This window comes from Phascolarctos cinereus, unplaced genomic scaffold (genome assembly GCF_003287225.1).
Source record: "Phascolarctos cinereus isolate Bilbo 61053 unplaced genomic scaffold, phaCin_HiC Scaffold_1;HRSCAF=81, whole genome shotgun sequence".
NCBI lineage: Eukaryota > Metazoa > Chordata > Mammalia > Diprotodontia > Phascolarctidae > Phascolarctos > Phascolarctos cinereus.
In genome coordinates, this window is record NW_027555514.1 from 201619600 (window position 1) to 201721290 (window position 101691).

At 35.5% G+C, this 101691-nt stretch overlaps 1 protein-coding gene across 1 annotated transcript; it reads left to right on the top strand.

Moving 5' to 3' along the window:
* The first annotated feature begins 7473 nt into the window (after positions 1 to 7473).
* Positions 7474 to 90238, top strand: ABCD2 (ATP binding cassette subfamily D member 2). Its single transcript, XM_020973724.2, is given in 12 exon segments — positions 7474 to 8137; positions 8442 to 9526; positions 11877 to 12057; positions 21257 to 21378; positions 33918 to 34062; positions 34065 to 34082; positions 35207 to 35301; positions 40904 to 41049; positions 54488 to 54633; positions 68820 to 68904; positions 83983 to 84108; positions 89824 to 90238. Coding segments are annotated over 11 exon segments (2220 nt in total). The 5' UTR covers positions 7474 to 8137; positions 8442 to 8590; the 3' UTR covers positions 90044 to 90238.
* The last annotated feature ends 11453 nt before the right edge of the window (positions 90239 to 101691 follow it).

Genomic DNA, 101691 nt, shown 5'->3' on the forward strand with positions numbered 1-101691 from the left:
GATATTATTTCATTGTCTGTGGTTCCTTTTAGCAAGATGTAGTTTCCTTCTTTATCTCTTTTACCTAGATTTGTTTTTCCTTTTATTTTGTCTGCGATCAGGATTTTTGCTTTTTTTTACTTAAGCTGATGCATAATAGATTCTGCTCTAGCCCTTTGCCTTTCCTTCTGTGTGAGTCTTTCTACTTCAAGTGTGCTTTTTGTAAACAACATATTGTAGGATTCTGTCTTTTGATCCACTCTGCTATCTACTTCCATTTTATGGGAGAGTTCATCCCATTCACATTTACAATTATGGTGACTAATTGTATATTTTCCTCCATCTTATTTTTCCTTCTGTTTGTCCTCTCTCTCTTTTCGCTCTTTCTCTCCTCATCAGTGTTTTGGTTCCTCCCCAGATCTTCTCCCTTTCTGTCATCTCCCTCCCCCTTAATTAATGTCCTCCCCTCCTACTTCCCTGTTGGGTAAACTAGATTTCTATATTCAACTCATCATGTATATTATTCCCTCTTTGAGCCAATTCTGATGATAGTAAAGTTCAACTGATGCCCACCACCCACCCTCTCATCTTCCCCTCCCCTGTAATAGGTCTTTTGGGCCTGCTTCTGTGAAATAATTTACTCCGTTCTACCTTTCTCTTCTTTCTGCACTCAGTGTGCTCCTCTTTCTTATCCCTTAATTAATTTTTTATGTCATTCCCTCAAATCCACCTTATACCTGTACCCTTTCTATATATCCTTTCTAGCTACACTATTCTTGAGAATACTTGTGGTACAATTCTTGAGAATTACAAGTATCATCTTCCCATGTAGGGATGTAAACAGTTTAGCCCTATTGAATCCGTTATGTTTTCTCTTTCCTTTTTACGCTTCTCTTGAGTCTTGGTATTGAAAATCAAAATTTCTTTTTTTTGTTCAGCTCTGGTCTTCTCCGTAAGAAAACTTGAAATCCTTCTATTTCATTGAATGACCATTTTTTTTCCATTGAAGTATTATGCTCAATTTTGCCAGGTTCCAAGCTTCTTGTGCCAGGGGCTAGAGGCCCTGCTCGTTTACCTGGTGCTGCACTGGTGTTGCTCTAAGGCCCACAGGGGACCCTTGGGTCTAGTGCTGTGCTGAGGGGGTGGGGTTTGGAATGGTCAGCGCTGTTGGAAGCTGTAGGGGTCTGGCAGCTCACCTGGTCCTGAACTGGGGTTCCAGGGCTGGTGTCCGCCCCTGTGCTGAGGCCCATGGGAGGTCCTGGCACTTGTGTCTGCCTATGTGAGGCCTGTTGAGAGTCCCATTGCTGGCCTCTGCCTGTTTGCCTGGCTATGCTGGATTATATGTGGGGTCCTGGTGCTGGTATTTGCTTATTTCTTTAGCATGTGCAGGGTCCAGTTATGCTGAGGTATGTGGGTGGGTCTGGTGCTGATGTCTGCCTGTTTGCCCAGGGCTACGCTGAAGCCGTCAGCAGTCCCAATGCTGGCGTCTGCTCGTTAGCCTGGTTATGCCAAGGCACTTGGGGGTCCTGATGTTGGCATTTTCCTGATTCACCCCCCTGGGGCTCAGGTCCTCCTGTCGGTTTGCTGAGGTGGGTGGCTGCTAGCTTGCCAAGATGCTTCCTGTCCTGGACTGTACTCCCCTTTTACCTGAGTGAAACAGATCTTTCCTGCCGACCTTCTAAGTTTCTTGAACTAGAAGATTTTTGCCCCCCACCCCCACCCCGTCTTTTTGCTGGTTCTGCTCTTCTAGGATTCATTTTGGGGAACTGTTTTATTGACGTTTGGAGGTGCAGATGGGAGAATAATGGTGATTTCCTGCTTACTCTATCTTGGCTCCCAGAAGTCCTCTATCTACCATGTTTTAAGAAGGAAGAAATTTATTAGATTTTTCAGGTTTTAGAAAACTCACATTTCCCACCTGGGGTATCCTGAGACAGACTGATGGCTGGCTTGTTTTAGATCTTCCAAGGCTGTAGTTTGTTTTGGGCTACCCTAGAAGGGGAAAGGCTATCCAGGTTAGCAGTTTCTTGTATGTAGTCTCCAAAAAGACTTACCTGATTTAAAAAAAAAAGATTGCTTTGGGAAATATTTCTGTCTGACTCTCTCTAGATCTTTGTTCTTTTTTTTCTTTGTTCTTTTTTTTTTTTTTAAGGCAATTGGGGTTAAGTGACTTGCCTTAGTAAGTGTCCAGTGTTTGGTCTGAGGCCAGATTTGAACTCGGGTCCTCCTGATTTCAAGGCCAGTGCTCTTATCTACTGCGCCACCTACCTGCCCCAGATCTTTGTTATTTCTTCCATGGTGCAGAGTCACTTAGGCCTCAAGGTCCTTGCCTCTTCAGATAGCCTAGTACCTTCTCTCTGAGGAGAGCAGAATGGTCAGCCTTATATCCTCAGTGTTAGAGTCTCCCTTGACTTCTGTAAGGGTGGGGCTAAGGAGACTCTAAATATTCCTCTTTATAGTACCCTCTGAGTCTTATCTAGACAGACCCATATGAACACATATAACCTAATGGGGCAGCATATATCCTACACGTCAGAGGCCTATGACTTCAGTCACTTCACTACAGATGATCCTGACAATGGAGCATTGTTGACTCCTGGAAGTATCATCATCTCTTCTGTGTCTCTGAGGTTCTTGATTCTGCTTCTGCCCATTGTCTTTGCCTTGCATCAGAAGAACCACTGGAACTGCAAAGATTTTGGCATCACCACCATATTGACCATATCATTGGGATCTGAAACTCATTCCGTCCAACAGGATCTCTAGAAGACTCTTAGAACCTTGCCACCATGGGGTGGTGTGTGATAGAACTATTTTCCAGTGATTCACTCTCTGCCCACAACATGGCTTAGACTAGTTTTCTCTGAAAGACAACAAAGCTACCTCTCAGAATTGATTGGTCCGGCCTTGTTGAAGGAATTATGGGAATTCAGTGAACCACACTGACTCCATCCTATCACTTAACTCTGGATCTAGTTTAGTTCCTTTTTTGTATTCAATTATGGATCTAGTCCAATTTCTTCTTTGTAAGAAAACTTTAATTTAATTTAAAAATTTTAAATTTAATTGTGGGAATTTGGAGAAAATCTTATTGTGTTGTATAAACCTAGCCCTGCATAGCTAGAAAGCTGGACCACCACTACCTCTTGTTTGTTTGGAGTCAAATAAAAGATACAGACCAAATGGAGATTTAACAATGAAATTCTAAATAATGAGTGGGTCAAAGAACAAATCATTGAAACAATGAATAATTATGCAAAATAAAATTGTAATAATGAAACACACCAAAATTTCTGTGATGCAGTTAACAGTACTTAGGGGAAAATGATATCCTTACAAAAATACACTAACAAAATAGAAAAAGAGAGGGTTTATGAACTGAATATACATTTAAAAAATTAGAAAAAACATATAAGCCTAAAATAAAGACAAAAGATATTAAAAATTAAAGGAGAAATATGCAAATTGTTAACCACAAGTAACCATAGAAATGATTATTAAAACTAAAAGCTGGTTCTTTGAAAAGACTGATAAAATTGATGCACCATTAGCTAATCTGATTAAAAAGAAAAGCAAAAAACCAAATTAATAAAATATCAAATGAGGAAGGTGAAATCACAGCTAAGCCAGATAAAGCAAAAAGAATAATCAAAACAGTTACATGCTAACAAAACAGAGAACATGAAAGACACAGAGGAATAGCTTCAAAAATATAAATAATTGCACTATCAGAAGATGGGATAACTGAATCTCAGAAAAGGAGAATTCTATAAAACTTTTAAATAACATTTAGTAACCAGACTTCAAAAATTATTCTCAAAAATTGAGAAAGAAAGCATTTTACTAGAATCATCTTATGATACAAATATACTCCTAATATATAAAATGGGGAAAAATAAAAATACAGAAAGAAAAGTATAAGCCAACATCATCAATGAGTATTGACCCAAAAATTTTATACAGAATCCTGTCAGACTATAATGAGTTATTCAAGAAATCATTAATTATGACCAAGTGGGATTTGTGTCAGGGATGCAAAAATGGTTCAACATTAAGAAAACAATCAACATAACTAATCATATGAAAAATCAAAACATCCAAATCCATCTGATCATCTCAAAAGATGCAGAAAAAGCCTTTGACAAAGTACAACAATCCTTTATTCTAAACAAAAGAAAATAAACAAACAAAAAAGCCCCAAAGCATAAGGGACATTTTTTAAAATATGAAAAGCATCTATTTAAAACGAAAATCAAGAATCATATGCAAGGGGGATACACTAGAACCTTTCCCAATAAATATGGGAGTGAAACAAACACTCTTCACCCTATTATTTGATATAGTTCTGGAAATGCTAGTAACAGCAATAAGATGAGAAAGAAACTAAAAGCATAGGTAAAAAGGAGATGAAATTCTCCCTATTTGCTGATGATATAATTTTCTTGGAAAAACCTAGGGAATCAGCAAAGATTGATTGAGTCTCATTGAGACTTGCTTCAGCAAAATTGCAGTCTACAAAATAAATCCTCAAAAATCAATATTTCCGTATAATAATAGCAAAACATAGGAAGCAATAATAGAAAGGGCAATCCCTTCCAAATAATTACAAAATCCATAAAATATCTGGGAATCAACCTACCAAAGCATACAAAAGACTTATATAGATTCAATTACAAAGAGCTCCTTAAAGAAATAAAAAACAACTTAAATAACTAGAAGAATATTCAGTGTCCATGGCGAGTCTGTGCTAATATGATAAAAATGACAATACCATCAAAATTAATTTACACTTTTAATGCTATACCAATCAAATTACCAAGATGACTTATAGAACTTGATAAGATAATAATAAAATTCATTTGGAAAAACAAAAAATCTATTCAAACTGTATTGTAGAGTAGCAGTCATCAAAACCATGTTGTATTTGATAGATTAATGGAACAGACTAGACAAGGAGGATTCAGAAACACAAATTAACTGGGGGAAACCTTTTTTTTTAATTGCTAGGAAATCTGGAAAGCAATCTGGCAGAAATTAGGCTTAGATAGACTAACAACTCACACCACATTCTATAATACATTCGAAATGGATATTCTACTTTAATATTAAAGATCATACTATTAAAATTTTAGAAAAGAAACAGATCTGGGCAAGAGAAATAGTTTTATCCAAACAAGTGATAGAAAAATTACAAAAGATAAAATAGATAACTTCGATTAATTCAAACCAAAAAGCTTCTGCACATACAAAAGAAACTGCGTCTAGCATAAGAAGGGAAGTAGTCAAATGGGGGGGGGGAAATTGTATTAAATTTCTCTGATAAAGGTTCAGCGTTTAAGATATATCAGTATCTTTATATATGTAACATATGCATATATATACATATATGACTAATAGCCATTTGCCAATAGACAAGTGGTTAAAGAATGTGAAAAACAGTTCTCAAAAGAATTGCAAATTATTGACAACTACATGAAAAATTGCTTCAAATCACTAATAATAAGAGAGGTAGTTTCATGTGTTTTTTACCTTCCCAATGAATTAATTAGTTGTGCTGGCATTTTTTCTTCCTTAAAGAATAGTATTTGTTATATAGAATTGCTCTTTGAGAAGGAGAGGGGGAAAGATATTTTAGCTAACTATAATGATGTAAGAAATAGAAGCTATCAAGAAAAACTTATTTTTTAAAAAAGTCTTCTGGGTCACATGACCAACAAGATGTGAGAATAGACATTTTTTGTGGTCCTAATGGCCTCTCCAACCTCTATAAAATAGAAATTATGCACAAAAGAAATTTGCATAAAATTATGCACAAAAAAGAAATTGTCTTCATAGTCTAGGACATCAAGAATACAAACAACATACTTCAATAAACTAATAGTAGAGAAATCAACTTGCTAGCCCATAACACGGTCATAACTCCACAGCATACTGTGCTCCTACAGCACATGTGCACAAATTTACCCACCACTTTGCAACAGAATTCAATTCCATATCCTCCTCCTCCTCCTCCAGTGCCTCAGAAATCCAAAAGGCAGAAGCTTGCTATAATGAATAGTGCACACATAAAACCAGTTTACTGTTTTATATACTAACTAGTGTGATAGAAACACCAGTTAGATTGGCACTTCTCACTATATGCAGTCAAACTCATGCACACAAAACGAGCATCAGTCCTTCTAGGTACAAACCACCAAACTGTTCTTTAAGGTCCTGGGAAGCTTGTTTTATATTGGCATACAAAACCAGGCTCACTTTCTGGCCAGCGAAAGTTGGAATATGTTCTGGCAAGTCTCTGTCCATCAGCACTACTCTTGTGCTTATAAATGTCCTTCCAAGAAGGTGATACCCAGAATTGCATACTATACTCCAGATGTATGATCTGGGCATAATGCTGTAGTATTACTTTGTCGTCCTGGCCACTGTATGAAGCCTAAGTTTAAATAAGCTTTTTCTTTCTTTCTTTTTTAATTTTTTTTTTTTTAGGCAATTGGGGTTAAGTGACTTGCCCAGGGTCACACAGCTAGTAAGTATCAAGTGTTTGGTCTGAGGCCGGATTTGAACTCAGGTCCTCCTGACTTCAGGGCTGGTGCTCTATCCACTGTGCCATCTAGCTGCCCCTCTTTCTTTTTTTTTTTTAAAGTATATATATACATATATACTTTACCCATCATATTCTCGTATAAATCCTATCTTCTATCTTGCAATAAAGTATGTAATGATTTATTTTTTAATAAAGAATTGATTTCTGTCTGAGGTCAGTTGTAGAACAGAGTGCTACTCTTTTGTGTACTGTCACATACTGAGCAAGTGTAGTGGCAGTAAATATATTAATGTAAAAGGAACTGCTCCTTTTTGTTTTAAACCTCCATTTTGTGACTAAGTAGCTGTTATGTATCCAGAGGAAGGCAACCAAAATGTAAAGGGTTCAAGATCATTCTATATGAAGATCAATTGAAATACCAGGAAATGTTTGTACATAACAGACTTTAAAGTTCCCTTATGTGGCCAAGCATAGTTATAGTGTCTTTTTCAATTTATAGCATAATACGAGTAGATGCTGAGGCAGGAAATCTAGAATTCTCAGAATTTAACTTTTTGGAAAGTAGAATGAGAGCTGAAAAGTATTAAATATAACACTATTACAAATGTATTGTGAGTTTTCCTCCCAAGATGGAGTACAATTAAATATCACAGGTTTACAAATAAACACAGTCTTAACCTGGCTACAGGAATTCTTAAATCTTTATTTTACAGTTGATGAAGGAAGAAGAGAATAAGATTAATCTATCTCCAATTTTTAAAAAATTAATTAAAAAGAACCTAAAATTTCACAAGACTCTTTGGAGAAAGGCACAGAGCACTGAAGGAGATGTATCTGGTATTTACTGACTTCCGCCACTCTACTAACCAGGCAGATTTCTAGATATATGCTCAGTCTATCAAGCAAACTGGAAAATGTTATTTACTCAGAAACTCAAAAACTTACCTGAGTTACAATAAAAGGTGAAAATAATGTTGAGTCAGCAAAACAGATTTTACTCCTAGTTATTTGACATAGAACCGCTGGCCTGAGGGCAACATGTCCCTGTAACAGACTAGAAGCTAGGGAGATACAACAAATGATAGATCTAATTCCTACTTATACACTAATAACATCTCTTGTAAGATGTAAGTCAAGAAGACTCCAGTTCAGAGCTGGCTTCAGACACTCCCTAGCTGTGTGACCTTGGGCAAGTCACTTAATCCTGTTTGCCTCAGTTTCCTTTTCTCAGATGAGCAGGAGAAGGAAATGGCAGATCCCAAATGGGGTCAAGAAGAGTCAAAAACAAGAAAAATAAGATCTTCCCACTCCGTCCCAGGGGGTATGAGTGACCCTACAATACAAACATTTGAGGATTAGAAAGAATAATCTTTGGGGACAGTGCATGTACTATCCCCAGTCTATTTCAGCTAGGGTCATTCAAACCTTCCTGTCCCATAGATTATATCCCTTGCAGATCCCCCTTGTTTGCTTCCTATTTCCTAAAGCAGCCTCTAAAATCTAGAGAAGTGATGATGATAATGATGATGGCGACGACGATGACGACAACGGTGACGACGACGATCTCAATTAAAACTTGTTTCCAAGTGACGATGGAGCATGCTCAATAGCCAGGTCAGGTTTTGCTCCCAACCAGCTACCCTTATTCTACACCTTCGGAGATACTTAACTCTCTATACTGCTTTTTTGAGGAAGCAACACATTTTCTCTGCTTTCCATTCTCCCTTCCCCTCCCCTTTTCAAGGCTCAAAGAGAAACTACGCTAATGCAAAGCTCCCACTCCGTTTGCAGCCAATAAGTGGATGGGGAGGGGAGGAGTTTATAGCTGTGGGTTGCTTTAGGGAACTCCAAGTTCTTAGAGAAATCGTCCCTGGTAGATGTAAGTCGATTCTAACCTCCACTGCATCTGTCTCAACAGTATATGCTGCAGACTGGAATAAGTCTGATTTTGCGAAGGATCAATTCTGGTTTTCTGAGGATCATGGATATTTAAAACAAATCAGGAGGGGTTTTTTGTTTTGTTTTGTTTTGTTTTGTTTGGAAAGCCGGATTGGAGCTAGGGAGAAAATGACCCATATGTTAAACGCAGCGGCAAATGGAGTGAAATGGACCAGATCTAGGACTGCTAAAAGGGTCGCCTGCCTGATGGCTGCGGCATATGCTCTTAAAACTCTCTATCCCGTTATTGGCAAGCGTTTAAAGCAGCCCGACAGCAAAAAGAACCTAGAGGAAATTTGCCCGACTGCAGAGAATCCGGGGAAACTGCATTGCACTGAGGGCTCTTGGAAGAAAGCTCCTGGAGTGAATGCAGATTTTTTCAAACAGCTTCTGCAGCTTCGGAAAATTCTCTTTCCCAAACTTGTGACCACCGAAACAGGTTGGCTATGCCTCCATTCCGTAGCCTTAATCTCAAGAACTTTTCTTTCTATCTATGTGGCTAGTCTAGATGGAAAAATTGTGAAGAGCATTGTGGAGAAAAAACCTGGGACTTTCCTTATTAAATTAATCAAATGGCTTATGATTGCAATTCCTGCAACATTTGTGAACAGTGCAATAAGGTATCTGGAGTGCAAGCTTGCTTTGGCTTTCAGAACTCGTTTGGTAGATCATGCCTATGAGACCTATTTCACAAATCAGACTTATTATAAGGTGATCAATATGGATGGGAGACTTGCAAACCCTGATCAGTCTCTTACTGAGGATATTATGATGTTCTCCCAGTCTGTAGCTCACTTGTATTCTAATCTAACCAAACCCATTTTGGATGTAATGCTGACTTCCTATACTCTCATCCAGACTGCTACATCCAGAGGAGCAAGCCCCATTGGGCCTACATTGCTGGCAGGGCTTGTAGTGTATGCTACTGCCAAAGTATTAAAATCATGCTCCCCCAAATTTGGTAAATTGGTGGCTGAAGAAGCTCACAGGAAGGGATATTTGCGGTATGTGCACTCCAGAATTATAGCCAATGTGGAAGAAATTGCCTTTTACAGAGGACATAAGGTAAGGCAAAAATTAAGATGATAGTTGAAATGTGAGATGGCTCAGTGCTGCTACTGCAGAAAAAGATACGGTTTGTTGTCTCACTTCCTCAATGGTTCAGATTCCTCTGACATCTAAACTTCTATGAAAATATATGCTTCCCTATACTTTTAATCACAAATGGAATTGCAGAATATATTTTCTAAAGTTTCATTTTTCTTAATTATCTAGAGTAAGAATAATTTAATTCTAAGCAAAAAGTGTGCTTAGTTTGACAAATACATTACATATTTATGTTCCACTGTTTGTTTGTTTTTTTGTATTAACATTTTTATTTGAAGTTTTGAGTTCCAAGTTCTATCCCTCCTTTCCTCTAATCTTCCCTCCCTGAGATAGTTAGCAATCAGATATAGGTTATGCATGTGCAAATATGTAAAACATTTTCATATTAGACATTTTGTAAGGGAGACTCAAAAGAAATAAAATGAAAGAAAGTGAAAAATAACATCCGTATTCAAATAATATCAGCTCTTTCTCTGGAGGTGGATAGTATGCTTCATCAGTAGTCCTTAGGGATTGTTTTGGATTGCTGAGAATAGCTAAGTCATTCACAATTCTTCATTGAACCATATTGCTTGTTACTGTGTACAACATTCTCCTGGTTCTGTTCACTTCAGTATCCATCAGTTTATGTAAGTCTTTCCAGGTTTTTCTGAAATCATCCTACTTGTCCTTTCTAATAACACAATAATATTCCAGTACAATCATATACCACAGCCTATTTAGCCATTCCCCAATTGATGGGCATCTCTTCAATTTCCAATTCTTTAGCCACCACAAAAAGAGCTGCTATAAATATTTTTTGTACAAATAGGTCCTTTTCCCTCTTTTTTTTGGATGTCTTTGGGATATAAACCTAGCAGTGGTACTGATGGATCAAAGGGTATGCACAATTTTATAGTTGTTTGGGCAGTTCTAAATTGCTCTCCAGAATGATTGGATTAGTTCACAGCTTCACCAATAGTGCGTTAGTGTTCCAGTTCTCCCACATCCTTTCCAATATTCAACATTTTCCTTTTTTGTCAGATTAGCCAATCTGATAGGTGTGAGGTGGTACTTCAGAGTTGTTTTAATTTGCATTTCTCTAATCAGTAGTGATTTAGAGCATTTTTCTTCATATGACTATAGCTAGTTTTGATTTCTTAGTCTGAAAACTGTCTGTTCTTATCCTTGTTGGGGAATGACTTTTGTTATTATAAATTAGACTCAGTTGTCTATATAGTTGAGAAGTGAGGCCTTTATCAGAGGTACTTGTTGCAAAAAGTTTCCCCCAGTTTTCTGCTTTCTTTATAATTTTGGTTGCATTGGTTTTGTTTGTGCAAAAGTATTTTAATTTCATATCATCAAAATTATCTATTTATTTTACATTTTGTAATGCTCTCTATATCTTCTTTGGTCTTAAATTCTTCCTTTATCCATAAATCTGACAGATAAACTATTTCCAGCTCTCTTAATTTGCTTATGATATCACCTATTATATGTAAATTATGTACCCATTTTGACCTTAACTTGGTATATGGTGTGGAATAGATTATGTAGTTTGTACCTAATCTATTCCACTGATCTCTATTTCTTAGCCAGTACCAGATTGTTTTAATAATTAGTGCTTTATAATACAGTTTGAGATCTGGTTTGGCCAGAGCACTTTCACATTTTTTTCCCCATTGATTCTCTTGATATCCTTGAGCTTTTGTTCTTCCAGATGAATTTTGTTATTATTTTTCTAGCTCTATAAAATAATTTTTGATAGTTTGGTATGGAACCAAGTTAATAGATTAATTTAGGTAGAATTGTCATTTTTATTATCGCAGTTTATTTTCTTAAAACTTAAGCCCCTACTCAAGTAAAAATGTACATTTGGGAAATACAAATAAAATATTTTCATTGTAAAAAGAAAAATACAGAATTCTTTTTTAACTGTTCTGGGGAAAATGCTTGGAATACTATGAAAGACATTGTTTTATATATGATTTTCAAATTTTCAAAATATGCAAATGGAATTAATGGTTAAGATTTTTATATTTAACAATGCATCTCTTACAAAGCTAGTCATTTTATAACAAGGATTCTATCTAAGCCAACTTTAATCTATGTTTATTAACTGCTAGACCCAAAGATGGCACTTTATGCAATATAACTTTTAAGATAAAAATTATATCGCAAAATCATACATAGGCTTCTAAGCAAACCTTTAAGTTGATAGATATTTATTATGAATATATATAGCTTAGTAGAATGGGGAGGGGTAAAATGAGAGGGTGTTCAGGCATGCAATGTTAAATACTTGTTTTGTTTTTTTTTTCCCCCATAGGTAGAAATGAAACAACTGCAGGAAAGTTACAAGGCTTTAGCAGAGCAAATGAATCTCATTTTATCTAAACGTTTATGGTACATTATGATAGAGCAATTCTTGATGAAGTATGTCTGGAGCAGCAGTGGACTGATTATGGTAGCTGTACCTATTATCACTGCAACTGGCTTTGCAGATGGTGGTAATGACATTTCTACTTTATTTCAAATATGTGTTTTAAGTGGAAATAATTTTTTTTTTTGGTGAAGCAGTTGGGGTTAAATGACTTGCCCAGAGTCACACAGCTAGTGAGTGTTATGTGTCTGAGGTCGGATTTGAACTCAGGTCCTCATGACTCCAGGGCTCGCTGCCCTCAAATGGAAATAATTTTAAAAGAGTTTTTGCTAATTTTCATTTTAGTCATACTCTGATTGTAGTAATTTTACTGTAATTATTAAGATTAGGGAGTGGACCTGTGTTAGGATACCTAAATTTAAGCCTTCCATCTACCATTTAATAGTTACTATAACCTTTGGCAAGTCATTTGGCAATGACTTCTTCATAGTCATCTCGATAAGTTTCCTTATTTATAAAATGGAGTTCTAACAGAATTATTGACCAACTTAAAGGAAATAATATGTGTAAAACTATAACATACACAAATAATAATATAACCCTAAAGTAAGAATCTTCTATGTGTCATATCCCACAAATGGTTCATTCATGTAACTTTTGAGTGAAAAATGTTATTCAACCCTCTACCTCCTGAGACAGCCCAGTTCACTTTTAATAGCTCTAATTGCTAAGAGTTTTTCTAGGCATCAAGTCTAAATTTACATTTGGTTTTTTTTCCCCCCAACTTCCACTGATTTCTCCTAATTTAAATAGCTGAAGACAGTTATCATTTCCTTTTTGTTCCTTCAATTTTGCTGCAGTATACACCTTTTAGACTTCAGAAAATTTATTGGTCGTTAAGGGCAAAATGTACAAGCAGTGAGATGGAAGGGCAAGTCCCATTCAAATTATATTTGCACCTGATAGTGTGTGAATCCATTTTAAATGTTAGTGGATAATTCTTCACTTTGTTAGATTATTAGTTCACTTGCAAATGAAAAGGCTGAGACATTGAATTTTCTCCTAGGGCATAGATTCCCTCTGTAACTTTTCCTAGCCTTTGATTTGCATAGACCTACTGAAGCCCAATAGAACTTTTAAAAACTGGATAACTATCAACCTCAGAAATATTTTGGAGATGACTGGTGAGTAATTAGTCATTGCCTTGCTATGGTCTAACTAGCAGAGATGAAGATTTGGAAAATGTACTGAGACAGCCATTGTTAGTTAGAGTGAGATCTCTCACTAAGGCAACCTGTTTTTGAACCAGGAAGAGTTACCAAAGGTAAAAGGTAAGTCTCTACTCTCCCTTCTCCTGCCTGGGAGATGGCAAGACTCAGAACGAAGGAAGGTTCTGAGGGAAAAGAAATGGTAAGGCTTTTGCCAGAACTAGGCTAGGCTAAAGGTCTCTGCCTATTCTGAAAGAGCACTTATATGTAAGACCTCGAGGGTCTGGAGTTGTGAGTTGCATTTTCCACATATAGTCCCTATATGTGTGCCTCACCATTGTAGTACTTTAAAAAAATTAATTTGTAGAATAAAACAAGCATTTCCATAACATAGTATAATAGAAAAAGAAGATTGCACATGAAACTGCAAATCTACTATGCACAACTTGCTATTCCTTTCAAATATACAACAAAATTATCATGTAAATTTCTTTTCCTTCCCTCCCCTTCAACCCCCCTCCCCACCGTGGCTACCATTTGACACAAATAGGAATATATGTGTAAAATTATGCTGTACATAGTTCTGTTTATCCGTTCTTTCTCTGGATGCAGATAGCATCTTTCTTCATATGTCCTTTATAATTAATTTGGTTATTTATATTCGTCATTGTAGTACTTTTTTTGGGGGGGGGCTAGGCAATGGGGTTAAGTGACTTGCCCAGGGTCACACAGCTAGTAAGAGTCAAGTGTCTGAGGCCAAATTTATACTCAGATCCTCCTGACTCCAGGGCCAGTGCTCTATCCACTGCGCCACCTAGCTGCCCCTCACTGTAGTGCTCTTAAGTTTGTGTCCATTCTTTCCAAGGTCACCGTATCTATTTGTGGGAGATTTTGCCAAAGGATTATGGGGGGAATGTTTTGTACTACTGTTTTTGGCAGTAAATATTTTAATAACAGCTAGTTGAATCTAATACCTGTAGATTGCTAATAGAAAGCACACTGATGGTGCCACAGGGTATGTTCTTGAACCCAAGGTAGCAGCCATCTTCTTGAGATCCAAACTGATAGTAAGTTCAAATTAGAGAAATAGCCCAGAAAAGGGACTACACTGAATTAGAGGCCCCAGTTGCTCTCCTTAGATACTCTCCATTATTCCTTCTTAAAATGTGGTACTTGGAATCGAATGCATTACTACAGATGTGGTCTTACTAGCATCAAGTTCATCCAGTGAGATGTAGCTTCATTTTCTGGCTTTCTTGACTTCTATATAACATTAATGACTCGTAGTGAGCTTATAGTTCTCAAAATACCTACATCTTTTCCAGACAAATTGCTGTCTAGCCATACCAAGTGCATCTGATATTTGTGGAGTTGATTAAAACCAAGGATAAAACATTTGTCCCTGTTAAATTTAATCCTTTTCAATTTAGTCTAATATTTTATTTTGTCAAGATATTTTTGAATCCTGTTTTCTAGTTTACGTGCTTATTATTTACAAGGCTCCATGCCTTGACAGGAATACAAAGATAAAAAATAAGCTAGCCCCTCCCTATGTTTTTTTGGGGGACTAAAAAGTGGGAAGAGGTAATAACAGGCATGCAGATAAATGTGAAAAGAGATGATTTGGATATAGAAAGAGATGGCATATAGAGAAAAAATTTAAATACATTTAAAATCATCTGATGTTTCAGATTGAACTTCTAACAGACATGATAATTACCTTAAAGGTTTCAGAAGGAGATAATACTTATTTTTTCCTGATTAATGTATGTCAGAGGAGGACCTAATGACAAGACTATAGCATGGTTAGCAATAATAAATGTTTAGAAGCACTGGCCTTATTATAGAACCCTGGGGCATGCAGCTTAGAGTAGAGAAAATACAATTATTAATAATGATAAATTAGCCCTATTGGGATAAGTAAGAAGTAAACAAGATATGTGAAGAATTTTTTTCCTGTAGGTGATTTAAGGTTGCTGAAAACATTTTTTTTAGCTATCAGAGATACCGATTGTTTGATTCCAAATTCAAGGAATAGAAAAAACATTTTAAAAATAGCATATTATGTAAACTTAAGAATGCCAGAATAAGACATTGATTAAACAAGATAAAATTTTATCTCAAAATGAGTAAGTGGAAATAAAACTAAATTATGACATTTCCTAGCAGTTGTCCAGAGATTTTTGATAATAAACTAACCAATGAGAAAGTAGGTAAAATGGACTTTCTCAACCCATTTTCTTAAGATATTAATCTTAAGATCTTCTGTTCTCCATAAGGTTATAATATGCATGGGATTGTTGTTTAAGAATAAAATCTGTTTTTGTCTCAAGGTGATGAAACTGTTGTGTTCATTATTATTCATTATTACATTTTCAACACTTGTACATTCTTAGAGATCTTTGAAATGTTTATATCAATCAACATTTTAAAAAAGATAAAGACCAAGTTTAAGGATGGATAGGTGAATAGGAAAAGGAATGGAAAGACCAGAGAAAAGTAGCAACGAGGGATTTTTTTGACTGTTGGTTTTCTTGAATCATGATACAAAATGGAATAGGTTTAAAATGCATACAGTTTAATTCATTTTTTGAGTGAGGAACTAAGGCCTGGAGATGTTTAAGAAGATTGCCTACCATCACAAAATTGTACAGCTAATTAATGGAGGAATTATGAGTACAACCTAGGTGTCACAGACATACAATTATTTCCTCATTCCACTGTTCCACATGGCCTCTATGTTAGATGTAGGCTCACAATGTTTAAGCTTGTGGTTAAAAACATGTCCGAGGGCCTTACCGTGGTAGGTGGTGTTTTCTTCCTAACCGTACCCCATGCAGGCTAGGTTAATTTTTCTTTAAAAGGTATTGGAACTATCCTGAAGATTTAATTGACCCCAGGGGACTAACCCTCAAAGCACTGACAGCTTCTGGAAGGCTTCACCACAAAATATAGCATATGAAGAATCAGTGGCTCTTCCCCCAGACTGGGGGCAAAAGGTTAACAAACAGCTCTTAGTTTCTTGAAGTCCTTTTCTCCTATTTGTGAGGTGTTCACCCCATTGTAGGATATTCAATACATTCTCTTTAAACATGGTGAAGTGGTCCTTGGCTCCTGATGTAGACAATCTGCCAGCTGATCTGGGGGCACTGGCTAAGAGAGCAATGCAAAAATGAGTGGTCCAAAATCTTCTGGACCCTTTGAAGTTTTAAGGGTCCTCTTCCAGTCAGAGTGGGGTTGGGGAAAAGGGACCAGGCCAAGACTAAAGGTGAGCCCTCTTTTCTCTAGGAGATTCCTAGGGCTGGGAGTGGAATGGTTGAACTTCAAGATTTCCATTGCACATTGCACCAATTTCTAAAATGAATATATTTCAATTCGCTTGATGATTTATAGATGCTCCTTTGGCATGGCCAAGTTTCCTCTGCCTATCCAAACACAGTTCTTATGGAACATCATTCTAGTTTAAAAGATTATTCAAACTTAATCTAAAAATCTATGATCTCATTTAGTTAAGATACCGAGACTACCCTTGCAATATGTAATATATTAATTTATAATATATGTAATATATAAACTTAAAATATATAATCCATTAACATGTATACATGTTATATACATACATATTATATTTCTAATCTATTGACAGATATGGAGCTACATGAATATATGTAAAGGTGGAGTAAAAATCTCATATGATACCTTAACTTGTGAGATCACATGTATGTACATAGTGTATATGTATATACACGTATATGTTGTCTCCCCCAACTAGACTGCAAATTCTTTAAAGTCTGGCAACAATTGTTTCATTTTTTTGTCTTTGAATCCCTAGAATCTAGCCTAGCATAGTACTTGGCATATAATAAGCATTCAATAAATCCTTAACAATTATTAATTAAAACAAATTAACAAAATAACTATTTTTAAAAACATATTCTGCACCTTGAGGAAAATTAATCATTTAATAATGAATATTACTTTGTAATCCATCTTTTTCCTGTTTTGTCAAAACTCCATCTTTTAGTTAAATTCAAAAGGAGGTGTTTGAGGCCAGATTTGAGCCCAGGAAGATGAGTCTTCCTGACTCTAGGCCTAGCACTCTATTCACTGTACCACCTAGCTGCCCCCATTGGTTACTGTTTGGCTAACTAATAAATTGATCATGCTGAGGTGCCAATATGACCTGTTTCACTAATCGTATACAGGTCACTGTTATTAAAATGATATGACCATTTGATATGAATTAAAATTAAAAAGATCATGCTCTGGAGGAAAATTGCATTTCAGCATCATTTTTACTTGTTACAATCTCTAGTTTAGCACCTCTTTGCCAAGATATGGGTCACTATCAGTCTTCTAAAGTCATGATTCGTCACTGCTTTGATCATAGTTTTAAAGGCTTTAAAGTTGTCATTCTATAAGTTGTCATCCTGTAAATTGCTCATTTTGTTCTGCATAAATTCACAGCACAATATATAATCTACTAATACCACCATTTGTTCATTCCACAACTTTGCTACCTACTTTGTTTCCAGTTCTTTGCTATAACAAAAATTCCTACTATAAATTTTTTTTATACATCTTTGACCTTGCCGAGTTAAAGTATGCAGTTGAGGGACTTTCGGTATATTGTTCCAAGTTGCTTTCCAGAATGGAAAATGTTACCATTCCCCAACAATTGCATTTTTTATCTTTGTTAATTTGATGGCTGTGAGTTAGAATCCTTGAGTTTTAATTTGTATTTCTTACATTATTAGTGACTTGAAATATTTTTTTTCACCTGGTTGTTCCTGTTTTTTTTTTTATTTGAAAGTTGTCCTTTCATATTCTCTGACCTCTTATCTATTGAGGAGTGGCTTTCTCATATTTGTACCAGTTCTCTATCTTATGTATGAGCCCTTTATGAGAAAATTGCTATTATGATTTTTCCAATTATATGCTTCCCTTCTAATTCTAATTGCATTTACTTTGAAAAATATTTTCACTTTTATGTAATCAAAATTGTCCATTTTTATGCTCTGTGGTTACCCGCCTTTATCTGTGAGACAAATTCTCAAAATGCCAGGTCACAGTGTTCTCCTTTCTTATCTCTCACTATGGAAAAGGGCAAAGAGTTCACATTATTAAGTGATTAATTACTACTCTCTGAGGTAGTTTTCCCCTGACATTTGTTACACGTCTGTATATCACCCAGTTGTAAGGCAGTTCCTTTGGTAGTACTTTAAACTTTTGGTAATACCTTAAAGAATTTAATTTCTTAAGGACCTTTTGGTAGTACCTTAAAGGTCTATCAACTTTAGACCTTTAAGTTTGTGATCCCTTTAATTTGCTTATAATTTTTTATATTTAAGTATCCATTTGGATCTTATTGTGATATAAGTGTAAGGGTGGGTTTCTGTTGATTTCCCCAAACATTTAAAAGTACTGGTGGTATGAGCAATATTCTAACCCCTCCAACTTTTAGGTTGTTTTTTCCTTAAAAGGTATGACCTTCTTGGAGACTTGGTTGGCTTAGAGGAATAAAGGCTCATACTGTTGATATTGCTTCCTCATCACATGAATACAAAGCAGCCACCAAATGCTCCAACGGTGCTTGAAAATGGATAACTCAGGCAAAGGAGCTTTCCTCAGCTGAATCAACTCCAGGTGCCCTCAATAACTATCCTTGTTGAATATCCTTCTTGCTATAGCTAAGTAAATTTCTTTTTTAAAAAATTGAGTGTCTCATTTTGTTCCAATATCCTACCAGGGGATGGCCTGAATTAGGCACAGACCAGAATACTTTGTAACAAAAGAACACTTATTGGTTGAATTAATCATAACTGAGTCTGATCGGTGCCTCTAAACCTCCTCGAATCAGTCAAAGTCATTTCATGAGAGACTTGGTTACACCCTGAGGAAATTGTGTGAAAGGGAGGAGGTATCTCAGAACCAGATAGAGGGTTTGGAAGTGGAGTGGGAAGAAAAGAGCTAAGGCATGTACTGAAAACCCAGAGAAAGGAGAAAGAGAAGATAGTATTGAGCTATAGTAGAGAACGGAAATCTTGGGGAGGGCCATCAGCTATATAGCTCTCCGAGCAGAACAATACTAAGAGTGCTTTCCCCAGTTTCTTCCGGTGCCTGCCTATCCTCAGACACTAAAATATAATCTGCTGTTTCATTACCCGAATGTTCCTGATAGTCTGAATTCTTCCTTGAGTGTAATGAGATGAGAAGTTAAGTATTTAAACAAAGATCCCAACCTCTGTCTCAATGTTAGGAGTATTCCTAACTGGAGGCTTAGAGTTATTGTTATTACATTCAAACTTTTTGTCTAAAATAAAGGAGGAATGATGTGGATCTTAGGGGCCATTGTATTGCCCCAGGCTTAAAATGTTAATTTTTTTTTTGGTAACATGTTATATATTGTTTAAGATCTTGTTTTAGTCCTAATTTCTGCTATGCCCTGTTATAGTTTTCTCAACAGTTTTTGTTGACTAGGGAGACCTTTTATGCCAGTAGGTGATGTCTTTGGGTTTATCAAACACTATTCTATTATGTCTAATTGTTTCTGGGTCCAAGCTTCTCTTCCAGCCTTCTCTGTTACATAACATGTCACAAACAAAATAAACTACTTAATGTTTCCAGAACAACATGCCTCCTGCGTCTTGATCTCCATACTTTTACAAGCAAAGAATTCCTTCCACTAGGAGTGCCCCTCTTTCCCTTCATTCCTGATCTCTATATAATAGCAACACCATCTATTCAAAGCCCAGGTAATGTGTCACTTTCCTTATAAATTCTTCTCTGATCACACCCAAACTTATTATCTTATTTCTTCTATGCTACTGTTAACACTAGCATAGTTCATATTCTTGTGTATTGCATAACTAAATGCTATGGGGTTTTCTGTAACATATTGTTGAAAGAATAAATAGTATTACGTAGTACAGGTCACATGGATCTCAATTATTTTCTTTCATAAAACAGCATGACCTCTTCTGATAAAGAAAAAATCTGGAGAGATGATGTTAGATTCAACTAAACAGTTCAATGAGCCACTATTAAGCATTTACTTTTTACCAAGTACTGTGTTAGGTGCTGGGGATACAAAGATGAAAATCAAATAGTCCCTTTCTTCAAGGAGCTTAGATTTAACTGGAGGAAAACAACATAAACACAGAAAAGTAAATGAGTAATATATGCAGAGTAAATACATAGTCATTTTAGGGTAGGAAGAAGCATTAACAATTGGAGGAGAGGGAAGAGGACTCAGGAAAAGTCCTCATGGAAGATCTTATGCTGAACCTTGTTTCCAAAAGACAAAAAAGTTAAGGCTGAAAGTAATATATTTTAATAATTAAGTCTCAGAGGGAACATCCTTGGACACTACCTCTTGTGTTCTATATGAGGATTTCCAATACTTCTACTTTGGGCAGCAAAAGCTGAATTATCACAATTTGATATTCAGGATCTTTTACCTAAAGAGAAAAAGGCCATGAGATTCTGCTCCTGAGGTTTGTTATCCTGTTCCCACTCCAAAAGGATGTTTAAAATATAGACATATTTTTCTTTCACAAATGTAGTTCGAATGAAATTTCTTTAAAATTAAAACAAAAAAAATTTAAGCTACATAATAATACTGGTCAGTAAGGACTTTTTATTTAATATTTTTACCTTTCTTGGAGGAAAATAAAAGATAAGGCACTATCAAATAAATAGTCAGTGGTATTGAAATTTCAAAAATATATTAATTACTTATGAGAGGCAACAGGAAGTAATGAATAGTATGGCATCCTTGATGTCAAGGAGACCTGTTTCAAGTCTTGCCTCTGATACGTACTGGCTGGGTAACCTGGGACAAGCCAACCTCTTAATTCTTATATAACTCTCTAAGGGTATACATTACAGACAGGGCATATAGTAGAGGAAGTTCTTATATCAAATGAAATCACAGGTCTGGACCTTTTCTCTCCCTATCCAGCAAAATAATTTACTTTAAAGCTTTCTTTAATACTTACACATTTAAATTAACACATGTTGATTTTTTAGCTAGAATTGAATTGTTTAAAAATATGTGTGTGGAAATGGGGATAGAGGCCACTTGACAACTACAGCAGTTCTTAATTTTTCTTTAAGATTTAGAGGATGACCAGAAACAAGCTATGGTTAGTGAACGTACAGAAGCCTTTACCACTGCACGAAATTTATTGGCCTCCGGAGCAGATGCCATTGAAAGGATCATGTCTTCATATAAAGAGGTACTGTGTACTATTTACTACCTACACTAAAAGAGAGGTATTTGAAAATGAAATGAAATGTAAATAGCAAATTAGTAACAGTAATATTCACTTGGCAATCCTAGTACAGAAATTACAGAAAAAATAAAATCACATTAGTGACTACAGCCTTTTTAGAGTTGGTACTCATCATTTGCTTGATTCTTCAACATATACATCATATTCTTCTTTCCTTTCTGCTTCTGGTATGAGATATGGTGTTTGTTTTCTAAATTAGAGAGAACTGTAATTACTTTGTTTTAATGAATTTTGAGAATTTTGTGACAGAGGTACTTTAAAACAATTGTGACATATGGAAGTATTAGAGTCAATTATAAAAAGCATAACACTAAAATCAAACATCTCCTCATTGACTTTCATTCCAGCATGTGCTTCTATTGTTTTTGTACTTTAACACATTAGTGGGTCTGAGATCTCATAGAAATTGGTATTCCATCCTTTGGTACAAATGGAAATCTTTTTTTTCTTGTATAAAACAGATATTCCCTGCTGAAGGGCTTCCTGCATTTTGCATATTGAGTAAACCAGTGTAGTTTTTGGGCTGTCCATCTGTTAACCCTTCTTACTCATGTAACATTAGTGACCTCCTTTTCCAATCATACTTTTCCTCAATATCTTTTAAGCCACTTTTTGAATGTATGTCACCAGTAGAAATATGTAACAGCTTACCTGTGGCCACCATGCATCCCTCCTTTATCTTTTCAGTCACTTCTCTAATTTCACAGAAATTGTGGTATTCCAAACTCTCCATCTATGGAGATTCACTAGGAAAAGATCCATATTGAAAAGATGGGTCTTTGCACTAGAGAGAACCTCAAGATCATTTAAAGTGCCATGCAATTTATAAAATGCAATTCATTCTTCTCTTTTTTCCTATTCAATTCAGAGTCCAACTCATTGTCTGTAAGTAGTACTTGTCCCAAATGTATGTATTAATGTACTAACTCAAGTTCATTCTACTACATATCATAATCTGGATAACAGATATTTGATTTTTCCTATGTGACTTATTAGGCTATTCTCAAATGATCACGGAACATCTTAATGTTCTAGGGCTGGGTGCAGTTGTCACAGCAACTTCCACCAACTGTAGCATCCAGAGGGTCACAGTCAAAGGATTTTCAAGAACTGGAAGGAAACTTGGTGACTACATAATCCAATCCGTAGATGAAAAATAAGCCCCTCTAAAACATAAACAAGTTATTATCTAGCTTCTGTGTGAAGATCTCCAAGAAGTGGGAATGCTCTTTTAAAATACTCCTTAAAAATAGCTCAGTGGCACTCAGCTCATCACCTCTCTGTCTGGAGGAGGGCAGCATGTTTTATCATGAGTCCTCTGAAATTGTGGTTGTTTGATCAGAGTTTCCAAGCCTTTCAAAGTTGTTTATTTTTATATTATTGTTGGTATGGTATAAACTTTTCTCCTAATTCTGCTTATTTTATTCTGCATCAGTTCATATAAGCCTTCTCAGGTTTCATTTCTAAAAGCACAATAGTACTTTAGTCATTCCCCCAAGTGATGGGCATCACCTTAGTTTCCAGTTTTTTGTCAATACAAAAGAGCTGTTGTAAATATTTTTGTATGTATAGGTCCTTTCCCCCTTTCTTTAATCTATTTGTAGTATTGACCTAGTGATATTTCTGGATCAAGGAGAGTGTACAGTTCAGTTGATTTGGGGGCATACTGCCAAATCATCTCCCAGAATGTCTGGACCAATTCGCAATTGCACTAACACTGAATTAATGTTTTTCTACACCCTCTCCAGTATTTGATATTTTTCTTTTTGTTTTGTCAAACTGATGGGTGAGAAATGAATCCTAAATGTACCTTAAGTTCACATTTCTCTAATTATTAGTGAGTTAGAGAACTTTTTCATGTAGCTAATTGATAGCTTGGATTTCTTCCTTTGAAAATCGTTTATTCATATCCTTTGACTATTTATCAGTTGGAGAATGGATTTTATTCTTAAAAATGTGAATCAGTTCCATATCCATCTTATCTGAAAAAGTCTAATTGACTTTTTCTTTTCCTTTTTTTTTTTTTTTGTTGAGGCAGTTGGGGTTAAGTGACTTGCCCAGAGTCACACAGCTAGTGAGTGTTATGTGTCTGAGGCTGGATTTGAACTCAGGTCCTCCTGACTCTAGGGCCAGTGCTCTATCCACTGTGCCACCTAGCTGCCCCTAATTTGACTTTTTCAAAGAAACTTGCTATAAAGATTGTTTTTTATTTACCTACCTGCAAATTTATCAAAAACGTTAAAATTTTGTGTAAGCAAAATTTTCCATTTTACCTTCTGTAAGGTCTATAAGATCTAAATTCAGCCTGATTGTAGTGAATAATCTTTGTGATATGTTGCTGCGGTTTCCTTGCTAATATTTTATTCATAATTTTTGCACTCATATCTATTATAGATCCTTTCTACCTCTTACTTGGTTATAATTTCTTTTCCTAACCATTTCTTCCTTCCTCCTTTAATTTGTTTAGTATGTCACCCTTATATCTAAATCATGTACCTATTTAGAGCTTATGTTGGTAGACAGTGTGAGATGTTAGTAATACCCAGTATCTTCCAAACTGCTTTCTAGTTTTCCCAACAATTTTTGTTAAATAGATCATTTTTGCCCCAATCTGGGATCTTTAGGTTTATTAAACACCAGGCTACTGTGCTTGTTTGCTTCTGTATATCGTTTGTCTAATCTATTCCACTGATCAATCTATTTCTTACCTAGTACCAAACTGTTCTGATGATTGTTGCTTTATAATATAGTTTGAGGTTTATTAGTGCTCAGCCCCCTTTCTTTTCACTTTTTTCATCATTTATTTTGAGATTATTAGCCTTTTGTTTCTCTAGATTAATTTTATTGTTATTTTTTCTGGCTCTATAGAGTAATCCTTTGGTAGTTTAATTGTTATGGCATAACATAAGTAAATTAATTTAGAAAGTATTGTCATTTTTAATGTATTGGCTCAACCTACCCATGAACAATTTCTCTAATTATTTAACCTGTCATTATTTGTGCAAAGAATATTTTGTAGCATATAATTCCTTTGTGTGTTTTGACAGGTAGATGCTTTTTGTTTCCTGTTTTTAAATGGACTATCTTTATCTCTTTCTGCTGGATTTTGTTGGTAATATACAGAAATGCTGATGACTTATGTAGGTTTGTTTTATACTCTGTAAATCTACTGAGGGAAGGAAAGAAGGAAATAAGTAGTTACTAAGTACATGCTTTGTGCCAGGCAGCTGGGCACTTTGTAAATATATTCTCATTTGATCCTTGCAACAACTCTCTGAGGTAGTTATGTTATTTTCCTCTTTTTGCAGGTGAGGAAACTGAGGCAGATGGAGTTAAGTAGCTTGTCCAGGGTCACATAGATAGTGTCTGAGGTCAGATTTGAGTTTAGGTGTTCCTGACTCCATTTTAGTGTTCTATCCACCGTGCCAAGTCATCTATAGTATCATCTGAAAAAAGCGATAATTTTGTTTCATCTTTGTGTTTATTCTAAAAATTTCTTGTCTTATTGCTATAGATAGCATTTTATTCATATTGAATAGTATCAGTTATAAGGGACATACTTGTTTATCCATGATCTTATTGGAAAGGCCTCTATTTTTGTAACATCACAGGTCATGCTGGCTCTTGGTTTTAGATAGATACTAAATATATTAAAGAAATCTCTGTTTGTTCTTATGCGTTTTAGTATTTTTAATAGAAATGGGTGTTACATTTTGTCAAAAGCTTTCTCTGTCTCTTAGTGTAATCTGATCTTGTTCTTGTTATTAATACAATCAGTTGTTTGTTTGTTATGCTAATATTGAAACATCCTTGCATTTATGGTCTGAATTCAGACTAATTATAGTGAATAATGTTTGTGATATGTTGCTGTGGTTTCCTTGCTAATATTTTCTTTATAATTTTTGCACTGATATCCATTAGAGACATTAGAATTTTCATTCTCAGTTTTGGCTGTCCCTTGTTTACGTGTCAAGACTACATTTGTATCACCTTGATGATGTGAAATAATTTTCCCTGTCCTTCCTCTTGCTTCTCCTTAGCCACTCCTAGTGTATTCCTTTTCCCCTTATTTTCCATTCTTCTTTTAAGGTTATCAAAGCAAAACAAAACTACTAACAGCTGCTTTGTCTAATTAAGACTTCCACAGTGGCCTCTGATGATAAGGTTTTGTAGAGATATGTACATGTCATGTGCCCATATGTGAATGTAAATAGTTTGTTATTGCTTAATCCCTTATGCTTGTTTGCTTACATTTACCTTTTTATGATTCTCTTGATTGCTATATTTGTATTTCAGAGATTTTACTCATCTTTAGTATTTTATCAGGTCCACTTTCTCCCCTGAGTAGAATTATACTTAGTTTTCCTGGGTAAATTATTCTTGACTGTAGTCCTCTATCCTTTGCCTTCTGGAATGTTATATTCCAGACTCTCTGCTTCTTCAAAGTAATGGCTAATCTTGTGTGATTGTGACTGTGACTCCTTGGTCCTTGAATTTTTTTCTTTTTGGTTGCTTGAGTGTTGTTTACTTGACCTGGAAGCTTTGAACTTTGACTGTATTGTTTCTAGGAATTTTCATTTGAAGTTCTCCTTCAGTTCATGATTGGAGTGTTCTTTCACTTTCCATTTTATTCTCTAGTTCTAGGAGATCTGGGAAGGTTTCTTTTGTGATTTCTTGAAGTATGATATGTTTTCTTTTTTGCTTTCAAGTATTTCAATGATTCTGACATTACCTCTCCTAAATTTTTTTCCATGTCAGTTTTTGCTATGAGATACCTTACATTTTCCTCTATTTTTCAGTTTTTTGACTTTGTTTTTAACATTTATTGTTGTGTTATGATTTTACTATTTCTTATTTGGTATATTCTAATTTTCAGTGAGTCTGTAAGGGTTTGTATTTCTTCTACCAAGTTGCTAATTCCTTTTCCAACTTTTCTTCCAAAATTGTCCTTTATTTTTCCCTTGAGGACAGTAATTTCATTTACAAAAAATATATATTTTTACTTTAAAAAATTATAGCCTCAGCTCTTCCAGGAATTCTACTTGAACTTGTGCTCAAGCTGTATTTTTCTTTGAAGCTTTGCTTGTAAATATTTTGAAGTCATTTTCTTCTGGGTATGTGTCTAGAGGATCCCTGCCACCATAACAGCTTTTTTTTTTTATCATGGAATTCTTTTTTTTCCCCTTATTCTTCCAACCTACTTCCTGAATTCAGATTTTATATTAAGACCAGGCTTTGGAGGGAATGTCTGAGCTGATCTTGTACTATGGGGTCTTGCTACTGCTTTCCTGAGGTATTGAATGTTATGTTATTCCAAGATCTTAAGGAAAGCAGAGAGTGTGGACCTGCAAGCTTCCAGTGTTCTCAAAGGGTTCAATCTAGGGGAAAGTCTAATTATTGTCTTCCTTGTGTGAACTCTACAAGTATCTAACCTTGATTTGATCAATATACCTTTGGGTTTGCCCATGATGGAGTTCCAGTGGACTGTTGTAGGACTTAGCTTCTATGAGCCAGGTGTAAATCTCTGTTGGTTCAGAATTACAGAACTGCAGGCTTCCCTTTTGTCTGAAATTCATTTCCTGTTTATTACTCTGCAGGCGTCAGACTGGTCTAGAGGCTGGAACTGAGACTGTTTGCTTCTCAGTTTGCTTCTTGCTCAGTATACGGTCTAGGTAGGCCTTATGACCACTTCTCAACACTGGAATGCCACCCTGGAGCACAGGTCTTCTCAGTCTGCCCTGGATCTGTGACAGGGAACAGTATAGTGGCATTCATTCCTGTATCAAGCACAAGGTCTGTGCAGAATCTGGGACCTCTTCTTATCTAGCTGAATAGCCTTGGACCTGTTTCAGTCCCTGAAATGGAATGCTTTATGTGGTCATTTCTGTCCACACTCTGTCCCTGATGCCTGTAGACCTCTCTGTCTACTTCTGTATGCCAACTCGGGTTCAAAAAAACCTGACTCATCGAGGGTTTTCTTTCCTTAGATTTCCCAGTTCCCATTTTCTACATCTCTGTGGAAGAGCTTGTGGAGAGCTTGACTATACTTATTCCTGCTACTCCATCATCTTGGCTCTGCCCCTTTCTCTTTCTACTGTCGATTTCATCTGTCAACTAACTATGGAGTTGAATTTTCCACATAAGGAAGTTGGTATTGTACTTTTGGTGTATCTGATAATTTTTTGTTCACAGATGATTGTGTAGCCTCCAAAGCTGCAATGCAACAAAGTATGGATCAGTTCTGTGCTGCTTGTGCTAGTTTTTGCCCAACAACTGACACCAGAAAACAGAGGTTCTCCTCCAGTCAGCACCACACCATCCATATGTGGAACCATCAGTTACATCAAATGGAGAAAATTTGAATGCTATGGATGATAAGTTCACTTACCTTGGCAGTATATTTTCCAGGGATGTACACATTGATAATGAGGTTGATGCATGCATTGCCAGAGCTAGCTCAGTGTTTGGGAGGCTCGAAGGAAAGTGTGGGAGAGAAGAGTATAAGAATGACTACCAAACTGAAGATCTACAGAGCCATTGTGCTTACCTCATTGTTGTATGTCTGTGAAACCTGGGCATTCTACCAGCACCATGCCAGGAAATTGAATTACTTCCATTTGAATTGTCTTAGGAAGATTCTGAAGATCACCTGGCAAGATTAGGTGCTGGGCCCTGCAGTCTTTTCTCAAGCTGAACTGACAAGCATTCAAACCCTACTGCAGATAGACCAACTCTCATGGGTTGACCACATTGTTTGCATGCCAAAGACACCTTTGTCTAAAAGACTTTTATGGAGAACTCATACAAGGTATGTCAGAAGAAGTGATACAAGGACACTCTCAACATCTCTCTGAAGAAGTTTGGAATTGATTTCATGACATGGGATGCACTGGCACAGGACTGCCCAGGATAGTATGCCCTCATCAAAGAAGATGCCATGCTCTATGAGTAAAGCAGAAATGCAATGGCTCAAAAGAAACTTGAGATAGGCAAATTTAGAGACATCTCCTTTCCGAATGTTCATATGAAGTGTTTGTGCCTGACTTAGGTCAGGTAAAGCCTTTCAAGCTTGCATTGATCTAAGCAGCCACAGTTGGACACACTATACATTGACCCTGATGTAGTGATGTCATTTTGGTCTTCTTCAAGTACGAAGGACAGCAACCAACCTGATACTAATGTAATAGCTTCTCTGGGGGTATTTCCCTAATCTTTGCCCCATGCAAAGTTTGGGGTAGAGGTGGTTAATCACTTCTCCCCTCAGGCATCTAGAGTTTGCTGTTAATCTTGAGGTTCTAGTACTGTTGATCCTGACCCTCCACCAATGTGTTTCCCTTTAGCAGTCAGCCAAAATCTGTTAGCTCTTATAAAGAGAGTTTACTATGAAAATGAGGCAAAAATAATTGTTACAAAACATCCTCCCCTAATTGGGGGTATACTTTTCCACTGTATAAACAAAATCCTTGAGGACAGTGGACTTAATCTTAAACTATTGTAGTAGTGAGGTCTGTGTATAAATAACATGTATCTAGCCCTGGAGATCCTTTTCTTTCTTTTTAAAATTTGTATTTTTAATTTCTGGAATAAAACCAGCATTTCCATAACATGGTACAATAGAAAAAAATGATTGCTTATGAAACTGCAAATCTATTATGCACAACTTGCTATTCCTTTGAAATATACAAAAAAATTGTCATGTAAATTTCTTTTTTTTTCCCTCCCCTCCGATTCCCCCCTCCCAAGGCTACCATTAGACCCAAATAGGTATATATATGTAAACTTATTCTATATATACTTCTATTTATCAGTTTTTTCTCTGGATGTAGATAAGCCTTTTTCTTCAAATGTCCTTTATAGAGCCATAGAGTTCTTAAAGCAATATTGCTGTTATTATATACAATTCTCTTGGTTCTGCTCATTTTGCTCTTCCTTATTTTATGTAAATCCTTCCATGTTTTTCTGAAATCATTGAGCTCATCATTTTTATAGTGTAGTAGTATTTCATCACAACCATATACCATAACTTGTTTAGCCATTTCTCAATTAATGGACATCCCTGCAATTTCTGGTTCTTTGACACCATGAAAAGAGTTGCTGTAAACATTTTAGAATATATCTGTCCTTTTCCTTTTTCCCTAATTATCTTCAGAAATAGACCACATAGTGGTATTTCTGGGTCAAAGGGTATAAGTAGTTTTATAACTCTTTGGGCAAAATTCCAGATTGCTCTCCAAAGTGGTTGGGTCATTTCACAATTCCACCAACAATGAATTAGTGTCCCAATTTTTCCATGTCCTCTCCAACATTTGTCACTTTTCCCTTCTATCATTTTAGCCAATCTAGTAGGTGTAAAATGATGTCTCAAGGTTGTTTTAATTTGCATTTCTCTAATCAATATGATTTAGAGCATTTTTTCATATAGCTATAAATTGTTTTTACTTCTTCATTGGAAAATTGCCTGTTTATATCTGTTGACCATTTATTGAGGAATGACTTATAGATTTGACAAAGTATTTTAGATATGAGATCTTTATCTGATAAACTGTCTATACATTTTCTCCAAGTTTTTTGCTTTCTTCTGATCATGGCTACATTTGTTTTATTTGTACAAAATCTTTTTAATTTCATGTAATCAGAATTATTAATTTTACACCCAACTTTGCTCTCTGTCTCTTGTTTAGTTATAAATTGTTCGCCATTCCATGTGTCTGATAAATAACATGTTCCATGTTCTTCTAATTTTCTTGTAAAATCTTTCTTTGTGTCTAGGTCATGTATCCATTTTGACCTTATTTTGGTTAATAGTGTAAGATATTGGTCTATGCCCAGTTATTTTTACTCACTGTTTTCCTTCTCAGCCTCTTTTCACCCTTAGCCTCTCATTCCTTATTTTACGCACCCCTCTAAAAGTCTCTCCCTTATCAATTATTACCTTATCTATTTACCTTACTCTTCCAATCTATATACCCTTCCAAAAGTCCCTCTCCTACCCTATCCCCCAGTTTTCTCACCTCTCTAGAAGTTCAGGAGGCTTCTAAAACTCTTCAGATGTATAAGTTCTTTCCTTTTCAACCCCATGAGAGTAAGGTTCCAATATTGCCAACCCTTCACCCCCACCTGCTTCCTCTGTATTAGTTCTTCCTTTCAAGCCCCATGTTCATGAGATAATTTCTCCTTTCAACTTTTCCTACCCAATTTTGTTATATAGAATTACCTCATCATACACAACTCAGCCCGAACCTTTCTTTCAAACTAATTTAATAATGATAAGTTTTAGGAATACTATTAGTAACAACAATAACTAATAATTACTAAATTTCATGTTTCTTCTGGATCTTTTATATCAAATTTTCCATTGAGTTTTGGTATTTTTGTTGCAGATACCTAAAAGTCTTTCAGTTCATAGTATGTCCATTTTTTTTTGTTTACTGGCTAGATTTCTTTCTCAAAGACAAAGTTCACTCTGGATCTCTTGGATTGAACCACAATAGGTCCCTGCCAATCACCTCTCAGTGGTTATGTTTTGGGCCCTCCAGGCTCAGAGTGAATGTAAGTAGTAACTGTTTCTTTTTTGGCCAGCAACCCTGAGGGTCTTCCTCTCCCAGTTTGATTTTTTTTTTATTTATAGGGGTGATCCCAATGGGGGTTGCCTCACTCAAAGTAAGAACCTGAAAAGACCTTAGCTTAAAAGGGCCAAGGTCTCCCACTGCATCCCGTGCCATCTCTAGTCAACCTGATAGACATTTGGCCACTGAACCCAGATGGCTCTGGAGGAGGAAGTGAGGCTGGTGACTGCACAGCCCTCCCTCACTCAAATCAAAGTCAATTACAAGTCATGTCATTATCTCCCTGATGTCATGGTCCTCTTCGAGAATGAAGAACAAACCACACATACAACCATACATTCAGCATTATACTTGACTTTGCTGAGTAAGTTATTCTTGAATGTAACCCCAGCTCCTTTGCTCTTAGAGAGATCATGTTCCAAGATCTATGGTCGTTTAGTATAGAAGCTGCTAGGTCTTATGAAATCCTGATTGTTTTTCCACAGTATTTAAATTGATTTTTTTTTCTTGTTGCTTGCAATATTTTCTCTTTAACCTGGGAATTTTGAAACTTGGCTATGACATTCCTGTAAGTTTTCTTCCTAGGATCTCTTTCAGGTTGTGATCAGTGGATTCTTTCTATTTCTACTTTACCTTTTTGTTCTGGAACTTTAGGGCAATTTTTCTTAATAATTTTTGGTAATATTGTATCCATATTCTTTTTTTGATCATAACTTTCAGGTAGTCTGACAACAATTCTTATGTTGTTTCTTCTTGATGTGTTCTCTAGATTAGTTTTTCCAATGAGATATTTCAGATTCTCTTCTGTTTTTTCTAGTTTTATTTTATCTTGGTGTCTTATAACATCATTCTGTTGTACTTGCCCAATTAAGTTTTTCCTGGAGTTATTTTCTTCTTCTTTTTCTTTTCTTTCTTTTTTTTTTTTTGGTTGAGGGCAATTTGGGTTAAGTGACTTGCCCAGAGTCACATAGCTAGTGAGTGTTATGTGTCTGGGGCTGGATTTGAACTCAGGTCTTCCTGACTCTAGGGCCAGTGCTCAATCCACTGCACCACCTAGTGCCCCGAGTTATTTTCTTCTTTAGGATTTTGTATATCTTTTTCTAATTAGTTAACTTTCTTTTCATAATTTCCTTGTTCTTATTTGATTTTTGAATTCCTTTTTATTTTCTTCATTATGATTTTGTATCTCTTTTCCAATTGGTTAACTTTCTTTTCATAATTTTCTTGAATTGCTTTTATTTCTTTCCTAGTTTTTCCTCATTTTCTCTTATTTGATTTTTGAATTCCTTTTTAAGTTCTTCCAACATTTCTCTTTGGGGCTTGTGACCATTTGACATACTCTTTAGAGTAGGAGTGGCTTTTGTAAACTCACTATCTTCCTTTAAATATGAACCCAGATCTTCTTTTATATAAAAGTAGCTATCAGTGGTCAGGTTCATTTTCCTTTGATTACTCAATTTTATTTTTAATTTGTCTTATTTTATTTTTAGCAGCTTAATATTATTATTATCAGGTTTTAGTCCCAAGTTGTAGGTAATGTTGCTTTAGGCCTGAAGTCCTTCTTACTGTTGTTTTCTGAATTCTGTCTGGGATCTCAACCTCAGGTGACTCCTGTCTTCCTCCTCTAAGTCCCAGCCATGCTGTCCCAAAAAAGTTCTTACTCTCTGTGGGGTCAGTACTTCTAGGTCTGAATTCTGGGTGGTGACTCTTTTTGTATATTCATTAAAGTTCTGGCTTTGCAACTCTGAGTCAACAGTTCTGAATTCTATATCCCTTTAGAGAACTTTTTCATTATCACATAGTACCAGGCACTCAGATCCTCCCAAGCTTCCATTTTGTCTCAGACTGAAACCTACCGGGGAATCTTTGTACACACTTTAAGGACTGGTCTCTACAAGCCAGTTTTTCCTACATACACTAATTTTACAACACAGTTTTACAACCAAGAAAATTTTGGTAAGGATGCTTAGTAAGGACACTATTTGCCGAAATAGTATACTCAGTCAACCAGTAGTATTAGCTAAAGGTTATACAAGTTTAAGGTTGTTAGTGAGGGTTATAAGTTATTAAACACTAGAAAGAGGAGTAAAAGTTTGCTTAGGTAGATTATTAATGTTAATGAACCTAAGTATAATAGTTAGGCAGGAGTGAAGTTTTCAGTCTGTGTGACCAAGATAAAGTCCAAAACTTCAAACATTAAGGCTATTAGGTTAACACAGCAAATTTCTCTGGAACCTGAGGTCTCAGAAGCAAGAGGTCTTGATCCATATTGGTTAATGGTTGCCTGATGAGCCTCTACATGAGCCCGTATTGATTTCTTACAGGACTTTTATCAGTATCATATGTAAGGTGATCCTTTCCTCTTTCTTATCACTGCTGCTATTGTCCTTTCAAAACTGAGCTGTTCTCATGCTCCTATTCTGGGTAATCTGACATTAGGCAGATTGGTATTCATTTTATAATAAAAACAAATGTCTTTCTGAAAAGAAAAAAATGAAGAAAGGAAAGACTCATTTTTTCATTTATTAATGTTTCTGCTTTATACTAGTTTCAAATTAATGAAATGTTGTAGTCAAAGGAATTTCGTCCTATAAAGGCCAATTAGATGCTAAGAAAGAGCCAATCCCAGAGAAAGACCTTAAAACACTGTCAATATTCTGAAAGCTTTTTGCTTAATTTAAAATTCTTACTTTTAAAATAATATTTTATTACTTTGAATATATTCACTTAAACTTATTTCTGTATCTTATCTTTTTTGTGTACTTTGTTTATGTGTTATTTAACTATGATGAGAATTGTGATAACAGTGTGTATGTGTATCATTATTAAATAAGTTTTCAAAGGTTTGACACTGAATGGAAAAGTTATTTAGTATTTTCTTGAGAGTGCAATATTAACAAATGTTTTATTTCTTAGATCACTGAATTAGCAGGCTATACTGCTCGAGTGTACAATATGTTTTGGGTCTTTGATGAAGTAAACAAAGGAATTTACAAGAGAACTGCTATTCAAGAGACTGAAAATTCTGTCAGGATTGGAGATAAAATAGAATTATCTTTCAGTGCACCTTAGAAATCAAAGGTACTAAATAAAATTTTAAACATTTCTTTATATTAAAATATTTCATTATTTATCAAAAATGTTTCTTATACCAGACTTATGCTAGGGCCTTTAACCAGATATAATAAACGTACCTTTCCAAAATTAATAGTTGCTGAAACAGCTGAACTTTAAATCAGCTATTGTTCAATCTAATGTTAAAATTTCAGGAACTGTGCCTAGTTAAATATCTGTATTATTGTTCTTTGACCTGTTGCAAAATTATCAGAGACATCTTTGCGAACTACACAAGTGACAGAAAGAGTTGTTTAAAATTTTAATTCATATTTCCTGGTGGCTTAGCACTAATGTCATGATATTTTAACTTAAAAGATATATTATGGTATTGCATAGTTGTTGTTTAGTCATTTCGGTCATGTCTGACTCTTCATGACCCCATTTTGGGTTTTCTTGGCAAAGATACTGGGGTGGCTTGACATTTCCTTCTCTAACTTATTTTACAGATGAGGAAACTGTCAACCAAGGTTAAGTAACTTTCCCAGGGTCATACATAGTGTCTGAGGCCAGATTTGAACTCAGGAAGATGAATCTTCCTGAGTCCAGGCCCAGCACTATCCACACTGCCAGCTAGCTACCTGTTGTCATGCTTTTTTACCCAAGCTATATATTTTTTCAAAATAAAGTAGTTTGAATGTGTACTTTCACATAATGATCTTTATTTCAATTGTTCAGTTTTCTTACTTCTACATTTTTCATTACATGATTTAAAAAAACCCTTTAATGTTACCCTTTTATGTAGTATTGTTGTCCAGAAGAAAAACAACAGAAGAAAAAAATTTTAGGTAAAGTAATAGAACAGATATAATAAAGTCTACTTAAAAAACTATTCCTTTTAAATTTTAAATAAATTTTAAAAATTATAAACAACTTACTTGAATAATCTGTCTGACCATATTTGCCAAAATGTCCAAATTCACACTTGACCCGGCTCCAGATATTGACCTTTGATAATTGCTTTTGTGACTTCAGGAATTCTTTTTGGAAATTAACTGATTTTTATAAAGATACTATATATTATTATTTATATATCAAATTGGTTGATCAAGTGATGCTTTTCAAACTTTTTAATTTTCTTTAACTTATAGGAAAAGTTATCGATGTTGATCATGGAATTATTTGTGAAAATGTTCCTATTATAACACCAGCTGGAGAAGTGGTGGTTTCCAGGCTAAACTTCAAAGTAAGATAATATTCAAGAATCTTGTAACTTGAAATCACACTAGTACAAGCCATCTCAGAATTCATGTACCTTCTGTTAATTGTTTGAAGAAACAGATGTAAAGGAGGGGAAATGAAAAAGGTAGTGGCTCAATTATAGATAGGAACAGATAAATGCAATTTCTCCTACTGAAAACAGTAAAGAGAAATATTTGATTTCCAATCCTATATTTTTAGATTGAAAGTCAAATCAGGAGACGGGAGCAATAGGACATTTCCTTAAAAATGAATATTTGAACATAAGATGTTATTTATTCCATTTTCCTGTGTGAATTACTCTAAAATATAAGCCTATATTGTAATATCATCATGGCTGAAATATGCTGGTAATTTTCATTTACAAGTTTTATCCTAAAATATAGCATGATTACCACTTTATATAACAGTGGCTAATATCAGAAAAGACTAATCAGAAAATCATGAAGTTGAATTTGCTCTATACTTCTTGTAATCTTATAATATTGAAAGATTATTAATTTAAGATTTTAGGTCTTTGTTGTTAAATCATATAAAGGTATTTGACAGACTGTTTTGAAATAATGTAAAAGTAAAAATACATGGAATTCTAGTGTCATAATAACCTGTGATTATTAATTAGTGAAGGCAGATGAATTTAATTCAAATCTTAAAAATGACTAGAATTGACAACAGAAATGCAAACAAAGATAAATGTACTGATTTTTATATTCTAAAAGTTATGACAAGAAGTATATCTGGGTCTAGAAAACAGCAAAGGGAAGAAATGGAAGTACTCAAAAGAAGGATAAGCAAAATTAGTAAATTTAATGGAAATTATGTATTCCTCTTACAACTTTAGGAAGTTGTATATCTTTATTTTTTATAGTGTGAAATATGGGAATTTGCCTTATATTCAGTGCTACCTTTATGTGGGCCTATAATTAGGTTTTAGAAAATGATTCGAAGAGAAGGCCTAAATATGAAATATGTTAAGGAAACATAATGATCTTCACATTATATAAGTTGTATACTGTAAAGTTGTATACTTTAAAAAAAATCATGCCTTTGATTTCATTGAATAGGGAATTAATGAAGACTTAGCAGTTCATGCTCTACAATATATAGTCTTAAGAGTTACTTGAAGCATTAAGACTTGCACAGGGTCACAGAGCCAGGACATGTCAGAAGTAGGACTTAAACCAAATTTTTCTTAATTCTGAGGCCTTATATCTGCCTACTACAGAGCAGCCTCTGGTAAATAGAGTGTATTTTAATTATTTACCATTAGTTAAACTACTTATAATCTTTCTATCCTTCATGTACTATTTCTTTTCAGATCTGGTAAACCAGGATAAACTGTTGATGTTTCTATTTATTAAAATTAACAAGGTTCTTGAATTCCTCCTTATTTATCTGATTTTTAAAAATAACCCAGAGTGACACAAATTTAAATTCTGAGTTTTCTCAGTAAAAGAGGTCAGAAAATTCCCCCTTATTCTTAGTTCCTTCCCTCTGAAATTACCCCCCAGATTTTCCTGTATGTACATTTATCCTATAAATGTCTTGTTTGTAGATAGCTGTTTGTGTATTGTCAGTAGACCATGAGCTCCTTGAGAGGAGAGACTTTTTTTGTCTTTCTTTGCATTCCTAACTCTTTGCGCACTACCTCATACACAGAAGAGATAATAAATGCTAGGATAGTGCTGTTTGATGACTCTCTATTCATTGCAGAGTAGCTCACAGTGAGGGCCTTCAGCAAGCTCAGGGACTATTTAGGAAATATGAACACCTACACATACAATTTGACTTCATTCTCTCTACTAATAATAACTAATATTTACTTAGCATTTAAGATTTGTATACAAATGTATGTGTATATGTGACATCTCATTTAAGAACATATATATAGAATGTATGTATACGTACATATGAATCTCACTTTAGAACATATATAATACGATATTCTATATATAGATATTCTACATATATGTGTGTATATACATGTGTGTGTGTATATATATATATATATATATATATGTAACAGCAGAATAATAGTATAGCTATTATCTCCATTTTACAGTTAAAGAAACTAAGGCTGCAGTCTTGCGGCAGTCACACAGCAAGTAAGTGTGTGAGGCAAGATTTTAACTCGTCTTCCTGACTCCCAAGTCCAGTTTCTGCCCATTATACTCTCTAGCTGCCTCTAGGTATTCTTTGTATGAGTACACAAAGAAGAATTGAAGGTTATTTCCTTTCCCTTATATTCTTTTAAGTCTGTGCTGTGAAATAAACTTCAGTTTGGTTATACTTTAAAAAAATCTGTAATCAGAATTTACTAAGAGCAATTAAAATCAGTGACATGTAAACATGACTTTAGTTTTCTTAGATAAAAAGCCAACCTCAGCTGATGGAGTAGAAAGGACTATGGATATGAAATCAGAGGACCTGGGTTTGAATGCTGCTTTGGCAATTAGCTACCTTTTGTATTGAGAATACCAGAATCAGAGTCTAAAGAGGAACTTGTGTTTGAGCACTGGCTATGAAACTTTATGTGGCCTTGGGATAGTCACTTAACCTCTGTCATCCTCAGTTTCCTTATTTGCAAAATCAGGATAATAGTAAGTATTATTTAACTCACTTTGTAAACCTCTAATTGGGGCTGTATGTGTTATTTTATTATCCATATTACATGATCTTGAACGAAACCTCTCTCAGTCTGATTTTATTCACCTGTAAAATGAAGGGATCAGACCAAATGACCTCCAAAATTGATTCTGGATATAAAACCTGTGATGCACTATGTTTGTTATCATATTCGCGGTTGCTTAATGTAGTGCTATATAACTTGTGGGTTAATGTATTTGAAAATTGGGTACATTTGCCCAATATAGCTACACTAAGCCCAGTTGTCTAGAGACAGAAATACTATGGGTTTATTCCTTGCATACTTTTTCATATTCTTTTCATATATAACATTCGTTTTTTACATGTTGGATTGTAAGGAGCCATTAGACCTTAGTAGAAATACAGTTTCAGTAGGGTTCTCATATCTTATTCTTCAGAGGGTCTAATAATTTCAAGAAGTACTTTACTATGCCAGTGGAAACTAGTTCTTTGTATGAGGTTGCAAAGATATGTCCTACCTTCAGTACTATATATGAAGTAATTAGATGTCACATTGGGTGGAGTGGTAGACCTGAAGTCAGATATACCATAGTGCAAATCTGGCCTCAAATGTTTACTAGCTATGTAACGCTGGGCAAGATACACCTCTGTCTGCCTCAGTTTCTTCATCTATAAAATTTAACGTTAAAATGAAATAATATTTTGATGTGCTTTGAAAACATTAAAATATTATATAAATGCTATTATTATCATCATCATCACTTGTAGTACTATAATTTAAAACTTGCTTTTTCTGCATCAAAGAGAGGGCTTCTTGATCTCTTAAAGAACTATAGTCATTGATAAAAATGAATTGATTAAATTTTAATTTGAAAGCAAACTATGGTTTGAACTGCATGGGATTTCTTGTTGAGCATGTAAAGGTATAAACACATACATGCATATAATTCATAGTATTAAAAAGATTGCAGTTTATAATTTTCATCCTATTTTAGCTACAAGAAAGAATACATCTTCTGATAGATAGACAGAGTCTTGGAAGTTCGAGGTGTCTCTAGTCTATTATATAAAGGCAATTCATTAATATTTGGATGAATATACAGGAACCATGGAGATAAATGGAGATTCACTTTTGATGTAAGAAAAAAATTCTTAACAATTAGAAAAATGGAGATATATCTTCAGAATACTCAGTGTTCTAGGCAACTCTTTTAAGTTGTAGAAATAGTACTGACCTACTTTGGTAGATGGAGTTTCCTTTGCAGGTAGTTCTCTATACTCATGAAATTAGATAAGCAACACTTATCAAGCATGTGCTATGTACCAAGCATTGTGCTAAGTGATGGGGATAAAGAGAAAGGCAAAGCCCCTGCCCTCAGTGAATATATATTCTAATGGAGAAGACAACATGTAAATAGCTAGATGCATCCAAGATATATAGAATGTTGTTTAGTCATTTCCATTTGAGGGTGACAAAGGCAATCGAGTGGTTTGCCATTTTCTTTGCACAGAAGATGAGGAAATTGAGGCAAACAGGTTTAAGCAACTTATCCAGGGTTACTCAATGACGTTTTCCTGACTCCAGGCGCCACCTAGCTGCCTTGTATGTAAAGAGTAGATAGCAGATAATCTGAAAGGGAAAGGTATTAACAGCCGAGATTTGGAAAGGTCTCCTGCAGAAGTTGGAATTTTAATAGTTTTGGAGGGAGGCAGGGAGACCAAGAGGTATGGGTGAAGGAGTAGAGAATTCTAGGAATGGAGATCAGATTGTTCTTGAGAAAATTGAAATAACTATCATTGGCTTTCAAATGAAAGTTGTCAACTGATGTTTTAAAATACAATTTATATTTTATATATAACATAAATTTTTATATTTATATATTAAATATATTACATGTGATTTATTTCTATATTACATGAAACATAAAGTATAAATATATTTTTATGTAATATAAAAATATAAAATTGTTATAATTATTTTTAAAATGTTTTTAGCCAGACTGGCAGCATGGTATAGTGGATTAGACAGCGAACCTGTGAGTCAAGAAGATGTATGTTAAAGTCCTGTCTTTGACAAATGCAGGCTTTTAAACCCTGAGTAAGTCATTTAGCCTGTAGGTATCCCAAGAGACCTCACTTTGTTGGTCTGCATTTCTAGATAGAATTTCCTAACCAAGATATACACCAATGAAATCATAAGTCCAGTAAAAAAAGCAGTAACTTATTTTTAATATTTACTTTAAAATTATTTTCCAAGTAGTTATCTCTCTATATGTACAATCCATATCAAATGTGAAAGGAGTACACTTATTAATTAAGTACCTTAAATTTTGATGAGCCAGAATCAGAGCCTATTTTTATTATCATTTTCTTTGGAATTTTTTTCAAGGTGCTTGATTCCCAGAGCCTAGTAGAAGACCTGATTTAATATCATCAGCCATGATAAATGCTTTCCTTTGTTTCATGGAACGTATTTGGTGTGCCAGCACTTAACACAGGGCCTGGCATGTGCATTTGACAACATGCATTTAATAAATGTTTCTTGATTATTTTATCATGGCTTTCCAGGGTCATTATGTGTGTACAGATAGGATGTCTAGCACAATACCTTGCGCAGAATTGGAAGGGACCTTTAAAGGCCAACTAGTCCAACCAATATCTGTACAAGAATGCTCTCTCCAACATACCTGACAAGTCATCTCCTTGCCTTTGCTTGTAGGGGAACTCACTGCCTCCCAAGGCAGTCCATTCCACTTTTGTACAGCTCTAATTGTTCAAGGGTTTTTCCTTCTATCAAGCCTAAATTTTCCTCTATGTAACTTTCACCCATTACTCCCAGATCACATGGTTTTAAATGTTTTTGAATGAATTATATGCTTGATACGGCACTAAATGTTTTGAAAGAAAAACTTATTTAGAAATCTCCTAGGCTAATACACTCATAGGTTAAAATTGCAGTTTATCATTTTCAATTATTTTAGGTACAAGAAGGAATGCATCTTCTGATAACTGGTCCCAATGGTTGTGGCAAAAGTTCTCTCTTCAGGATTTTAAGTGGGCTGTGGCCTGTGTATGAAGGAGTCCTCTATAAACCCCCACCTCAGAATATGTTCTATATTCCACAAAGGTATGTGCTTCTCTTTAGTCCATAAAGAGCTTTAAAATTTCCTGTTAAAATCAACTAGGATCAATTTTCTATTTCCCTTAATTTTTTTTCTGATTTCCTGGGTTGGGGAAGAAATGAATATAATTTAAATAACTCAATGACTATTTTGATTAAAATTGTATCTGATTCAATCAAATGACTTTTCATTCTCATGTAGCTCTAGATGATAGAGAATTACTCAAAAACACAAGTTATTGATTTCATAGCAGGACAGTTTATTCCAAAGGAAAATTAGATTGCCTGAAGAGAAATGGAGAGTCTATTTTCCCATCATTGATTCAGATATCTGAATAAAATTACTGGCCATTTAGTATTAATTGTTTTTGGCCATATAAGCTCCATATTGCTTGTCTGCCTTGATGGAGGGAGTGTCCATACAACTGAAATCACTAGAACTGCGTGAAATAATTTCAGTGGCAATGGACTTCCTTGCTAATTTATCTCTGATCTTACTACAAAATGTTTCTATTAGAAGCAAACATTTCTTCTAAGTAGGGCTTGTTTGAGTCTTTGTTTTTCTATCCCCTGAACTTAGCATGGTGTAGGTAGCATGGTTTAGCACATAGTAGGTGCTTAATAAATACTTGTTAATTGATTGATGTTTTCATTAAATTAATACTAGTTCTTGGTCTTTTATAATTACTGTTCATTAGAATAAGGAAAGTTTCATTTATTCCTCTCCTTTTTTGTGTTTTTGCATACATAAAGGCTATTCGTTTTTTCATCGCTTAATACAATCATGTAGTTTTCATTTTTGTTATTAATTTAGTCTATTATTTTTATGGGCAGTTAGGTGGTATAGTGGATAGAGTGCTTGGCCTGGAGTCAGGAAGATTTATTTTCCTGAGTTCAAATCTGGTCTCAGACAGTTACTAGCTATGTGGCCCTGGGCAAGTCACTTAACCCTGTTTGCCTCAGTTTCCTCATGTGTAAAATGAGGTAGAGAAGGAGATGGCAAACCACTCTAGTATCTTTGCCAAGAAAACCCCGAATGAGGTCATGAAGAGTCAGACACAACTGAAATGACCGAACAACAACAATTATTTTTATTTTCCTGATACTGAACCATCCCTAAATCCAACCTAATCATGGTGAATGATCTTTTAAATATATTGTTGTAACCTCTTTGCCCATATTGTTTCAATATTTTTACATTCATTAGTGAGTATGTACTATAGACTTAATGTCTCAACCTTCATTTTCTCTGTAAAATAGGAAAATTAATAGCATCTATCTCACAGAATGCACTGCACACACTGTACACTGATCTACACTGTTGTGTAGATCAAAGATACTATGTATCTCATTCACATGCTTTTTTAAGATGTAATGAAATCTGTTTTGCAAACAAGCAGTAAGTATTACATAAATGTTACTTATAATTGTTATGAAAGAGAGTATTGAAATAATTTTTGTGGTGGGAATGAGTAAAACTATTGTGAGAAGAAGAATCCAGTGGGTATTCTCTATCGTCACCATCTGGAAAGTTTATGTGGGAAGCAAAAGACAGGTTGCAAGAGGTAGATAGAAGGGAAGAGAGTATCCTCGTATACATAAATTACAGGAATACTACGTGCCTCTTAAACCTTTAAAAGCTATGATGAAAATCAGGAGCAATACTATGTCATGTGACTAATTTGCTCTGCCATGCTTGTTAGGCCACTCTTAAGAAGTTTGGAGTGAAGCTCTTCTCTGTCCTCTCATTAAAGCTGTGATAGATGTCAGAAGTGACATGACAAGTAGGAAGAAGATGGAAGAAAATAACACTAAGGATTTGGGGGCAGGAGAAAGCCATATCACATATGGGCACAACATAGATAATAACTGTTTTTAAACAGAGTCATTTTCCTTTCCATTCAATTCCATTAAAGTGCTTTGGGAAAGTTTCTAATTATGATGTATTGGCAAAGTATTATATTTCAGAAAATAAATTTTTTCTTAGATAAAACCCACAGAATATGACAAGTGTAATGTTTGATTTTAAATTTTATGTTTTTCAAAAGTTATGAGATCATGAAAGAAAACAGCATAAAATGTACAGGTAAGTTCTTTCTAGAAAATGAAAATATGAAATCCATCATTTTCCCTCTGAAAGCTGTAATTTTTCAGCAAATCAAAGCTACAGGGATCTTTTTCTTGGTTTAATATGATTACCTTTTCCCAAGTTGAAAGATTAATCATAAATGCATAAATAACAATTTAGGTAAAATACAAATATTATTTAACAAGAAGTCTATTTCCATCCAAACAAAATATCTCCAATAATTATTTTTAAAACCATCCAAATTTTAATTGCATGTGTTCTTCAGCCTTTAAAAATTTGTACATTTTTCTTACCAAATACATTTTTCTTACCAAAAATTCAGTATTTGGGATAAACATAGTATTCAAGTAAAAAATATAGCATTTTTTAGTGGATTGCCAAGTCAGTATCCATCAGCAGTGTGATGTGGCACTTCCCCAAACTAAAATCTTTGTTGAGCTGCAATTGTAGAAACATAGCTTCCAAGTATACGAAAAATGATAATTGTTTGACATACTGCATTCACAAGACATCATCTGGAGTGCTGTTTTCAGTTCTGGGCATCACAGTTTAAGAAAGAGATTAACAGGCCATAGAAATTCCAGAAGAGGGCAGTTGGGCTGGGGAAGAGTCTCAATTTCATGTCTTAGGAATTGAGATTTTTTTTTTTTTAGCCTGAAGAAGAGATTTGGGGAGTGTGGGAAGAGGGGCAGCAGATGTTATAACTATGTTCAAGCATTTCTAGGGTTTTTGTGTAGTAGAAGGATTAGATTTGTTCTGTTTGGCTCAGGAAGGCACATGAGCCATAACCCCCATTACAGAAGTAAGAACCAGAGAGATTAAGTGATGTTCCTAAGGTCATACAATTAGTATGTTGGTAAAGCTAGAATTAGAATTCTATCTCCAGACTCCCAGTCCAAACTCCTTCTATATTATATACATATTATAGTATATAATTCTTTCCATACAGCACCTCATACCTTTCCAGGCATACCTCATACAAACTACATGTGAATAGCTATCAGAATTAAATTGGAGCATGGAGGATCAAGTTATTGCATATGAATTAAATGAAATTTTATTGTTCTGTAAGAAATGATAAAATATATAGATTCAGAGAAACTTAGTTAACAAGTCAGTCAGTAAACATTTATTAAGTACCTGTTACATGCCTAGGAAGATGTATATGACTGATGGTGAGTGAAGTGAGTAGAGCCTGGAGAACATTTTAAACAAAGATTACAAAGATATAAGGAAAGCAAATTTTAAAGGCATAAGTACAATGACCAGTCATGACTTTAGAAGACTGATAATGAAGCATACTTCCCACTTCCTAGATAAGAGGTGATGCATGGTCAGTATAAATTTGTTTTGCTTAAGAATATTTATTTGTTATAAGGGAAGGCTTTTATTGAGGAGAAGGAGGAATTGTAGGGGAGTGAGTGTGCAATGATAGTGACATTGACATCATATCTGGATGAGTGAGGCTAGAATGGTGATGGAAAGAAGATTGTCTGTGAAGTCAGAGGACCTGGGTTGAAAGCTTGCCTTAGTTAATATCTGCATTATTTTAGGTGTATGGGCCCCAATTTACTTACATGTGAGATAAGCGGGTTGGAATACATGGCCTCTCAGGTTTCTTCTAGCTTTTAATGTATGGTCCTATAATCTATTGGAAAAACTGGGGATCTTTGGTCTGGGGAAAAAAAGACTTGGAAGGAGGAGAGGCAGAGAAGCTATCTTTAAAGGACAATACTGTAGAAATGTTCGTCTTTTTCTGGCTGGACCCAGAGGGAAGAACTAAAGTAGTGAATGAAAGTTGCAGAGAGGCAGTGTTTCCGATACTTGACTGTCATCTAGTTCACACTTGGACTGCAAAGATAGCAAGAAAGATCTTGTCACATGCTTTGCTGAAATCTATGTGTACTATTCATACAGCATTCTTCTGATATCTAGTATCTATATCCAAAGGGGAAATGCAGTGAGTCTATCATGACCAGTTCTTTATCAAGACTTTCTTGGCCTTTCAGCTGCTAATGCCCTTTCTTTCTTAAAAAAAATTGCCTTGTATTTATTTAACATATACATATTTATGCACACGTTGTCTCCTCAGAATGTGTGATGTGGTTCTGGCACTTATTGAGGACAAGGACTTTTTGTTTTTGTATCTCCTGTGGCAAAGACTGAAAGTGCCTTGTACTTCTAGTGCTTGGGGCTAGAGAGAAGGGGAGAGACTTGAAACTGGGAGGTTTCTTCCAAGAGAAGGATCAAGGTTCATCTGGGTCTAAGGATTATATTGTGCCTCAGGTGGTTTTTTTGCGAGCCCTTTCCGCACATGTTGATCCTTGATCCATGTTGCAAGACAGATTGGAAAGGTAGCTAGTATTGCTGCTCTCTAGTTGCATTTAGACTAAGGGAGAGAGAGCCCTGCTCCTAAAGAGCCTATCCCTGCTGAAGCTTCACCAATAATTTCAAGACCACCCGATCTTTAGGAGGAGGAAGTAAAAAGGGGCAACAGTTAGGGAGCATGGTGGTGGTTGTCCCCTTTAGCCTCAGGGATGTGCCAGTAATGGGTTGTATGGCCTATGCCCAGGACCAGGTGAGTAGTGGATGGCAGTCATATCACAGATGTAGGGGCTATGGAATGGGGCCAACAAAGGGTCACAGGGTATAGAGAAGGCAGGCTGAAGGATCATTAGGAGAAGGAAGCATATCCTCTAGATATAGGCTATCTACGTGACAGGTATTTCCTCCAGCTGAAGAAATACAAATTTTTGCAGAGCCCTTTAAATTTTAGTATCTTGGGGAAGAGCCTCAATCATTATCCTAGTTATAACTCTGCAAGGCTGGTTATCAGTGAAGAATTCCCAAGTAGGAAAACCTTTTGTCCGTCTCTTGTGTGTAGTAACTTGTAAAAATGATTGTACATAGAATGTCCTTCTAACTGATTTGAATGAAAAATAAATGAATTTTGGTAGGTTTTATAGAAATGTCACATTGCTTTATTAGCTTAGCACTACTTTAATTTTTTCATTCATCTTATCAACATCTGAGGGGAAAAGCATAAGTTCTAATCTCAGTCCTGACCTTAGGCAAATCTGTTCACTTCTTTGGACCTCCATTTCTTCATCTGTAAAATACCGTTTTACAGACAAGTTCATCTCCAGGGCCCATTCCATATCCTAAATTATCTTGTACATTTCTTCTAAAAATAGCTGACAAGGATCTTCAATTATACATGATAAAAGGTCATTTAAAGTCAAGTGCTTCCTTCTCATGTTGTGAATTTACTATAGTAAAATTTATACTACAGAAAAATTTACAACAATGCCTTAATTCTTTTTATTTATGTATTTATCTTTTTTTAAATTCATTTTGAACTTGAATACAGAAAGGCAAAAAAAATTTCTGTGTTCACAGCACAACATCAAAAGATGATTCAATATAAAACCATGGATTTCCATTTCATTCTGTTTACTTTTTTCAAAACCTATGTAATAAATACTAGGTATTGTTTTTAAAGCTACATTGTTTTTCTGTGCTTCCTTCTAAGATTTCTTTTGTTCTCTGCTATGTACTTTTAACTTTTTTCTTCCTTTCCCTCCCCACCCTGCCCAAGAGAAGGTTACCATTTGATACATATATATGTATACACATATATATATGTAACCATATAATGTATATTTCTAGTTATCAGTTCTTTCCCTAGATATGGATAACATCTTCCTTCATAAGTCCTTTGTAGTTGATTTGAGAATTTATATTTATAATACTCAAAATGACAGTCAAAGTTGTTCTTACAACAATATTGCTGTTGATGTATTAAATGTTCTCTTGTTTCTGCTCATTTCATTCTTCATTATTTCATGCAGATCTTTCCATGTTTCTCTAAAATCAACCAGTTCATCATTTCTTACAGCACTGTAGTATTCCGTCACAATCATAGTTTGTTTAGCCATTCCCCTCAATTTCCAGCTCTTTGCTGCCACAAAGAGAGTTGCTATTTTAGAAATCACTTTGGGAAATAGACCTAATAGTGGTGTTGCTGGGTCAAAGGGTATACACAGTTTTATAACTCTTTGGGCATAATTCCAGATTGCTCTCCAAAATGATTGGATCAATTCACAGTTAAACCAACAGTATATTGGTGTCCTAGTTTTTCTACATCCCCACCAACATGTACTATTTTCCCTTTCTATCATTTTAGTCAATCTAATAGTTGTAAGGTGATATCTCAATGTAATTTTGATTTGCATTTTTTCTAGTCAATAGTGATTTAGAACACTTTTTATATGGTTTTGATTTCTTTATTGAAAAACTTCCTCTTCATATCCTTTGGCCATTTATCAGTTCGGTAATGATTTATATTCTTATAAATTTGAGAAAATTTGGGATATGAGACCTTTATCTGAGAAACTGTCTATAAAAATTTTCTCCCAATTTTTGTTTTCCTTCTAATCTTGGCTACTTCTTTTCCTTTCTAATCTAATTTAATTATTTGCACAAAATCTTTTTAATTTAATGTAGTTGAAACTATCCATTTTATATACCTCACAATGTTATCTCTTATTTATTCAGAAATTGTTCTTTTGTCCATAAGTCTGATAGGTAATATGTTCCATGTTTTTCTAATTTTTTTTATGATTTATCCCTTTATATCATGGTCATTTATCTTGGTAAATGATGTAAGATACTGGTCTATGGCCAATTTCTGTCAGACTGCTTTTCAGCTTTCCCAATAAATTTTAACAAATAATAAATTCTTATCCCCAAAGTTTAAATCTTTACATTTATCAAACACAAGATTTCTATAACCATTTGCTACTGGGTATTAGGTCTATCCTCTTCCACTGATTTACCTTTCTGTTTCTTTGCCGGTACCAGATTCTTTTGATAATCACTGGCTAATAGTATAGTTTAAGATCTGGTACTGTTAAATCTCTTTCCTATACATTTTTTGAATTAATTCTTGCAGATGATTTATAGAAATGTTAATAATTTTTGTAGTTTATTTTATATCCTGCTACTTTGCTAAAATTATTAATTATTTTCACTAACTTTTTAGTTGAATCTTTAGGATTTTCCAAGTACATTATCATATCATCTACAAAAAGAGATAGTTGTATTACCTTATTGCCCATTCGATTCCTTCAATTTCTTTTTCTTTTATTGCTATTGCTAGCATTTCTAATACCATATTGAATAATATTGATGATAATGGGCATCCTTGTTTCCCTTCTGGTTTTATTGGGAAAGCTTCTGACTTACTCCCCATTACAAATAATGCTTGCTAATGGTTTTAGGTAAATACCTCTTATCATTTTAAGGAAAAATCCCTTTATACTTATGCTTTCAAATGTTTTTAGTAGGAATGGGTGTTGTATTTTATCAAAAGCTGTTTCTGAATCTTATGATATAATCATGACTTTCGTTACTTTTGTTACTGATATAATCAACTGTATTAATAGCTTTCCTTATGTTAAACCATCCCTGCATTAACTGGTATAAATCCCACTTGGTCACAATGGTTGTGACCACAATGGGTACAAAGATTGGTCACAATCTTTGTAATATATTGTTTTAGTCTTCTGGTTGGTATTTTATTTAGGATTTTTGCATCCATATTCATTAATGAAATTAGCCTGTAATTTTCTTTCTTTGTTTTCACTCTTCTTTGTTTAGGTATCAGTACCATATTTGGCTCATAAAAGGAGTTTGGAATGTCTCCTTGACCTATTATTCTAAAGAATTTATTTAATATTGAAATTAGTCGATCTTTACATGTTTGCTAGAATTCCCTTGTAAATCCATCTGGTCCTTATGCTTTTTTCCTTAGGAAGCTCATTTATGGCCTGGTCAATTTCTTTTTCTAAAATAAGTTTATTTAGATATTCTATTTCCTCTTCGGTTATCCTAGGCAGTTTATATTTTTGTAAGTATTCTTCCATTTCAATTAAATGGTTACATTTGTTGGTTTGTAACTGGGGGAAATAACTCCTTATAATTGCTTTGATTTCATCTGCATTAGTGATAATTTCACTGTTTTCATTTTTTTATGCTAGTGATTTGGTTTTCTTTTCTCTCTCTTTTTAAATCATATTAACCAATGGTTTATCTGTTTAACTGGCCTTTTCATAAAACCAATTCCTAGTTTTATTCATTAATTCAATGGTTTTCTTATACTTGATCTTATTAGTCTCATCTTTAATTTTTAAGATTTCCAATTTGTTTAATTGGGGATTTATAATTTTTTTTAATTGCATACCTAATTCATTAGTCTGTTTTTTCTCCATTTTATTGATGTAAGCATTTAGAGATATAAATTTTCCTCTGATTATTGCTTTTGTTGCATCCCACAGATTTTAGTATGTTGTCTTATTATTGTTATTGTCTTTAATGAAATTATTAATTGCTTCCATGATTTGTTCCTTAATCCACTTATTCTTTAAGATTAAGTTATTTAGTGGCTAATTAGTTTTTAATCTGTGTTTCCATGGTCCCTTATTGAATAAGATTTTTATTACATTGTAATCTGAAAAGGATGCATTTAATATTTCTGCTTTTCTGCATTCAGTTATAAAGTTTTTATGCACTAATTTGTGGTCAGTTTTTGTACTTCTGAGAAAAAGGTGTATTCCTTTCTATTCCCATTCAATTCTCTCCAGATGTCTATCACATCTAGTTTATCTAGGATTCTATTCAACTCCTTAACTTCTTTCTTATTTATTTTTTGGCTACATTTATCTAATTCTGAGAGAGGAAAGTTAAAGTTCCCTACTATTATACTATTATTATCTATTTCCACCTGTAATTAATTTAACTTTCCCTTTAAAAATTTAGATGCTATAGCATTTGGTGCATATAGGTTTATTATTGATATTGCTTCATTTTCCATAGTATCTTTTATCATAATGTAGTTTCCCTGTTTATCTCTTTTAAGTAAGTCTATTTTAGCTTTAACTTTGTCTTAGTTCATGATTGCTACCCTTGCTTTTTTTTGTATCAGCTGAAAAATAATAAATTTTACTCCAGTCCTTTATTTTAACTCTGTGTGTTTCTCTCATTTTAAAACATATTTCTCGTAAGCGACATATTGTTGGATTCTGACTTTTAATCTATTCTGCTATCCGTTTTCCAAATGGGTGAGTTCATCCCATTCACATTCAAAGTTATTATTACTAGTTGTGTATTTCCCTTCATCCTGTTTACCCTCTCTATTATCCTTCTCACCCTCTCTTTTTGCCCTATCCCTCCTTATAATCTAATTTACTTCTAACTACTACCTCTCCAATCCCCATCCCTTGTAAGAATCCCTCCCTTATCCTCTCCCCTTACTCTCCTATTCATTAATTTACCCACCCTTCTAAGAGTCCCTCCGTTATCCTCTCTCCTTACCCTGCTATTTCTCTGTAAGTCAAGAAGACTGATACCCTTCTAGATGTGTATGTTATTCCTGCTGTAATCCAGTTCTGATGAGAATAAAGTTCTGGCACTACCACTCCTCACCTGCCTCCACAGTAACAGTTCTCCCATTCGTGCCTCACTTGTATATGATAGTTGCTCCATTTTACTTCTTCTTACCCAATTTTATATTTTAGGATCATCCCATCATACTCAACTCAACCCCAAGCCTTCTGTCTATGTATGCTATTTCAAACTACCCAAAAAATAACATTCTTAAGAGTTATAGATAACATTTCCTCATATAAGAAATAAACAGTGTGATCTTATTAAATCTCTTATTGTTGGTCATTATTGTTTACTTTATGTTTCTCTTGATATTTATAGGTCAGTTTTCCCGTTCATTCTGGTCTTTTCTTCCCAAATACCCCAGAGTCCTTTAATTCACTAAATATCCATTTTTTTTCCAAATGGGATTAGATTCAGTATTGCTGGGTAAGTTACTCATGGTTGCAAACAGCAGCTTTACTCTTCAGGATATAATGTGTGAGTCCTTTCAGTCTTTTAGTGTAGAAGCTGCTAGATCTTATATTATCATGACTCCCCTGTATTTAAATGATTTTTTTCTAGTTGCATGTAGTATTTTCTTCTTGACCTGGTAGCTTTGGACCTTAACTATAATGTTCCTGTGAGTTTTCATTCTTGGGATCACTTTCAGGTGGTAGTTGGTGGATTTTTTCAATTTCTGTTTTGCCCTCTAGTTCTAAAACTGCAGGGCAATTTTCTTAATAATTTTTTTTTTTTTGCGAGGCACTTGGGGTTAAGTGACTTGCCCAAGGTCACACAGCTAGTAAGTGTCAAGTGTCTGGTCTGAGATTGGATTTGAACCCAGGTCCTCCTGACTCCAGGGCCACTGCTCTATCCACCGCTCCACTTAACTGCCCCGATAATTTCTTGAAATATAGTTTCTAATCTCTTTTTTTTTTATCATAACTTTCAGGTAGTACAGCAATTCTTATTGTGTCTCTCCTCATTCTGTTTTCCAGGTCAGTTGTTTTTCTAAGATGTTTTACGTTCTTCTTTATTTTTTCATTCTTTTGATTTTGTTTTATTATTTCTTAGTGTCTTGTGAAATCATTAGCTTCCCCTTGCCCAATTCTAAATTTTAAGGAATTGTTTTCTTCTGTAAGTTTTTGGATCTCTTTTTCCAATTAGTTGACTTTCTTTTCACAATTTTCTTGATTTTCTTGCATTACTCTTATTTTTTCCTAATTTTTTCTCAACCTTTCTTATTTGATTTTCTTTTCTTGTTTTTTTTCCCTCAAGGCAATCAGGGTTAAGTGACTTGCTTAGAGTCACACAGCTAGTAAGTGTCAAGTACCTGAGGCCAGATTTAAACTCAGCTCCTGCTGACTCCAGGATTAATGTTTGATCCACTGTGACACCTAGGTGCCCTTCTTATCTGATTTCCAAAGCCCGTTTTAAGTTTTTCCAAGAATTCTTTTTGGGCTTGTGACCATTTTACCTTTTTTTTTGAAATAGAGGTAGTCTTAATTTTATCATTTTCTTCTGAGTTTGAATTCATGTCTTCTCAATCACTGTAATAGCTATCTATGGTCATGTCCTTTCTCATTTACTTACTCTTTTTTTTTGGGAGGGGATGGCTAGGCAATGGGGTTAAGTGACTTGCCCAGGGTCACACAGCTAGTGGGTGTTATGTGTCTGAGGCTGGATTTGAACTCAGTTCCTCCTGAATCCAGGGCCGGTGTTCTCTCTACTATGCCACCTAGCTGCCCCTTACTCATTTTAAGGGCTTATTTTTTGTCTGTCAATTTTGTGTTAGAATCTGGCTCTCTTCTCAAGGTATAGGGGATTTAGGTTTTACACGCTATTGTTTTCTGAGCTCTATCCAGGGTCCTGACCTCAGGTACTCCTCTGCTCCTGAGCATGACTAGGGCACCCAGCGACACTATCACTACAAATGCTCTTATTTTCTTCCATTGCTGTCCTTCCTGCTGCTGCAAGCTTTAGCTTACTCCTCTGCCCTGGAACTAAAACCAGAGACTTCATTCTCCTGTGAGTCCCACAGCCAGCAGGGTCCCTATCCCTCTGTGGACCAGACCACACACACACAGGTGTGTGCTCACTCTTCTTCACCCACAGCCTGGGATTGCTCAGTGCACTGGGGTCCTGTATCTAGTGCTAGTAGAGGGCCCTGCAATATTCCTTTGATCAGCTGTTTGACACCACCCCCTTCCCCCCGGCAGTGAGACAAAAGTTCCTGAAGCTGAGGCTGGCTTGACACAGCTGCCCCAGGGGTTGTCATTTGTTGATTCAGCATTATCTGCCCACTACAGTTGGGCTAGACCATCACCCCTTGAAGTCAGGTCTTTCCTAATGTCCTCCCAAATTATCACAGGCTGACAACTGCTTTACCCAACTTTTAATTATTTAAGCTGCTCAAAATTCACTTTGTGGTGTTATTTTAAATTGTTTGTGGGGATATTTGGGAGAGCCAGGTAGTTTCATGCCTTATTCTCCCATCTTCCCAGAATCCTTTCCATCACTTGTGTCACTTAACTTCTCAATATCTCTCTTCACTGTTCATCAAATGAGTGGTTTTAACTAGATGACCTATAAAGTTCCTTTTATAACTCTTTATCTTATGACAACATTGTAGTTGCTACATTAAGATCAAGTATATCACAAGTACAACACCAAGAACTGTGTTCCTTATTTAGAAAGTTCAACTTCACATGATAGTTGGTAGATGAAACCAATAATGTAAAAGAACGGAGGTGGAACCAAGATGGTGACATAGTAGGAATAAGTATAGTCAAACTTTCCTCCACAATATCTTCTATGCAGATGTAGAAAATACACCCAAAAGATTTCAGTTGGGAAATCTAAGGAAAAAAATAACAGTAGCTCTTTTTTTTTTTTTGCTTTTGGGTGAGGTAGTCGGGGTTAAGTGACTTGCCCAAGGTCACACAGCTAGTGAGTGTAATGTGTCTGAGTCCAGATTTGAACTCAGATCCTCCTGACTTCAAGGCTCTCGCTCTATCCACTGCACCACCTAGCTGCCCCTAGTGATTCTTCTAGTTCAAGTTGGGATACAGTGGGGATAGAGAGCTCTGCAGACATTGAGAACAGAGTCTGGACAGGAATGATCACATGAAGCATTTCAGGCTATGCAGCTGGGTAAGAAGAGATCCCAGATCCAACAGACATCATAACAACATGTTATGCCTGATACAGGAATGGATGCACTATCCAGTTCTCTGTCACAAGCCCACAGCCAACTGGAGAAGAAACCTGTGCTCAGAGGTGGCATTCTAATGTTAAGGACTGGTCAGGAACGGTACCTAGGCTATATGCTGAGAAAGGAGCAAGTTCAGAAGCAAGCAGCACCAGTGTGTTCTCAGTTCCAGCCTCTAGCCTCATCTGAAGCCTGCAGACTAATAAATAGGGAAGGAATTTCAGATCAAAGGGAAGCCTGTAGTTTTGTAAATCCAAACTAGTAGAGCTTTCCAGATGGCTGTTAGTGGATGAGTGAACTTCCCACAATGTTGATTCAGAGTTTTGGTAAATTTTTTATTTGCCTTTGGTGTGTCCTTTGGGTTGAATCACAAAATTGTAAAATATTGTAACAAACAAACCCAGTTGTTAGATGAATCTGAGAAGCTATGTTATCAAGCGATGAAACACAAGCAGCAGCAAAATGTGTTTTTACACTAAAAGTGTCGAACTATAATGTGCTTTTACTGGGACTGTGTCCTAATTATTTCTTATGTAAACACAATACCTTGCAGTTACCTTTGATTTAAAAAAATTATTCTCATATTATTGTTCATTTAGTATTTAAAATCTGTCATGAAATTTGTAGCCCCACTAAGTTAATACACTGATTAAGCAGTTTGATTTGATATTTACATTGCTAACTTTTTTTCTGTTTATTTGGGTTTTTTTTTTTAGGCCCTACATGTCTCTTGGAACTCTACGGGATCAAGTTATTTACCCTGACTCTGTAGATGATATGCATGAAAAAGGATATAATGACCAGGACCTGGAAAGCATTCTCCACAATGTCCATCTCTATCACATTGTTCAGAGAGAAGGAGGTAAATATTTTTTCTCACTGGCAGATTACATTACTGTCATCCTTGCAATATCCTCATACGGTGAAAATTTCAGGTACTGTTGTCCTTTTTTTTTTTTTTAGAGAAAATTGTACCCTTGACACATTAGGGAAAGTAGGCTATGTCAAGTATTTGACAGGTTTTCTTCTTTGCTCCAGTCCCTGATGAACAGGTGAGCCTTCTACTCACCAGAGTCAGAATAAGAGATTTACAGAAAGAATGGACTTTAGAAGCTGTACTCTTGATCTCATCTCCTGTCTCTTTCAGTAGATGCTTCCTCTGCCTCAAATCATCCTTGAGATGAGGCTAGAGGCTGGAACTGAGAACATACTGGTGCTGCTTGCTTCTAAACTTGCTCCTTTCTCAGCATATAGCCCAGGTACCATTCCTGACCAGTCCTTAACATTAGAATGCCACCTCTGAATCTATTAGCCTCTTCCCGTATTGTGAAAAAACACTACCAGGTATCTCACATTCCTAAAAACAACAAAAAACACTTTAATCTGAACCTGTTGTCCCCTCAAACTATCATATATCTCTCTTCCCTTTAAAGGCCATAATCCTAGAAAAAATTGTCTATATTCATTGTCCCCATTTACTTCATCACTCATTTCTCAGTCCCTTGCAATCTGGCTTCTGACTTCATCACTTAATTCCAGTTGCTCTCTTCAGGGTCACCGAAGATCTCTTTATTGCTGAATCCTAGAGCCTTTTCTCAGTCCTCACCCTTGTTGACCTCTCTGTAGCATATGGCACGGTAAGCCATCCTTTCTTCCTGGATGCTCTCTCTTCCCTGAGTTCTCACTGCTCTCTCCTGACTTTCTCTCCACTTGTCTGCTATTTCTTCTTAGTCTCCTTTGCTGAATCACCATACATGAGGTATTCTTAAGTATGGGTGTACCCAAAGCTCTCTCCTAGACCCTCTTTTCTTCTCTTTCTACACTGGCTTTTGGTGATCCCATAGGTTAAGTTAAAATCTTTATGAAAATGACTCATTTATATGTTATATAAATATATTATGTATTAGTATATTTATGTACTAGATATAATTTATTTATAATGTATAATTTATGATATATATTATATTAGTATACTTACATATGGAGGCAGCTAGGTTATAGGGTATACTGGACCTGGAGCTAGGAAGACCTGATTTCAAATCTGGCTTTAGATATTTACTAGGCATGTAATCCCGATCAATTTGTTTAACCTTTCTCAGCCACAATTCCACCTGTCTCCTAAGATTGTTGTGAAGATAAAATAATATTTGTAAAGTGCTCTGCAAACCTTGAGGAGCTGTGTAAATATTATCATTATTATCAACATCTTTATTAATTATTCTTATTATGCCATATCTGTCCTGAGCTCCATTTCCATGCAGCCAACTGGTTATTGGATGTTTTGAATTGGGTATCCCATAAACATCTCAAAATTTCAGAATGTCTCAAACAAATATTTTTCTCTACACCCATCCCTTTTTTGGACTTCCCTGGTCACCTCAAGGATATTCTCATTCTTCACTCTCAAACATCCCTCCCATCCAATCAATTGTCACATGTTCTGGATTCTACCTCTACAACGTTTCCCAAATTGGTCCCCTTCTCGCCATTCACATGGAAACGAACTTAGTCCAAGCCTTCATCACCTCTTGCATTAACTGTGGATATAGCCTCCTTGCATCCAGCTTCTCACTTCTCCAATCTATCCTCCACACAGCTAGAAAATTAATTTTCCTAAAGTGGTTTTGATCCATATCACTCCCCTATTTTAAAACTTCCAATGGGTCTCTATTGCCTCTAGGATCCTTCCTACTTTTCCAGATGTGTTACATACACATCACTTCCCTTTGTGTAATATGCATTTCAACCAAATGGGCTTTTTTATTGTCCCTTTTGCACAATGTCACATTTCTGATCTTTATATTTTTCCATAGACTCCATCCCTCTACCTATTCAAAACTTTCGTGGCATGAATTCTCTTCTCTCAGAAGTCATAGCCTTCAAAGTTCTATAAGGAGTCTTTACCCTCCAGTGCATCTAGTGTTTTCTTTGCTCTGTTCCCCGGAATTAATTTTATTTGCTTTGTCATAAACACACACACACAGACACACACTAATGTGGTGGAGATGGCTTGTGCTTATTGGCTTATGAGAGTCAATTCTTTATAAGTTGGCAAGCATTACAAATCAGGGCTTGATATATTGTTTTGTTGATTGTCCAGGCTTAAAAAGAGTGATACAGAAAATGATAGCAGTGTAAACTGAACTTGAAACTTGTGGTGTTTAAAGTGTGTTGCATTTTTTTTCTCACACAAGGTTGTTAAGTATTTACCGGCATACGCTCTTTCTTCCATCTTGTACTCTCACTCAGAGGGTGAGATTCCCAGAGGGTAGCTACTACTACTACTATTATATTCTCAATATCGTAAGGGTAATCCTGAAGGACTAGGTTTCTACTATTCATTCACAAGCTCCCACTAATGTACTCTGCTTTAATAATCAGCTAGACCTAATTATCTTTTGAACACAAATGTTTGCTAAGATTGTATATCAAGAAGATTAAATACAAAAAAAAATCCCCCCAGAAGTCTGGAGGAGCATGTTCACACAAATGTATATAGGGGATAGGAAGAGAATGGATACAAATATAAAGTACCAGGAAACTGAGATACATGTGCAGAGAACAAATGTCTCTGCAAAGGATAGGTTAAAACTCCTAGTTAACTGGAAGTTCTTTTCTCCCTGTAGTCCTCATACAAATCCTGAAATATAACTCTCTCTTAGTTTCTGAGAGTCAGTGACTTTGTAGAGTCTATAGCCTACACTTTTCTCTGCCATAAGGGGATACATTCCCTGAATCTGTCTTCCACTGCTATCCTCTGGAGTGTATGCACAGTCTGTGACTGGTCTAATCTCTCTGATGACTAGGTCATTGTTGTGGGGAAGGAGAGGGAGGAGGAATGGAGAGAGAGAGAGAAGAGAGAGAGAGAGAGAGAGAGAGAGAGAAGAGAGAGAGAGAGAGAGAGAGAATAGTATGCCTATTTCCCACATCCCCTTGAGCATTTGTTATTTTCCTTTCCTTTCTGTCATCTTAGGCAGTGTTATCAGTGGGAGATAGTATCATAGAGTTTTAATTCGCATATCTCTAATTGTTAGTGATTTAGAGTATTTTTTCATATGATTATTGATACCTTTGTGGCATTTAAAAGTTTGAGAGATAATTTCTGGGCAAATTAATCATTTTATTAATAATGCTCTTCTCCTCTTCCCCTCTTCTATCACCTTACCCCAGTAATTTCCTCTAAAGGGTTTATTTTAACTCTCAAACTGGAATTCTCTGAATGGGAACTCTTCTACCTCTAGACTAGGTTGGTTCTTTTTTTTTAAATTAAATTTTTTTTTTAAGTTCAGCTCCAAATTCTCTTCCTATTTATACCCCTTCTTTACCGCTGAGAGGGTAATACCCATGATACTTATTAGACATATTAAGTCATGCAAGATATATTTCTGCATTAGTCTTGGTCAGGGGGAAACTAAAGAAACTAAAATAAAGGAAAAAATATGCTTCAATCCAAACTCTGAGTCCCTCAATTATCTATCTGAAGGTGGATAGCATTTTTCATCATGAATCCTTTGGAGTTGTGGTAGATCATTATATTGATCAGAGTTACTAAGTCTTCCACAGATGATTATCGCTAAAATATTTCTGTTACTGTGTACAATATTCTCCTGTTTCTGCTCTCTTCCCTTTGGCTCAGTTCACAAAAGCCTTCCCAGTTTTTTTTTTCTGAAACCACCCCCTTTATCATTTCCTATAGCACAGTAGTAGTCCATCGTATTCATATATCGTAACTTGTTCAGCATTTCCCCAGTAGATGGACATCCCCTCAGTTTCCAATTCTTTGCCACCACAAAAAGGGCTGCCATAAATGTTTTTCCTTTTCCTTTTTCTTTGGTATTTTGAGAGATAGATCTAATTGTGGTGTTGAAACAAGTTGGACTGGTTCATAGCTCCATCAACAGTACATTAGTGTGCCTATTTCCCACATTCCCTTCAGCATTTATTATTTTCCTTTTCTGTTATCTTAGGCAATTTGATCAATGGGAGGTAGTATCACAGAGTTTTAATTCACATATTCTGTTAGTGATTTAGAGCTTTTTTTCATGTGATTATTGATAGCTTTGTGGCATTTAAAAGTTGAGAGATAATTTCTGTATAATTTAATCATTTTATTAATAATGCTAGCATTTTTAATAAAAGGTCAGTGACACTCTCAAATGCCAAAGACCCTCATGGCAGTGGGCTCATGGCTTATATGTCCTTGGAAAAGGAGTGTTCCTGAGAGTGGCAATCAACTCTGATTGATTAACAATTAAGGAGAGGTGGCCTTTACAAAGAGAAGTGAGCTCATTCCAATGAGGGGCTGAAAGTGACATCATGCCACTCTTGGACAGAGAAACTATCTCTGTACCCATATATACTCTATGCCCAGCCTTGGGCAATCTAAAAGAGAATCTATATCCCCCACCCAAGCCTGAACTAGTTGGGTGAAATCACAATACCCAGAATGAGGAGAATGTTAATCCTATCTTCCATTAGCCCTGTCCTTGAGAGATTGGACAAGGAAATAGGACAGGGGAAAAAAGGCTGGGGTCTCCCCAGTTTTAATAATTGGCTATTAATTTAAGAGAAAAATAATCATTTCTCTCAGCTTTAATGTCTTCCTCTGAAAACTGCCTGTTTGTATCCTTTGACCATTTATCAGTTAGGGAATGGCTCTTATTTTTATAAATTTGGCTGAGTTCTTTATATATTTGAGAGATGAAACCTTTATCAGAGAAACTTGCTGTAAGTTCAGCCCTCTCTTCCACTTTCCTGCTTTTCTTTTAATTTTGGTTGCACTGGGCTTTGTTTATGCAAAAACTTTTTAATTTTATGTAATCAAAATTATCTATTTTATTCTGTGAATTTCTCTCACTTATTTGTTCATGAACTCTTTAATTTCCTTATGGTGTCACCCTTTATGTCTGAATTATGTACTCATTTTAAAGAATAATATTTTTCCCCAATTGCATGTAAAGGTAATTTTTAATATTCACTTTAAAAAATTTTGAGTTCCAAATTCTCTCTCTCTCCCCTCACTCTTTTATGAGACAGTAAGCAATTTTATATAGGTTATACATGTATACTTATGCAAAACATATTTTGATATTAGTCATGCTGTGAAAGAAGACACAAATCCTCCCCTCCAAAACAAAAACATGAAAAAAATAAAATGAAAAGTAGTATGTTTCAATCTGTGTTCAGACTCCATCACTTCTTTCTCTGGATGTGGATAGCATTTTTCATCATGAGTCCTTTGGAATTGTCTTAGATCATTTTAATGCTGAGAATAGCTAAATCATTCACAGTTGATCATTGTACAATATGGCTGTTACACATGTATAATGTTCTCCTGGTTCTGCTCACTTCACTTTGCATCAGTTTGTGTAAGTCTTTCCAGGTTTTTCTAAAATCTGCCTGCTCATCATTTCTTATCGTAAAATAGTATTCCATTACAGTCATGTGTCACTAGTTGATGGGCATCCCTGCAATGTACAATTCTTTGCCAGCACGAAAAAAGCTGCTATAAGTATTTTTGTATAACTAGGTCTCTCCCCCCACCCCTACTTTTTTTTTTTATCTCTTTGGGATACAGATTCAGTAGTGGTGTTGCTGGGTCAAAGGGTGTGCAAAGATTTGTAGCTCTATTGGCATAGTTCCAAATTACTTTCTAGAATGGTTGGATCAGTTCACACTCTGCCCACAGTGCTTTAGTGTTCCAATTTTCCCATGTTCCATCCAACATTTATCATCTTCCATTTGTGTCATATTAGTCAGTTTGATAGGTGTGAGGTGGTTATGTACACATTTTGACCTTATTTTGGTATAAAGTGTATGATGATGGCCCATGCCTATTTTCTGCCAGATTACTTTCTACTATTCTTAGGAGTTTTTGTGAAATAGTGAGTTCTTAGTATAATAGCTAGAATCTTTGGGTTTGTCATACACTAAGTTACTGTGTTCATTTCCTTCTATATATTTATACGTAATCTATTCTGTTGATCAGTCACTCTGTTTCTTATCCTATACCAAACTGATTTGATGATTACCACTTTGTAATATAGTTTGAGATTTGGAACTGGTAGGCCCCCTGCCTTCATATTTTTAAAATTTGATTCCCTTGATGCTTATGACCTTTTGTTCTTCTAGATGAATTTTATTTTTTTCCAGATTTGTAGTTTGATTGGTTTGGCATTGAATAGGTACATTAATTTTGGTAATATTGTCATTTATATTATATTGGTTCAAGCTACCCATAAGCTTTTAATATTTCTTCAGTTATTTACATCTGCTTTTATTTATGTGAAAGGTGTTTTGTAATTGTGTTCATATAGTTTTGTGTGTCTTGTGTATCTATTGTGAGTGTCTTAGCAGGTAAACTCCCAAATATTTTTTTACTGTCTGAGGTTATTTTAAATGGAATTTCTCTTTCTATCTCTTCCTGCTGCATGTTGTTGGTAATATAGAAATGCTGATGATTTTTGTGGGTTCATTTTGTATCCTGCAACTTTGCTAAAGTTATTAATATTTTTACTTTTTTTTTGTTGACTCTCTAGATTCCCTAAGTATACCATCATATCTTCTGCACAAAGTGATAGTTTTGCTTCCTTGTTACCTATCTTTATTCCTTTACTTTTTGTCTTGTTACCATAGCTAGCATTTTTGGCACAATATTGAATAATAATGGTGAAAATGGACATACTTGGTTTACCCCTCATCTTATTGGAAAACTTTTAATTTATACCCCTTGCTCTTGGTTTTGGGTAGATGCTACATGTCTTCTTTAAAGCTCCATTTATTCCTATACTTTCTAATCATTTTTAGTGCTATATTTTGTCAAAAGCCTTTTCTATAGCTATTAATATAATCTCATGATTTTTATTGTTTTTATTATTAATATGTCCAATAATGCTTATAGTTTTCTTAATATTGAAGCAGCCCTGCATTCCTGGTATAAATCCTATCTGGTCATAGTATGTGATTTTTACTATATCATTCTGTAATCTTCTTGCTAGCATTTTATTTAATTTTTTGCATCAACATTAATTATAGAAATTGGCATATAGTTTTTTTTCTCCCTAGTTAAATGTCAAGATCATGTTTGTGTTACAGAAGTAATTTGGTAGAACTCCTTTTTTAACCATTTTTTTTCAAGTTATATAGTATTGTAATTAATTATTCTTTAAATTTTTAACTATTTGATAGAATTAGTTATAAATCGATCTGATCCTGGGTTTTTTTTCTAGGGAGCTTGTTCTAAAGCAGAGTGTTTTAATACCTTTTCCAATGTCACATGCCTAGTCAGTGGCAAAGCTGGAAGTGTCATAGTTCTAAAAGCACTTTTAACAATGTATTATGCTTTAGTAGTAATAAAGATGTTTTGACTATGTATATAATAAAATCTCAAAATAAAAGTTGGGTTTTTTTTTTTTTACTGTTTTAAACCTAGTTAATTTTTGTTTACTTATTGTGCATTATGGACTTAATGGACAATAAGTGAACCTATTTCTTCACAACATAACTCTAGTAGGGAGCTGCAATAAATATTTTTTAGATCCCTGGTTAAAGTTTTGTGCAATGAGTAGGACTAAATGAAGTTGATATCCCACCAGTTCAAAAAGCTTAAAAAAAAGTTAGTCTACACAGTTAAGAAATTGACTGCAAAAAACCTCAGAAATTTCATACACAACTGAGAAAGAAAAAGAAAACCATTCTCTTTTTTTTTTGATAGAATATCTGATTAAATTTGTGGCAGAGTTATGGTTTCATAAGCCACACATTCATACTTACACTCCAAATAGCTTTTAGTAAACAAATTGATGTTTTTTCTTATGCACTATATTCATTTCCTTTAACTCAAATAGTGTTCCAGCCCAAGTACATGTTCCCAAAGACAAAAACAAGAGTAATATCTAAAGCTTGAAATATTGCTCTACTTTTTAAGTATATTGAAACTATTTTAAAAAATTGAATATGATGTTAGCAAATACCAGATGTTCTGAAAGTCTGTCATTGGAGTTATTTATGTAAATTGGTCAATTATATTTAGAATTATGAGAGGTTGTTAAATGGCATTTTAAGAATCTTTGAAATTAAACAGTTCTTTGAAAAATGTGTTGCACATTGCCTCTCTTTTGCCTGTGTGTAATATTACACTTGGTATCTGACAGAACTGGAGCAGCTAGATGGTGCAGTAGATTAAGCACCAGGCCTAGAGTCAGGAAGACCTGAGTTCAAATCTGGCCTCAGACACTACTTGTGTGACCATGGGCACATCACTTACTCCTGTTTGCTTCAGTTTCCTCATCTGTAAAATGAGCTGGAGAAGGAAATGTCAAACCATTCCAGTATCTTTGCTAGGAAAACCCCAAATGGGGTCACAAAGTGTCAGACATGACTGAAACGACTGAACTTGATAGAAGCAATCTCCAAATTTCTTCTTTACAAATGGTGACAGAGTGCCCTGTCTGCCTTATATGAGGAAGGTTAACACTCATTTATCCATAGGAAAATACACGTAGGAGATCACAGAAATCTAATGTACTCATTTTACTCAAATCCTTCATGCTAGACCTAAGTGTGCCTTGTCCCAACACTATACTTAGTGGTGCTAGGAAGGTGGAGGAAGAGCTATTATATATTAATTTAGGGGAGCTAGTACTTGGGATTATTTTTTGGACATTTTTTTGTTGTCATTGGGGTTTTTTAGAGATGGCTTAAGCCATATTTGAGCCAATTCCTAGCCCTGTTGGCTGCAAGAAATTTTGTTTCATTTACTTTTTTTGTGTCTTTGATTTAGATGTTCAGTTTTAATATCTTTTTTGCTTATTCACTTTTTTATTTAGACATTTTAAATCTTGTTTTAATTTTTATCTTGTGTTTTTGTTTTTATTTTTGTATCCAATGGTATTTCCTTCTTCAAGAAATTTTATTCAATTTTATCTTTTCTCTACTTAGTTCAGGCTATTAGTCCAGCTACTTTTGAATTCATTTTCCAGTTTTTGCTTCAAATTTTAAAAAATCTGCAAATATTTCCTTTTATACTTTCTGTTTATATCACTGTAATATTTTTTTTCAGTTTTGATCTCAGGAAAGTCCTGCTTTTTCCGTTTTTATTTTGGTGTTATTCTTAGTCTAAGAGGTACAGTTCTTTCTCACATGATCATATGTTGCTAACATCAATATTTTTGTACAAAATTGTTTCTCAGGAATATTAACTGATGCATTATATTGATGAGAGTATGGGTATAAACAAATGTTTTGATTTCCTGCAAACTGTTTGCAAAGCTATTTATAACTTGTTTGTACAACTTTAAAGTTAAAGGTGTTTTTCATGATATTGTTATTTCTGTTGCAATGATAAACAATTTGCATAGTTCTTGTTTATTAGCTTTATTAATTGCTTATAGCATTGCTTTCTACTGTTTTGGGAGTATAACTTCATTTTTCTTCCTAAACTGGCATTAGTGATTTTCTGAATATTTTAAAATATACTTTTGTTGGTGCCTTTTGTTTTTTCAAATCACTATAGTTTCTCCACCATCCTTCCTATTACTTCTCTCAGAGAGTCTGTCTTGTGTAACACCTAGTATTTTTAAAACAAAAAAGTAAGAGGGGAAAAAATCAGCAAAACTTATCAATACATTTAAGAAGTCTGAAAATAAGTAAGTGTCTGAAGCCAGTTTTAAATGCACAAAGATGAGTCTTCCTGACTCCAGGCCCAGCACTCCATTCGCTGTGCCAACCACCTGCAAATTAAACCTCCTTTGTTAACTGTTCAATCACTTGTGAATGCCTCATTTTGCCCCAGCATTGAACCTGAACTTAGAGGGTCTTGGCATTAAAGTCACCTTCAACATTTGGCATAGTTGGCAGGATATGATGCCTTAAGGACCTTAATCTTTTTTCTGGAGCTCCAATCATGTATCACCAACTGCCTTTTTGACATTTTAAGTTGGAAGGCCTTTAAGAGTCTCATATTATATATGTCTCATATAGAATTCATTGTCTTCCCCCCAAAACCCTTCTCTCTTCCCAACTTTCTGGTTACTGTTAAGAAGGCCACCATTCTCCCAGTCATCCAGGCCTGCAACCTTGCTGTCATCTTTGAATCCCTACATATACATTCGGTTGACAAATCTTGTTTTTAACCTTCATAGCATTTCTTATACATACTCACATAGCCAACACTCCCTCATTACCTTTTACTTCAATCTTTATGATAGCTTCTAGTTGGTCGCCCTGCCTCAAGTTTTTCCACACTGCAATCCATTCTCCACTGTGCTGCAAAATGATTTTCTTAAACTTGAATAGGCTTGAATATGTCACTCCTCTACTTAATAAAACCACTAGTTCTATATTACCTCTAATATAAAATGTAAAATGCTCTATTTAGCATTCAAAGCCCTTTACAACCTTGACCCTTCCTTCGTTTCTTCGTCTTCTTACACTTCACTGCCCCCCCTCCAATATATTCTACAATTTGTCTATACTGGCCTACTTGCTGTTCCTACTTTCTCCATGACTTTGTATTGGTTCTTTATGCCTGGAATGCTTTTGCCTCCTAGCTTCTCTAGTTTTCCTTCAAGAAACATCTCAATTTCTGTTTTCTTCCAAAAGTTTTTTTTTCCTTGTCCCTAATTAACTCCCTGCTAATCCTTTCCCTTTGAGATTACCTTCCAATTATACTGTATATATTTTCCATGTACACAGTTACTTGCATATTGTCTCCCCCATTAGAATGTGAACATGTTTTTGTTTTTCCTTTGTGTCCCCAAGACAACACATTACTTGACGCAATCTAAGCGGATACTAGTTACAGAGACCAATACAGATAGATATAGTGCCAACTAAGAAAGCAGACAAGTTCAGACTGAAAAAAAAACACATCTAGAGATATGATGTGTAACCTGGAGCTTTATCTGAATAAATTGTTAATGATGTCCTGAGTCACAACTTCAGTTATGTGAAGCGAGGTCACAGTTCACCAAAATGAGACAAGTATTAACTTTGATGAAAAAATATAGTACTTCTGCAAAGAATGGTTCAACTCAAAAAGGTTCATGTTTGTCTGTCTCAGGAAAAAGCAAAGTTCCATCATCTTCTCTGCAGTCTCACCAGTATACCTCATCAGTTCTCACCTGGAAGAATAACTGTTACTTTTTAGATTCTGACCAAAATCAATAAGAACAGAAATTTTCAGGGTTGTGGGGCCTGATATGCAGAATCTGGGATAGAGAAAATTGCCTATGTGGTCAGAATTCTTTCTTAAAAATTCCATGTCACCAAAATTGGTGAATTCTGGGAAACAGTCTGGTTGGCTAGGAATAATAATTTCTAGAGTCTACCATTTTTAAGGCAATATCCACAGCACAGGTATTATATATATTTTTTTGATAATTTGTTAAATCTGTGCTCTCACCCATATGCAGATAACAATCATGCCTTCTGAACTAGTGTGGTTCTTATAAATGTGGCTTTTTTGTTTTGTTTTTAAGATTGATTCTCCCTCTTGCCCAGGCTGAAAGTGCAGAGTCTACTCACAAACCCAGCCCCACTTTGTATGTAAACTTTGATGGAAACTTTGTATGGCAACTTTGATTTGCTCCATTTCTGACCTGAGCCATGCCCTGACTCCCAGAAGCTTACCATATAAATACTAAGTGTAGTGTGGACACTTGGTTACTTATTGATTGTCTCAGCCCACTGTAGCTAAGAACTCCTGAACTCAAGAGGTCTGTAAACTTCAACCTCCCTAGTAGCCGGGATTACAGGCATGTGCCTAACTATATGTGTGTTTATATAAATTCTTCAGAGAAAATTTAGTTGATGAAATACAAGTCTTCTGGGCCTTTGGAGAACAGTCAAGATCTCTTTCTGTTATTCCTAGCTCTGTATAAATCAATTGATCATCAAACAGGCATTTATTACATATTTATTATGTACTAGGCATTATGCTAAGGGCTGTAGATACAAAGAAGGCAAAAACAAAAAAAACACAGTCCCTGCCCTCAAAGAGTGTATGTATGTGTGTGTATACATATGAATATATGTACACTAATGGGGAAAATATGTAAATAAATAAATACAGAAGAGATACAAAAAAGAAGGTAACCTTAGAGGAGAAGGCTTAAAAGGCCAGAGGGAATGGCAGGCTTACCCTATATGACATACCCAAATCCTCTTGCAGCCATATATGTCCTAGATTATATCTTCTATGCCATTGATTCTGCCAAATTCATCATTGCAGCTGTAGCCTGTTTATAGACATTATGCATCTTCCCATTGCTCTTTGAGACACCTAGTTTCTATTCTTCTGAGTTTGTGTTTAATCATTTGAAGCTGTATTGCATCATCAGGAGAATATTAGTGAATAGACGTGTCTTGAGAAAGGGAACAGTTTGGGATAATTAAAAGTACTCCACAAAAGTTCCATTCAGATACATCATCATGTCTTGGAGGTGATTTCTGGGTCTCAGTGGCTCTGCTAGTAGAACACAAAATCTGGTAGGGTGTACCAAGGTACAACATCTCCAAATGCAGTTTAGCAATAGGCTGTCTACTGCCTGAAGATCAGCCTAGCTAGGTACAAAGAGGCTTATTATCAGAAAGTTGGCCACCAAATGATGAATTCTTTGGTGTTACTGATTAAATGGTCCTATGCGGCCTTCTTTTGTTTGTTTGGTTTTGTGTGTGTGTGCGTATTTTGTCTTTGTCAGAATAGTAGAAGGAGGCAGAAGGTCATAGGTCTTCCTCAAGGAGACTCAAAAGAGGTTGCCCTAATTTTGCCCAGGAGGGGAATAAAAAACCTAAATGAATGAAAAAGGCATATATCCCTGATTGTGACTGTATATTCTACTGAATTAGTCCATCAGTATATTGTTGAATGCATCACCATCTTCTTAGTCACACAAGTTCACAACCTGAGTGTTATCCTTAACTCCTTATTCTCTTTTACCCCACTCCCCCAATCACCAATATGATGCCAACTTCTGTTGATTTTACCTTCGCAACTACTCTCATATATTGCTACCACCCTCATGTAGATCCTCATCATTTCATGCCTGTATTATTTCAATAACCTCCTAGGTGGTCTCTCTGCTTCAAGTCTCTCCTTACTCCATTCTATCCTCCACTGAGCTATCAAAGTGATCTTTTAAAATCATAGATCTGACCTTGTCACTTCCCATTCAGTAAATTCCAGTGGCTCTCCATTACATCCAGGATCAACTATAAAATCCTGTTTTTAAGCCCTTCATAACCTGGCCCCATCATACATTTCCAGTCTTCTTACTCTTTCCTTCCCTCCACATACTCTGACACTGGCTTCATTGTTGTTTCTCTCACAAGACATTCCATCCCCTTACTGTGCATTTTCACTAGATCAATTCCAATATTGTACTAGCTGTTTGCAAAAATAAGAAAAGAAAGGATCCTACCAAATTCCTTCTGTGATGAAAAATATAGGCTTGATAATTAAATCAGGGAGAAATACAGTGGAGGAATAAGACTGTAATTCAATATCCCTGATGATTGATGTAAAAATGGTAAATAAAATATTAGCAAAGAGTCTACGATAAGAAATGTGAAAGACTGTACCCTAGAACTTGCTTGAGTTTATACTGGGAAAGGAGTGTTGTTTTCCATACAGGGGAAAATGTAAATATAAGAGACCATAATAGCAAAAATAATAAAAACCATAAGATTAAATTGACCAAGTTTGAAAAAGTCTTTGACAAAATTAAGTAGCCTTTATTTCTATTAAAAACATCTTCTCCAGAATAATACCTGTACTTGCTACCTGATAAGAATATTTTAAGAATTTTAAAAAAGCAATAAAAATAATTGTGATAATGTTTAGAATTCTTAGTAAAATAAATCATGAAGAAGAATGAGCTTTTATTTGGCATTGACTATATTCTGTGTATATGCCCCATACAGAACTATTTTATATTTAGTTTGATAATAAGTAAGCCATATGGATACTCCAGGGAAGGAAGCTATTGTTAATGGTGGGTAAATTTTTTTTAACAATAAAACATGCTTTTTTACATGTGATTTTCAAAGGATGGGATGCTGTCATGGATTGGAAGGATGTCCTTTCAGGAGGAGAGAAGCAGAGAATGGGCATGGCACGGATGTTCTATCATAAGTAAGTTTCATATATTATTTTGCTTATGCAAGCATTATTGCAAAAAAAAATTTTAGAAATCCTTTGGGGAAGGAAGATTAGCAGAGTGTACATCCCTTAATAAATCAATAATAATTATTTAAGCACCTATTCTTATGAAGCATTATGCTAGTCACTGAGGCTACATATACAAAAGTAAGTAATCCCTGTCTTCAAAGAAATTTTATTCTCCTATGGGTTTGGAGTAATATATGTTCACTAATAAATAAATTCAAAATATATACAGAATAAGTACAAAGTGATTTGCCTATAGGTTAACAATTAGGAAAAGAGGCCAGGAAAATACCTCCTGAATGAGGTGACCCTTAAGCTGAGCCTTAAAGATAGAACTGAAGGAAATTGGCAAAAGATTAGATATGGAGAATGAGTGAAGAAAGAAAAGTTAAGGATAACTTCAAGGTTTGAACCTGAGTGACTAGAAGACTGTTATTCTTCCAGTAATAGGAAAAAACAGAACAATAGACATAGGCATAGAAAGTTAGCAGGATGAGTAAGTTTGAGAGGAAAGACAATGAGTTCTGATTTGGACATGTTGAATTTAAGATGCCTATGGGACACATTCAGATGGAAATGTCCAGCAGACAGAGCTTTACTTATGGATTTGTCTTTAATAATCTATGTCATATGCTCTCTTGTCTTCAGGTAAGAAGCATAAATCTTTCCTGCAGTAGAGAATACTCGTGCCCCCCCCCCGCAGTTTTTTTAAATCACAAAATAATTCCGTTATTTTTCTTGATAAAGTACTATGATGTAATCTAAATGGATGGAATTGTGTGATTTATTATTATAGAGTGCTGTATTCTTGTCTAACAAAGTAGCTAATGTTTGGGTCACCTTCAGAGCAACTCTGAAATCATGATGCAAAGCAGTACTTAGTTGACTAAATTTACTTGGCAATATTAATTCACAGAATTTTCCGTTTTTAGGCTGTTGAGTATATTTTGTTTCTTACTGCCTTTTATGTCAGGAATCCCTAACCATTATTTTGTTGTTGTTGTTGTTGTTGTTGTTATGTTATTCCCATCTTTTTTATGGAGTTCAGACAGAAATGATCCTAGGGCAAGTCAGTATCCTGAAGTTAACTGATTGATATTTAATATTCTAAGAACCATTGCATAATGGTTCTTCTCTGTGGGGTAAAATAAAGCTCATCCTCTGTGGTATCATTGCAAGAGTCCTCAGATAGCAAGTAGGGCTAATGGAATGATATGTACCTCATTCTATTCCTATAAGACTTTGATCTCCTCTATTAAGTATCTTTCTTTTGAAAGCTTTTCATCCCATATAGTTTGGAGACTATGAATATTTGATATGGTAATTTCTACTTTTTTCAATTTACCACTTCATTTCAAGAAGTTTTAAAAGGTCGTTTGATCTAATATGTATGGCAGTGTAGGGATAGGAAAGCAGAAGTGTGCTCTGTCTAGGTTGGCTGTGTGTAATTCTACAGCAGCATTAATCCAGAGACCTAAAATAACAGGAGGAATTGGAATAGGTTGCAAATACATATATGAGGCTGCACCACCCTGAAGGAAAAGGGACTAGCAACTAGATGGAGCCATTTTTGTCCTGTCATAAATCACTTCAGTCAGGACTAATTGAATTCCCCAGCATGGAAGAAAGATGAGTCAGCCCTCCAAGAATGTACTATCAAATGATAAGAAATCAGAGAGTGAACAATAGGGGAATATCAGGAAAAGAAGCGTGAAATTACTAAAGATACCAGGATGAAGAAAACTCGGTTAAAAACCACTAGTATAAACAGGTAAATCAACAGAGAACTTATAAGTAACAGGAGGGAAGACCTCTAAATGAATCTTAAAAATCTCTGTAAATATTGCAAGACAAAGGAAAATTACAAGACAAAGGAATCTCTTAGATTCCCAAGAGAACATGAAACAATAGCACCATGTTTGTGAATGGTTTGAGAGAAATAAGGATCATGAAAGCAGAATTGATAGCTTGAAATAATTGGCAGCATAGAAAAACTTGAATTCGTAGTGTCAAGTCTCTGTAAAGAAAAGCAGAGAACAACTGATTGAGAATATGAATATACAGAAGTTAAAGACAATATGAAAGAAGAGAAACAAAAAGCAATAATGTTAAGAGGACAAGATGTCAATAAGAGTAAAACATTAATATTGAAGATAAGATGCGTAGAGGCAACACAAGGATCATAGGAATCCCAGGGAAAAAATGACAGATCACAAAGCTTTAACATCATATAAATAATACAAGAATATTAGGAGGGGCAGAGCCAAGATGGCGGAGTAAAAGCAGTGACTTGCTTGAGCTCTCCCCCAAATGACTCCAAATACCTGTAAAAAATGGCTCTAAGGGGGCAGCTAGGTGGAGCAGTGGATAGAGCACTGGCCCTGGGTTCAGGAGGACCTGAGTTCAAATCCAGCCTCAGACACATAACACTTACTAGCTGTGTGACCCTGGGCAAGTCACTTAACCCCATTGCCTAACCAAAAAAAAATTTTTTTTTAAAAATGGCTCTAAACAAATTCTAAAGCTGCAGAACCCACAAAAAGACAGACTAAAACAAACTAACAGCTGAAGACAACCTGGATGGCTCTCCCCCACCAGGCGGGGAGAGGAGTGCAGGTCAGTGTGGGCGCACAGGCAAAACAGGCCTCAGTGAACCTGAAGCAGGCCTCAGAGGACTGAATTGAGAGCAGCTGTGGCAGTTTCCAGACTTCTCAACACAGAAAGGCTAAAGACAACTTAGAAGGTCAGTGGGAAAAGTCTGTGACTGTGGTGAGAGAGAAGCGCGGGCGGTCCCAGCCCCAGTCCCTAAGTGTAGCTCCAGGGATGGTGACTGCTTCCAGAGCTTCTGGCCCACAGACTGAGGGGGAATTGAGTGGCTGATCAGAGGGGGTTTGCAGGGATCTCTTTGCCTGTGCTGAGGCAGGATTCTCTTGCTTTGCCCGTGCTTGGATCTGGGTCACAGTTCTGGGTGGCAGTCCTGGGGCAAGGAGGAGTGCTGGCATGGTGGAGCTTGTAGTGGTACTGAAGATGAAATCCTCCTCATAGTTCCAAGACAGAAAAGAGTGCTTGTGGTCACTCATAGACCAGAGCCCAGGCCAGGAAAGGAATATACATGTCACCCTCAATCATAGCACCTTGGAAGAACTGAAAATTTACAGGTCCCTAGAAGTATCTCTGCAAACAGCTGCACAAAAGCCCTGAAGATTGGTACAGTACATTCTCCACAATGGAAGCAGACCCCTACCTTAACAAAGAGTTTAAAACTCAAGTAATTGTCTGGGATCATGAACAAACAAAGGTCCAAAAAGTCAGACCATAGAATCTTTCTTTGGTAACAAAGAAGATCTAAACATGCAACCAGAACAAGACAACAAAGTCAAAGCTCCTACATCCAAAGCCTCCAAGAAAAATATGAATCAGTCCCAGGCCATAGAAGAGCTCAAAAAGGATTTTGAGAAGCAAGTAAGAGAAGTAGAGGAAAAACTGGGAAGAGAATGAGAGTGATGCAAGAAAATCATGAAAAACAAGTCAACACCTTGCTAAAGGAGACCCAAAAAAATACTGAAGAAAATAACACCTAAAAAAAGAACCTAATCGAAATGGCAAAAGAGGTCCAAAAAGCCAATGAGGAGAAGAAAACCCTGAAAAGCAAAATTGGCCAAATGGAAAAGGAAGTCCAAAAGCTTACTGAAGAAAATACTTCCTTAAAAATTAGAATGGAGAAATTGGAAGCTAGTGACTTTATGAGAAATCAAGACACTGTAAAACAAATTCAAAAGAATGAAAAAATAGAAAAACAATGTGAAATATCTCATTGGAAAAAACAACTGACCTGGAAAATAGATCCAGGAGAAAGAATTTAAAAATTATTGGACTCTCTGAAAGTCATGATCAAAAAAAGAGCCTTGACATCATCTTTCAAGAAATTATCAAGGAAAACTGCCCTGATATTCTAGAACCAGAGGGTGAAATAGAAATTGAAGGAATTCACCAATCACCTTCTGAAAGAGATCCCCAGAGGAAAACTCCTAGGAATATTGTAGCTAAATTCCAGAGTTCCCAGGTCAAGGAGAAAATATTGCAGGCAGCTAGAAAGAAAGAGTTCAAGTATTGTGGAAACATAATCAGAATAACACAAGATTTAGCAGCTTCTACATTAAGGGACCAGAAGGCATGGAACATAATATTCTGGAGGGTAAAGGAGAGAGGATTAAAACCAAGAATCACCTACCCAGCAAAACTGAGTATAATCTTTCAGGGGAAAAATGATCATTCAATGAAATAGAGGACTTTCAAGCATTCTTGATGAAAAGACCAGAGCTGAATAGAAAATGTGACTTTCAAATACAAGACTCAAGTGGAACATGAAGAGGTAAACAGGAAAGAGAAATCATAAGAGACTTAATAAGGTTGAACTGTTTACATTCCTGCATGGAAAGATGATATTTGTAACTCATGATTCCTTTGTCAGTATTAGGGTAGTTGGAGGGAAAAAATTATATGTATGCATGTATGGAGAGAGAGAGAGAGAGAGAGAGAGAGAGAGAGAGAGAGAGAGAGAGAGAGAGAGAGAGAGAGAGAGAGAGAGATGGCACAGGGTGAATTGAAGATGAAGGGGTCATATCTAGAGAATAAAATTAAGGGGTGAGAGAGAATTATACTGGGAGAAGGAGAGAGAGGTAGAATGGGGTAAATTATCTTACATAAAACAGACAAGAAAAGGCTTTTACAGTGGAGGGAAAATGGGGGAAGGTGAGAGGGAATGAGTGAATCTCATTCTCATAGGATTAGGCTTAAGGAGGGAATAATATACACACTCAATTGGGTATGGAAATCTATCTTACCCTACAGGAAAATGGGGGGGGAAGGGACAAGAGAACGGGGGAATGATAGAGAGGAGGGCAGACTGGGAAAGGGGGTAATCAGGAGCAAACACTTCTGAGGAGGGACAGGGTCAAAAGAAAGAATAGAATAAATGGGGGGGCAGGATTAGGAGAAATATACTTAATTTTTCACAACATGACTACTATGGAAGTGTTTTGCATGACTACACATGTTTAACCTGTATCGAATTGCTTGCCTTTTCAATGAGGTTGGGTGGGGAGGGAGGAAGGGAGAAAATTTGGAGCACAAAGTTTTAAAAACAAATGTTAAAAAATTGTTTTTACATGCAACTGGGAAATAAGAAATACAGGAAATGGGGTATAGAAATCTATCCTGCCCTATGGGAAAATAGAAGGAGAAGAGGATAAGAGAAGAAGGGGGAGAGATAGAAGGGAGGACAGATTAGGGGAAGGGGTATTCAGAATGCATGCCATCTTGGGGAGAGGGGAGGGACAAGATAGGGAGAAAATTTGGAACTCAAAATCTTGTGAAAGTGAGTGTTGAAAACTAAAAATAAATAAAATTTTAAAAATCTATATATATGCAATGCCAAAAAAATAGTAATACTTCATATCATTGATATAATATAAATAAAATGTCATTATTATAATAAATAATACAAGAAAACTACAGGAAACTTCTGAACACAGAAACCAGCATGCAAATCAAAGGAACCCACGAATTGCCTACTGAAAAAACCACCAAAAACCTATACTCCAAACTCTAAGGCAGTATTGACAAGTATTTAGATCAAGTTACTAAGCATTTATTATATGTCAGGCACTTTTTTTTTTTGGTGAGGCAATTGGGGTTAAGTGACTTGCCCAGGGTCACACAGCTAGTAAGTGTCAAGTGTCTGAGGCCAGCCTTGAACTCAGGTCGTTCTGATTCCAAGGCTGGAGCTCTATCCACTGTGCCACCTAGCTGCCCCTCAGGCACTTTTTAAAGTGCTAAAAACATGGTAGTTAAATGTAATAATTCTGATGACAAATAGCAAATTCTGCAGGAGTGGGAGGGAAGACCTTAAAATATAAAGGAATGGAAATTAAAGTAATTTGTATTATTCAACTATTCTGCAGCCAGCAGAAACTGTAAAAGGGAATAGAATAATGTGTTCTGAGGAGCAAGGGAACTCAAGATGCAAACCATGGAGGTATATCTTACAAATAAGAACCTAATCATCAGTAAAAAAGATGGACCAATACAAGTGAGGAGACTGAGGCATCTCTCTACTCAAAAAAAAAAAAAAGAAAGAAAGAAGGAAATGAAAGGAAAGGGAAGGGAAGGGAAGGGAAGGAAAGGAAAGGAAAGGAAATATATGGATAGATTATGTATTTTGAAAACACTCCAGAAATCAGAAATACAAGCAAGATAAATAAATGCTGCAATCAAGGAAAGTATAAGTGATGAAATAAATTACCTCAGAAACAAGAGAGGAAAATAACCAAAAAAATAGAAAGTGACTTATGGTATTCAAGACATACACAACAACAACCGAAAGATCATTCAGAGATTTCTTTCTAAAAGTACATAAAGGAAGTGAAAGCAGAACTTAATTAGCAGTGATAGTAGAGGAACAGGCCTAAAACTCTACAGACTGAATTTCGTGACACCTTTCCTACAGATAAAATAATTTTTTTTGTCTAGTTTTTTTTTTAATGACCTGTTGAATAGGAAAACTCGTAGAAGAGGATGAGGGAAGAATGGGAAACAAGAATGTGTGATGAACCTTAATGTAGTCAATGTCAAGCACTAAAGGAAAAAACCTCAATAATCTCTCACAAATAAAAGGAGCTGTGGGAGAATTGGTCAAGTGGCTAAAAGGAGGATTGAAATAGGTGGAAAGAAAGGGGAAAATTTCAATTCACTGGTAAAAGTTCTTAGACCACCAGAGATATATTCCTTAATGGGAGATGAGGAGTTCACAAGAGATATAATCTGCAGAGATTTGGGTGGGGAAGGGTTAGAGAGACATCTCCCTCTAAGAGAATATTGTGTCTCAGTGAAAATCATTCTACCTCAGGAAAAGCAGAGCTCCTGGGGAAAACTAGCACCTGGAACAGTATGACCAGTATGAACATAGAGAGGAAATGTTTATGGTAAATAGGAAAATGGTCATGGGGAAGGCAGGGTAGTAATGAACCATACAATCAAGGAAACATGAAAATTTCTACCAAGATATAATACTTCTCTCTCTCTCTCATGCAGGAATTGATACTTCTAAGGGTGATGCAGAAAAGAAAAATGGGGTAGGGGGCAACATGTACAAGACTCAGAAACCTTAGAAGAGGGGAATTAAAATAGGTACTTCAAAAGCTTTAATTTCTTCAGGAATACAGGGACTAAAGAAGGATATTTAGGCAATATGATTTTTTTAAAAAAAATCAAGCCAACAAAACAGCAAATGAACAAGGTGAAGTCATAACAAAACCAGCAATAAAAAGGATAATCAGAACCTATCATCTACTAATAGAACCGATTATATACAAATAAAACTGAGAATTCAAAAAAAGAGAGGAGTACTTTCAAAAATATAAAATACTCAAACTAAGAAAAAAATCAAATAGAGATTTTACGTAGCCCAATCTCAGAAAAGGAAATTGCTGTAAAGGAAATACCAGTGGGGAAAAAACTATCTCCTAGTCCTTATGGTTTCACAGAAGAATTACATCAAATTTTTAAAGAATAATTAGTAACCATGCTAAACAAATGATTCTCAAAAATCGAGAAAGAAAGCATTGTCCAAGCTCCTTTTATGAGACAAATAAAGTCCTAATGACTAAACCCAGGAAGGTTAAAGAAAAAAAGAGAAAAAAAGAGAGAAAAAGAGAGAGAGAGAGAGAGGAGAGAGAGAGAGAGAGAGAGAGAGAGAGAGGGAGAGAGAACTATAGACCTATAGAATTAATATCAATTTAAAAAATTTAAATAAAATACTATGAAATAGTCTACAGCAGTCATCCAGGAAATCATCTATTTGATTAATTTGGTTCTATGCTAGGGATGCAAAGTTAATTCAACATTAGGAAACCAATCAAGATAAGCACATTAAAATAAAGACAGCTATAACCAGATAATTATATCAATTGATGCAGGAAAAGGTTTTTGAGTAATCATCATACTCATTTTGGTTTAAAAAACTCCTAAAATGTATGAGCATAGAAGAACCTTTTAAAAAATGTTATACAAAGCAGCTAAAACCAAATATGCAATGGGTATAATCTAATGACTTTACTAGTAAGAATAGGAGAAAAGTAAGAAGTCCACTTATCCTACTTTCATTTGATATAATTATACAGGTGTTACCAATAGCTCTAAGAGAAAGAAATTAAAAGTATAAAGATGAACAAAGTAAAGTTAAAACTATCCCTATTTGTTGATGATAATTTACTTAGAAAACCCTAGAAAATCAGCAAAGATAATTAATAGCTTCAGCAACATTTCAGGCTACAAAATAATCCCTTTCCACTCCAAAATTTTAAAAAATGTTTTTAAGCCAAAATCCAATAGAAAAGAAAATCCCATTTAAAATAACTAAAAAAGAAATGAATGAAATATTTGGGGAATCAGTCTACCAAAACATACAATATGCTTGCACAGATTCAATTACAAATTCCTCTTTAAGGAAACAAAGAACAACGTAAATAGCAGGAGTAATAGTCAATGCTTATGGCTGGACCGTGACAATATAATTTTTTAAAGATACTAACAAAGGTAATTTATATTTTTAATGTTATACAAATCAAATTATCAAGGGAATACTTTATAGAACTCAGTAAGATAATAGCAAAATTTGTTTAGAAATACAAAAGATTTAGAATATCCAAGGAAATAATGAAAAAAGGTAGGAATAAAGGAAGAATAGTATGTCTAGACTTCAAATTTTATTATAAAGCACAGTCATCTAAACCACTTGGTTTCGATTTAAAAAATAGAAATAGATCAAAACCCTGTGGTTTTGGTTAAAAAAATAGAAATGTAAAGGAGGCATCAGAAAAATGGAACATGGGGTAGCTAGGTGGCACAGTGGATAGAACACCAGCCCTGAAGTCAGGAGAACCTGAGTTCAAATCTGGCCTCAGACCAAACACTTGACACTTGCTAGCTGTGTGACCCTGGGCAAGTCACTTAACCTCAATTGCCTAAAAAAAAGAAAAGAAAAAAGAAAAATGGAACTCAGTAGCACAGTGTCCAATAAAGCTTAGAACATAAGTTGCTTGGACAAAAACTCTTCATTTGATAAGAAGCTGTTGAGAAAATTGGAAATCAATCTGACAGAAATTAAACTTAGATCAACAGCTTATGCTACATTCCACAATAAATTAAAATATATGATCTTAATAAATCAAGGTCATGTCAGTAAAAAAAAAATAGAAGAGAAGCAGATAATATACTTTTGGCAGGTACAGGTAGGAGATTTGCTCTTACCAAATAAGGGACTAAGACAATTAGAAAAGATAAAAAATAAATTTGATTATGGTAAACTTAAAAGCTTCTTCACAAACAAAAATAATGTATCTAGGATAGAAGGGAGGCCATTAAATGGAAATAATTCCTTTGTATACAATTTCTCAGACAATGGTTTGGTATCCAACTTACATTACATACATACGTACATATATACATACATACACACACACACGAAGACTTTTGAAAGACTCTGTGTACATTCACATCATATACATAGACACATATATGAATCGCAATATATGTATGTGTATATTTATCACATATATGTATATGTATATGTATATGTATATGTATTTTTACATATATATACGTGTGTGTGTGGTGTGTGTGTGTATTGATAGGAGTTCAAGCCTCTCCTTGACCATGATAGGGAAAGAACACCCTTCCACTGGGACACAGGCGTTGGATCCAAGAGTGTTATTGTTAGCCCTGGGTCAGTGGCTCCTGGATCTAAGGAACACAACAGGAGGGGAATTCCCAGTCACTGAGGCATGGGGTTTAGTTTCTTAGCTCTTGCTCTCCTTGGTGAACGCAGAAGGTGTAGCTTCTGAGAGTCCTAGTCCTAACCTTGGTCAGTGGCTCATAAAGGGAAAGGGGCTTCCCTACTGCTGAAGCAGGAAGTTTAGTGACCTGGACCTTGCTTTCTCTAGAGAAGACAGAGGGTGGCAGTGGAACTGGCTGTCCCACTCCATTTGTGGACGTGCAGCTTCAGGGAAAGGTAGTTTTAGCTTTCATGGTCAGTGGCTCATGAGTTAAAGGAGATACTGGTGGCCCAGGCTCAGCTTATTACCCATCCAGCTGGTTCAGTCTCCCCTATGTCTACCTATCTGGCCTCAGGTCCTTCCTTCTGAAATTTAACTTGTATTCTCATAATGTTTGTCTTACCTTGTATGTATGTAGTTTGTTGCACACTGTCTTTCCCATTAGAATATGAGCTTCTTGAATGAAAGGGTGATGCTTTTGCATTTCTTTGTATTCTCAGTGCTTAGCACAGTGCCTGCTACCTAGTAAGCACTTAATACATGTTGTGTATTAATAAATAAATAAGTAATACAGGATATTTTGCGGTCTGTATTCGTAATATCAGGACTTCTTGTCTGTTAGTTTAAGAAATATAAATGGAGGGTAAAGTGGTACAGTAGAAAAAGTATTGGATGTGGAATTAGAGGACCTGGATTCAAATTATGGCTCTGCCACTTATGTGACATTAAGTCACCCAGAAGTATTCCATTTCTATATTCAAGATATTTCTTTAAGAAAAGGAAAATGGTAAATGTTGGAGAAGATGTGGGAAAATTGAAATACTAATGCACTGTTGGTGGAGTTGTGAACTGATCCAAACATTCTGGAGAGCGAATTGGAACCATGCCCAAGGGCAACCAAACTGTGCATATGCTTTGATCCAGCAATACCACTACTAGGTTTGTATCCCAAAGAGATCACAAAAAATGGAAAATGACCCATATCTGCAAAAAATATTTATAGCAGCTCTTCTTGTGGTGGCAAAGAACTGGAAATTGAGGGGATGCCCATCAATTGGGAAATGGCTGAACAATTGTGGTGTATGAAAGTAATGCAATATTATTATGCCATAAGAAATGATGAGCAGGCGAATTTCAGAACACTCTGGAAAGACTTAACGTGAACTGATGCTGAGTGAAATGAGCAGAACCAGGAGAACATTGTATGGTAACAACAACATTGTGTGATGATCAAGTGTGATAAACTTAATTCTTCTTCACAATGCAATGATCCAAGAGATTCCAAAAGACTTGTGATGGAAAATGTTACCCACATCCAGAGAAAACTGTGGAGTCTGAATGCAGATGGAAGCATACTATCTTCACTTTTTTTTTCTCATGATTTTTCCCTTTTGTTCTGATTCTTCTTTCACAACATGACTAATGTGGACATACATTTAATATGATTGTACATGTATAACATATCAGATTGCTTGCCATCTTGGGGAGGGAGGAAGAAAAATTTTGGAACTCAAAATCTTATAAAAGTGAATGTTGAAAACTATCTTTACATGTAATTGGAAAAAATGAAATACTACTAATGGGAAAAAAAAGATCTTTCTTTATCTGATCAAAATCTTTTGTCTTCCTATCTTTCTCTATGCCTAACTATTCCTAAATCTGTTCTTTATCTCCATTATCTCAGATCTTCAAAACATTCTTCAGCTCTTCCAATAAGCATTATTATTTCAGGCCATCACCCTTATTTGGTTGTACTCTCCCTTCTTCCCAGTCTTGACCCTTTGGTGAACCACTTCATCTTTACACTATCTTCAACTCTTCAATCTCCTTCCTTTTTCTCCAACCTTGTATTACTCCCTCCCTCTCTCCCAACTGCTCCCTTCACTCCTGCTCATATGTTACTAAATGGAAATGAAAGAAAGTGTAAAACCTTGTGACTACACCACAGATTTGTGTTAGCTAATCTCAACTCTAGCAAACCATTCCTATTTACTCTTTAATGTTTGAATTTGATGTTGAATGTTTTGTTATTTACATTGTTTTAACTCCTTTGTCTGTTGCTATCAATTGTTTACTAAAGGAATCTAGAATATTTGGTATGCTTTTGGTTTTTGGATTCCTTTCTACATATTTCTTTTTTGTTGTTTTTAATTGAGCAATATTTCTTTCTTTTCTTTTCTTTTTCTTTTTTTTTTTTTGGTTTTTGTTAGGCAATGGGGTTAAGTGACTTGCCCAGGGTCACACAGATAGTAAGTGTTATGTATCTGAGGCTAGATTTGAACTTAGGTCCTCCTGACTCCAAGGCTGGAGCCCTATCCACTGTGCATCTAGTTGCCCCTTTCATATTTTTTATTGCATATAACAGCTTGACATTGATGAAATATTCTAATACCTTTCTTCAGATCTTCAGTAATCCTCTCAAGTCACTTTGGCCATGGTGGGGTTTTTTTAATGTCTTTCCTTAGAGTCTACCTTTCTTCCTATTGTTCTTACCATGTTAGCTACTGTCTGGTATACTTTTTTGTGCAGGTCCTGGATTGTTTTCACACTTTTTATCAAATACCATGAGAGACTAGATTTTTTCGTTCTTAGTAATGACCAGCTTTTTTATTATTTTGTTTTAGGATGATTGACCTGTTAGCTAAAATCACACCACAAAACTCAAAAAGGGTTTTTAATTAAATAATGCCCATGTCCTTTTCAAATCACTTGAAATACTAGGTCTGTTTTTGTTTTCCATTTAGTTATTGGATATAATTCCTAGAATTTATATGAAATAAAGATTTTTAGTGACTTCAGAGTCTTTAATTTTTTTCCTTTTGGGCTTTTAATAACTCTTTTTTTTTTCATCTAACCTAGGCTTAGGAATGAAGTTAGTTTTTTTCCCCCCTTTTGTCCTACAATAGTTGAAACTATGTTGTTGTGTTACTTGGAGTTGAAGATGTTGTTAAAGCTTTGCCTGTAAAGAATGCAATCTATTACCGATTGTGGCATGACATAATATTGGTGCATTATAAAAGAAAACGTTCCTATTATCAGTCCATTACATACACATTCAGGCACCTGTTTTAGTGGTCAATGTCAGTTGCACTAATATGTTTGTAACATGTGGACTGTTATTATTTATGATTTGTTCTAAGATATCTTTGGGGCAAATAGTATAGTGGATAGCGTGCTGGGACTGGAGTCAGGAAGACTCATCTTTGTGAGTTCAAATCTGGCCTCAGACACTTACCAGCTGTGTAACCCTGGGCAAGTCACTTAACCCTGTTTGCCTCTAACTTCCTATTGTACTAGTTAACAGCAGCTCTTGAGTACAAAGCAGATGGTAGAGGTAATGAAGGGTTGAAGTTGGAAAAGAAATAAGTGAAAATAGGACTGAGGAAAGGGATTAATGATTAAAGGACAAAATTAAAATCCTCTAGTTTGCTCAAGATTGGACAAGGAAGAAATGATCTTAAAGTACTATGTAAATGCTAGGTATTATGTGAATGAAGGGACTAGAGATGATGAAAAAAGTGAAGAATATATTTAAGAAGAGTGAAAGGGAGAAATGAAATGATAGAAGGTTATGGTTGGATAGAGTTCTTAATCATGGAAAAGAACCCCTTTCTATGATGGTGAGATCAAGTGTATAATTCTTGTGAGTGTATTGGTATTGATAGTTGAAAAGGTGATGAATTAGGAGTGTATGTTATATACGGATTTATTGAAGTACTGAACACTTTTAGAAAGGATTGAGAATGAATTTAGGGGCTTGTCAATAACAACCAATAAACTCTGGAAAGAGTGATAGATACAGGTAGAGTGAACCTCACAGAAGGAAAGATTATTGAATGATGAGTCTGTGAGATGAGAAGTATGCCTACTCTTCCTAGTTCAGAGCCTCATAGCACATGAGGGAATGCGCATTAAATCCTAGAAGGGATGATACAGGGTGAAGTGTTTTGATTGGAGCCAGGTCCCCATGGGTACCACAAGATTAAAAGAACATGAGATGGAAAGACTAAGACAAGGGTAAGTTTCTTAATAATATTAGCAAGGTTCCAGAGAGCACTATTGAAGGACTGAGAAGAGATGAATTGGAGCATAGGAAGGGAATGCATGAGGTCAATGAGTGGGTGTGAGAAAAGTTAAGTGTGTGCCCAATTTCAGTAAGTCACACAGTTAGGATTCAAAATCTTGTCCTCTTGACTCCAAATCTAGTGCTCTTTTCACTGCCCCATACTCTTTCACTAGAAGCTGCAGCTGTTATTTGCTCTATTTTGCTTCCCAAACCACAACTACAATTAAGTTTGTTTCAATAAGCAACATGGTAGCAAAAATTCAGAAAACGAAAGAAGGGTAAGGGCTTAGATTTCCTCCATATTTTTGCTATAGCTCATGGTTTTAGCTTTGATTGTGTTTTTTCTCTTTGAAAATCTCAGTCTACAAAATCTTACTTCTGTGTTCCAATCTTCCCATTCTAGAGAACTTTAAGATATAATTTTTCTAGTAGGTCTTATTTTCTTATAAAGAAAAAGACCATAGGGGCAGCTAGGTGGCGCAGTGGATAGAGCACTGGCCCTGGAGTTGGGAGGACCTGAGTTCAAATACGGTCTCAGACCAGACACTTGATACTTACTAGCTGTGTGACCCTGGGCAAGTCACTTAACCCCAATTGCCTCATATTAAAAATAGAAGAAGAAAAAGACCATAGAACTGAACAAAATTCAAAGCTGGTTCTTTGAAAAGGCCAGCAAAAATAAGAAATATTTAGCCAAATTGATTAAAAAGAGGAAGGAAAATCAGATTAATAAATAAAAATGAACAAAATCACAAAAATAGAGAAGAAATAAAGAATGATCAGAACCTGTTATACAGTCATATGCAAGCAAAACTGAGAATTTAAAGGAAATATGCAAAAATATGAAATACCAAAATTATCAGAGTATCATAAAGCGATCTTAATACAGTTTCAAAAAAGAACATTGAGCTGGCTTTAAAGGAACTACCAAAAAGTAAAGAAAATCCTGGTCCACATTGATTTTTAGGAGAATGCTATCAAACTTTTAAATAATTTTTAAATACCTCTACTACACAAATTAGTCTCAAAAATTGAGAAAGAAAAAGCTCTACAGACTGCCTTTATTAGAAAAAAAGTGAAACTTTTAAGGTTTAAACTCATTCTGTATGTAAAAATTTATTAACATGTTAATGTTTGTTTTTAAAGACCAAAATATGCACTGCTGGATGAATGTACTAGTGCAGTCAGCATTGATGTTGAAGGGAAGATATTTCAGGCTGCAAAAGGTGCTGGAATATCCTTGTTATCAATTACACACAGGCCTTCTCTTTGGTAAGTTCTTACAAAAGTTCCAAATTTGATGTCTTTAATTATTAATTTTATTTTCAAATTGTTGATTATCAAACATCTAAAGAGTTGTGTTGCTACAGCGTTGTATACTAGAGGCCAGGGATTATAGTTAAGACTTTCTATTACTTTAATTTTCAAGTTTCTGTTAATATGTGCACTGAGGAAATTCAAAATTCACATCACATTACAATTTTGAACAGTTTTTTGAGATACTTATGTGTTGCTCTTGAAATTGCTGTATGTGTGTTCTAAAAAGAAATAAAATATGACAAATTTTTGAGATGCCATACATTATACTTGGAAAGAAATATAAAATATGATGTACTTTTTTAAGAAGGGATACTTGGCACACTAATTCCCTAATCTTTAGAAAGAAAGAAAAATCTGTTTTAATATTATCTCCCAAATTTCTAGGGCAGTATGCAAAAGAAATGGCTGATGCTCTTCCACCACCCCCAAAAAATGTAATTGAAAGAAAAGAAAGAAAAAGAAACTTTTTCAAGAAGGTTAACTATAACGTTCTAGAATTTTAAGAATTTTATTAGAATTTTCCTTTTTTTATATAATATCATCATAATTCTTTAACTTGTTTCTATTCATTTATCTTGAAGTGTGATTTGATAATAACAAGCTTAAAATGTACTCCATGGATAAAGCCTAGAAAACACTTTACTTAATATTTATATGATGAATGTCATAATTTCTCTGCTTGAGCGTGCCAGTTCATAATTCAAAAGTTTTTATTTCCTTATACAATACTAGTAACTTAGATTGTTCTGACTTGCCAGAGTCCCCTGTTTTCCTGGAATATTGCACCTCTCATCACAATTTTAGCTTCAGTGTACTATGACAGTTGATTGAATTTCATTCCCCAGACATTCAGCCAATACATTGATAGGATCCATTTGAGTTTACCCTTGGAGACCTCCTAAGGCCTAGGGGCCTAGACTAGGCCCTTGTGGGAAAAGTATGTTTGCTTTTGTAAAGTGTTGGAAATACAGTGGACTTCAGTTCAAGTCAACTACAGAAACTCTAGTTTCAGTATGGACTCTCTTAAACTCCCCTGGGGAAGACAAAAAAATATATTTAGCTTATATTCCTACCTTTAGTCTATTTCCTGTTCAATATATCTTCATACATTACTCTGTGTCTTAAAAATCTTTACTACATTCACTGTGCCTATCTGTTAGGGGACCTTGAGCTTTGCAGATAGCTTGAGCTTGGGAGTTCTGAGGTGTAGTAAAGCTAAAGCCAGCCAGGTATCTACCCTAAGTCTGGCACCAATATGGTGAGCCTCCAAGACTGGGGAGTCATCATAATACCCAAAAAGGAGCAAAAAATGAGCTGGGTTGGAAAAGGAGGACGTCTTGTGCCAGTTAGCAGTGGGATTGGACCCATGTGTGGCCCCTGCACTTCCAGTTCAGGTGAAATAAGGAGACTTAGGTTCAAAATTAATTCAATAAGTCTTCACTATTTGAAAACCTTCATTGGCTCCAGATTGCCTACTGTGGATCCAGAGCTACTTAATTTTGAGAATCACTCCCATTTTGTTCACATATATATGTCTATATTCTCCCCTTTAGTACTTGCAATGCAAATAACCCAAAACAAGATATGCCATGTAGTGCAACCTATTCTGAGATGCAGCCTAGCCTCCCACATATGCTGAAACCCCTAACCTTGAAATTGGGTAAAAGGTTAAGCACCAGATCAGCCTCAAGCCCCAGCAATGGGGACCTTGACCAATCAACTTTTGCCCCATCCCCTACTCTGTTCCTTACTCTGAGAAACCTACATAAACCTTTTGTATTGTTCATTCAGGGAATCTTTGCCTCTTTGGGTAAGACTTCCTTGCTGGTAAACTCACAATAGTTGGTCCAAAGAATATTTCTCAGCCAATCTGTTGTTATTCCCATTCCCAACGTTGACACTACTTAATAATATTAAACCACTGATCTTGGCATTAAGGGTTTTCTACAATCTGTCTCCAGCCTACCTTTCCAAAAATGTCTAATCATACTCCTTTTTTACATGTTCTATATTATAGGCAGACTGGAGTAGTCTTTGTTCCCCAGTCATACCTTGCCTTCTCATACCCCCATGCCTTTGTTCAAGCCATAGCTGAAATGGATTCCTATCCTCTTTTCACCCCATCTCCAACTATTTAAGTACCTTCCCTAGGCAGCTAGGTGATGCAGTGAATAGAGTCTGAATGAAACAGAGCCTGGAGTCACAAAGGCCTGAGCTAAAATCTGACCTCAGACATCCCCCTAGCTGTGTGAGCAAGTCACTTAACCTCTGTTGGCCTCAATTTCCTCAACTACAAAATAAGAATAATAATAGTACCTGCCTCCAGGTTTGTTGTGAGGATTAAATGAAATGTTTGTAAAGTGCTTAACACATGTCTGTCACCTAGTAGCTTATTTCCTTCCCCTCTTTGTACATATCTTACTCATTCCTCTCTTTCCTCCTTCCTTCTTATTATAGGATAATAGTATTTGGATTTATAAGAGATTGTAGAGATCATCTTCTCCCACCAAAAGTTTGATGTGAGACCCAGAGACATTAAGTGACTTGCCTTAGATCACATAGGTAGTGATTGGCTGAGTAAGAATTTGAACCCATGCACTGATTCTAAATCTAGTACCCTTATAAACTCCTCATGTGTAAGATCTATTTTATATGTGTGTATACTTACATGCATATATATTCATATATTTATATATACCTATATCTTTGTATTTTCAGTATCTAGCACAAAGCCTTGCATACAATAGTAGTCTAATAATATTTGTTGTTGAATGAATGAATGAAACCTTTAGCCAATTATGCCTTTACTCTGGAATTCTGAGGTCCTCTGAACTTGGGATGAATCATGCAAGGTAATAATGACCAATTTGTGTTCTTCCTGCCTACTATTGAACTATATTTCCAGAGCTGATCCTAAATCAAATTGACTTATGTTAAGTGGAAAAGGATAGGACTTGTCTGTCATGTTCAGTTAAATTCTTTGAGTGTTATGCTATGAAGTCATTTCTTATCCTACTGTTTTGGAATTTGAATAACATGTTGCCTTTTAGGCATGTTAGTTCTGACATTTTAAAATAAACTGTGTTAGTCATGAGAATGAACCCCCAAAACTGAAATAGTTTTAGAAAGAAATTTATTAGGTCTCTTAGTAGAGGAGAAAAGACAGAAGAAGCTTCCCTTCCCTCTGGATCTGAGAGGTGTATATTATACAGGGTTTCAGAGTACCAGAACAAAGCAAATTATATTGCATTTTTTATGTAGTAGATGAGTAATCATTGATTGCATGGTAAAAATCAATGCTAATATCTGTGAATGTCAAAGCTGCAAATGTTTATTAAATTATTAGATTCCTGGATAAAATTATAGCTTTTCATTGACCACTTTCCTGTGCTTTTTTTCTTTGGGGTTGGAAGTATGTTGCAGGTTAACTCCAATAAACTTTAGTAAGAGCAGTATTTTCTTTCTACTGACAAAAGTATGCCCTAAGACATTTTACACCTAGAGAGCACACTTCTGAAACTCTGGACAAGAGACACCTACGCAAATTTCTCTTCCTGTTTAGAAATCAGTTCATGCTGTAGGAACAGAGTGGTGTACCCAACCTAAATAGGAAATTAAAGGCAAGAGCTTGGTCAAGATTGGAATATGTCATTTTAAAGAGCATTCTAATTGCTATAGTGTCCTAATAATGCTCCTCAGTGTGGGATGCTAATGTTCACCTATGTAAACCCAGAATTTGAAAGTTCAGTAGATAAAATACTTACAAGGAAACTATACATTCTTCTTTTGTTCTTTCATTTCTATCTCATTTAATTTTTTAATTTTTTCTAATTTCTTTTGTTTTCTTTCCAGCTTTTTATAGGGATATTTCTCTTTCTCTTTTAAAAATATCTGGTGCATATCTTATTATTACAGGCAAAGGCAATGTGCTCTTAGTCTTTGAGAACACAACTTTGCAACACTGTTGTAATGCATGCATTATGTTAACTTAAGTGGCTGCTAGGTGATACAGTGGATACTATGCTGGACCTGGAGTCAGGAAGACATGAGTTTAAATTCAGCATCAGACATAACTGTGTGATTGATCCCGGGCAAGTTACTCTGCCTCATCTGTAAAATGGAGATTATAATAGCATCTACATTCTAGGGTTAGGAGGATAAAACAAAATATTTGGAAAGCACTTTGCAAACAGATAAAGCATTATATAAACACTAGCTGTTATTATTTCCTTAAGCACAAAAGGGGAAAAAGCAAACGAGTTTTGTTTTTTTCAAACAGCTAAATACCCAGAAGTTAGGGAAAAGATTTCTACATCATAACAACAACCCAAAAAAAGACCCCTGTTATTAAGCACATGCATTTGCCAGGCCTTCACTCAGAAAGCATTTACTATAATGTCAGATAGAATTATGACAAACTTGCAGAAGGTTAGAAACTACAAATTAAATGTAGTTGAGGGCTACTCAGAGCATGAACAACAGTTATAGCTGATAGACTGATGGTCAAGGGGGGGAGCAGAAAAAATATAAAAAGCAGATATAAAAACTAATAAAATACAGGGGGATTATTTAATGTAAAGGCCCATTATTAGTGTAACAAAAAGAGGACTAAACATGGAGTCAGAAAACTTGGATATGATCTCATTGGCACTTACTATGTCAACGTGTCAAGTTAATTCATCTCTGAGCTTAAATTTCTTCATTTGTAACATAGGAAAAGCAGTAATGATGATGATGATGATGATACTTGAATTAATTCGTGGAATTATTTTAAGGATCAAATGAGAAAATTATGCCAAAGTTATGCCAAAATTATAGCAATTTGGGAATAACAGTTACTAGTATTTCAGTAATTGGTATTCCTCATGATAGCCCTAAATCCTCCAAATACAGGATATGATAGGCAGCATAGCATAGTAGATAGAAAGTCAGCCTCATATTCTGGAAGACTTGGGTTCAAGTCTTACATCTGACACATGCTGGTTGGGTGAACGGGAAGTTAGTTAACCCCTGTGGTCCCTGGCAACTCTCTCTGTAAAAACTTACAGAATTACAGATGAGTTACAGGTCCAGGATATTTCCACATGTGTTGTTTTCTATATTTCATGAAATCACAAGTGGGGGGGGGAGTTGAAAATACTTTTTTAAGAAGTCCATGAAGTATGTAGTATCTTTTAGAAACATTTCTATAAAAATGCTTAATTTTTAAAAATCTGACACTTATAATATGCTTTTGGAAGCCCACATTGCCTCAGAATACTAACTATACCAGGAGTGGAGACCCTGCAGCCTCGTGGCCACATGTGGCTTTCTAGATCCTTGGGTGTGGCCTTTTGACTGAGTCCTAGTTTTACAGAACAAATTCTTTTACCATAGGTCCTTATTTTATTCCTGTCTATATAACCTCTCAGGTTTGTGTAAATCTAAGGTTATTTCAGAACATGATCAAATGCATTAGCATGACTTGTTTTAAATTCCATAATGAAACAAATAGGATGGAAGCAATAAGTATTTTAAAGAGACAAGAATAAAGATTTTAACTACCTTAGTGATTGTTCTCTTCCTATATCCCTTTTGTCTACAAAACAGGCATCTTACTTAAAAATCTGTCTTAGCATATAATTCTGAATCATTTGCTAATGGGATTAATTTAATTTGCTTATGCAGGAAATACCATACTCATTTATTACAGTTTGATGGAGAAGGAGGTTGGCGCTTTGAACAGCTGGATACAGCTATTCGTTTATCACTGAGTGAAGAAAAACAAAAACTGGAATCCCAACTAGCTGGCATTCCCAAGATGCAGCAGAGACTCAATGAACTATGCAAAATTTTGGGAGAAGATTCAGTGCTGAAAACAATAAAAAAAGAAGATGAAATATCTTAATCTGTTCTGATGTGTCTTGGAAATTTTTATCATTGCTGTTAAAGATGTTAATGAGACACTAGTATAATGCATGCGTTATGCTAACTTAAACACAGAGGGAAAAATCAGCCAAAAATGATTTATGAGATTTGTGCATGGAGGCAGAATGTTTTGAACTTTGAGAAGAAAATAAACAACTGAATTTTGAAAAGAGTACTCACTATGGCTTATTCTAATTCCTAATGAAAGTCCAATTCATCAGGAAAAGGAGATTTAATCAATCTGAGTGAATATAGGCAAGATACCAGACTCTTGGGTCTGCTTAACGTGTCTACTGTATTAAATGAAATTTATTGCAGGCATGAAACAACATAAGGTTTGAATTGTGTGTATAGATGCATAAGACAAAAAATATATATAGGATTCTGGTCCACTTATACATCATTGTAAGTTTTACGCTGCTCATTATTCCTAGTAGCTGCTGAATTTCAACACAAAGAAAGCAGTTTATTAATAGGAGTGGTTAAAAACTGCCACTTGAAAACCAAAGACATTGTGAAAGTAATTTTAGACTTTAAACAACTTGATACAGGCATGTAATATCTATTCATTTTAGGGGTAATTTCACATCTGTTAAGAGTCCCTTAATTTCAAATAGTGAATGGAATAAATGGAAAAGGACAATCCAAAAAAAAGTTTGCTTCAAATTATAATTTCTTTGTAGCTGCATGCAATCATAGTCCAGAAATGCAAAACTTATGAGTCTCTGTAATGGAAGAGGCACCAAATTATTCTTTATACTATAACAAAAATAGACATCCCAAAAATATTAGAATGGAAATAAATAGAAAATCAGCTGTCCCCAAACCAATTGGTTATGAAATTAAAGATTGGCTGATGTGTTGCGAAGGAAACTGGATTTAGTAATTTTAGTGTTAATACAATTATTTTTGGCTAAGTAACAAGGATAAAATAAAAAATGGAGGTGACATTAGAATTTGTTCAGTGAGGGACAAGGAAAGACAATCCTCACCCTCACCTGGTTTCCTTCAAATCTGATCAAATCCCTTCAACAACAAGCCTGTTTGTACACAATTGTTTGCATGTTGTCTTCCACATTGGACTATGAGATCTTTAAGATTAGGAATTGTTTTGTGCCTTTCTTTGTATCCCCAAAACTTAGCACAGTCATTGGCACATAGTTGGCACCTAAATACTTGTTGACTATTACATAAAAGTAAAAATGGTCTTCTTGAATCTTAGCAAATAGGAGTAATGCAATGAACTTAAAATTTTTTATCACAGTGGTCCAGGTACTATACAGAGTATCTAGGTGACAGGAGTTAAAATAATGCTAGCTAACATTATAATGCATTGTAAGTTTTGCAAAGCACATTCCATATATATCTGCTTATTGATATAAGTAAAAGTTTCAATTATTTTTTACTTCCTATGGCCCAGTGATACTCCACAAATGAAAGAACAATATTTGAGATTTCTGGTGCTTGTGACACTATGTTGACAGACCAGAAAGAAAATTAAAACGATCCAAACTTTTTGCTCTCTCAGGTTCCATTTACACATATAAGTATTAACATCATCTTTGCCTTCTTAGTTGTTAAATTTTAAGTCAAATTTCTTGAATGAAAGAGGAAGTTACTGGAAAAACAAAGAAATAAAAGGCTTCATTTGGACTATGATGTCTAATTGTTATGTTTTCATTATCTTCTGATTTTAAAAAAATCCAATAGTTTCTAAGCCCTTTGTGTGACACAAAGCATATAGATTGCACATATGACTTAGTATGTATGTAGTGTAGCATCAGGACTATTCTAGGGGGATAAAGACTAGACCTATGGCATAGGGAACTCCTAGAGAAGGAAGCTTTCTGTGCCAATGGAATCCAGTAGCTTCCCTGCAACTTATTGTTTTATACAGTTGCCTAGAGCACTGAGAGGTTAAGTGATTTGCCCAGTGTCACACAGCCAGAATATTTCAGATGTGGGACTTGAACCCAGATTTTCTTGACTCTAGGGGCAGCATTGATTCATTATGCCATGCTGTCTCTCATTTCATGTATATGGTATTCATATGATAAAGTGAAACCCATTGTAATATTTGCCACATATAAGATTGAATGAGATTTGAATAATGGAATTTTTATGGTGCACTTAAAAATCATTGTTGCCAATTGAAAGTTACCTACATTCATCATTTAAATTTTTAGGTCCTATGGGAAACACTTTTTGTACCCTATTATTTTTTGAGTTGTTTCCTAATAGGGAATGTATTATTAAAATTTTTATTTTCTAATAACATTCAAGCTGTTGCCATAATGATCCACTGTGATATATTTCATATCATATTCGATGGAAAATGGAAGAAGACCAAGAAACCAAGCAGTCATCTTTCGGTAGATCAAGGAAGACATGCAGAGAAGGGAAAATTGCATGTGAACACTTTAATGCTCAAACTACTCCCTGTACATTACCCAAATGTCTCTTCTTCAAAGAAAACTTCCATAATGAAATATAAGCTTAGTTTGTAAAAAATAATTAAAAAATTTTTATAACTTGGAAGGTAAACTACATTCTACCAAAAGATTACATTATATCCCTACAACATTTAGAAATTATGCCAAGCGTGATACCAAAACAATGTGCCCTCTGTAAAGAATAACATCAAATCATTCTGGCTTAATGTCATAATATGTCTTAAAAATTAAGTGACAAAAAGAAAAAATAGGAAAACTAAATAAGGTCACACTTACCTGCTTATGGAATACTTTCATTTTATACAGATTATTCCTAGTGTCAAATTATAAACTTCCCAATTAAGGTACAATTGAATAAAAACTTTTTATTGGAATCATTAGTTCCATGTAAAATGTCATAATTAACAACAGGATTAGCATTATGTACATAACAAAAAATGAAATCTGGTTGTAATAACTTCCTGATCCATTAACCCAGGAAAATCAGTCATTCATTTCTTGAATTAGAAACTGACCTTGTGTGAGTGAAAATTAACGAGGGATAAATTCCACTCAATGAGATCAAAAATTGTGTTGTTAAATTAGAAGACAATTCTGTGTTAATGCCTTAGAACATATTTGCTGGGATGTACTGGGAATGGAGACAAGATGGTGGAGTAAAAGCAATGACTTGCTTGAGCTCTCCCCCAAACCCTTCCAAATACCTGTAAAAAATGATTCTAAACAAATTCTAGAGCAGCAGAACCCACAAAAAGACAAAGTGAAACAAATTTCCAGCCCAAGACAACCTGGATAGTTGATTGGAAAGGTCTGTTGTGCTGGTCTGGAAGAGGAGCACAGTTCAGCGTGGGTTCACAGGCAAACACCAGGCCTCAGCGAACCTGGAGCAGGCCTCAGAGGACTGAATCATGGGTTGCTGTGGCGGTTTCCAGACTTCTTAACCCACAAATGCCAAAGACGACTTAGAAGGTAAGTAGGAAAGGTCTGTCAGAACTGGTTGGGAGAAAAGCTTGGTCCAGCCCCAGTCTTAGTGCAGCCCCATGGCAGTGGCTGCTTCTGGAGCTCTCGACCCACAGACTGAGAGGGGATTGAGTAGCTGATCAGAGGAGGATTGCAGGGATCTCTTTGCCAGTGCTGATGCAAGATTCTCTTGCTTTGCCCATGCTTGGATCTGGGTCACAGTCCTGGGTAGAAGTCCTGGGGTGAAGAGGAGCACTGACATGGTGGTAGTGCAGAGAAAATCCTCCTCACGGTTCCAAGGCAGAAAAAGAATGCTTGTGGTCACTCATAGACCAGAGCACAGGCCAGGAAAGGAGTAAACACCTTGCCCTTGATCATACCACCTTGGAAGAATGGAAAATTTACACCTCCCTAGAAGTATCTCTGAAAACAGCTGCACAAAATCCCCGAAGCTTGGGACAGTACATTCTCCACAATGGAAGCAGACCTCTACCTTAACAAAGAGTTTAAAAGTCAAGTAATTGACTAGGATCATGCGCAAACAATGCAAAAAAAGTCAGACCATAGAATCTTACTTTGGTGACAAAGAAGATCAAAACATACAACCAGAAGACAACAAAGTCAAAGCTCCTACATTCAAAGCCTCCAAGAAAAATAGGAATCAGTCCCAGGCCATTGAAGAGCTCAGAAAGGATTGAGAAGCAAGTAAGAGAAGCGGAGGAAAAGCTGGGAAGAGAAGTGAGAGTGATGCAAGAAAATCATGAAAAAAAAAAGTCAACAGCTTGCTAAAGGAGACCCAAAAAACACTGAAGAAAATAACACCTTAAAAAATAGACTAACCCAAATGGCAAAAGATGTTACAGAAGGTCAGCAGATTTCTCAGCCATTTGAGGCTTGTGTGTGCACACATACACACACACAGCCTTGCTTTACAAAATTATCCTTTGACATGGCTCTTTCAATTAGTGAATGCAATTGAATACCTGAAAGCAATGATATATAAAATGTTGTTACTCTTCTGGTGAGATGGTGACATGGCACTTCTGGTAGAACCGAGTTCTACCACAAACTCCCCAGCAAAAACCTGAAAGGGGAAGAGATATAACAAATGATTAAAGAAATTTTGAGAAGTCAGCATTTATATAATGCTTACTATATGCCAGGCACTGTGCCCTTTAGAATTAATATCTCATTTGATCTTCACAATAATCCTAAGAAGTAGGTGATTTTTACAGATGACAAAATAGGCAAACAGAGGTTAAGTGACTTACCCAAGGTTACACAGCTAATAAATGTCTAAAGCAGGATTTGAACTCAAGTCTTCCTGACTCCAGTCACAGCACTCTCTCTACCATACCACCTACTGCCCCTCAAGAAAAAAAAAAAGACTTGGCCATAGTGGATACAAGAATAGATGGAAGAAATGAAGCAATAAATTAAAAGGTGAAATTAAAGTGTTTGAGGAAATTGTTGGAAGGAGAATAACTTAGGGCAAAAAACTGAAAACTTCACCAATTAATGATCTTTATGAAAAGTAAGAGCATTAACAACCATGAATAAGGGGACATTACTTGACCAAAAAAGGGACACAGTTGATCATATTAGTTTTTTTAAAGACAATTTTAATCACAAAATATAGGGGGAACAGTTTTTGCACAAACAAAATCAGGGTAGTTTGAAATAGAAAGGAAGTAGTTAACCAAATCTTTCAAACAAATTTCTCTGATAAAGTTGTGATATATGAGGTACATAGAGATACAAGATAAGGATCTATCAATCAATCTATCTATGAACAAGAGCCGTTCTACAATAAATTGTCAAAGGGCAGTTTTTAAAAGAAGAAATGTAGGCTATCAAGAACATGAAAAAATGCTAGAAAACACCAATAAGACGAATGAAAATTAAAGTATTTCTGTGCCTTCACCTCACACCTATCAGATTGGCAAATATTTAAAAAGGAAAATGACAATCATTAGAGGGTTTGTGGGAAGACAGGAACACTGATTAACTCTTGGTGGGTGGAGCTATGAAATAATCCAACCATTCTAGAAACAAACTGGAATTACACTCCCCCCAAATTAATTAAACTGTGCATACCCTATAAAGAGGTCAGAGATGGAGTAAAAGAATTCACATACATAAACACTCATAGAAGCAGTTTGTGTTATTCCAAGTCCTGGAAACGCAGTGAATGTCCACCAATTGGGAAACAGCTGGAAAAAAAAATATTATGCTTAAGTATAATGGAATATTATCACACCATATTGTTGACTCATTTCATTCACATCTGACTCTTAGTTACCCCATTTGGAGTTTTCTTGTCAGAGATGCTTCAGTGGTTTGTCATTTCCTTCTCTAGCTCATTTTACAGATGAAGAACTGAGGCAGACAGGGTTAAGTGACATGCCCAAGGCCACACAGTGTCTGAGGCCAGATTAGAACTCAGGGGGATGAGTCTTACTGACTTCAGACCTGACTCTGTATACATTTCACCACCTACCTGCTATTTTCGAACGATATGAAATGACAAAAGGTGTAGTTTTAGAGAAAATTGGGAAGATGTGTATGAACCGATGCCAAATGATGCCAGTACTAGGGAAATGTTTTATTCACTGACTACAATCATGTAAAGGAAAACTAATCTGGAAGGATCATTGCATTAACCAATCAAATGATGTCCTATTACTATTCATTTCTTGCCAAACCAAGCTTTGGATTGGTTTTAGATTGCAGCTTCCTCTGTACATCCTCATAGGCTACTGAACATATGGATGTCAAACAACTCTGTTGACTAGAATACATTTTAAATTCCTGCTATCCAATTACAATTCAATTACTTCACTACATCAAGGCAATCTTTTTATTCCTCTCTAATTAATTACCAATTGCAGTTGGGAAAAACTACCAGGGTCAATTCCTGTTTTTACTATCACAGTTCTGCCTCTAGTAGCTACTTCTAATCCATCCTTCTCATTGCTTTTTAGGCAGGCTAACTGGGTTTTATAGGACTGTGATAGATTTTTGCTGCCTGTTCATTGCCAGTGGAGTAAGCCAAAGGAAGGGTAGGCATAGAGAGAAAGAATCATTTGACTGATATTGTTCCCTTTCCGTAACTGTTTGAGTGTTTTGTTTAGGGGCTGAACTTATAAATAAAACTTTATGAATGTAACTGACCTGAAAGATGGCACATTTAGCTCCTCAGATAAGACAGATAAAATCACTATCATTTACCATAGCTATCCTTATTCAAAGTTGAGGTGGTAGTGTTAAGCAAAGTGTTTACAGAGGGGGCTAGCCAGAGATAACATAATGTATTTACTGCTATGTAGAAACTAAAACCCTAAAAGTTTTTAAAATATCTTTGCAATTCTTACTAAAAGGACCGTTGTAAGTAAATGGCTACAGTGTAGAGCAGATAGAGTGTAGTACCTGAAGTTAAGAAGACCTGAGTTTAAAGCCAACCTCAGACACTTACTAGCTGCGAGACCCTGGGCAAGTCACTTAACCTCTGTCCACCTTTGTTTCCTCATCTGTAAAATGAGGCTAATAATAGTCCCCCAGGATTCTTGTGAGGATAAAGTGAGATAATATTTTTAAACTCCTTGTGAACTTTTAAGCACTATATAAATAATAGATATTATTAGCTGTTATTATTAATTCACTTGGCCTGATGGAATACTGTTCAGCATACAAATAATACTTTTCTACAGGGAGAGGAACCAAGGAGAAAGGTAAGTAAGTCGTCACTTGTCTGACAGAAAGCAGAAGAATAAAGAGCAAAACTGGGATAAGATCTCCAGAAAGAAATGAGGGCAGTTCTTGCTTCCACAACCTTTTCTAAAATTCTCTTAGGCCAACTAAAAATTCTCTTAGTTTGTCGTATAAACAGCAGACAAGTAAGTGGCAAATGTCCCAGGCAAATTTATTTCTTTATTTTCTCAGAGATTTGGACTCACCTTATTTAGTGGAGATGCTCCTTCCTGTTTGGAAACACAAAGTGCTATAGGTAATCATGCTCAAAGAATAATAGAGATAAACTGTAGGAAAATACAACTATTGCATGTGCCAAGTACCCAGATTGAGATTATGTCACAAAAGGTAGATATTAAACATAATCTAGTATCAGTGAGCATTCTTTCACACCAAGTATGGGGAAAAAACCTTGGCAAACAGATGATATTTTCATTCCATTAAGGATCTGTGATGCTTTATGATATAATAAAGTAGAAATAAGCATGACTGAGTTGCAATCTATATTGTTCAAAGGAGTACCCCCCATTTATGAGATCATGGCTCTATTTAAGGAGTGCTGGAGAGTCAGACACTTTATGGTAGTTATTCCCAGCCCCAATCCTGTGATATCATCCCATAGTCCCTTGTTATCACAAGGGATAAAATTTGCAAAATTCTCAAAGCAAAATGAATTTTAATTTAAAATTTAAAAAACACAAATTCAGACTTTATGGGTGGGCTGGAGTAGGTCAGAGGGAGAGGAGATGATGACAGAGTGAGAGATTAAATGATAGAGTTTTTGCAATTCATTGATGCTCCGTGAAGGGGCATCCTTTAGGGGAATGACAGGGTTAAAATTCTTTCCTTTGCCTGACACCTTTACAAGCAGGAGTGACCAGAACCTAGCTGGTTCCAGAGAGTTTATAGGCTAAGTAAAGTCATAAATATGGTTCAGGGAGTGTACTAATTTCTTCTCTCCTCATAGTAGAACTCGCTAGAGAAGTATTATACTTAGAAATATCTGTGGTCTCATGATTCCTGAAGATACATTCTTGATACACTTTACTTCAGACTTGGCAGAAGCATGTCCTATATTGATGTCTTTACTTGTATCTCAGCTGAGGAAAGTTTTGCTTTACTAGGTTCTTAATTGTGTTAGACAATTGTTATTTGTTGTTCTTAATAAAAAAAAACATTCTGAACTGCAGCTACACTCAATCTAGTCATGCAGAATCTCATTACCTTGGCCAGTCAAAATTCCTACTGTTATGTCTTATGATTGTTTTCAGAGAAGGTTACTTCTGGATTGGGGCAAATTTTAAAAACTTTCTTCAGAGATATAGCTGTTTGCAGGCATGTTTCTTTCCACAAATTGCTTATTACTGAATACTTCAAAAATAAAATATTCCAGCCTGAGGTAAGGAAATGTTTAGATATTTTTCTCACAACACAGCCAGGGAGTGGCATTTGCACAGTACATGTCCTATCATGCTGATTATTTATAGGAATTACATATTAAGCAAATACACAAAGCAATGTGGAAAAACAGAAGGAGATTGTGTGAGTATAGGGGAAGCTAAGACTACTAATAAACAGATAGGTGTAGTATATATCCTGTGATGAAGACCTCAGCATTAATTTATATGAATAAGAACTCTAAAGCACTTAGATAATTATAAATACTGGAAGCCTGTAAAGAGCTGAGCATCCAGACCTGAGTTGGGTCACTCCCCTGATAGTTTAGGCATAAAATTAGAATGAAATGAGACAATTGCAGTCCATCGAATAGTTGACAAAAGGACATCTATGACTTATTGTTTATCCATGATATCACTTTGATTAAACTTTGCACTCCTGTTAGTCTGTAATCAGAGGCCTAAGGTCTAGTCCCTCATGTCCTGGCTATCTTTTCACCAAGTGACCAGGAAACTTTATCTGTGGTCTCAAGGACAGTTTCAATGCCTTTAAAGGGAAAAAAAAATACTAGTCTAACTTTCATGGGAGTTGGGGGGGGCTTAAAATATTGCTGCCATTCTAGGCCAGACCTGACTCAGGTCAGGACCCTGGTAGTTTAGGACTAATACTGGAAGTGAAAGAGATAATCTTAAGTCATTCAAGAGTTTAAAAAAGGATTATAGAAAGTAAAGATACTCAACAGATGATGTCATGTTGATTCAGATAAGTGATGTTCTGGCTTTCTGAGGTCCTCCAGACAAGCATTAGAGAGAAGCTAGAGCCCCTCATGGTTGTTTTGTATTCAGGTGACCAGGGAATGATGTCGACAGCCTGAGTCAATCAAATTTCAAAGAAATTTTTAATATATTTTAGAGAAAAACTAGCCTACCTGGCATGGGGACAAGGGAGTTAGCATATTACCTTCATCGCACCACACCACACTCTTTTGGTAATAAGGTCCTTAGGGTCTCCTAGAGAATCTCTTATCATTTAAATTAACTCTAACTTCAGGAATTCAAGAAGACTTACATAAGCAACACTGGAGGACAAAAAAAGACACCTCTGCTTGTCATTTAAACTTAGAAACTGATGTTGCTAGTCCTCCAGGCTGTAAAAAAAAACCACAGGCTATGGTGATTCTAAGGTTCTCTAAGCTAGAGAAGGAATAAGAGCTAACTGTTAGGGCAGAAGCCTTGAACACTGGTCAAGAAGTCTTAGGGTAGGTCACTGTGAATCCAGTAGCTAACCCTTAGGACTGAGAGGATCTGAGTTTGAGGCAACAGATGTGTGATCTCAGGGTGGTGACTAATCTGGATGAATCAGGAGCTGGCACCATTGAAGTAAGGCCAGCCTATGAGCCCTGGACCTTGAGGAAGTCTTTGATCATATTCATCTGCTGGGTTAGGGCTTCAATGCTGACCCTCCAAACATACTTGCCATCACCTTCCATCAGACTGATGAACAAGAGTTGCCTCAAGGCTGTCCTTGATGAGAAGGCCAAGCCAAACATTTCTATTATACCACTTAACACCAGCTAGCCTTTACAAAGGAATATTTAGCTTATTTTCCACAGCACGCTAGGGACATAATTCTTCCTCTACCACCTTAGGGGAGGGAGAAGAATTTGACTCATAATTTAACTCAATTCTTATGTATCATTTGTTCTATCAAATCTGTATCCTGACATAATATGACTGCCAGATGAATCCCTTTGCTGGGCTGGGGTCGCAAAGATCACTCCTTGCTGGCTGGAAGGCTGGATTCTGATTCCTGGATTCCTGTATCTCACTTTCCCATTGTTGGAAACTACTCCTGACATCTATAATGAACCAAAAAGCCAAGGAGGCCCACCTTCCCATGGATCATATGCCCTCACAGAGGTCCTAAGACTCTTTTCTGCACCTCATAGCCTTTCTCTGATCACCAAAGTCCCCCAGACATAAATGAAGCAAAAAGAAAACTGAAGCTGACTCAGGTAAAGATGCAGATAGTTCTGAGATATTCAGCCAATTAAAAAAAGTTCCTTCCAACTAAGTGGTTAGCCAGCTAGAATCAAGTATGGAATGTCTATCTATGCTCCATAGTCTCCCCAACATACCTCCCTTTTATATCATCATTATTCTTCTGGAAGGCATTTCCCCAGTGTCCTCTATGTGGAAAGATATCTCTGAAAAAGCTGATAACCTCTGCATATGTGTCAGACCAGCATTTGTACAGCACTTCAAAGTTTGAAAAATGCTTCGCAAATATTAATTCATTTTATTCTCACAATAACCCTGAGAGAAAGATATTATTATTATCATCTCCATTTTTTAGGGGTAGAAATTGAGGCAAACAAAGGTTAAGTGATTTGTTTTAGGGCTACATTTTAACTCTTCTAAATTTTAAGGTCTTCCGGATTCTAGACCCAGTCCTCAAATCATTGTGCCTACCTGCCTCTTTCATTCATTTAGCATACTTCCTCTTCTGAAGTATTAGACCAATGTATGGGGGTATGACCAAAACTAGATCCTGGTAAAACACAGTCTTACACCAGTATTGCCACTATTTGCCAGTAAAAGGCAAACCAGCCCCTACAAAGAGAGAAAGAAAAAACCCAAACATAAAAATAGCAGTTTATATAGCCTTGTTCATAAATCTCAGAACACTAAGGTACTGAAAAACTTCCCCCAACCCTAATCTACTCCTGTTCAGTTCATTTATATTCCTTAAAAAAAATGGAAAAACCAACTGTTATTTCCTCATTTATAAACAAATATCACTATAAGATAGAATTATTCTTTTGGACTAAAGCCTATTATCCAGTTTAAAAACTTTGAAGTTCAAAGGTATTCTTAAGTCTTCCGTAAGACAAAAACTATTCCTTTATTTTTAATAGTATTTAATTTTTTCTTGTAAAGGTAATTTTTAACATTCATTTTTTATAAAATTTTGAGTTCTAAATTTTCTCTCTTTCTCCTTCCTTCCTCCCTAAGACAGTAAGCAATTTGATACAGGTTATATATGTGCAATCATATAAAATATATTT